General features: G+C 40.0%; 7 protein-coding genes across 8 annotated transcripts; 3 read left to right on the forward strand and 4 right to left on the reverse strand.

The window, feature by feature from the left end:
* Positions 1-8,599: 8,599 nt before the first annotated feature.
* Positions 8,600-10,899, reverse strand: trim13 (tripartite motif containing 13). Of its 2 annotated transcripts, none has more exons than XM_062431678.1 (2): positions 10,867-10,899; positions 8,600-10,187 (listed from the first exon to the last, which is right to left on the reverse strand). In XM_062431678.1, the coding sequence occupies exons 1-2, from the start codon at positions 10,897-10,899 to the stop codon at positions 8,985-8,987; spliced, it is 1,236 nt and encodes a 411-aa protein (XP_062287662.1). In that variant the 3' UTR covers positions 8,600-8,984. The 2 variants fall into 2 exon arrangements, with proteins under 2 accessions (XP_062287662.1, XP_062287663.1); XM_062431679.1 differs by lacking the exon at positions 10,867-10,899 and adding an exon at positions 10,292-10,842 and having other exon boundaries at positions 8,601-10,187.
* A 918-nt stretch (positions 10,900-11,817) lies between these two features.
* On the forward strand, positions 11,818-21,320 carry spryd7b (SPRY domain containing 7b). Its single transcript, XM_062431677.1, has 5 exons — positions 11,818-11,954; positions 13,310-13,426; positions 14,349-14,515; positions 16,105-16,207; positions 19,952-21,320. Exons 1-5 carry the CDS (start codon positions 11,849-11,851, stop codon positions 20,047-20,049), a joined length of 591 nt encoding a protein of 196 aa, XP_062287661.1. The 5' UTR covers positions 11,818-11,848; the 3' UTR covers positions 20,050-21,320.
* Positions 21,321-21,836: 516 nt separating this feature from the next.
* Positions 21,837-36,415, forward strand: kpna3 (karyopherin alpha 3 (importin alpha 4)). The gene is made up of 17 exons (XM_062432181.1): positions 21,837-21,936; positions 24,826-24,870; positions 28,059-28,148; positions 30,262-30,291; positions 30,404-30,456; positions 30,550-30,645; positions 31,879-31,964; positions 32,619-32,705; positions 32,819-32,988; positions 33,286-33,330; positions 33,440-33,571; positions 33,691-33,819; positions 33,966-34,070; positions 34,362-34,433; positions 34,725-34,887; positions 35,139-35,233; positions 35,328-36,415. The coding sequence occupies exons 1-17, from the start codon at positions 21,868-21,870 to the stop codon at positions 35,424-35,426; spliced, it is 1,566 nt and encodes a 521-aa protein (XP_062288165.1). The 5' UTR covers positions 21,837-21,867; the 3' UTR covers positions 35,427-36,415.
* A 3,632-nt stretch (positions 36,416-40,047) lies between these two features.
* Positions 40,048-49,342, forward strand: LOC133992830 (RCC1 and BTB domain-containing protein 1-like). Its single transcript, XM_062431588.1, has 12 exons — positions 40,048-40,165; positions 41,597-41,848; positions 42,611-42,761; positions 42,848-43,014; positions 43,718-43,876; positions 43,966-44,073; positions 44,860-45,002; positions 45,100-45,290; positions 46,099-46,225; positions 46,331-46,482; positions 46,572-46,702; positions 47,975-49,342. The coding sequence occupies exons 2-12, from the start codon at positions 41,723-41,725 to the stop codon at positions 48,113-48,115; spliced, it is 1,596 nt and encodes a 531-aa protein (XP_062287572.1). The 5' UTR covers positions 40,048-40,165; positions 41,597-41,722; the 3' UTR covers positions 48,116-49,342.
* Positions 49,343-53,708: 4,366 nt separating this feature from the next.
* On the reverse strand, positions 53,709-59,582 carry phf11 (PHD finger protein 11). The gene is made up of 12 exons (XM_062432276.1): positions 59,303-59,582; positions 57,256-57,360; positions 57,038-57,171; positions 56,854-56,885; positions 56,644-56,723; positions 55,953-56,023; positions 55,796-55,845; positions 55,643-55,716; positions 55,512-55,534; positions 54,883-54,956; positions 54,664-54,752; positions 53,709-53,720 (listed from the first exon to the last, which is right to left on the reverse strand). Exons 1-12 carry the CDS (start codon positions 59,420-59,422, stop codon positions 53,709-53,711), a joined length of 864 nt encoding a protein of 287 aa, XP_062288260.1. The 5' UTR covers positions 59,423-59,582.
* A 1,045-nt stretch (positions 59,583-60,627) lies between these two features.
* mcf2lb (mcf.2 cell line derived transforming sequence-like b) lies at positions 60,628-94,960 on the reverse strand. Its single transcript, XM_062432180.1, has 33 exons — positions 94,751-94,960; positions 83,666-83,749; positions 81,959-82,073; positions 77,661-77,751; positions 74,013-74,132; positions 73,699-73,815; positions 73,170-73,319; positions 72,964-73,088; positions 72,212-72,326; positions 71,986-72,105; positions 70,690-70,881; positions 70,406-70,597; positions 70,069-70,228; positions 69,825-69,883; positions 69,657-69,724; positions 69,421-69,487; positions 69,221-69,336; positions 69,045-69,114; positions 68,865-68,957; positions 68,677-68,769; positions 68,465-68,590; positions 67,237-67,458; positions 67,037-67,129; positions 66,870-66,948; positions 66,650-66,716; positions 66,228-66,331; positions 65,847-65,955; positions 64,356-64,408; positions 64,114-64,191; positions 63,587-63,696; positions 62,132-62,244; positions 61,918-62,021; positions 60,628-61,776 (listed from the first exon to the last, which is right to left on the reverse strand). The coding sequence occupies exons 1-33, from the start codon at positions 94,905-94,907 to the stop codon at positions 61,697-61,699; spliced, it is 3,642 nt and encodes a 1,213-aa protein (XP_062288164.1). The 5' UTR covers positions 94,908-94,960; the 3' UTR covers positions 60,628-61,696.
* An 11,980-nt stretch (positions 94,961-106,940) lies between these two features.
* Positions 106,941-136,962, reverse strand: LOC133992892 (phospholipid-transporting ATPase IH-like). The gene is made up of 29 exons (XM_062431673.1): positions 136,856-136,962; positions 127,303-127,425; positions 126,970-127,059; positions 125,683-125,763; positions 124,915-125,022; positions 122,305-122,433; positions 121,463-121,566; positions 121,299-121,349; positions 120,608-120,672; positions 120,423-120,504; positions 120,137-120,287; positions 119,814-120,011; positions 119,494-119,667; positions 118,491-118,657; positions 117,423-117,494; positions 116,652-116,725; positions 116,434-116,537; positions 115,636-115,817; positions 114,948-115,181; positions 114,588-114,759; positions 114,396-114,498; positions 113,828-113,973; positions 113,359-113,418; positions 110,176-110,303; positions 109,878-110,013; positions 108,340-108,405; positions 107,960-108,063; positions 107,694-107,859; positions 106,941-107,018 (listed from the first exon to the last, which is right to left on the reverse strand). Exons 1-29 carry the CDS (start codon positions 136,892-136,894, stop codon positions 106,941-106,943), a joined length of 3,387 nt encoding a protein of 1,128 aa, XP_062287657.1. The 5' UTR covers positions 136,895-136,962.
* Between the last annotated feature and the right edge of the window lie 7,217 nt (positions 136,963-144,179).

A 144,179-nucleotide genomic window follows, 5' to 3' on the forward strand; every position in this document is an offset into this window, starting at 1 on the left:
AACTATTCTTAAATTAAACCTTTGAAGACATGCACAGCCCTGTTTATAAGACTCACTGAAAAATTCAAACCAGCAGACTGACACACTTCTGACATTTCATGTTAGGTGATTATTGTGCTCTCACCAAACCAGTTTCACATGGGCCGCATTATACTTTTCCTTTTTTATTATTTATTCCAGTCAGAGGTTAATTTCCAGTACAGTTTTTCAAGGATTTTCTTGATTGGATATTGTGTACCTGTAATGTGAGGAGTCCCACACTCAGGCCTGACAGTAAAGAGAGGGGGTGGTGTATACCTGTGACTCAGAGGTCACTCAGATATCTGCCAGTGAAATGGGTTTTAGTGTGTAGTTGATCCCAGGTACGTGTTTTCACATGTTACTGGAGTTTTCTGTAATTCATTTGACATGATACGGTTTGTGGCTTCCAGGGAATCCCAGTCACACCGCCTGCGCTCTGCTGGGATGTTTTGCTGGGTGTGCAAATGTAACAGGTTTTTTCTTTTTTTTCTTTCTAGGATTAACACATACTATTACAGCACTAGTGTACGTGCATAGCAGAGTAGATCTTCTAAATAGCATCACTGATCTTTAATGAACAATAAAAATGAGTGACACCCTCTCAGATTATTTTTTTATAAATGTGATTTTTGTCATCATGCATGAATTGGTTTTGTGTTTGCTTGTGTTACAGTGGACGTGTGAGGCTGTGTCCACACTGTCCTGGAAGCTGATCAAACATTTTATTACACCTTCTAAAGTCGTGGCACAGCGAACGTAGTGTATTTGGTGTGTGTGTGTGTGTGTGTGTGTGTGTGTGTGTGTGTGTGTGTGTGTGTGTGTGTGTGGCTTTGCCAAAAGACACCAATGATTTGGCCAGCCTGAGACCTGGTGTTTATCTTGCTCAAATTTTCAGAAGTGTTGGATTTATAATTGTGAAGAGAGATAATTTGTTTGCATGCCAAAAGGAAAATCAAAAAAAGAGTGAGTGTGCTCTTACATTCATTGCAGTCTGGACTGATGGCTGAATATATTCTGTTTTCTGTAACTCATATAAGATTTTTATTGTTTGGCTCTGAAGCTAGGTGGTTATATTTGTAGATATTTAACTTGGGAGTAGTGTCCTTTTATGACCTGATGGCTGCAGATAGCTTCATAAACACAGTAAGAAACTCAAAATGTGTGTATGAATGTCACTCAGCACATGTTGTCATTGTTGATCCTCCTTTAGTTTATGTAGGCTGAAGCCAGTGTAACTCAGACCACATGATCTGTGGATGTGATGGGTTGTCATGTCCTTGTCCCCATACCGATGAAGTGTAGGAGGTTACTTGACCTTCAACCTCTGGGTCAGGTGATTCTTTTAGGCCATTGTGTGGGGAGCAAATGTCGCAGGAATGGGTTAAACAGGCTGAGCATCAAAGGTGACATGTCCGGGCATGATTCCTTAAGGGAGAGGGAGAAAAATGGGGAGAGGTTAGAGTCACTGATGTGAATACTTCACCTGGACTATAAAGTAATGATCATCTCAAAAGGAAAATACACAATTTACCCAGTTTGTTCCTTTTTTGCATTTTTGTTATATAATTTACAGAATTGGACGAAGTAGAATAGTTATTTCATGACCTCTGTTTGAGTGATATTCACCACTGTGATTCAGTACTGTCTCTGGCTCTGAGCAAATGAGCTGAAAAAAGGCACATATAAATTACACCAGATAAGGAAATGAGTGGGCAAATTTTAGTTAGTTAGTACGTTATGTGTTTCCCCTTCACGCTGTGTAGATGCACTTTATGTGCTCCCACATGTAAAGTGTGGAGGAGGGGTGTGTAAAGGCTGTTTTCAACACTAAATGTTGTGTGTAATTGTATCTTTACAATAAGGGCTGCGCCTACCAATCATTTTCGTTATTGATTTAATCAATTTATTTTTTCCTGATTTTTTTAATAAATAATTTAGTTGTTAGAATTTATGATAAATGCTTTTTCCAGAGCTCATTCATGTCTTCACATTTCTTATTTAGACTGAACTTTTAACTGGTGATTTAATTTATAAAGACAGAAAAATGTTAGAGAAGCTGAAATCAGTTAATGTTTGGCATTTTCATGTAACAACCTAATAACTGATAATTAAAATAGTTGGTTAATTTTTTGTTTCTCACATAAATTCATTACTCACCACTTTCAGTAGTTGTCATTGTGCGCTCTGTTTCTGACTGATATGTGAACCCAGATGGCTCAGCACTAATAAAAGGTGATTTTGTCATGCCCCACAGATCTGACAATTATACACACTTGATGTGAAGTTGTAAATTAACAACATCGTAAATGTGGTGGTTGATGACTCAACCATCAACCAAAATTTGTGCCAAAGATATTTCTGAAATGCTTCAAAACAATTGTCAAATTGGTGCTAGGTGTAAACTCAGTTATTTGATGAAATTATTATTTTTCATGCTGTTAGCTGAGATGACATTTAATACATGTAGGGACATTTTTTATGTTGTGTAAAAGTCATTATATGTGATTTCAAAGGTTCAGACTTCTACTCACCAATTTTAAAAAAAATAAGTGGAGCACAGCACTCATCCTACCAGCCTCCTGCCACTGTCAGGTGTGGCTGACCGTGGACGCCATTGATGCTCCGCTGATCTCTACTTCTGCTCACCTAACAACAGTCAACTGTAAACATTAATGTCCATAAATAAAAATGACACGTATAATTTTTTTAAGATAGAAATAATAGTACTCTTAAAATACACCCCCCCCCCCCCCCCCCCCCCCCCACACACACACACACACACACACACACACACACACACACACACACACACATGTTTTATTGTCACTGCTGTCCTGCTTGTACAGAGTATTAATAGATGTTAGAAAGCAAATGTTATCAATGATAGAGTCACAGTAGAGTAGATATGACGGAGGCTTTTAGAAAATAAATAGTACACAGTGATACTTGAAATATAATCATTGCAGAAGAGGTGAAGTTAATGAAGGTTCAAGGCAGCATTAAGTATAATAACTAGCATGTCACTAGTTTTTAGATTATTTACCACCTTTGGGTCAGCTGCAGTTTAAGATTAGGGACCATTTTGAAAACAATTTTGGTGTTGGCGAGACACTGACACCCAAAGTTTCAGAGTCAGATATTTCATAATTTTTGCCTGCTGGGTTTAATGTTCTGCTCGCAGCTTTATCACCATGTGACAAAAATTTCAACAGACCAAAGAATAAAAGCAACAAATTGTTAATTGTTACCTTCCTCAAACAATTTTTTTTTATTAGTCTTCCCGCTCTGAGCTGCACTGCTGTAGTTAATATATATGTGTGTGTGTGTGTGTGTGTGTGTGTGTGTGAGAGAAATGTTGTTGGTGTCTTTTTGGAAGGAAACTATGTTAGATGTTATTAGCTCAAGCTATCAGATCCATTTCAGACCAAGGTCATAGTTACAGGTCCATTGAGACCTCTAGTGGCAACATAATCGTTTGACCCAATCTCATACTGGAGTGGTATCAGGATACAGTTGTTTAAAAAAACACAACAACTGCAGGTTTAAAAGTCTAAAATGTCTCCCTACAAAAGCGGACACATTTTTGTTTTAAGTGGAAAAAACTACTTTTATGTCTCCTGGTGATTCCTAAAATGGGCCAATTCTGTTTTTCACTTGTTTTCTTCCCCCCTTTAAGTCGAAGTGCGAGGTCAGCTGTTTAACAACGCCTCTGATGCTGGTGGAGATTCGGTCATTTCAACATGTAAACAAGATTTCCGTTGTGGTAAACTGGGGATTTGTGGTCTAATAACTTTACACCCATGTGCCATTGAAAGAGGTGTAAGTGCATTTTTAAAAAACAGGTGCTTGCTTCTCCAGTGTGACATGGTTTTCCAGGAAGCCCCTCCCTCCCTTTCCTTTTTAATTTTTGCCTTTTTGGGGGGGGGGTTAAGTACAGAGGTTTATCTGGGATGCACACTAAAGGTTACAAAGATATAATCCATTGTATTCAGCTGAGAGTGCTCAAATTCTGAAGGAGAAACCATCTTTGTAGCTCAGACAAAAAAGATCTCACATCACACTTTGACATATATGGAGTACTTGTCAATAACACTGATGTACGTTATCAGACAGATCACAATATATTTAGTGGCGCATTTACTCCTTAGAAAATTACAGATTTATTCTGACTCATGCAAAGTACATGGTGAACCTTCGCTTCCTGTTTTCACAGTGCTTGTCTGACACACACCAACGTGAATTATTTTACCATATTAGTGTTGTAAAACTAACAGTGTTTCGAGCATTCGCCACGCTATTAAACCATTTCACCATGTCAAGAATGTAAAATTGTCAAATGCAGTTTTTCCTCCTAATAGTTTTAAAGTTATGCAGCTACAGTCACTGCCAACAATTCTACTATTTTTACTAAAATGCAATCACTTTATATTCAAGTTGTGAGTGGCTCCAATTCTTGGACTCAACATGCAAAATGATTTAAGCACACTGTATAACCAGTATGTGAACAAATTGTCTCTGTAGTGATCCCTCAGATAAAACATGATGGTATTTTAATTGCTCCCAATGTTGTGGCATTATTTTGGTGAAGGTCCTCTCCTATTTTTTTTTGTTTGTTTTGGTGTATAAGAAGTTGACAGGTCTGCAAAGAGACCTAACTACATCCCGTCAAATAGCTTTGGTATGAATTGGAAGCCGACAGTGAGCAAGGTCTTATCGTCCAGCATCAGTGCCTGGCCTCACATTGTGGCTTAATTGGTGCAAATCTCTGCAGTGAGCTTCCAACATCTTATGTAAAGTCTTCTCAGAAGAGAGGAGGCTGTTTCATCAGCATATTAATGCCCATCATAGTGGAATGATAAGAGTGTAATACTCTAGTCCACATACTTTTGGTCATAAAGTGTACTTTGATGCTTAACATTGCATTTTAATAAGTTGACCATCTCAGAATCACATTAAACTGTATATTTGTTGTTTGTGTGTTTCAGATGGAGCGCCTGCTTCAGAGTGGAGAGACCACCTGAATCTGCACAAGAAATTGATCATCTGGATATTTTTAGGTGGATAAATGATAAATAATAGAAGTACCCATCTGTGAACATGTGCTTTGGACTGTAAACCTGGAGGATGAAGAGGGAGCAAATCACACAGAAGATGAGGAGTTTATGCGGGGATGATGGCCGCTGTTCTGGCGATGCTGTAGCAGCACGGAATGGTTTGTGGGTTACACTGAGATGCAGGCCATACTGTGCTGCCTCAGTAAAGCCTGACTACACAACCTGGTCGCCTGGAAGTTCTCCAACCTGTTTCCCTTATTCTGTGACTAATCTGTCTCATTTGCTGGTCGCTTTACTGTAGCAGCACGTAAATATTGGAGTTAAGACTCTAGCTGAAGCCTCCAGTATTGATCGTGCTGCTGAAGCAAAGCTGACCACTCACAGCCTGTGCACCTAACCACTGAGTGGTGGTGCCCAACAGTGGAGATGCTTACAGGTACATTGTTTTTTGACTTGAACCTCAAACCCTGTTTCATGGTGAACATTTGAATACATATCACAGTTTTGTCTGCACACTTGAAGAAATAAAAATTTTAAGTGCCTTTTGTCTGTAATGTGTTTTGAACGTAATATGCCAAACCTGCTGTTGAACAATTTGCTGTTCCATTCAATATATTGCGCTTTTTAAAATTCTACTAAAATTGTAGCTTTTGCTGACACTGACAAACCTTTCCGGTTTTTAATAGAAGCGCTTTTTTAACAGAAGAGAAATGAGGCACATGCTGGCCTGCCCGGCCTCACTGTAGCCGCTCCCGGGATGTCCGGCCTGTTCAGAGACACGACGGAGACAGATTTACTGCGGATTAAAAACACTACAGCTGTTAACCTTATTGGTAAATTGCATATACCAGAATTCATGTTGAAATATTGAAAGGCATTCAGTTGATAGAAAATAAGGATTTTTTTCCTCCCCCTTTTGGAAACATTTTAAGACTGATTTATGCTTGGCTCCCGCCCTGCACCCGGACCGTCTTTATTATCGATGCTCATTTGTAACGACCCAGTCGTTTTATATTATTGTATTATATTATGACTTCCTCATGCCTACAAACCTGTGATGATAAATTTTAATATTCGGTGAAATAACCCTGCGTTGCTCTGAATAATACGGTGTCCCGTCAAATGGCTTAAGACCTGCATTTTAAGTGCTGTTCCGTGCGAGCGTCTTGAAGACATCTCCGTTATAAAACGTGATGGCGATCATCCCAAATCACACTTTCCTAATAAATAATGAAATGATGTGGCTCCGTTGGTCAATCTCTGGCTCTCTATTTTTATTTTTTATTTTTTTTAACAATACAGGCTTTATGCGAACTTATACGGTAAAATAAAACGATTCAAAATCAGGCAAATGAAGACAAGAAAGCTGGCGGAGTGCGTTTGTCTGAAAAATTAACTAGACTTTTCTACTGACAAAATTATATTGAATTAATAACACATTTATGACATGATTTATTTACTTACAGGGTTAATTGTTTTTATAGTGACCACGGATCTTTTCGGATAAGGTGTCTTTATCGTAAGGCCTCACAATATTTTGCCTTAGACTGAACAAGCGCATATTGTGGGACTCTCTTACTTGGCCTTGTGGGCCTTTTAAATGATAATTCTACCATAAATATAAATAACTAAGAATTGGGTCATTTGATGAAGGTAGAATTAATGCAAAACGATATTAAACAGAATGAGGATTTTTACGGATCTTAGATGATCCTTAAGACCAAAGGTGTTTATTTTTACAAATGGAGAAATAATTTAATATATTGCATGACTTTAAGGCTTTAGTTGTTTTTTTATTTTATTTAAAAGATCAATGGTTTGAACATTATAACGTGCGTTTTTTTCATAATGCAATGGCTGCTAGATGAACTCTGAAAAAATTATGTGTGTGTGTGTAAATATTAACAGCTTCAACATAATTCATTATCAATAATTTGGGAAATAAGTAAATACATGTAGTCTTTTTCTAAGTGAAATTAAATTTAAAGTATGTTGGACTATTTGGCTCATTTACAGAAAAAGCTGAGTCCGCACACAGTACATCAAAATGTGGAGCCAGTCTTGGTTCCGTGGCCTGAAATCTTGCCTTACACCTGTTGTTAAATTTTCACATTTCTATCGTTTTAACTTTTCATTAATATAAACCTGCTTTTATATATGTGTTGCATATTTTAATTATCTACAATTGTAGAATAATTTTGGACAGTCATCGGTAGGACTTTGCGCTCGTAGCCTACTTTATTTGTAAGCATTTTTCTTTAAGTAAAATTGAGTAACGTGTAAATGCAGTACTATAACACTGGGAAATAACGTGGAAATAGATGCATTAATAACAGGAATATTACAATTTGACTTTAATAACCGTCACACACCGTGTTCAAGTGCGGGGCCTTGATGTCATTAGACACTGGATACACTAAATAGTCTATTCACTGGATACACTAAATAATCTATTCACTGGATACACTAAATAGTCTATTCACTCATTATTGGATATGTATTAGCCTCGATTGATGCAGTAAATAATGACTTGAAGTTAATTTTGTATTAATCCTCTCGATCGGCCTATTTTTGATATAAAGTGTTTGACCGTGCGTCCTTTTACAAGTTTCTCATGATTTGGGTTGACTTCACCTTTTTCAGGATAGGCTATATTTACATTTGTGTGCCATTACAATTTAAATATTAATGTAGAGTTATACTTGTTTCATCCTGTATTTGCCTGGCAACAGTGGGCTATATTTACAGTACATACATGTAAATGCGTGCTGTGACGTACATCCTGAATTATGGTCAGTGCTGACATCACGGATTCACTTTGTGGTCTGATCTGAAGAGGGTTTTTTAATTTTTTTTATTTCTTTTTCAAAATGCATCTCATTTCAGGAGATAAAAGACATAAAGGGATAACTGATCAATGCACAACTCAGTTTGTCCGTTTGCTTTGACCTATTTTAATAAAGACCATGTTGATCATGCGCCAGGGATCTCGCTGAGCTATCCAGAATTTAAACCCATTTTAATAACTTCCATTTGCCCGCACAATTGCATTTAGATTTCAAGCTTCAAAGCCAGTTTTCTTCAAACTTGAATGCATAAAAGAAAATGGACCTGCACTGTACTTTATTTATTTTTTTAGCAGGCAGCAGATGTTTGACTTTGTAGACCGGACAAGTCACGCAATGAATGACTCACTTGAACATTCGCAAATAAATCTTGTGTAGATATGAAGTGACATCCTTGTACCTCTATTGTTTTTAATCGACGCCGTCAGATGAGACACAGCTGTCAATTTGTTAGCTTTCATGAAAACATATCACAGGAGTGTGTTTTTTCTTCTCTTGCACTGTGTCTGCAGCCTGCTGAATATTTCACACGGGCCCTGTTATGCAACGCTGGTAACCTTGAAGAGGTTGCAGCATCACTGCTGCGGACGCTCTCTGTGAGGAAGAGACCAGAGATCACACTGTATTTCTTTTATTACTCACTAGCTTGGGTCATTAGCTCGCTTGTGTCCTAAAATAATTGGTAGTGTTCTCTGGCCAAACGCACTAAATGAAAACAAACATGGAAGTGGCTTTAATCTCTTTTTTATTTAACAAGATCGCCGTGGACAAGTATAAAACTACCATAGCACATTAAAAAAAAGAATAGATAAAGTATTAGTGGAAAATAATCTAAATGTGTATTTATATGTAACGTGAATGTAGGGCTTTGATTGTATGGCTTCATGATGGATGGAGATTGTGCCCAAATAAGGCAAGAACGGAAGACGTGGTAAGCAATTAAGTTAAGTGTTTCCATATTTTCAGGTGCATCTATCCTTCAATGTTTTTGCGCACCTCGTGGGCCATTGTGAAAAAAATGTAGTGCTGAGAGTGGATGGCGGAGGTGCCACGGGCTTAGTAATTAAAATAGCTTACAACTGCCAATAAAATTGACAGTGGAGTCAATAAAGTTCACGATGCATTCCTGACCTGCACCCATTAAACTCATGTACATGTCAGTCATTTCCCGCAGGTACACACCAGTGTGGGTCAAGTGTGAGGAGACCGCAGTGAGAAATGGTTCAAGTTGCGAGGGAACGTAGGCTGCGAGGTTGTGAGGCTGCAGCAGGAGCAGTGTTGGCAGTAACAAACTCATTAATAAGGTGATCCATCTGCGAGCCGCCATCCGAGAGTCCCCCGCTCGGTACGAGCCATTCTCATGGGGGACCGAGATCTTGTCCACTTCTCTGAGCCTCAGTGAGTCCCACTTTTTCACATCGAAATTACGCACGAGAGGACCGGCGTCCATGTCTTTACGAGAGGGCAGTGGGGTGTCCTTCAGGACCCGTAGCTTCTGCCGAAACTCCTGCATCTGCTGCAGGAAGCACAGGGGGTCGGAGACGCTCCTGAATGACTCCGCGATGCTGAGCGCTCGTCTCTGCTCATCCAGCGCTGCGCTCAGCTTGGTGATCTCCGGGTCGTACGCTTGCATCACCACCAGCTTTAGTGTTTCAAAATCGCAGAGGATCTCATTCTTTTTGCATTCGAGTGCACCGATGAGTTTGTCGAAATAGTCTGTTACTTTCTCTGCGTCCGTGTTCACCGACTGAAGCGCCTTTTTCTTACTGGCTTGTAGTGTCTCCAGGCAGGACAGGATATCTGCGCTCTGCCAGCTCTCCGCCCCCTGAAGCAGCTCTTCAAATGCATCTTTTTCCCGTTCATACGCCTCCTCTAAGGAGCAAAATGTATGCCCTTTGTGGTCACCGGTTGTTGCGCAAAAACCACAAATCAGTTTTAGGTCGGTGGCGCAAAATATATTAAGAGGCTGACCGCTATGTTGTTGACAAACAGACATCTTAGGCAAAACCTTTATTTTGCTGAACTTCTCCACTATTCCGCGCAGAGAATAGTTGATCTGCAGGCTGTTTGCGCCGTTATGAGGGGTCTCCTTGCGGCATGTGGGGCATTTGAAAGGTGTTCTGTAAGCTGGACCTCGGTTCCCCTCCAAGAGTCCTTCCAAGCATTTCTTGCAGAAGCTGTGTGAGCACAGTAAGACCCGTGGATCCTCGAAGAGACAGCAGCAGACTGGGCACGTAAGTTCCTCTTCTAGCTGCTCCATGGTATCCTGTAAACACATCATCCAAGCGTCAAAACCGGAGCTTCATTTAAACAACGAAAGCCCAATAAATCAGCACTTCATAAAATAGGCATCACAATAATAATACGCACCCACACTAAGGGGGGATGCTGCCCCGTAAGGGTGCAGGCAATACATTACACACGAAAATGTGGTAGCATCGCAAAGGATACAGGTTTCATTTGCAGTCATGTTCCAACTGTGTGTGGAGTATTCCCATCCTGAAAGTGAAACTGGCTTGCATCGCTGTGCCCGCGTAAAAACATAAATGGTAAAAGGTTGGCATGAGCTGTGCCAACGGCTCCGTTTGCCCATCTAACGTAAAATATCATCCTGCTTTTATAATGTCTTTAACCACCCAGCTGCAGGCGTTGTAAGAAACTTGCAAACACGTCGCAAAACCAGACTCAAGTAAAAAAACACTAATCACTATGAACGCGGACTACAGCAAACGATTTTGTCCCAGATGTATTGCAAAATTAGCAGGAAGTTGGTTAGCTGGGTTGAACCCTACATTACAGCCGCCTAACCAATCCAGTGCGACAAATTATCGACAGACGGAGTTCGCGGTGGCGTTGCTCCTGTTGGCAAGGTACTGAAGGATGGCTGTGACAGATTTTGCAAGCGCATAGTAACATGCAACTACTGGACCAAAAGAATCACTCACCAGCTGCTGAGACGCACAGTGCAACGCAATCATGGCGCTTGTTGCTGTGCAGACTTCGCCCTTTCCGGGTGTAGAGTTAACTGTTTCAGTGGCGGACCGAAAAAGAAAAAAAGGAGTGATTTGTCTCCATTCACACACAGGTGCACCGTAGTGTTTAATAACATGCCGCTGACATGAAAGTGACCGGTGTTTGGATTATTTTTTGGACAGTTTAGATTTGAGCATTGGGGTGTTTACGTTTTTGTCCCCGCTGAGTAATTTGCAGAGGATCCCTGCCAGCGGGATGGGGGAGGGGCTGTTGCTATGCAAAACATTACAGCGTGAAAAACTGTCAACTAGGTTTTAGTCCCAGCTTGGCATTAAAGGTTTTTATACTGCCCCACTTCAGTTGCCTGTTTGGCTATTTGTCAATACTCATATGTAAACTGTTAACATTATTAAAATGTGCAAGTGAAGGCGCCCAGCTGCATTATAACTGATATGAATGTAAACTATTTAGCACTGAACAGATAAATGCCAGCGTATGGGCACCATGAGCAATTAGAAACCGCGAAACTATATCATACACCAGCAACTCTGTATGTATATAAATTGTATTGACAACCACAGGGTGCTATTCAATTATTAATGGAAAATTCAGCATGCGTCCACTACTTAACATTTGATATATTTTTCCAAAAGTCACTTTCTATTCACTTGTGGTTATGTAACATCGATATCCAATAGTTACTTAGTCACGTGTAGAAATTTTGACCTTGATTTTCTTCCCTTGTTTCCATGCCATCAGGAGCAACTGCCTATCTTAGCCACTGTGATTGGATACAGTGGGGGTAGCAGGGGCTTATGTAGCTCCGCGCTCCGCCGCAGGGTGTCGCTGTTGCGTGTGTGAGGAGGGTGGGGGGCGGCTGCCGTTTTGACGCTTGGCACTCTTTGGTTTAATGGTATGAGTGTATTTCCGGATGTTTAGTGTTGAGTGGCAAGAATGGCTGCGATGTTTACGTGGTGTTTAAGCTGCTGCGGAGATGGCGGACCCGGGCATATCCCCCTTAAAGAAATGCCCACCGTTCAGTTAGATACGCACCATATGGGTAAATAACTCTGTCTTTGATTCTCACATCTGATGTGTTGGCAATTAATGTCTGTGACACGGTTTACTACTTCCGCCGTTACCATTAGCTAACTATTGGCTAGCAGCTCGTAGTGTTGTTGTAGCCTCTAATATTTCATGTATTTGTGGTGTCATGGAGAAGTATCGATTTACATGTTGTAGAATTTCACTTTAGCATACTTCCTACATGAATATCGCGTTGTCAAACAGAGTGAACAACAACAAACCGGACACGTCGTGAAATCTGAGCACTGCCCAGGGCATGGGTAATAAATTATTAAGAAGTGTGGTAGATGCCCACATCGATTGAACTTCAAACAGGTGCTGGACCAATAAAACAACGTCACAAAGAAAAATTAAGGTCCACGCACTATAAGCTCCCTTCGGTGCAGTTTACTGAGACATCCAGCAGTGATGTTTCGAGTTACATGCTCTTCGGACAGTCTAATTGTCCTACGTGCTAACACGTAAATCTCCCCTCTAGACCTGCTGAAGAAATATTCTGCTATGAATAATTATCTATGTCTCTGACTTGTCATTCTCACTCCTTGTTACATCTGGACTCTATGTATAGCTCTTATGTTGATATTTTCCATTTCAAAAGTTTAAATGCTGTGGAAAATATGTCTCCTACCACACTGTAAAGTCCATTCTCAGTGTATGTCCATTGGAAATTTCAAGTTTCCACATCATACTTGTATATTGGACCTGATTGGCTTACAAACTTATAAATAATCCTCCCTCAGATTCATGTGAAAACTATCTTTTAATGATAAACTATATATGCGCATCATTCTGAAACGTGAAGTCACATTAAGTATAACATTTTTCAGTGGAGGGGCCCTTTAAGGTGTGATTTACCTCAATTATATTTAATTAAGATATATTTTTCAAAACGTTTTTATCATCTAGGACAAGCCGGCATTTACTAGGGACACTTATCTGAGGTTTACACTTGTAATAACAAACTGTTTATCATAAGTATTCAAATCCATCAACTTGTATATAGACTATTGGACTTAAACTATGAATGCTCCTCTAGAAAAACTCACCTGCCTTTTTACTTTGAGCAATATCTGGACTTTCAAATGACACCACTTGAGAATTTATCATGGCCAACAACATTTGGTTTAGTGCTGAAACAATTACTAGATTACAGATGATTGATAGAATATGAATCACCAGCAATTAATAATAAATATGATCTAAAATAATTTATGTAGTTTATCAAGCAAACACACCAAATACTCTCTGGTTTCAGCTTATTAGATGTGAGCATTTGCTGCTTTTCCCTGATTTATAGACTTGCTAATTGAATATGCTTTTGTTTTGCAGGCACAGACGTTGTTATTGTGAAGAGCGGGCGGAGGATATGTGGCACCGGAGGCTGCCTGGCCACCGCTCCTCTGCACCAGAACAAAAGTTATTTTGAGTTTAAGATCCAGTCCACTGGTAAGCCCTCAGCATTCAGTTGATGACCACCCTCTATCCCTCCCCCCGTGCCTTTTTTCCATGCTAGATTGCTATTTTCTGGTGCATTCTTAGTAGAGGAGGGTACTGATTCTGACACAGTTTTTAGTAGCTTGGTAACCTGGTCTTGTGACTGCATGCTCACTGCTGTGATTCTGTTCACTCACAATTATACAATTTAACAAGCACAAGAAATGTACTTTCTTCCATAAATGTCTTTAAGCAAGGCACTTATTCTGCTACTTTCACGCAGCTCCACTCTTGCCTCAGACTGGTTTTGTCATGGCCCTGTTCACACCTGACATTACCATGTGTCTTGAGGTGGTCTATTTACCAGAGGACTGCACTAAGTACATCAGTTCACACCTGGTATTAGAATGAGTCTCCACAACGCATCTCAAATGGGCACTTGTGATCAGATCTCACTTCGCCACTCTATATGCAAATAAAAATGTACATCATTTCAATTTGCAAAGGCCTTGATGCGTGGGCAAAATCAAAACTCTTTGGCTTAACTGGAAATCTGATAGCGTGTTATGTGTGAACTCCATCCACAATAATCCATTTTGCATGTTGTTGTGGCTTCTTTTTGTTTTGCACTTTATTTTGACTCTGAGTCATAATGTAGGTGCCTGAATGAGTGCATACTTCTGCTTACACACAGACTCTCAGTTGAGTAGTCAATCCTTCAGTGTGGGCCAACATTTGCATACACACTGTTAAAACTGGCCGTATGCAGCTGTGCATTTGTGATCGGATCACCCAGGACACATGTTAATGCCAGTTGTGAAAAAATGTTTCTATTGCAGCTGCTGGTATTTGTCAGAAATAAGAATATATTTTAGTCCTTGTGCTTCAAAGTGTTTTAAAACAGCATATACTCATTGGTGGCCTTTTTTTTAAGGTGTGTGGGGAATTGGTGTGGCCACGCAGAAAGTGAATCTTAATCAAGTGCCTATGGGCAGAGACACAAACAGCCTGGTCCTCAGGCATGATGGGTCTGTGTACCACAATAATGAAGAGAAGAATCGCCTACCTGCAAACAACCTGCCTCAGGAGGGCGACGTTGTGGTAAGTGCATTATATGTTTTACTTGATTTTGAATTTGAATTTGATGACAGAATCTTTGAATAATCAGAGCGCTGCTAGTTGTTTGTAAAGTAAATAACTCTTTTTCTCTCAATCGACATCTTGTCAAACTGAGCGTAATGAGATTAAGGCACTACAGCTGGGTGATATCACCTAAAATCAGGGTCATGAATAAATGTCACTGTTATTGCTGTAACAAATAATGAAACATTATCTTATTATCTGTACACACGTTTCTCAGTTCTTGTTTTTCCATAAGCAGGATTTGTTCTTTGTTTTGGAGTGATGTCATAGGCTGCTGTGTCTGACACGACCCACTTCAGCATCCAGACTGTGGTCTTGAAGCACAGGGGAAGCACTCTTACAGCTCCAGGGCTAATTTGTAGCTAACTTCATTGCAAAGCAATGCTAATGTTTCTGAGTTTAGTCTGAACACATACTGTATTGAGCTAACTCATGGTGCTATCTCATCATCTCTATCTATCGCTCAGTCTTCCAATAGGCATGTGACTGTAGACTGAGTGTATTTACATAACCTTAATAAACCCCTTCAGACTAATCATCTGCCTGCTGGAACAGACTGGCTTACAGGTCCCGTGAGACAGTAGAATTTGGTCATTGGGCCTGCTGCTTGTTCCCCACATGCACACTAAACTGCTATTTGGCATCAATTTGTAAACCATGACTGATTTATCATAAAACAGAAACTGGACTTTTTTTTTTAACAGATCTTACTGGGTGTTATTATCAGTAGTGTTTGACTCATATCTGAGAAACACATTTAAATTTTTCCTATTCCTAAACACATCAGAAAATATTTTCTCATTTTATACACAGTAATGCTAATTTCATGACACTATAAGAAGAAGACTGAAAAAAACACTGAAACATTTTGAAGCTGCGACTACTAGAATCTAAACCGTGATGATTTTAGCCACCCCCTGGTGTTATTTAGTGGCAGTGTTGCATTTATGTGAACCATACTAGAAGACTTGACCATCACCATGAACATGTAATACTGCCAACTGAGTAACTGTGGAGGAACTAAATTTGCGTACAGAGATTTATTTTTGTCATTAGAAACCAAATTCAGATCAGTAAAACAGTGTTACCACACCCTAAATAGAGTGATATTTGCTTTTGACTTTAGTCATAGTTTGCCAGGCATTAATGCACAAGGAATATGAGCACCTGTAAATTCATTTCGACTGTAAAACTTGTAGTCATGTTTTTATGTATCTTTTTGAGTAACACACAATTTCTGTTTTGGTGGAAAAGTCATTATCACTGTTACGCAGTGGTAATTAAAGCTTAAACCAGTGTAGTTTAGTAGGAGAAACTGCAATTGCAGAAAAGTTTTGTTTTATTATTTTTTTTATTTCTATATATTTTGCCTTAACCCTTTTTATTTCTATTCCTGCTCCCCTTTTCTTGGCTGAAATGGGAATCTTGAAGCTGATCCAAACAGTCACAAATTTGAATGTCCAGTCTACACATATGATGATACTTTAAACATTAAAACATTTATATGTATGATCATATTTGTCTGCAATGTCATTTGTCTTTGTCAGGGCATCACATATGACCACGTGGAGCTGAATTTATATCTGAATGGAAAGAACATGCATTGTCCTGCCTCAGGGATCCGAGGCACTGTATACCCTGTTGTATATGGTGAGTTAATTTGTTGACTTCATACACTAACTAGTTTTGTTAATCTTGGTATTATAAGGTATATTTATTTATTGTTAACATTATGGACGGCTCAACCACTTCTTTAGAGATGACATTATGGCAGTTACATTTTTATTCCACTAGAGGGCAGTATTTGTGCATTTTCACATGACTTATACACTTATATTGGGTTGCACTTGACCATAAACAGATTCCACACACTCAGTGGTGCTGGTTGATGTTAAGCTAGTCAGTGAAATCACTTGGGGATTTGTATGTTTGGAATAAATCATGAAGACAGTTTGGCATCACTTTGTGTCCCTGGCACATGGTCAAGTCATGTTAGTTTTATTAATATAGTGCCAAATCACAACAGAAGTTATTTCAGAGCACTTTTCACGTAGAGTAGGTCTAGAATGTCCTCTTTAATTTACAGAGACACAACATTTCCCCATTACCGAGCACTTAGTGACAGTGGCATGAAAAAACTCCCCTACAGCAATACAATGAACTGTAACTAGATACTAATTAGTTGGGTCTGGGCAAACACTCTATTTATTTAAAGCACTACTAATATTCCTGAGCTAGAAGATACATCTTTGTAATCAAAGAGTCACACTGGATGTTTTAATTGTCATCATATCCAAATTTCAAATTTATTGTACCATTATTCATGTTAGGGTCATTACTTCACTATTTTCTAATAAGCATTTACATTAACTGATCTCCCCTATAGAGATAGGCACCTGCTCCACTTCCACCTCCATAAGATCTATGTGTTAATCAACCAATACCAAATACCCATGATGCCATTATCCTAGGATCATAACAACATCTCAAAAGGTTTTGAATTACATTTATTTTAGATTTAAAACCATAAAATTGTATTCCTAATGGCAAATTGTTTTACATTTTTGTGAAATGTTAACATTATACATTTAAACATCAGTCGTTCTTCAGTCTCATTTTATAGCTTTCTGTATGTTTGGCCCAGTTTTCTGCAGACTTTCAATTGCTCTTGCAAGTTTCCCTGAAGGTAACAGGATTCAGGGGTCTTCGGGGAAGAAGGCAAATTTTATTAGGTGTTTGGTGGCTAGAATCTGGATGGTAGCACCTGTCCTCGTTTTTAGTGTGGCGGAGCTGCAGTGAACAATATGATACACATATCGACTGAGAGCAGGAGAGGAGCAGATGTTTTTAAACTGGTGACCGCTGCATTGGGAGTTTACTGCAAGTTTAATGAACTGTTTAAAGGAAGAAAAGATTAGTACAATTATGGCCAGAGCTACAGAGCTTAATGACACTGTTATTATAAGTGTTACTGAACAGACAAAGAAAGGGAGATGAGGAAAACTCAGAGAGAGAGAGGGAGAGCGAGCACCCGTATAGCTACATGTACAAATGAGTGTATGTTTGTCATGATGATCAGCCTAATGTTTTGCTATTATGTATTTTCTGACTTGTAGTATGAGCAACGTTATCTTTGCAGTTTAAGAGCAGATAATCTCTGTGTTTGGGACATCCAGTCAGGTTGTTGAGATGTAAATGTCAGTATTTGTGCAACTGACTACACTTTAATTTCCATAGTGTATGCTTTAGATTAGTTAAGCCGATCAGTGATTCAACAGAAGTGATGATATGATTACACAAAATACTCAAGTGTTTTAGTTTGATAGATGAATAAATATGTGGAATAAGAATTTTAAACATCCATACGCCCAGTTTAGGAAACATCCAACAAATTAAGCAAAGTGAAATAAGTAATTGATGTTGATAGCAGCATGTACAATGTGGATTTGTAGGATGATTAGTTTACAATCAGAGCTACGTTATCAAAAAAAGCTCAGAAAATACCATGTCACTGATGATTTTCTCACTGTAAATGTTTAAAACTAGTCTGTGGTCTTTTAATGGTTTTTACAGTTAGTTCATGTTTAACTCTAATGACAGCATTAAAAAGTACTGCATGCTCTACTTAGTCTTGGAATGGGACTTCTTTGTTGGCCTTGATCTATAGTCTCACTCTTGACTGAAGAAATATTCATATTCATATACTGTTAAAAATGTTTAAAACATATCGCCCAGCACTAATGTGGAAATGAAATGGTATTAAATAGTCTTTGTTGGGTTCTAAAAAAGTCTGATAGCATTAGATTGATTTCAAAAAGTGTGCAGACACCCTGATAGATTTTACAATTATTTCTATAATTTCTTGTTGAGTTAGGCCTATAATTAGACTGAATAAATGTTACAATATTTAATTAAGCTGGTAATGGAACATCCAAAAATAGTGAGCTGCCCACCCCCAAAAATAAAAAGCTTTCACCAGATTAATTCCATTAACTACAGTGGCACAGTAGCACAGTTTTGTTATTCCTCTTTTGAAACAAATGGTTGCCTTCTTATATTGTTCAGTGTTGATAAGTATAGTCTCGTGTAATTTACAGCAGTTTCAGCTTTGTCTCCAATGAATGCTCCCAAATTCCCATTGAATGAACATCACCTCTGCTGTCACCGTACCTCAGATTGATCACTGGTGATCTACTTGAGGTGCAGCAGTACTGAAAGTTGGTGTTCGAGGTGGTGCTGGGTCTCTGGCTGAGAAACCAAAGCTTTCAGTCTTGCCGAACCAAGATAAATTTAACATGAACCTTCTGTTTAAATAAAAGACATTTGACCTGACAAATTCCTGAAGAATTGACAAAATAAATATAGAAGTTTTAACATTTGCTTTTTGTCATATCACTTCTGTGTAAGACACAACTTAATGAAATCAGATTGTGCTTGAAAATTAGGGGAAGAAATTGTGAATCGTTGGATAAAGTTTAGGTTTAATTAAACCATCAGCCTGACCTGTCAATGGGTCCATCGCCATAGACATGATGTGGCCAAGCATCATCCATTTGTGATATAATGGTGCAGCCACAATAACATGTTTGAGTTTGAATGTTTGACTCAATAAATCCTTTTCACAACAAACATTTTAACTTATTGTAGTAGGAAAAACACAGGCGGTGCTAATAAACATTGAAACTGAAACAGTGAAATGCTATTCAGGCTTCAATCATTTGACTATTTTTTACCTATGTACTGTGACATGTTTTCTGTGAAAAAGACCTACAGTATGTAAATAATGTATTAACTGTAATCAAGTACTGAAACAAAGATATGCACAATACAGGCGATATTGTCACACAGAGTGACATATTTTAATTTAAAACTCTTGTAAATCTATTCTCTCATTTAGCGTCTTGGTGTGAATAAAGTAAGAAAAGTTGTGGTTATTTCAAAAGAAAGATTTCTGTTTGTTTTTCATCTGTGCTCCTCTCACTGGTTTTAAGTGGGCAGGGCTCAGTCGGGAAAAAGCTGATGTCACATACTTCTGTGCACCAATCAGGATTTAGGAATATTTGAATCAAAATATGATAACAGATGTTGGGTTGTTTGCATATTTTGGCAGGCCACTGTCAGTCAAATCTGATCAAGCGTCCCCACACCCACACAGACATGATGGAGCAAATTAGCTGACATTTTTAGACTTTATCCCCTAATAAAAAATATTTTTGTTTTTTTTCCTGAACTTGAACTTATATTATTGCTTATTTTAGATGTTGAGGAATGCCTACAGTTTGAAAACAAGTTTTAGGGGCATCTAAGGGAAATACAAGACTGTAAGGGAATCTATATATAAGAAGTTATCATGTATAATGTGCTTAATTGTGTCTGTCCTTTTTGTCATTACAGTGGATGACAGTGCCATCCTAGACTGCCAGTTTAGTGACTTCTACCACACACCTCCACAAGGATTTGAGAAGATTCTCTTTGAACAACAAATCTTCTGAAGGAGCACTTCAGCCTCAGCCCCTCTTGTTGTCGTCCTCCCCTATCTATCATAGCAACCCCTGTGACACTACAGTTTGACCTTGATGGGATAATGTCATTATGTGTGACTAGAATGCCTCTTGTTTTGTTTCCCCTGATTGCTCTGTCTCTTTACTGCTGCTCTGGATTGACGCTGGAATATCCTTGAAGGAATGGGGATTTCTAATCATTGGTCGACATTGATGGGGTGGTGGAGCTGCGGCGATAGAAAATTGTCAAATCATTATCTTGTGTCTCTGGTAATTACCTTGTATTAAAGGACCAGTTTGTAGTATTTCAGCGGCATCTAGCGTTGAGGTTGCAGATTGCAACCAACTGAATCCCGTTACGCTAGATGGCACTGAACTCTACATACTGCACCTTTAAATAAAACACTTTGAGCCACTGCTTACAGTTTCTGTGTATAGATGACAGTGGATGTAATGGTAAAATGTTCCAATTCTTCAGGATCAGAAGCCATGTTTATTAACATTTCTTCATATTTCTGTTTTTGAATATGTAAACAGCAAACTGACATTCAGCAATCGCCCCATATATTTATTTGTATTTATTTGAAAATGAAAATGTCTCTTTGACATGATACAACATGTCATTTGTTTGGCTTACAACACTCTGTGGCTCAAAGAAGGGTCAGCCGTCAACACTGAACTCCCATTCACTTTTATGCCGCCTTCTTTAAATGGCAATACAACTAAAAGTGGGGATATTGCAACACTATTCCCCCCCACTTATATTCTCATCACTGCTTATATTATGAGTTCATGCAGAACTGGTTTAAAAATGCTATCACTAGTAAACAAGTGCACATTCCAGGGGACAGCAAAGGCAGGGGTTTCACTGAGGTATGCTGAGATGACAGTGCTGAAAAATGTTTTACAGAGAGAAATATTTCTTAAATGGCTGACACTAATATGTATGAAGATCAAATTCCTTTATCACTTATATGAACTGCGCTGAAGTTTCCCAACACTTATATTGTCTTATAAACTTTTATTGTGGATTGATTCCAAATATCAGTAAATTCCCAGAAGAGCTGGTGCTGTCTGTCTCTGATTAGAGATGTCACATTGGTAATGATGTCAGTCTGTTGTGTTGTATTGGCATTGCATATCCGCTACTGAAGTGTGACAGTTAAATATTTCAAATGCTTGTCTTTGTTTGCACTAATGAGCAAATCCCAGATACTGTTGATTCATTAAAGTTACGTGTCTGGAGGCATCATTTTTCCCCTTATAGTCTTGTTTTGTTGTAAGGTTGTTTTCAAGTTCATCAGTATAATCTTTATTGACCAAGTATGTTTGCACAGAAGGGATTTGACTAGTTTAGTGTCTCTCAATGTGCCTACACAGAATAACAACATCAATCTTCATATATATACAGGGAATAACTGCAAACAGCTGAAACTATTTCGGTGAACTGTAAACAGGATACAATTAGTGCTAAAACGAGTGCTGAGACAGACACTGAATGGTTAAAAAAACGACACCATTATTAACCATCTTCACAGAAACTGCAATACTTTCACATTGGAGTATTTCATTTGTGCTCAACGCATCCTCCTTGAATTCATTATTACTGCGTCGAGGAAGCAGAGGAAAGCAGGACAGCCCATACAGGAGGCATATGCATGAACTCCTCCCCTCACTCTGCGATCGTCCTCCTCCTCCTCCCCCCTCTCTCCGGAGCCCGCAGCAGCAGCAGCACAGGAGCTGCCGTGCCTCGTCTCTCACGGAGGAGATCCCGAAAAGCCAGAGCAACAGCGAAACCCCCGTACAGCCATGGCAGAAAACGCCGGCTTGGAAAACCACCGCATCAAGAGCTTTAAAAACAAGGGACGTGATGTCGAGGTGAGCTGGCATATAAAGTCGACTTTAAACAACGTCAATTGAATTGTTGTTGTTTTTTTACGTAAAAATGACAGTCTTTGGGCCTCGTTGGGGAGCCTGGCCCCGGCTGCAGCTGCCAGCTAGTTAAGCTAACGTAAGCTATCGGTAAGAGTTCGCCATCAAAAGTGCTTATCGGCCTATCCTGTTATCGGCACATTCCCCCTGTAATAGCGCTATTGTGATACTTATTATCTAGTTAACTCCAGTGCCCTACTAATATCGTCTAGTTAATGTCTGTGAGGAGCAGCATCACTGTTGGACCGCCGGGTTTGAGAGAATTAAGGACAGGCGGTGTAGCTAGCTGTCACTGCCTGCTAACAAGCTAGTTGGATGGACACCGGTCGCTAGCGAGGCTGGGCCTGGCCGGCACCCTTTATCTTCACATTTGGTTTGTAATTTACACCCAGCAGACCGCAAGTATCACCAGTGCTAACCTGCTAGAGTTACATACGTTTGGCAGTATTTGTAAAACAGTGGTTTTGGATTGAACTACATGGTTGGTTCACATCCACCCAAACCAAACATTGCCCCTCCTTGTTAGCAAACGTTGTCAGTCGAACAGCTAGCGTGTAATGCCAGGTGAGCTGCTAAACACTTCAATGGTTATAATGTGAGGACCTTGTTTTAGTTGTAGTTTTTACCGCACACATGGATGTGGATAACGACACATGAGTTGCTGGATAAATGTAGTTAAGGTCATGAATTCACTGTTTTATCGGAATACATCAGTGAGACCTTAAACTAACACTTGGCTAGCAGTAACTATTTAATTATAACTTGGGCCAACGTTGTAATGTTATATGGCCAATTTCTTGATGGTTCTGGCTTGATATGTTCCCACATAGACCTTGCTATAATATCGTAAATGAGTCTGTGATCCTGGCAGGTCACATCTTCTAGAAAACACCACCAGCATATTAGCTGCAGCACTTGCAGATCTGCTGTCTGATATGCTGGATATTGCAGCATCCCTCAACTATCAATTTTAATATTAAAAAAATAAATCCCTATTATTTGTCTGTAGTGGTGACCGGACAGTTTGGCAAATGCTGTGCTCAAGCAGATGAAAGAAGCCATCAGTATTGGACCAAAGACATTTGTCAAAGTTACACATTTCTAGAGTTATTTTGGTTTTTACTTAGGTTATATAGCCTAAAAATGTATCCAATTGATCAAAATGCAGCTCCGTATGAGATTTTTCCAACAAAGACTCATGCTTGCGCTGGGTGGTTCTGATCTATTGGTAATCCTGAGATAATCCTCACTCAAAGGTATGTCTGAGAATGGCCCTTAAACATCCATCTGCATGCTGACGGGAGTTTCACCATGGACTGCCCAAAAGCACAGATCAGTGCCCCATAGGTGGTTGTTTTGAAACTTAGATTCAATGTGACAAGCACATGGCTACTATGACAGACAGACTTTGCCAAGTGCATTCTTGATGCTATTTCAGGCATCCTGGATGTCTGACCAGGGTCCTCTTAACAGCCTCTGCATGAATTTGAGTTTTCCGAAAGGGATGACTCAGACTACAGCAGGAAAAAATGCCAGTCTGGATTTTATTTATGTAGGTCATGCATAACAGATTGCTCTTCATTTCTGACATCATTAGGGACAGCTTTGTATTGCAAAGCATGGAAGTCTCACATGCTGCAGGTTGTATAGCTCCTCCTTTGTTTTCCTTGATGTCACATAAAAGCGGTTATTAAGATCGGTCAGGCATTTTCTTTACCCTGTTATTTCACATCGTTCTTACCTTGCAGAATAGCAGGTTTGGTTTTTTGACAGTGAAGCCTTGATTGGCTCCTGCAGTTTTGTCTGGGTTGTCATATATTCTTTAACTTTAGGGACAGTTTATATTATGAGGTCAGTAACCAACAGAGTTCAGCAAGTTACGTTGAGTGTACTGGGTAGCTTTCATTTATCTTCTTAAGTCAGGCTTGACTGCATTTTTGGTCTTCTGGGTCCTGTAAAGGGACATTTTAGTTTGGGTCAATGTAGTGCCATTATTGTTGTTTTGCAGTAGTTTGGAGACACCTCCAAAGCCTCCTGAGTTATGACTGCCCCAGATTACGTAAGAGGCTATTTAGGAAGGCAACATGAACCTCTTCAAACAGTCACAAGATCTTATACCATCTCAAACTCTTCACGATGAACTGGAAACCCAACAGATGCACAAATACAGCAATTAGTTGAACTCTTTCCTCACTTTTTTTGTGCTGTTTTGTAGATCTGTTTCCTTCAGAGGTGCTTGCAGTGGTCAGTCACAGATATATGCTTAACTTGAAAAAAGTAATCTACTTTCTATGTGTTGTTTAAACTTTTGTAATTTTAAATGATGTATATAGATTTATGAAATTAAACTGTTTATCAATGTGTAATGTGATGGAAAGCATACAATTTAATGTGTTTGTTCATGGATTTTTGTGATTCATATAAAAGGCTACAATATATGTTTTTCCACTGTGGTAAATGTTTGAATTTCCCAAAGAACTGGCATCTGGTTTTGTTGAAAAATATTAGTCTGTGACATAAATTCAAGATGTAAAGAATGTTTTTGCACGTTGATTTAATGATCAATGGCTGATTGGCCTATTGTCAGTCTGTGAGTTGTTGCATATTGTCTGTCTGACGTTGACACTCCAAGAGATCACCTTTTGGTGAAAAAGGGAAAAAGTAGAGTCATCACCAAGGTTTCATGCAGATTTACAAGCCAAGCACAGAATGAAAAGAAACCTTAAAAAACATGTCAAATCATGTAACTATGTTAGGCAAAGACAAACCACATGAAATGTGTATAACGGATGTTTTGTCTCATTCACTGTGTTGCTTTTGGTTTCTATGTTTCAGACTATGAGAAGACATCGAAATGAGGTGACGGTTGAGTTGAGAAAGGTAAGAAAAGATGCACAGCCTGTCTACAGGCACACATACACACACATTAGGCCTTATTTTGAGAATCGAACTTGCCCCAGGTTCCACAAGATTTTTGTTGGACACATTGAGAAAACTGAAAATGCAGTCAGAACCATTCAGAAGCAATCATACAGTCTGAGAACAAAATGGTTAGCTGAAAGCTGCAGAGTTGAGCAGTTCATTGTACCTGGCAGCACTAGCCAGGAAAACATTACATTTATTGTTAATATATAGAATATTACTTGAGTCTTGTGTGAACTGACAGTTTAGATGCACCACCAGTACACTGTCTTATGCAACTAATGCAGCATACATGAGAACTGTGGCAAGCCATGCTTTTGTGGTTTCCTTTTTTATTTCTTTGTTTGGTTGGTACACCAATAATCAACACCTCATCCGAGCAGACACCTTCTAAATGAACACAGATCTATTGAGCATTAATTTGATCGTTGTTTCATACTTTCTGGAATTTAATGGTGGAAATAAACATGTTTGGGTAGCTCTCTCAATCGGATCACAACGGGAGATTGAAATTAAAGTTCACTCTGCCAATTGTTGTAATTTACACTGGACAGCTAGTTAGCTAGCTGCAAGCCACCAGTCTATAAATGGAATAAATGGTGCTCATTGACTGTAATTCATCCTGCGGCTGTCGTCAGCAGTGACCTCATCAGTGAAAACATGTGGACTGCTTTCACATGCAGTCATGCCAAGCACAACACTGCAGCTGTATCTGAAAGATGATGCTGTACGTTTTGTCAAATACTCATGTTTAGACACCTGCAGAGTTTGAGCACTAACTTTAACTTTCTGCACCTGGTGTTTAACAGGTGTTTACATCCTGTGATAAATCCTCTGAATTTATGCTTGTATGATCTTCTCTTAAAGAAGACTCTGGCACATCTCTGTTTTACATCATGTAAAGTGTTGTTTAACTGTACCAGTGTATTCATGCTTATATATGCACCAACTAGTTCATTTTGATTTTCAGTTCTGTTTTTTCATTCTCATAATTTTCTCCAATATTGTTATTAACACTTCTTTCTTTTGGCAGACTAAATAACAGTTTAGTTTATTGGGCATCTACAAACTCCAAATTCAAATGTCATGTCCTGAATCAACCTTTTGGCATCTCTTCTTTGCATGAAGTTATCATGAAATGATAACAGATGGTGGACAATATATAAATGGCCCTATGGGTCCTGCAGTTTACACCCAATATGGATTTTAAGACTATCAAATAAAAGATAAAAAGGTATTGCTTCTACCTCACAGTGATGGTTTGATTTACAATAAAACACGCTGGAGTATTTACCCCAAAATAATCAAACTAGTTAAAACAGTGCTCTTTCCCACCAATACTAAAATATAATTAAAGCACCATGCAAATAAAATTCACTTTCGTTATTAATATACTTATAATCAGGATTTCTGTATGCAAACAAGTGGAGGTCAAAAGGAAGCGAGCCTCGACTTAAACATGTGTTATGACACTTCAGAGCTGTTATATTGACACTCACTAGGAGACTATGTCAGTGACTGTTACACAGTGTTGGGTCATACACCAATGAAATTACTTGTCCACTACCCATACTGTCATTTTGCTTTTTTCATAGAAAATAAAACCCATTCAGTTTATTTTCATGTATCAGCATCCATGTTCATCAAATAAAAAAAGTTAATTCGTAAAATACTCGGTATGTTATCAATATTTAGCTGGAGAAGGCACACTACAACTAACTGAAAGTGTCTGCTCCATCACAGCATAGAGTAGCAGAGTGAGACGTTTGTCCTCCCTACTGCTCTCTGCTATAAGCACACGTAGCTGTTAGCAAGCAGCTGCTCTCATGTCTCTCCGGATCTTAGGGGTTGTTTTCAGCTGAAACTCTCCTGCTCTCTGCCTGTTTAGCCTGCTGTCTATGTGTATCTCCCCGGATGGCAGGGGGCTGCTCTGGTTCTGGTTTGTTCCCCCATCGTCGATCATCCCTTTCAATAGCAGATATACAATCCGATAAACAATCAGACGCATCCCTACTGGGCGGGCCGCCCAAGTAAAGTCAGTGTGTGGGAAACACTGGGTTCACATGAGGTTATATCCACAATGAAGTCCAAAATGTGAAGTGCTGCCTTCCAGGAGGGATTGTCTGAAAATGTGCGTCATTATCCCCATGTTTTAAAGGATTTCGCGTCTCTCCATTCTCTCTCTATGACAGCCAACTGTTCACTTGGTCTTTGAGTGTGGTCATTTGGAAAGGCTATAAAAGCGTTTCGCTTCTGATGAGGTCTGACAACACTTCCAACGGACAAGTTCTTTCCAAGCATAACCTGGCCCTTAGTCTCCTGGAAGATGAAGGTGCCCTCTGATTCTGTGAACCGGGTGCCAGACAAAATGATTGAAATTGAGGCGGACCTTTGCCAAGTCATTGCTCTGGGAAAAAAGGTTTTTGCCAGCCCAGTATGGCACAAAATTAACACTGACAAAACACTTTGAAATTAACATTTTAGATGTTGAACTCACGCAGGACCTTCTGAACTGTCCATTCAAATAAACTAAACTCAAGGGGCACTAGCTTTCAGAGGAGGTCTGAGAATAATAGTGAGCAAGCATGTGGAACAGCAGACGTTTGGAGAGTCCAGGCACAGTCAGGGGTGTTTAAAAACGCAGAACGTCATTGCTGCAGAGTGCTGAGGTGGTCTCAAGTCTAGCACATTCCATTTTGCCAGATCAGAGCAGGAAGAAGCACTGCACTAGATGATTAGTCATCGGTGACGCATATCAGCATGATGCACAGGAATGTAGGGCAAGGGAATCTCCTCCTACCGCGCACTCTGAAAAAATGACGGGATGTGTGGGTCTCTCTGTCTGCGTACACGTCTGAATGAACGTATGCTTGCTGGAGTGTGTCGAAGGTTAAGGTACAATCCCTTTCAATGATGAGTGTGTGTTTGCTTTGTGGATTAGCCTGCAGGCAGTTCTCACTGGCTAACCCACTTAGACTGGGATTTCTAAGATGTAGCCTCTACTCCAGAAAATAAAAATTTTAGAAAGTGGTGGGAAAATGTTTTTGAGGTAGGCGTAGATTCACTGTTACTTTAAGAATTCGTGAATGCATTAATGAACACTCCTCTTCTCGTCTCATAGCGTTTCTGTCTTCTTATCCTCTCAGAACAAACGAGACGAGCATCTACTGAAGAAGAGAAACGTCCCGCAGGAGGAGAGTCTGGAGGACTCTGATGTCGACTCAGACTTCAAAGGAGTAAGTGTGGACGTGTGCTAGAGCGAGAGAGATGCAGTGAGACTGGACTGTCTGGATATCAGGTCAAAAGGGTTAAAATCAAGTGGGCAGTATACTTAATATTGTGATCTCTCTCTCTCTGTAATGTGTTATTTGAGAGCTGAGTTGAGACTGAAAGTTCTCTGTTGACCTTCAAAAGAGCAGCTGACTGAAAAATCTTACCACAAGGTTTATTTCGTGACTGTTCTGGAGCTTTTGATTGTCTCGCACCATCTTTCTCAGCAGACATGTTTTGTCCGGTTGTCATGGAATTGGAGATATTCAGATTTACACAATGGTTGTTTTTTCATTTGAATTGTGAACATCTACAGCTCCATGACAACCAGGTGAACTCCCGTCTGTTGAGAAAGGCTGTGTGATATGTTTGAAGGCTTCATAAGAAACTTCCAAATGGCCTTTATGGTGAGATAGTTGGGTTTTTTTTATTTCCTCCCTGGTTTTTATCATATATTTACTGCTGAAACTCCTGCCAGATGCCCCTCACAGTATTGGGAAAATGACATTTGAAAAACACAGCAGCAATGTGTCTTATGTGATATAATATTCTAGTTACTACAAGATAATCAGCAGATATCTCTGTCAGCAGTTTTTATTGGAACTTCTTTGTACAGGGAAAAAATCTGAAAACTGTTACATAACATCAAATCTGATAACATGTTCTGTGGATTATACTGAGAAGCAGAGACAATGTTTCTAGAAAGATCAGCTGCTGTTAATTTTTTAAATTTTCATATATAGATTTTTCCCTTTCCCTACATTGAACTGGGTCAGCCCCAGAAATCTAAGAGACAAACACTTTCAAATTTGAGCAGATGAAACCAAAATTGATGGAGGTGGGTTAGGGTTAGGGTTAGGGTTAGGGTTAGAAAAAATTTGTGTGAATTTATTATGAATTTTCCTTCCAAAATTTGAGTGTTTTAGTTTAGACTGTGCAAATAAATCCTTCCAGTTAATAAAGTCTGTGATTTATAGATCCTGAATTTTGCATTGCAGAAACATCCTGTCTCTCTGCAAAAATGTCACTTCAATTGTGCCTTCTACTTTCTCCATATAATATATGTAATATATTGTATGTGACAGATATTGTGATGAAACTCTTTCAGAAGATTTATGAAATGATGAGAGGAAGCCAATTTGCTTATTTTAATCACAAATTTTAGTCTCAGGTTGTGGCCCAGAGTAGCATTACTGAGAAAGGAAATGTAGGGGGGGAAAAGTTTGGCTGTGGGCCACCGCAGTCATTTCATCCAACGTTATTGTTACCTCTTTGCGAGTTCAATGTCTTGGACTCAGAAGTACTTTCAAAGTCTCATGGGAGCCGTAGTTAAAAGGTAATGCTGTCATTGTTTGTTAAAGTGATGAGGTGTTCACATTTTCCAGTCAGTACAATAGTAGATAGACCTTAAAATAAAATACAGACAGAAAACCAAAGAGTCACTAATGATGAAAGATGATCCTGAAATGAGCTATTCTGGAAGTGAGCCGGGACTTCTGTGCTATATTTCTCCTTTTTGTCCCATTTAGTGCAGTGAGTGTTCAGGAAAATAACTAATGAACATGAAGTCCATAATACAGTACAGAACACAAAAATCAGAAGTGCAGACTGCAGTCTTTACACTATTGAAATAACATTCGTTATGCTCAGAGCCATATAAAGTTATTATCATGTGTGTCAAATATGTAAGAACACGATCTCCTTGATCAGTTTAACTGAAAAGACACCAAACATTTTGCATATTCATTTCTAATTTTCATGTCAGACACCAAGTAGCAGTAGGCGAGATGTATCCTTGTAAACAGTTTCAACACATTTACATATATTAAACATGTTATGTAAAATTGGGTTGGATCAAGGGTCAGTTAAGCTTGGTGTTTGTTCACATCTGCTAACCTGTGTCAAATTTTAAATGTATCCCAAGCTACATCCTGAAAATGATCTCTGAGCACTGAGCTGTGTAAAATACAAAATGTTGTTGTTAACACAGAGAATAGCATCTACTACAGGTTTGCAGTTGTGTTGAGCCTCATTAAATTATGACAGTGCTAATGTTATTCTACATTTTTCTTTGTGCAGCAAAATGTTACGCTTGATGCCATCTTACAGGTAAGAGTTTATACCATTCAGCCCTTTCTTTATACTTTTGTCTTATGTACCAGCAAGAACTCCTAATATTCTGTGTTAACATGTATTATGGTCATCTCTCTTGTCACTGAAGAACGCTACCAGTGATAATGCAGTTATCCAGCTCAGTGCTGTACAGGCAGCCAGGTAAGTGACTCACACTTGCATAAACACATATACGGACACCAGCTGGTTTTCATATAAAGTTTCTGAAGTGCTTTCTTTTCCACTGTTTGTCAGAAAACTGCTCTCCAGTGACAGAAACCCTCCCATCGATGACTTGATAAAGTCTGGGATCCTGCCCATTTTAGTCAAATGCCTGGAAAGGGACGACAAGTAAGTCTGCTTCCAAAACAGTTTGTTTGCCTCCGGTTATTTGTCTGTCAAATGTGATGAATTGAGTCTTCTAGTTGATAAGACTGCAGACTGCTTTGCTGTACATCGAGTCTTTGCTGCAGCAGAGGCTTTGTGCGCGTGCGTGCGTGCGTGCGTGCGTGTGTGTGTGTGTGTTTCACTGTGTCCACACGTGAGAGTATGTGTGGAGGCGCAAAGGGCAGTTGGCTGGTCCTCTGTCCAGGCCAAGCCAAATATAACAGCATTCCTGTCCCTCGGAGTTCCAAAATTCCCAGGACCTTGTGGCCACCGGGGGGAGGGGGGATTGAATAGTCGGAGTGGAAGAACTTGAAGTTGTAAGGATTTTACCATGGCAACCCTCAACAGATAGTCATGTTAACATGGAGCACCAGCTTATATTAAAAAATTTCTGTTATTTTTGAGTTTGTGCAGAACGCAGTGATGCAGTATAACACATGTTCATGCATCAAGAGAGCACAATCGTCGACTATGTTGCCATAGCATTATGGCAGAAAGCCAAGCTAACTCAATCTAATGACATAATGAGGTACAGAATCAGAATGAAATGTACCGCATGAAAACAAACACAGTTTTACATGAACAAGAAGAGACTAAATGTCTTTTCTGAGGTTCTTAAATGTGATCTGTGGTTGCCAGAAAATTAAACTAGTTTGTCTACAGGCTGCTGCTGCTGCTGCTGTTGCTCCCTGTTTACTGTTTTACATCCCAGCTGTAGTGTACCAAACAAGCAGGAACTCATCATATTTTTTAGCCTGATGAAATATTCAGAGCGGTAGACAGACTTGCCACTCTTTACTTGATTAACTAGCATTCGTCTGGTGGGCGATGTGAGGATCACTTGTGACTCTGATTTCTAATATTTTTTGTTGCATCGTTTTTCTTTTTAAATCTTGTAATGAAACTTTTCCCCTCAAGCACGTCCCAGTCAACATGATATCCAGACCACCAATCTCTTAAACAGGATGGTCAAAAGCAAGAATATTAGATGCTTGGCGGGAATATTTGAAACCGATTTGAATAACGTGAAATTGTAGCTTGGAATACAGGAAAGGATTATGTCAAAATGTATTTTAATTATTATTTATTCCCCCATTTTTGCCCCGCTTTTACTTTAGAAACTAAAGGAGATTTCTTTTTGCCTTTTTAAAACTAGTCTTTTCTTCTTGTAACTACTTTGTTTTCTTTGTCCCACAGCCCCTCTCTTCAGTTTGAGGCAGCTTGGGCTCTGACCAACATCGCCTCTGGGACATCGGCACAGACTCAGGCTGTGGTTAAATCTAGTAAGTTGTCACATTGTTGTCCCCAGTGTTACCCCTTGTTATTCATGGGAGGAGATGTTGTCGTGTTTTTGTTTTTTGGATGATGTTTTTATTAGATAACAGTGCAGTGTTATTTTGAAACAAAGCCAACATAACTGGAGAGTGGAAACCATGATCACTTATCTAAAACATAACCTCGAATGAAATCTTGCCAAAGCCTCTGATAAAGCAACATGAAAACACACAAAGAGTTCCAGATACATTTTCTAAAACAGCGTCAAACAACAAAAAATTCAGATTCACCTGACAATAGTTTATTTTAAACACCCACACTGGCTTTTTCAGTTTCTTCTACTAGATCAGATCTCTTCTGTTGATGTTGGGTGGAGTTTTCTACGAATTGCATGAGGTTACCAAACTCGATTTACCAAAAACTAAGACAAAGGTAAAAGAAAAGTCAACCTACTCAAAGAGTTGTTACAAAAATATCTGTGGAGTCGTGTCAATCAAGCACTGTCTGTACATGCCCCACTCTCCTGAGAGGAGGAGTCAGGCAGTATAGGAGAAAACAGTCTGAGTGGGTGAACTTTTGGTGCTGTGGTTTTAAAGGGAAATCTACAGTTTATCAATGTGTCATCTTGAGCATGTAATTGATATGTTGATGTTTGCGTTCAGATGCAGTGCCCCTGTTCCTGCGACTGCTACACTCTCCCCATCAGAACGTTTGTGAACAGGCTGTATGGGCTTTAGGAAACATTATAGGTCAGTATCCTCCTCTGATATATATATATATATATATATATGTGTGTGTGTAAATGCTAGTTGTAAGCAATGACTATTCAATGATATTGACTTTTGACCCTATGCCCGTCCAGGTGATGGTCCACAGTGCAGGGATTATGTCATCTCCCTTGGCGTGGTCAAGCCTCTGCTTTCTTTCATCAACCCATCAATCCCCATCACCTTCCTGCGCAATGTTACCTGGGTCATTGTTAACCTCTGCCGCAACAAGGACCCACCACCACCCATGGAGACTGTACAAGAGGTGGGACAGTAGTGTGTTTGTGTGTGTGTGTTTCTTTGCAGTTAACTCTGTTGAGTCCCTCTGGCTGAGTCACACAGAGATTCTGCAGTGTCTTCTCAGAAGCCAGATCACCCCTATCACCCGGGGGAATTTCTAACTTGTAAAGCTCTGTTTTTGCGACACTTGAAGTCTGGTTTTGACAGCTATTCCTCTTCTTTTTTTGTCTTTTTACTCTGCCCCGTTTTTACCTTCATCTATTTCATCTAATTCCTCTGCCTACATCCAACCCACTCACAACCTACTTTTCTTTCCCCACAGATTTTGCCCGCCCTCTGTGTGCTAATATATCACACCGATATAAATGTGAGTATCAGAGCAAAGGGTGTAATAATAATTTGCTTTGTCTGGTTGCCGTATTTGGACCCTGTCAGTTGGACGTGGTCTTACAGGAATTTCGTGTCCGTGTGTTTAGATCCTAGTCGACACAGTGTGGGCTCTGTCCTATCTGACGGACGGTGGCAACGAGCAGATCCAGATGGTTATAGATTCTGGTGTTGTTCCATTTCTTGTGCCTCTCCTCAGCCATCAGGAGGTGAAAGTTCAGGTGAGACTTTAACTAATTGTTTTTTTTCTTAACTTTTTCTCTAATTTGTATCCACCATGAATTAATTAGCATTATGATTTCAAGTTTTGTAATTTGTCTTTTGTGTTAACACCCCACAGACGGCAGCTTTGAGGGCAGTGGGAAACATTGTGACAGGGACAGACGAGCAGACACAGGTTGTGCTCAACTGTGACGTCCTCTCACATTTCCCCAACTTGCTCACGCACCCTAAAGAAAAGATCAACAAGGTATCACAACCACAGCCTCAAATTTCATGTTGTGTGTATTAAGTATTATTTTTCTTATTATTAGCTAGTGGGGGGGATAAAGAGATAAACTGTGTTTGGAAACTATAGAGCTGGTCTTGACCATTTGTGATTGGTCTGCTTTGTAGGAAGCAGTCTGGTTCCTGTCCAACATTACAGCTGGGAACCAGCAGCAGGTCCAAGCTGTGATCGACGCTGGGCTGATTCCGATGATCATTCACCAACTTGCTAAGGTTTGTGCATGGTGCAAGAGCAGGAAAGAAACTTGTTAAGGTGCACAATCTCTTTTCTTTTTATTCAGTTTTTTCAACGGATGATACCAGAATAAATTTGGAAAATCACAGTGTTGGTTTTATTTGTGGTATTCTGTTGCATCAGCACTTTTTTGTAACCAGAGAGGCAACACAACTCTTGATACAGGAAATGGACACTGAATGCAAAAAATGTCAGTATGCCTTGGCGTTATGCTGTTGTAGAGATGACCTGCTATGTGCACATCGTAGTGACAGCCTGTTTCTCTACAGGGTGACTTTGGCACTCAGAAGGAGGCAGCCTGGGCCATCAGCAACCTCACCATCAGTGGGAGGAAAGACCAGGTGAGATGGGCGTTGGGACCAATGTCAAGGAAATGTGGTGCATGTATTTCACTGCTTTTATTCAGTCTGTTTTATATTGAACATATGAAGTCAGTAGATATGGGTTTATTAAAACTGTAGCAAAAAACACAACTGTACCCCATTTGACAGGATGAAGCTAGGTCATGTTGAATTGTTTAGCTATAAACGTCATTTGTGAGTGAATGTCAAGGACGCTGTTTCCACACTTGTAACCATGTACCTATGTTGTAATCAAGTATGGATGTGGTGTGTATGTGTGGGTTTGTGTAGGTGGAGTTCCTGGTAGAGCAGAATGTCATCCCTCCGTTCTGTAACCTGCTGTCAGTGAAGGACTCTCAGGTGGTGCAGGTTGTACTTGACGGACTGAAGAACATCCTCATCATGGCAGGAGATGAAGCCAGTACTATCGCCGAGATCATAGAAGAGTGTGGAGGTCTGTATTCTGTAACACCTGCTCTCTTCATTTATCTTAAACCTCTTACAAATTTAATGTTTTCATTTTCATTGGGATAATTGGTGCACCATAATGACTAAAGATGTAGACATTTTTGCATATTATTTCCCATCTTTTTTTTTTCTATTGGTCACACAACTGTGGAGGATACTGCAGTAGTCAATTTGCAGCATTATTATATTTGTTAATGACAGAATACATGTTATATTGTCATTGCTTTAATTTTACAGGTTTGGAAAAGATAGAAAATTTGCAGCAGCATGAGAATGAGGATATCTACAAACTAGCCTATGAGATTATCGATCAGTACTTTTCAGCAGATGATGTAAGTATGCCAAAAGTAATCAACACTTAAAATGGTGACATTAAAACGGTGGGGTTATCATACCTTGATCTCATCTTGTGTGTCCTTTTTTCAGATTGAAGAAGATACCAACTTGATCCCTGAAACCACCCAAGGAGGAACCTACAACTTTGATCCAGCTTCCAACATGCAAACAAAGGAGTTCAATTTCTAAAAGCCAGGGTGTTTGGTTCAACCAGCTGCACGGGTACTCTGTAATCACCCCAGACATTCATCCATCTCTCCTCCAACCTGGCAACCTGGTACCGCAGGATTTACTCAGCATCACTTCAACATGGAAACTCACCACTGAAGGATTTACCCCACCCCCCCACCCCCCACACTGTGGGGTGTTTTTTTTTTTTTTTTTTTTTGGGGGGGGGGGTTTTCTTTTCTTTCTAATGTTCATCCTTCACAGAACACAGCAACCCTTCAAAGGAGTCGGGGTTATTCAATAAGGCACCATCACCATCTGGCAACCTGCATCAGGAGGATTGTCGCTATTTTGATGCCAGTGCTTCTAAATATCACACAGAAATAAAACCAGAAGGAAGAAACAGCCTTCGTGGCAAGATTTAATTGCCAAATGTCAAATCTTCACAAGGACAAAAACACAAGCACATACGCAGACACAAAACACACACACACACACACACACACACACACACACACACACACACACACACACACACACTTTTTGACACTTAAGATTTGTGTGCATACTTCTGTTAGAAGCCATCATATCACTCACGGGGAAGAAATACTGCTGTTTGTTTGTGGTTTATTTTTGTGCTTTCCCCCCCTGGATTGTCCTCTGGTGTTCACCCATATGCACGCACACTGACATACAAATGTACACACACACACACACTTTAGTCACTCAGATTCCTGATGGCCGTGCACCCCAAAAACCCTCTCTCACCCAGTTTAAAGAGTTAATCCCAGAGCTAAGCCATGATTAACCACGGACCCCCCCCCCCCCCTCCACTGCCCTCCCAGGAGAGTTCTGGGACAGGTGGAGGGGTGAAAGGGCTCTAAGGCAAAAAGAGGACTCCGTGGCAAACTGACTGACAGGACTTTTGACTCAATAATGTCACTTTTTTTAATGTGACCTCTGTTGAATTATCAAACTTAATGTTTGTTTAAAAAAACAAAATCAACAAAAATGTGAAGAAACCGCTATAATTCTTTATTTTTTCTCAATACATACAACTATAAGACCTGCTAATTGCCTGCTTCTGATTCAGCAGAGCGAAAAAAAACAGTTTTGTGTTGTTTTTTTTCTTTCCTTTTTTTTTTTTTTACGGATGTGAATACCTGTCACGGGAGAAAGCACCTATTGGTGAAGACACAGAGACTTAAAGAGATGACAAACACGTCAGCTGTAGCTTTTATCCCCCTACAGGACATCCATTTCTGCATCACGAACCTGGTCACTTCCTGTGATCTGGTGAACTGTTTGCTTGGGGACTCCCCTGTAATGTGAAACTTTAAAAGAGAGAGGGGGTGGGGGTGGGGCGGGGCGGGGCTGGAGTTTAACAAAAAAAGAAACAACAAGCTAAAACTGACCCCGAATCACTTATCTGACCTTTTTAAGCCTATTTTAGATTCTCTCTTCAACAAAACACATTTTTACCTTTTCAGTTTTCAGCTTCTCCTGGTTGAGTCTGTGGAGCTTCCATATGTTTTTACTTTTTTTTCTTCCTTTCTTCAGTCTTATGCACATGTCTGAGGGGCATATTGATGTCTGCCTGCAGAAAGGGACCTATACTCATGGAAGACTAGACTTATTAAAGGAGTACAGGTCCTAACCTTTACAGTACTTAACTACTTTTGATGAAGAGGTCACATGTCATCACTCAATTTGAATAATTGTACAAAAATGTGATGTGTATCTCTCCTTGCCGTCTAATGAATATATGAATATATTTACATAAAGCCTGTACAAAGCTGCTGCAGCTGACAGTCATTGGATGGACGATAACCTTACTGTCAAAGATGGCTGGGGAGGGGTTTTTTTTTTCTTTTGGTTGAAGCAATATTTCTTTGTTTCATTATTTTTATTTTTGACTTGCATATGTATTGTGATGACACGCTGATAAAATTGGAAAAGGCTGGGGGTTTTTTTTCTCTCTCTTTGTAGTGGTGACGGGCTGTAATACCGTCCCATGTCCCAGTAGGTGTGTGGGTTTGGGGTTTGAGGTGTCAAAACTGCAAGCCCAACCCTAATCCCTGGTCTTGAAGACTTTATGATCCTCTGGTTGGCTGCTAACTACTGAGAGGGGGTCAGAGCAGGGGTTCATGCTGGGGTTTTAAATATTGGGTGGGGTTGTTTTGAGCAGCCCAGGCTTGTTTTTGGGACTAGCTGTTTATTACTGAACAAAAACTATAGAGAGGGTGTACAGTCATGAACTAGCAGACTAGACCGAGCCACTTTAAAGATTTACAATTTTGTTGCCTTGTATCCGAATTGGATACAAGCTTATGTTTGTTGCAAGATTTTTACTTGCTAATGAAAAGTTGTTTTAAATAAAATAATAGGAGAAAAGCAACAGACAGCGTTTTGGCCTCTGATTGTTTATATCTTTTTATAAATTTTAGATTGAATTCTTCTCTTTAAGGTGGCTCATTGATGCTTTCAACTCTTGTGCATATTAAAGACAAATATGAGTTGAAAATCATTGTGCCTTTTGTTTTTTCATTTCAACTAAAACTAGGTTTTATTGAATAGAAAAAGATTCTTTGAGCAACTGGAGAGTATTGAAATGGGAGATGTGGGCAGTAATATGTAGTCTCCCTGTTGTTGGAGTTTGCCATGGTGGACGGTCAATGCAACACCCTGCTGCTCCGATCTTATTCACTGAACATTGTAACACCATTTCTCTCACTCATTACCCCTCGAACATCACCAAACCATCCTTGCCATATTTCAGTCAGGGGATTTTTGAAATCATTTCCTCTCATCTCGCCCTCAGGACATTATCTGTGTTTCTGATCCTAACCAAAATAAACTTGCTGTTTAGCCGTTGGATCCTCTGTGCTTGCAAGTGTTGTGATTCACACAGACAGTAGATGTTTAAGTTAATTTAAGTTGCATGAGTGCGAATGTGAATGTGGCTTATTGGGGTGTGGAAGTGTTGGTGTGTGAGTTTTCCTTGGGCTCATGAATTTTGAGATCTCCTGGATTTAAGATCTGCATCACTTCCTCTCCATGACTACCAGAGCAAACTGACCATGTCTTGTCAAGCTGTAATTTCAGCTACTCTGACTTGTACCAGGTTTTTATCCTGTGGCACATCCTTAACAATTATCAGCAACAAATAACAGGGTGAGGGAGGTTATCTGCTCGTAGACCTCGATTCATCTCCTCTTTTAGGGGATGATGTTTGAGAATTCCCCCGTTCGCCCAGGAATATCAAGCTGTCAGTGCAGAGGTGAGTCCAGGCCAGAGAATGTGGTTGTTTGACTATTTCCAGTCCTGAAATTAGGTTACAGCACATGCTTTTGTAATGGACACATTTGTTTTGTAAGTGGCATAGTTTCTGTGTTTAATCCATGCATGTGTGTTGGTGAAAAAACACACTGACTGGAGGGCAATTATTAACTCAGCCTGCAGCAGTGAATTTGGGTTTGGCCAATAACAAACCTCATGCAAAATAAGATAACAGGCCTGAAAGTGGAACATTAATGCTGCTTGACCCAGATCCAGATTCCCCAGGACTCTGTGTTTTGCGTAGTGCTTATTCCAAAATAAATGTGTGGATAATCAAATTACCACAAAGGGACACTCCACAAACCTTAGTCAGTGTTATTTCATCAGAGGAGTTCTGAGTTAAGCTTGGATGTTCATTCTTGACCTTGGAAACAGCCGTTGCATCACGTGATCTTCCCCAGCAGATGGACTTGCCCAGTTGTCAGCATGGATGACAGGTCCTTGAGGACAGGTTCACAATTCATCAAGTCTGTTTTAAAATAAGTCAGGTGCCCATATGAACACTGCAAGTACTGCTGTAATCATTCCTCCTGTTCACATTGGCTATTTAAAGATCCCCTTCAAAATGTGCTTTCAATGTAAGTGAAATGTGCTAAAATCCACATTGTGTCCCCACAGTCATTTTGTGTAAAAATGCATTTAAGCTTATATGAGGCTTCAGGAGTCTGAGTTAGTCATATCAGGTAGCCATCTGCAACATTTAGTCTTTTTTAGTATCAAATTCCCTCTTTGTGTCTCCTTGGACATCTGCTGAGGAAGATTATGTCATACAATAGAAAGTTCCAAAACAGTTACTTGATGAGATCGAGACAATAAAATCACTCCCTCATTCACTCATGCACTACGGTCTGTACAAAGATACTCAGCGGTTCATAGTGAGCAGTAAAGTTAGATTTTGGACACATCAATTTAAGTCATTACTGGCAGCTTTAATGTTGCACAGTGCTCATTTGTGCATCTGTAAAACACAAAGCATTGCAATTTGGGATTGGATCCTGATGGATACTTAAAGGCAACACGATACAAAGAGCATGAAGGGTTTGTATGGGGCCCACAGCTCAAATTTGCCCCTGGGGTTCCACTAACAGGTTAATCCGGCTCTGGTGAAGAGAAAATAGGGTGAAATTGGTGAATAACTGTGCTCCCATATTTTGCAAAGAACAAGTGAACTATAAATGAAATGCTTCGTGGACTGGATTCAGTGCATTTGTATCACACAGTAAAAACAATGTAAAGATCTGAACTCTGCAATCCATTGCTTTGGCCTCTTAATCACGTGACATTATTTTTTCTCTCCTCACTTCCGCAAACAAGCGTCGGAGCAGGTCAGCGCTTCATCAGTCCGCCACCGACCCGTGTGCCCCGGTGTGAAAGCGACAGACAGACCCGTTACCTACAGCAGACACATACCTATTTAACAGGTGGGTTTAATGGAAACACTGACAGTAATCTTATGTAGTTTTGGAAACTGTTTGAAAGCTGTTTTTTTCTCCTGGGCTAAGTTGCTAACGTTAATTAAATAAAGGTAGCTCAGATTAGTGCCACTTTCCACGGATCAGTCTAGTTGCAGATCCGCTCACTTTGCTGTGTTGTGTCAGCTGGACTGTTTGCTGAATAATGCGTTTATAACAATAGGCAACTTTATCCAGCCAGTTTAAGGGGTTCACATCTGCTGGCTGTTATGTTGGTTATTACACAGGTGGTATCATATGTTGTTGTTGGTTTAGCAACCTAGTTACAACACATTAAACCCATAAAGACCAATTCCTTCAAAGATCTTTAAGCCTTCTGGGTTTATAAGCTGTTTTCGTCTGCTGCAACAGTTTCAGTGAGACACAAGTAATGGAAGTAACTGGTTTGAGGTACTTTACATGACTATTTCCATTTGATGATAATAAAAGAAGCTTTTAAAATACAACATTGTTAAAGGTGAAACCAGTGGTTTCCAATCTTTTTGGCTTTTGACATCTTGAAAAAGCAGTGTGTAGTCGCCCTCACATTTCAGTTTCATTTCAATAAAGGTTCAAATGATCCAATGTTTCACCATAAATCAAAGATAAGAGAAAAAAAGTCCAAAAACTGAAAACAGATTTGTAACAGATTGTTAAACAAATACAAAATCCCTCCAAAACCAGTTTTTACCTTGCTTACATTTCACAGTAAAGATTAATACACATTAAGTAAGTCAATACTCTTCTAGTTCCACTACAGCTGTGCAACTTCTGGTATTCATGACACAGCACACTTCACTTGTACTGCTATGATAAACAAGTGTTCTGGACAAAGTATAAAAATTAGATCTTAATTCTTTAATATCACAGAAATAACATCCACATCTATTGCAGGGTAGATGTTCCCTTAAAAAGCGAGTGTCCTACCTGTCTGACCACAAGGACATAATCTTAAACTTTGTCTTTTAATGTTAAAAAAAAATATCAATTTCCTGGTGACTTCTAATGAGGTAAGGAAATGTCTTGAACACTGTTTAAGTCATAACACTTTATGGGACTTACTCTAACCCCCAAAAAAACACGCCCTTTTGAATTTTGACACACTTGGGACCAGAAGTTTACTCTGAGCAGGCTTATACATACCGGCCCTGATCCTTTGGCTCTAATGTTGCACCACATGACCCAACCTCTCTTTAATCTCTTTAGCAAGGGCAAGCATGGGTTTAACATTTTTCTTCCTATACTGTAAATCATTGTATAGTTGTCAAGCCTGTTTATACCAACATATTTAAACATTTAACAGCTTTATATAGTCAGAATGCTTTGACTTTGCTATAAAATGTTTCTTCCCAAGTTTAATATCTCCATGTCTCTTGTCTCCATGTGTGTATATTTTCTCAGCTTTTGCAGCACTGGCAACCTTGCCCACCCAGGCCCTCTCCCTGCCCCTGTCCCCTGGCCTGCCTTCCGTTTGAGGGTCACCCCCTCTCACCCTACCACATTCACTTCACTCACAGCCAGCGCATCATGGTGGATGTAACCAAATGGCCCCTCTTCAGCCTGATGGAGCCGCAGGAGCTCTCCACGATCCGGAGAGCATGCGTGTTTGGAACGTCCGCTAATGAGGCTATCTACATCACCAGTGATGATGAGGTGAGAGGTCAGAGGGGAAAATGGAGTGGTGATTCACGGGAAGTCGTGTTGACCTTTCAGCACCAAACAGCAGACAGACAAAGTTAGCATCAATCACGTGAACATAGTTGAGCATTTAGCAGCTAAAGAGCAAGATTACTCCCTCAAAACTGACTAAAAGGAGAGGAGACACTGGATATCCATTTGTCGCATACCCAGAAACACAACTTTATAAAGATATTACAAGGTGAAAATATATCAACATTGTGTTCATAGCTTGTTCTGCTGCCCCCAAGTGGCCAAAAACCAATTAGTACAGCTATAAGGAAGCTTCAACAAAACAGATTTAAATGTTGAGTGCCAGAAATGATTTATTTCAGATGCTTTGTTTTGCTGAAAAGATCTTGGATATTAGACTTCCTTGAATAATGAAGATTTAAATCAATCTTAAAAAGATTTATTTGGAACATGGTCAGCAGCTGTGTGGGCTGAAACATCCATCCACATTTGAGTAAGTAGAAAATAAACTCTCGGCCCGGCCTGTGTCTGTATCTCCTCCTCCTCTGTATCAGTGCTGTTTTTTGGACTGAGTTGTATGTGGGTGAAGGGGAGGGAGGGTTTATGGCACTAGAGCTTCACCTGCAGCTCTTATCAGCGATGCCCGCTGGTGTTGATGTTTGTTTGTCTGGAATGTGACCGGTCACCTACTCAGCAGTCTTTGAGCCGTCTGTACTTAACCCTGCTTATCACTGATCCACATGTCCCTCATCTCTCCACACTCAGGTGTATGTGTTTGGGTTAAACTGCAGCAACTGCCTGGGAACCGGCGACAGCCAGAGCACCATTGTACCCAAGAAGCTAGACTTCCTCAGTGGGAGGAAGGTGGTCAGCCTGAGCTATGGCAGCGGACCCCACATCCTGCTGGCCACTGAGGGTAGCTGCACAAAAACGTGTGATCTTCCACTTAGTGGTCGGATTAAAAAAAGTGCCGCAGGGTGACTCATCTTTTTCTCTTTTCAGACGGAGAGCTTTTTGCCTGGGGACATAACGGTTACAGCCAACTGGGAAATGGAACAACCAACCAAGGAGTGGCTCCGGTGCTCGTGTCTGCCAACCTGCTCAATAAGAAGGTCACAGAGGTGGCCTGCGGCTCTCACCACTCAATAGCTCTGACTGACACAGGAGAAGTGAGTGTCTGGGGGGAGGGGGGGACTAATTGTTACTTTGAGAACAGTGTTATAAGATGCAGCAGTATGGAAGTCTGCATAAAACCTCTCTAATCGAACAGGTGACTCAGCTTTGGTCAAAGGCAGTGCTTAGTCATACGGACCATTACAGGGCATTAAATCCAATCACAGCAGGAGTTTATCCCCCTGAGCTCAAAACTGGAAAAACTGAGCTCAACAATAAGGAATCTGTTGTGCTTCAAACTTTTTCAACCACACTCTGCTCCTAGTGCACTGCACAATGAGCTTACTTGTGGTACTCACTGGTTCCCAGACAGCAACATTTAGTTTTCAGTGCGTTTTCAAATGCACAAAAAGTGAATCTTGAATAATATAATTGAGATGTGTTCATTGTTAAGATGCAGTATATTATAATATGACAGTATATTAGTAGCAGTGGATGCATTGCACTTGCTTATTATCATTAAGCACACAAAGGAACCCGTATAGCAGTGGAGCTTTTTTACGTCAGGGCCTTATTTTTGGTTTATTTTACTAGAAGGTATCAGCTGGAATTTGGAGCCATCTGCCCTTAAATTAAGAGTTTGTTACCTTTTTCATGTTTAGAAAAATCTGAGAATCATAAAATTCCCTACTATTTAGGAACTGATGTATCGTTTGAATGTTTCGGCTCACTTCTTACCTTTAACTTCCTGTCTAACAGGTATACGCCTGGGGCTACAACAACTGTGGTCAGGTGGGCTCCGGCTCCACGGCGAACCAGCCCACACCCCGCAGAGTGTCCAGCTGCCTGCAGAACAAGGTGGCTGTCAGCATCGTCTGTGGTCAGACCTCGTCTCTGGCAGTGGTGGACAACGGAGAGGTGATTGCCTTATTTTTACCGGAGCTGCAAACACAGTGTTATCCAGCTCCGACCGCCACGACAGTCATATTCTCTTCATGTGTCGGCAGGTGTATGGATGGGGCTATAACGGGAATGGACAACTTGGACTTGGGAATAACGGGAACCAGCTCACTCCTTGTCGACTCGTGGCTCTGCAGGGTTTATGTGTACAACAGGTAAGTCGTTCTAAAACTAAACTCCTGGCATGCATACAGCAACTCTCAAATCACATCTTATTCAGAATAATATTTTATTTGTGAATCTGCTATGAAGGCTGAAGATGTAATTTAATTGGTCTAGTTCTTGCAAGTATAACACATTTCTCAGATTTAAAATTGATACATATATGTGGATAATCTGTAAAAACTCCATCATGCATGTGCTCTAATGTGTTGCTGCAAAAATGACTTGATAGAAAGAGAAACAGAAACATGAAATAATTCATTTTTCAAAACTCTGGCAAATTTCAAATTAAACTACTCAAATAAGCAATAAATAAACTGTTAAAAAAGTAACCAAAGCCAAAAGTGATGTTCTTAACCCAGATGGTGTTAACCCAGTATTCAAATACAGAGAAGCTGTATCCACATAGTTAAGCCTTGATAAATTGTATATGATAATCAAAACTGTCATCATTCATTTTCTGTGCTAAAGTTAGAAGAGTCGTGGAAACTAAAAGGAAGCAAAGTTGTTTTTGTTTTTTTAATGATTTTTTGCCTTTATTTTTGATAGTATGTGGCAGAGAAGCATAACATGAAACAGGGACAGAGAGGGGAAAGACCTGCAGCATAAGTCCCTTGAAAGCAAGCAAAGTTAATATTTCTTAATGTAAAAGTGAGCATGCAGGTTTGTAAGGTGAACTAAATATACTGTGTAACTTTTATTCAGAGTCAAGTGAACATTTGAAAACACTTTGTTTAAAAGGTAGGTTTTACTCATGTCTAATGTTTTTTACACTCCAGATTGTCTCTGGTTATGCCCACGCTCTGGCACTAACAGACGAGGGGTTGCTCTACGCTTGGGGTGCCAACACGTATGGACAACTGGGCACCGGCACCAAGAGCAACCAACTGAGCCCAGTTCAGATCATGACTGAGAAAGAGAGGTAAGAGAGAGAGCGTCAGCGCACGTGCAGCAAATCCTCACTGTATCTCACACTGTACGCTGAGTGATTGACACCTCCTCTCCTGCTTCTTTGACAGGATTGTAGAGATCGCTGCCTGTCACTCCACACATACATCTGCCGCTAAAACTCAGAGTGGTCAGGTGTACATGTGGGGCCAGTGCAGGGGCCAGTCTATCGTGCTGCCTCACCTTACGCACTTCACCTGCACTGACGATGTCTTTGCATGCTTCGCCACCCCCTCAGTGATGTGGAGGCTTCTTTCTATGGGTAAGACGAGGGGCTCCTCTACGTAATGATGATGTCATATTGAAATGACTGCACCAGTGGTTTCAGCATGTTTAATCTCTTAACTAAAAATCATGTTCATGTTAACTGATGACCACTTTTCAACACATTTGGATCACAGTAAGTTGTTAACTGCCTTATGCAGTTTATGCAGATATGCTATGAAGGCCAAAATGCAGGAACTTCCTTTATGCAGTTGTAAACTTTCATTATTTTGATTAAGTCTGTGTGTCAGTTTTTCCTTGAATGCACCGCCAAAAACAATTATTCTGTGTAATACCTGCAGTACTAGTAGAGATAATGTGTGTTTAATGTGATGGAAGTTTCTGCAAGCTGTTTTTAATACTCTTGTCTAAAGAAATTAATTCAAAATCAAGAAAAGACCAGTTAATACCAAGAGGGCATGAAATCAGTCTATAATGTTTATGGGTCCGTCATTTCCTCATCATTTCCTAATACATTTCCTTAAAAGAAGTATATAATTTTGTACTATTTATAGGAGAAGAGCAACAAAGTTCTGAGCTTTTTATTTTTGTTAGCTTTATTTAGTTTAAAAGCAGTTGTTGATTTTAAGAGGAATGTCCCTAAAAATGACTCCCATTTAAAACATTTCCACTCAAGTTCTCTTTAATGGAACTTATGAATTGGTGGTGTACCATTCAAGCTTATGTTCTTTACTTCTAATTAGAGCCACATTTCACAAGAAATGATTCAGAATTTACAGAGTACTAAAATAAAGCGAGAAAAGGCTTTGACGTGTGGTGTACATGGGTGTGTTTTGTCTCTGTAGACCATGATGACTTCTTGACAGTGGCTCAGTCTCTGAAGAAAGAGTTCGACAACCCGGAGACAGCTGACCTCAAGTTCTGTGTTGATGGCAAATATATCTACGTCCACAAAGCAGTTCTCAAAATCAGGTCAGTGGTTTCATCTCAGCAGCAGTTTAATTTATGACACCATGAAACAGAAATGATTCCGTTTTTCTAACAGCTGTATCTATTCTGAAACAAACTGTTGTGCAGGTGTGAACACTTCAGATCCATGTTCCAGTCCCATTGGAACGAAGATATGAAGGAGGTGATCGAAATAGATCAGTTCTCCTACTCAGTGTACCGTTCCTTCCTAGAGTTCCTCTACACAGACAACGTGGAGTTGCCTCCTGAGGATGCTATTGGTCAGACCCACACACGTGTCATAGCCTGATCTATTGTCTGTGTGTCGCTCCTACTTACAGTGTTTCTGTGTGTGCCTCTGTTCTCTCAGGTCTGCTGGATCTGGCCACATCATACTGTGAGAACCGCCTGAAACGTCTGTGTCAGCACATTATAAAGAGGGGAATCACCGTTGAAAATGCCTTCACTCTGCTGTCTGCAGCTGTGCGCTATGACGCAGAGGTCAGTCATCACCACCAGTCTACCAAATATCGTCTTGTTTGTATGTGTGTAATGTTGAATGCTGTATTTACTTTTGAAATATTGAAATGTGTAGCTCAAACAGCCAATTCAGGGTCAAATTAGGACAGAAGATTACACATATTTGTTTTGTCGTTTACTATAAAGCAGGTACACAAACAACACAGCAGAAGAAGCCTGTAGCTGTTCATTCAAACATGGCAATGAGGACGTGTTAAGTCTTAGAGAGTGACACATGAAATACTGAGAGAAGGTGCATGCTATCAGCCACAGCAGTGTTACTCCCATTCAAATCAACACAGTCTTTTTTTTAGACTGAATATTTTCGTTTCCAGTTGAAAAGAAAAGGATCTCATATTTTATATTGCTGAAATGCCTTATCCTCAACAAAAATACTTCAAGTCCAACTGAAATTAAGTAAATCCTGTCCTATGTTATTCTTTGAGAAAAAAATCTGATATTGAATCTTTTTTTATTTAACCAGGGAGTCACATTGAGATTGAGTAACAAGACAACAACAACAACAACAACAGAAAATAATCAGTTTCGTTAATTTCATGATGTTGTTCCCCAGTCTTGCATTACTTAAAGGGATTACCATTCCATTGTTCACTTACATAGCTGGAATACATTAAATCAAATGTTGAGTAAAGCAGTAATGGGGTGTTATATCATAGGCAGAGCAGATGGTCACATTGAGTCTGATTGCATCTTGCTACACAACACAGGAGCCACAGACTCTGAACAACAACCCACTGAAGTCAGTTAGCAAGCTAGATTGCTAATTAACTCCTCAGCTGCAGCACATTAAACAGGATGTAAACGCACCTGAAAATGTCACTTTGTTAGACATTGATTTGGGCATTGTTGCTCAAAATCAAGCAACTGTCTGCCCATGACTTTTAACCAAATCAGTTTTTTTTACTTTGTCTTCCTTCTGCACAGTGTAGCACTGACAAGTGAATGACTTTGTCTTTTTTTCATAATAGAAAACAATTAATAATACATTTAAAAGCATGTGGACATTATTTTGCATAGAGGGATTATTAAATGTGATTAAAGTTGGACTTTAAGGCCTCCATGAGGATGAATTTGAGAGTAGTTTGATCCATTGTGTTATAACAGGAACTGACATCCACTGTAAACTGAACCTTGGAAGAATTTAAAGGATTTGGATACAGTCAGGAGTTATTACTTTGTCGTATTTCCTTCCTAAAAGAAGTGTTCGTGCTCTCTCCTCTCTTTACCATTCAGGACCTAGAAGAGTTCTGCTTCAAGTTCTGCGTGAATCACCTCACTGAGGTGACCCAGACCGCTGCTTTCTGGCAGATCGACGGCAACCTGCTCAAAGATTTCATATGTCGAGCCAGCCGCTGGGGAGCCTTCAAGAACTGACTTCAACCTCAAGGGGATTATGGGAACAGATGCATAGGGTGCTGTGGGACTCTGGGGGTGACTTCTCTTCTCCATCGCCCTCGCTCAGCTCCTCGCAGCTTCGTTGACGGGTGGTTACACAGGTGGTTACACAAATTTAGATAATCACCATCACATGTCAGATCCTTCGTTCACCTCATTCCAGACTAGGAACAGTGTGTTCATTACGTGAGCTGTACAAACTGAAATGACAAAGATCAGGTGATGGGTAAGAGCATCATTCAACTATCCAGTTACAGTTGTTGTTCACCACAGTGCCTGACTGCCTGTTAAGTTACATACATCGTTTAAAGCGAGAGCAGGAATAAGTTGTTATTTTTTAATTTGAAAGATTCATGCCAGTCACCTGATATATTACTTTACTTTTTCTATTATTCTCTTTTATTGACCAAGTTTCTTAAGTGTTGCACTTATTTTGAACTTCATTAGAAGACTGACTCTTAGTCTGGATGTACCATCTGGATTCATTGTATTCAGGTTTGAGGGATGAGGCTCTTTGCACTTGTAGACGTCAGGACAGAATGAGTCATTTGAAGACGGGACGCTGTCCGGAGTTCTGATTTTTGGCTTGATTAAGTCTATATAGGTTAAACGCCACTCAATGATTGATTATTGGTCCCAGTGGCTTCCACACCTGCAATCATGGTGACATCTTCAGTCTAGGTTGTAAGATGTGCTGAAGATGGGAGCTCAGGTTACAATTGAAATTCAGTCTTAAACTGTGACAGGTGTGAAAATGATCATTTGTGGGGTACACGTTTGGAGTCTGTAGGTTGGATAGTGTTACTTTGTGCAGCTATAGCTCCATAACATTAAGATAAGCTTATTTAGTATTTATATTTTCTACCGCACAAACAATTCAGTCGGTGTGAACTGACTGCTAAACTTGCCTAAATGCCGTTTATGGAGCCAGTACAGATCACTTTAAGGCATATACCTTGAGATTTTTTACAGACACTTTTATTCTGTTAAAAAGAATATTTTACAGTATTAACATTTGTGGAGTTGGTTGGTGATATTCTGCACTACTGCTGTGATGATTTTCAAGAACATGTTTGCTCTATGCAAGACATTTCTTATAAGAACTCATTCAAAATCATTTATCATGTGTATTGATTGGTACCGAGTATTATCAAGTGCCATTTTCTGACCTCTGCAAGCAAACGAATAAAATTACTCTGATCTGCTTGTTTTCTTTACACAAGTGTTTTTTTTCTGTAACGACGAAAATATTGCAGGTAGCTGTGCAGGTATTTGCGCATCATGGTAATATGAATAAAAAAGTAGTTTGAAAGATTGAACAGATCACATAACATAATAACAAAATGCAGTCTTCATATGTATATTTCAATATATAGAATCACCAATTTGATAAATAAATCCCCTTACCACTTTTAGTCAGGAGGTTAAGTCCTGCTTCTCTTTTGTGTAAGTGTAGTGGAGTGTGTCCAAATCACAAACATCTCATACATGAATATTTCCACCACCACGTTTCACTGTTCAATTAATGTGTTCAAATACAGTAGACACTTTCACCAGTGGACATGTTGGTCCCTGATAAACAGACCTGTTGTGTTTGACAGTGATTTGCATGAGCAGTTTAAATCATTTGACTGAACTATTAACTGGAGAAATGTTTTGCTTAGATGGCTTTTGTATCTTTGATAACACAGATGTTATTCTGTATTAATTATGACATTTCTTAAACTCTTTGCAGTTTGCTCTGTTCTGCACTAATAATGCATAATCGGACACATTTAGTCAATAACTAGTATTAGTAGTTCAAACTCAGTCATTGTATATTAGGAACATATTAAACTAAAGAAATAACAAGAAACATACACCAGCATATTTTAATTGCATATGGACATTTATCAGTTTTCATCTATAACAGTTAAATGTATTGAAAAAGAAGAAAATAACATAAAACAAAACAGACTTTTGGACACCGCTGTGCCTTTAGGACGTAAACTTCATCTTAACCTTATCTTATTATTATTGCAAATATTCACATGTAAAGTGCAGCCTTACTTGATCTCTTCTGTCCTTTGTTCACTTGAATTTAAGACTATCCAACGAGGACACTGTAAACAAGAAGTCCAGAAATGGTACAGTGTACCCATCTGGCCAAACATTAAACTATTAAAGTGGCAAAAGGCTGCAGAGTTACTGTGAATAGTAGCATGTTTGGGAACAAGGACCTTATGAGACATTCATAAATACACAGATTTATATAAAAACATTTTTGAAACACATGGACAAAATTGTTTTCTACTGTAGGGTTACGATAATCGATCTTCAATTTTAAGCGCCTGTGCTAATGGTGCATAACATGTTACCTCAACATGGTGAAGAGGAAAAACTTTTATACAAAAATATATATATATATATGTGTGTGTAAAAAAAAAAACCAATTCAATACTTCAGATTCTGGCAAACTTGGTTCAGCTCGTATCGTTGGATATCAAACATTTTCATGACTGATATTACCCTCCTATTCTTTACATTAATTACATGTTTAAACTTGAAATGAAAACTAAACTTTCATTTTTTTTAAAATGAGAACATATTTCACATTTCTAACATTTCTAAGGTACAATTGGGAAAAACAATCATAAACGCATAAATATGTATTAAATGTTTTTAAAAAGTCACTGTGAGACATTTGGAATACCAAACATCAAGAGAAAGTGAACTCCTGCAGCTGCTGATGGACTCATCTCCTCACTGCTGAGACGACCTTCTCCATAGCTGCAGCTGCCTTCTGCAGCTCCATTTGTTTCTTTTGTAACCCTGCAAAAACAACAAGTTATTATTTAGAAATGTTTTTTTGATAATACAGTGCTCATAAACCTGATATAGCAAAACTACAACACCTTAAATTAAAATAAGGTAAGTGGAGCAGTTATTTTTCTAACAACAGTTTCACTGCTGAAATCTTTTGCTGCTTGACACTTCCCAAAAAGCACAACACTCAAGCACACAAAGTATTGAAGAGAAATGCACTTTTAATCAAGAATTTTATGAAGCACAAGTATGGAAATAAAGAATAAAGTGTCCTCTGCTGTTGGAGGGAAAACAGTGTTGGAACTGCATTGTTTACTGCAAAAAGGGAACTACAAGTGAGGAAATATTAGTTAAATAGCCAAATACTGTCAGCCCAACAAAACCCAGCGATTAGACTGAAATGGTCTTCAATGTGTGAGATGTTTGGTGAAAAATATCTTTGACCAGATTAGATTTAAGATTCTGTCATTTATTGTATTTCAATGTAATTAATAGGAGTTTGCTTTGCACGAACACACATCACATATAAAACCAGCAATAACATAAAGTAACCAAAGTCAATGAATCAATTTTTTATGCATAAAAAGGGTACATTATTGTACCATTAACAGACCTACTTGATAAGTATTTCAACTTATATACTGTATGATACATAATTATTAAGTGTTTAATTAGAGTATTTAATTGGCTGCTGCAATCACAGCACAAAAAACTGAACCTGAAGTTAACCATTAAATGTCTGAAACAATACAGAGCATCTTTAGCTTTTTTCACTGTCTGAACTCTTGATGAAGATGTTCTCTCACTGTTTCAACATGGCTCTCTTCCTGTGTGTTTCTCAGATACATCAGGGCTCTTTTCCCATTATATGTGTTGCATCACCTAAAACACCCATTTTCCTCCATTTTAGCTGCACTTATTGTCCTTTGAACGTAATTAAGCGTTGACTTCACCTTTTTGCTGTTTAGCCACAAGCTTTTCCAGTTTCCCAGAAGCTGCCATCACGTTTAGGGCGAGATCATACTCTGTGGAGAGAAGATTATTTAGGACATAAAGTTGAGACAAAGAGGCTGTCACTTTAATTTGTGAGTTATATGTATCCTCCCTCACCCTCCTGACTGGCCCGGCCTGACTGAATCCTGCTGGAGATGTCCTTCATCCCATCAATAAAATCAGTAAAGATGGCCTCAGTACAACCTGCTGTGTTGCAGCTTCTCCAGAAGCTGATGGAGTCCATGCTGGGCTCTGGGTCTGAGGGAGCAGCTGTAGGAAGACAGAAGGGTCACACGGGTGGTTTCAGGAGGAGCTCGAGAAACGGCCGAGTTGGTGCATAGAGAGTTGCAGGCTATAATGCAGGGTTTAGAGCAGTTAGGAGGGAGATGGGGGGCAGGTAAGCTTTGCAGTGGAACAGAGGGCACAGGACATATTCAGGACTGTTTCCAGGATTCTGCACAGGACCAGACCCTGAGAACACATCACACATGATACACTGAGTTTCAGTAACATCATTCCTGTTTGATTATTCCTGCTACAATAGGACCTTCCTCAGCTGACTAGACCCATATATGATTGATTTCAGAAGCTCACCCAAATAGACTGGTGGAGAAACAAGCAGCTTCTTTTATTAGCATAAACAACAACAACAACAAAAAGTCTGCGACCAAGAGGAAAAAAGCCCTCCGACACAACCAGTTGTTGAAGTCGAGCACTGTGTGTCTGAGTGGGTAATAAACACCAGCCACCAGCCAAATGCTGGTAAAATATGAAATTGGCTGGTAGATATCAGACACAAAATAATGATTCACTATTGAGTGTCTAGTGAATGTGAACATTTATTTGTCAGCAGATGGAGATGTTCACATTTTAAAAAGGTAATTTCCCACCCTGCACAGTATGATTCATTTTCTTCACCCATCTTTTCTTGGTTTAGCAGCACTCACATGTTTTTGCTAGTTGACAGCAAAATATAAATGATCAATGCTATTACTATTATGTTTTTTCTAGCTTACACAGCAGAGAACTACCCTTTGATCATTCCTGCCCCTTGATGATTTTAATTTTTGCTACAGTACCGCCTCCTGTTTTGGCCCTTCTCATTTAACACTGACATCTGACTGTCTAAGAACCATTTCCCCCCCTTACCAAGATGACCCTGGTTCCTATCTGAATGCAAATGCACTCCCTTCCTGCCCTTTAGTTTCTTTTCACTTGCCGATTACTGCATTGACCCCACTCTATAAAATGCTTCCATTTCATTTCCTCGGGGATGGTCTACTGTTGCTAGTCTGTGTCGGTGTCAGTTCACTCACCTAAACACCACCATCACAGCAAACTTTGAACAAGGACTTGAGTGATTTTTCTTCAACACACAGCAAACTGACAAATGACACGGGACACTTTACCTTCATCTGTTCTCTTTATCGCCTCTCCCACGTTGACCGGAGTCACACTGGGATGTGCAGGTGATGCTGTTGAGAGTGGGGTACTTGTTGTTGAATGCAACTTTACACCGTTTTCAACAGGAGGCAGCAGACTCTCTGACTCAGTATCCTGAGAGGAAGTGAAGACATTTCATATCAGTTCTGCTAGTGGTGACGATAATGTGAAATAATTATGACCACATGTGAAATCAAATAATAAAAGTTAATAGATTTTAGGGTTAAATATCCTAGGACATGTTTGACAAAAAAATCTAGAAAAACATTATAACTCACTGAATGTATGAATGTTTCATCTTCATCTTTATGTCCATTTCTGCTCTCATCCATCAGCTGATTTCCTGAAAGAGGCAGCAAGAGTTTGCAGACCATTCATAAAGCATGTAATTGCTATATAAAGTATGTGTAGTGGATCTGCTGTGACACCTACCTGAGCCGGACGCAGTGGGATTCTCACTCTCAGCAACTTTTCTGTGAGTGAACATCAATAAAAAAAGTATCCTCAACTATAATTTTGAAACTATTTCAAATGTCATTAAGATCAACAGTCTTGTAATGAAGACAATCTTTATTACATGTTTTACTTGTTTTTTAACGTGTGTCAGAGAGGTGATGATTAAACTATGTGGCCCTTTTTGAAGCTGTAATTTATGTTGTAGTTGTACTGGAATTCATTTTACTGTACAGTGTGGTGCTGCACAGTCCTTATGCATGATCCCTGTCTGGTTTTTAATTAGTTTTGCTAGTCTTCATCACAAGTTGAGAGCCTAAAATTACATCTTTAAAAACAGCTTGATTTGTCCAACCAACTATCCAAATCCAAAAGATATTCAATTTTCCATGAAAAAAACTAAGAAAAACAGCCAATCCTCACATTTAAAAAGCAGTAAAAAAAACTTGATAAAATTAGTATTTTTTTTAAAAAATGTTCTTAAATGACAGATTGATTGGACCAATCAATTAATTCCACAAACAGTTTCAGCTCTTGGAGGATGTTTCTCATAATTTTGTCCCTTTAACTATGTAACTGAGTTGAATACTGGTGCATACTGAAATAATTATTACACACGTTATTACAGAAAAGTAACTTAAAAAAAATATTGCACACTTATTTTTTAGTTAATCACAAATGATTGATCATACCTGATTGACTGGGGCACAGTTCACAGACAAGTGGTGAAGAGTGAAGGAAACAGAGGGGAACAAATGAGATTAATGTACATCATCTTCTTTATGACTCAAAGAAAGAAATGAAATAAATAATGAAACAAAGATTTGACTTACTTGGTTCTCTGGAACAGAGTTGGCATTTTCGTCTAAATCTGACTCTAAAGGCGCGAACATTGCCATATCGGTATTTGGTTCATTCTCAACTGTAGAAGAAGAGCCGTCACATAAATCAGTGTTTCATCTCATCCTGACTTCAACTAATATGTTAACAGATTCACACAACAGTGCTAAATCCACACGTTACATTCTTTAATGTACTGCAAGTAGGCTAACCTGAATCTGAAGAATTGTCTGACAATCTCCTCTTCCAGCCTTCAGGTTTTCGTTTAGAAGGTCTCTCTTCCTCTCTGCGGCGGAGAACAGAGGTCATTAACCTTTTTACTTTCCATTTAAAGAAACAGAAAAGAAAAAGAAAAACATCTGTACACTAAACATGAAGCTGCTGCCAGTTAGCTGAGCTTAGCAAGGAGATTAGAAACAGGGGAACAGCTAGCCAGGCTCCGTCCAAAGCTAACAAAATTCAACTCCCTGCACCTTTAAAGCTAACTAGTTAACAAGTTATATCTCATAAAATAATCATAATACATTTAGCAAATATACCCCCATAAAACCATAACCTTTAAATAAATAAATGAGGTATAAGGTGTTAATTAGTGAGATCTGGAGGTAGACTTTCATATTTAGTGTACAGATGAGCTCAAACTATTCCTTTAAAGATGCAAATATGTTGAAAACAGTCAAGGTAAAAGGTGCAAATGGTGCACTATATTAAATTCAGTTCTATGAATAACTAATGCAAATAATCATTTAAGCTGTAATGATGCCTATAAGCAGAAGATGCAACCCATTTTACACAAAAATTTAAAAAAAAACCCCAAAAACTCACAAATGATCACACTTACTTGTCATTGATATTCAGCTTTCTCTGTTTTAAAAGCAATAGCAGACCAATTAAAATGACTTAGTGTACAAAGATAGAATTAGATAGATATAAAAACGCTTGATTTAAAGTGAAAATGTGTTATAAGTGTACCTTTGAAGATACAGGGCTGCTGGCTGAGCTTGAGTCACTGCTGCAAGCAGACGGTCCGGCCGCCACAGAATCATCTGTCAATAAGAAACATTTAGAATCTGTGATACTGAAACAACTTTACAGATGAGACATGTGCAATGCCAGCGAACTCACCATAGCCGTTCTTCTTATGTGATGGAGGAGCATGTTTGTTACAATTTAACCTAAAAGACACACAGGAAGCCTGGTGGTTACGTGATCAGATAGTGATGTAAAGAGAGGATTATATTACAGATACAGACTACTAACTTCAAAATGTGAACATACTCACATAATAATTCTGTTAGACAAGCTGTCCAAGCTGATATTTCCTTCAGTTTTTTCACAGGAAAGGCAAAATACCTCATGAGAATAAAACATGGATATCATTACTTTTTCAATTGGGTTTGGTTCCAGAGTAAAACGTATCTGTGTTTTAGGGGTTATTAAGTTATTTTAACATTTGGTGTTATGTTTCTCACTGGGCTACAGAATCAAGTTCAATTTATTTTCCATATACAGTATTATGCAAAAGTTTGAGGCACTAAAGTCAGAATTCTTGCATTAATTGTTTGTATTTATCAACTTTCAATAGTTTTTCTGTGGATTTCAGGGGTCTAGCTGCTTCTGTCTTTCTTTATGTAATTCCAGACTGGCTCCATGATGCTGAGATCAGGGCTCTGTGTGGGCTGAACCATCTGTTGCAGGACTCCTTGTCCTTCTCGTGGCTGAAGATAGTTCTTTCTGTCTCTGGTTGTATGTTTGGTGTCACTGTCATGCTGCATTAATTTGGGATATGGGATAATTAATCTGGGAGCGACCAGAAGCTTCCTTGATGATGTTGCATTATGGATCAAACATTTAAAGTGCCTAAAACGTATGTACAGTACTGTAGCTCCAGAAATAAATGTAGATTTTAAAAAAACTAAACATCTGTATTGTAAGACATGCCGTTATCAGTAGATAGTTCCCATCAATCAAACCTTAGATGATGCAGTTTTGCTGGATTTTTTGGATGTTTGGAGCTTTGTAAAGTCATGTTCATCTGTGGAACTCTTGTTTCCTGGTCATTAAAAAGTGAAATATTTCAACAACTAAAATGTTATACGAAGAATAAAAAAATGTGAATCAGGGTATATAGGAGAAAATATGAATACTGGAGAAGGGGTAAGTTTTTAGAGGTGCCCACTTACTTTGTTTTTGGTAGTGTGAGAAGCAGAACAGCCTGAAGCACAAAAACATAAGAAGGTTCAAACCAAAAACATGTGAATTAACATGAATTTTCTTCCAATAGATAAGCATACTTCAGTACAGGATGTTTGGAATACACAACACCATCATTACTATAGAGACAGGCAAAAGAGATGTTGGACTAACCCATATTTCCCCTCATTTGCATCTTCAATAATGTGAGCTCCCTCTTGAACAGCACATGGGTAGTGGAAGGACTTCTTGCAACGTTTGACTTCACATCCAGCAGTGGCACCCTTTTTCTTACATTGGTAACAAACCTGGTACAAATAAATGAGAAGAAATTAAAAATAGTTTCTAGCACACAACTGATGGGTGTGGGATATCCAAATCGTGATCTTTACCAGTTTGCTTCCACGTTTCACCTCGTCCATCACATCGTCCACGGAAAAACCAAACAGATCGTCAAACTGTGGTGAATTCTGGCAATAAATACCAGAAGAAAATAACTGTAAAACAGAAACAACAGAAGTGAGACAAGACAGGTCAATATTACAGCTGCTGATATTACAGACATATCAGTATCAGTGCACATGTTGGCTAATAACTAACAAGAAACTGCAGTACAGACACACCCGATAACATTAGGGCAGCATCTAATGATTATTTTCATAGTAGTTCTAAATTGGGTCGAGAGTTACCTATCTAACAGGCAACCGTTTGTGAAGCTGGGTGACAGTTGCCCCACATGTCTGGACATTTCTTGTGTTAGGCCCCAAATGTTTCATTATGTATATCAATTATATATGCAACATATATAAAGTATTGAAGCTTATTTTGTTTGCAGATGACACAAATATCTTCTGTACCGGTGATGACTTACAGCTGTTATTAGACGAGATTTCTTCAGAATTTTGCAAATTAAAAATATGGTTTGACATAAACAAATGATCATTGAACTTGAACAAAACTAAAATAATGCTATTTGGTAACTACAGAATGAATTCACAAGTTAAGATACAGATTGTTGGAGTTATAATTGAAAAGTGTTGTTGTAAATACATTTCTTGGGGTTATAATTGATGAAACCACATATAAAACATATACATTCTAAAGTATCAAGAAGCGTCGCAATATTTAACAAAGCAAAGCAGTTCGTAGATAATAAATCACTCCGCATTCTTTACTGTTCATTCTCCAGAAAGAAGCAATTTGAATCATTCACAAGGCTGGTTTTCAGGATCACACAAACACACTATTCTTACAGTCAGAAATACTAAAACTTGCAGACCTGGTAGAATTACAAACATCACAAATTATGTTTCCTGCAAAAAATAATCAACTACGAATGTGTATGTGTGCAGGATATACATGTGTATATGTATATAGTTATTTTTGATAGACAAATGTAGCAATGATTTATTTATTGATTACAGTAAATAAAGATGTATAGCCTATTGACATTAAATATAATATATATCAGTAAAAAATTGTATGATGGTATGAACTAGTATTACATTATGTGCATTAGTATAGGAAATAATCATTATATAGATTATATATTCATATATATGAGGAAGTTATTATTCTAGCAATCATTGATTTATGGAGTAGGGGTGGGATTTAGTGTTCACTTCTTCCCGCTCCCTTTCGGATGTGGTTGACAACTTGCATTGCATCATGCTTACTGTGTAAGTTCACTGTTTTCAGGATGACCATTGTGCTTTCTTTTTTCATATTTGTTTTTCTCTTTCACACATTCAAAATACAATTTTCAAAATCAAAAATCAAAATCATACTTCAGATAACTACACCTGAGTCTCTTGTGGACAGGAGCTGACTAATCAAAGCCTGGCTGCCTCATTTAGAAACTGGCTCATAAAACTGACAAATATTCTACTTTTTGAGGAGTAATCTGCTGAGGGCTTTGGGTACATTTCCAGTCCCCCTCCCCCCAGATTGTCCGACCCATATTTCAAAGGCTTCCTGTGCTCATGCTATACATAGTCATATTTCTTTACTTAAAGTACAAATTGGATAAAATGTCTTTGACTGATGGTGGCAACCATGACAAGGACAAAAAAAGATTGGGGGCCTGCGAAACTTCCCTAAAATCTCACTCCAAGGTTTTCTGAAAAGTTGACAGGTCTTTAAATGTCCCTAATCACTTTTATCACAAAATGGTTTGTTTTTTGTAGTTTTTGTCTTTTTTTTTAATGAAAATGTGCCGATATATCGTTGTTTAACAGTTAAATGTCTGTATCGGCTTCAAACATTTATCGGTCGGCTCTGTGCACTAAATGTTATTAATGATGAAAGTTATACCTCAGTACCCTGTGTGTGGAGGAAAACACACTTTAAAGTTTCTATCAGACTCCATTGTATGAAAACAAGATGTCTAAACGTTATATTAAAATAATAATAATGAAAGGATATCATCAAAATATTTACCAAACAGTTCTGATGAGCGGTGATATAATCTTTAGTGGATAAGGCTCCGCTTATCTTCGTCTCCTCGGACCTCTCACAAAGTATGCAGATCACTTTGCGATCGTTGCCCATTTCTACCATCTTACCATCTACCGACGGCTCATCAACAACCTGAACCGATCCTCTGCTGTTACTGTTGTTAATGTTTCAGCAGGGCTGCAGTCACTTTGAAAGCGTCCAGGTTAAATCGGGGTGGTTGTACTTTAATGCCAGTAACCTCTTCCTCATGCACCCATGCACCCCTGCAGCCGCTCCCTCCTCCCTCTGCTTGGGGGTTGCCAGTTTCTGGCGTCCGATGAGTCTCGCGAGATTTTGTAAGATCGAGAATAGTTTTCTAAGAACAAGGACTTAATACTTCTACTGCTATCTTATATTATATTCTTCATATTATTATTCAAATCTTATATTTGCCAGTGATTTTATTTCTAATTATTCCAAATATGAAAAGAAAATCTAACCATTTTTTAATTTCTGCCCATTCTCTTTTGACCTCAAACAAGATAAACATATTTCAATTTCATCTTTTTTATTTTAAAACAAAAATCAAATAACCACTCGTTTTTTGTTTTTAAATACTTGGTCCTGAAAGAATAATTGCAGGACCAAAAGATACATGGACCATTTTTGCTGCCAGTGTGTCTGTTCTGTCAGGGTTTACTGTATCAAAAGGCCTCATGTGGAGAGCTGTATTCTCTGCTGTAGTCCACATCAATTTGGTCATTTGCTTTTAAAATAAATGTCCAAAATTAACATTTTAATTTGATCAGCAGTGGATAATGACAGTATTTTTCACTTCAAACTGCCAGTGGGATATTAGGCTAAATTTTTCAAGCCGATGTATTCGGTGTACACATTTTGTATAAAAGTGAAATGGTGGATTGTTTACACGACTGGCAACCCAGTTGTACAGTTTCACTTTCATTTCTTCTTCTAAAGCCCTTTGCCAATAAGATTATGCTAGGCTTTGTCTGTATAGGTGTGTCTGCCCACACAAACCACTTGAAATGTTTCAGAAATGTATTATTTACCTCAGCCAAATAAATATGATCAGTCTACAGCTACAAAAAGACTTACATCATGCAATCAGGCAGTATCAAGCCTACATCTTCTCACACACACACACACACACACACACACACACACACACACACACACACACACACACACACACACACACACACACACACACACACACACACACACACACACACACACACACACACACACACACACACACACACACACACACACACACACACACAGAACAGAAGAGACGTAGATTGAATTATCACAACTCTTTTATGTAAAAAAAAAAGAAAAAAGAAAAATAGACAAGTCACAAAGTAGTGACGTCACCATACTTAATGTACAATATAGCATCTCAAATAACAAACATTTCATGACGGATATTAATGAACAATATCTACATTCAGAGCATGATCCCTCAACAGGGAATAAGTTAGCGCTATACAGTGATCTCTGATTATTATTCACATTGAGAAACATTTTTAAATTGTAGTGTACATGAAAGCCCACAAAGAGCAGACCGCGAGGCTCTCAGAGACCCCAAAAGACAACAGCTCATACATTAAGCCAGAACAGCAGGTGGAAGGACAGGGTTTCTAATGACAGGCTGACAACAGCGAAACAAGAAGACAGACAACAAAAAGAGGGATGAGAAATGTAATAAAAAGACAGTAAGAAAAGGGAAAAATTGAGAAAAATTAAGAAGTGACGAAAAGGAACATGATATTTTTTTATTTCATACAAATAAATAGACATGTAAAAGGAAAAAGCAAAGAACAAAGATGTGACAAACTGAGAAAAAACATTCATGACAGCTACCAAGCCGTACATTTTTATTTATCTCTATCTTTCTTATTTACAGTAACAATGGGATATCCTGGGTGAACTAGTGCAGATGAAGCTGGCAGGAGACAGTCATCCACATACTTCCCCACTTTTAATGTGAACAGATAGATGCATTAACTTAGATCAGTCCGGCTGGCCCATTCATACATCTATTACATTACTATCGCCTGGATCCTCTGTTCTTCATAAAAATAAACAGACGAGTGTATGACTAGAGGATCACTTTACTGTCCTGTGAAATGACTGTGTGTGATGTGTTGATCTTTTTAGTATCTTCACCGCACCATGGCACTGCAGTCAAATTTATAACATTTGTCATTATCTCAATATTTGGTGCATATTTGTGAGTTTAAAAAAAAGAAAAAGTACCGATTTTTGTGGACAAAATTCTAATATGTACTGATGTTGGCAATACAGCACAGATAGCCACATGATGCTAGCGTTCAGGGGGGCAGTTTGGTGATGGAGGAAGTGAAGAGGAGTTCATGTTTTGATGTCAGAGAAGCTTGTGTAGGTCTCACTGCAACTGGATGATGTGCTGAGGTTTCCAGAGCCACTGCCCTCTGTTACACATACACACACACACACACACACACACACAAACCCACATATATATATTGAAGGTTAATGTCAGATAAAGTACTCTAGCTTAACAACTGTGTTAATGTCACACACTCTTTCTTTGGGATTGTTTGTTTGCACACCTGAGCTGGAGAGAGACTGGCAAGACTTGGACTTTTCAATCAGGGTGATAAGATTGGGAGCAGCGATCCAGCCTTCCTTAGAGGTGCTCAGGTTACGCACAAACCTGCATGACACATGAACACACACCTGTCATTGCTGCTATAATGGGGTTTTTGTTGTTGTTGTTTTTTAAATTTCTCATTTCATAGCCAACAATAAGGTTGTTTTTCTCACCACTGTCCATCATCCCCTTCCTTGACAAGCTGCACCATGTCTCCGCTCTTCACTGAGAGCTCTTGATCACCACTCTTCTCATAGTCGGCCATTACTGTATATTTGCCAGCACACTGTTCATAATCAAAATAGGAAAACAAACAAAGCACAAAAATTACAAACTGATATTAGAAAAATCTATAAATCAAGAGTTAAATGAGCACATTGATATTTTTCTGTTATGAGAACACCAGTCAATGTGTGTCAACTTTAAAGCTGCACTAATTTAAAAAAACATTTTTTTAAACAATGGATCACATGACTACCTGCTGTGTTAAAGGAGTCATTTATAGTATGGACCAAGAGAATTATCACCTAAATCTGCTGTTTATTCAGTTTAATGGAGCTTAATTAAGCTCATTATTTAGGTTGCACAGGCTGCAACTTTACTGTTTTGGTTCAGTGTCACTGATGTCATTAACTTTACTCCAATTGCCGCAGGCTGCTGCTTTCGGCCAAAAAGCTCTAATAAACTCACTGTATGCTACTTACCCTGCACTAAATGGCAGAAAGGTTGAATTAGCAACTGGCTAGTGATCATAGTGGATCATTTAGAAGCTAAAGAGGCATATATTTCCCTCAGGAGTGCAAAACAGAGCTATAAGGAAAATAAATATTGGAATTATGTTTTATTAGTTTGCCAGAAACAGAACAAATTAATGTTAATGTTAATCCGTGTCTGGTAGATGTGTAAATAAGCAATTGTTTGCTAACATGATTGCCATAAAAGGTGATATATGTCAATGTTGTGTTTACACCTTATTTGGTTTTTGGTTTGCCAATAAAAATCAATGATTGCTGCTTTATGAACATCTGAATTTAAATCAAGCTTTAATTAAATCAATTAAAAATGTACAATGTCATGTGTGGTAAATTACATGTGGTGCATTCAGAAACACAATATTTTAAAGGAAGTCAGTTAACATGATTCATGTCTCATCTGGACATAATTATATCAAATTACATGTTTTAAAAGCCACATAAATACATAGACACTACACAGTAGTTTCAAAATAACATGTTGCATGTTGACCATAGTGCAGCTACAGGACACAGCTACTAATAATGTCATATGTACTGACTTCAGTACACTTTCAGCTTCACAGTGTCAGTTTCATGGCTTGTTAAGAACTTTTAAGGAAAAGTTTTTGTTGGTTCAGAGGGCATTACATTGACTTATATTAATCTCCTGGAGTCTCACACTATCGTAAACATAACTGCTACACCCTTAACCTAGCCCTGACAAAAAAAGAGATCCTCACCTGAACATGTAATTGTTTCCTTGTGAGGGACAAGCTTTTTGTCCATAAATGGGATCCTTGCTATGTTTCTGATTGAACACATTTCTGTCCCCACAATGTAACTTGTACTAGTATAAATAGGCCTAACACATGTTTTTCACACACAGTGACTCACCAGCTTCTTCCCATTGTCCTCCTCTGGGTCAGAGTTAAGAGGATCCTCAGCACTGGAATAGCCATCATTTTCCTCTGAGGCATCCAGTGACAGGGAGGGCTTGTTCCAGCCTGAGGGGAAGAGGGAGACAAAGGTACTTAGTTTATCAACATTTAGCTTCAGCTGCTGCCCGACATGTGCGTGACCTGCTAGTGAGAAATCTACAAGTGTGAAAAAGTGAGAGGAAGCACCACAAAAAGGCTAATCCCATGATTCCCAGCATGACACAATCTGTCCCACAACTATTACCAAAAATCTAATATTGGGTTGATGAGCATGCAACTCCATATTTTAAACTCTCTGACGCAAACAAAAGAATAAGTAAAGTGGCAGGCATCCATTCCTCCATACCAGTGTGCATTTCTAGGATTTTGACCAAGCCTGAAAGTGGGACGGACAAATTGAGAGAGATGCTCTAGGACGGGTTTATAGTAGTGAAACAGTGGGCCAAACGCACAGCCAGCGTGAGCCGGCTGGTGCCAGTATACCTCTCCACTTTGTCTGAAAGACACTAGAGGTGCTGAACCACCTGGCCCTGCTCAGGTGGAGGGGAGGAGGGCCTGCATCTGAGGGACAGGAGGCAATGGAAACACAGCGAGTCATTCACCCTGAAGTCGCTACAGCCAATGAAGCTCATCAGCGTTCGAGAGCTTGGCTGTGCTCAGGCATCATGGACGAACAACTACTGAGACAGGGAGAGTATGCAGTAATTGCTAAAGAAACTAGCTACCTTTGAACCCAAATGGCGTAGGATCACTCTGGCGTTTCGTCTTGTGATCGGGGCTTGTCGGAGATCCTACCACCAAGAAAGAAAAAGGATGAACAAGGACAGATGTTGAGGCAAATACTGACTTTGAAATATTAAATTCTGAGTACTAAAAGTCTAATGGGAAACAGCAACTTCCAGCCCTGACGCACAATAAACTAACAGCTGGGTGACAGAAGCTGAGGAAAGACAACTAAAACAGAAATAGCAAACTTAATCTACTGAGGAGAGAATCTGCTGATGCTTATTCAAAATGCAGCACAATGTTGTGATGCTTTTTGAAAAGAAGATCTGCATTTTTGTAAATAGCTTGACTACTTTAAAAGAATGCATCAGCAATGCAGGCTTTGTTTCAGAGCGACATTAGGTGAAGCACAGGTGTTACTAATGCAATTATAGACAGTTCAATCCATTTAGCTGCTTCAGTTTCAGGGTCCTGTGCATGCTGGTTCACTTAAATAGAACTGAGCCATTTGTTAATGTTATTCTTAACACCTGTGTTTTTCCTTCTATGATAAGTCAACATGTCTGCTGTGAAAAAGGCACTGTGCTGCATGGAATGAAACTGGGGTCTGGAGCTCTGTGATACCTGGTAAGAGGAGGATCGTCATGGGTAATGTAAAACTTTTATCGTCTGTAGTTGAGGGCTCTGTGGAGGGAAGCATGTAGTATTTGACCTCATCTTTAAAAATGTATTGCTTCGTTACTCATTTTTTCCTTAAGTCACTTTTAAGAAATACACTTATTTGCTTACTTGCAGAGAGTTAGATGAGAAGATCAGTACTGCTATTTCATTTGTACAATCAATTTTACATTTAAAATGAAGCTACCGTCAGCAGCTGGTTATCACAGAATAAAGAATGGAAACAGCTGGCTTGGCACTGTCCAAAGGTAATAAAAGCTGCCATCCAGGCACATCATTTGTATGTGCCAAATTATGCATATACAAATCTAATTAATTATGTTATATCGCATTTGTTAAATATGTATACAAACCGAATGAGGTTTTTATGGGGGTTATGGGCTGCACAATATTTTTGGTGGGAGCAGCTGCAACTTTCTTGTGTCTTTTCGTCATTATACAGACATGTAAGGCTGCAACTAAAATCATTTTTATTATTGGTTAATCGGTTCTTTTCTCGATGGTTTATTTGTTGTTTTTTGTCGATAAAATGTCAGAAAATGGTAATAGAGGACAATTGCTGTTTCCTATAGTCCAAGATGCAACCTAAAGTGATGTGTTTTTTCCAGACTGACAGAAACCATAAAGTAAATTTTAGAAAGTTAAAGTAAAAGTTAATTTTCCGTCACTTGCAGATCTATAGACATGAGGGTTGTATCTACCTCTCAGCAAGCAATAAGAAATATTTAACTTAACAACTCAACCAAATTCTTTGACGCACCTTCATTTTACAAATGCAGATGATGATGTGATATTTTGGATATGAAATTGACAGTGGTCTGCAGTTACCTTTCTGAACTTTGAGGTTACTGAAGCCCTGTAAAGTAAAGCGCTTTTTAGCCACAGCAGCTCTGTCTGAGGTAGGGCTTGTCACAGCCTCATCTGACCAAGAAAGCAAGCAAGAGAAAGAGGGACAAGACGACAAAAAAAGGTAAGGAAGAAGGTGAATCAAGCAAGTTCAAAGGATGGAAAGCAACAGAAAGAAAATGTTAAATGATCCAGTGGAAGAGAAAGAAGTTAAGACATGGATCAGTCATTAAAGGGAAGGAATAAAGTAATTGTACTGTCATATGTACAGTGCATGCACTACAAATGTTAAACATATATTTGTTTAAATAAAGAAGGGTTGCATCTTTCTGGGTCTCTCCGCTCACCTTTTGTTATGGGCTTTGGTGAAGAAGAAGAATTGGCATCAGGGCTGCAGGGCTCAGCTTTCTTCTCCTCTCCCTTTTTAAAGCTCTTCTGACTCTTGAATGGACTGTGGGTGAACAAAAGAGGGCCGTAAAGAGTTTTGGGTTAAGAACTTCAACAGAATCTGAAAGAATTGTGAGAGAGAATGAACAAAGTGTAGGATACAGGCTTGGGAGAGACTAAATGCCCATTTCAGACCTGCATACTGTACCTAGTATGCCTATCATGGAGACCCGTCTCTTCTCTGCCTCTGATTGGCTCTGACCATCTCACTTCCCAAAGTATAAACCTAACCAATTGGGCCCTCGGGTATCTTTGATGGACTGCAAGGCAAATGGGTATGCATGTCTGGCAGTGGCAATTGGTCTCTGCCATACAGGCTTACCTTAGATTCACTCCACTTGACACAGGGGGAAACTGGAAAACCTGATCTGGGGCCCTCTGCTGGCTGGCTACTGAACGACAGAGAGGGTTCACATCCAAACAGACAAACATCTACAGACATTTTACTTTCATAATTATCACTACTATAATCATTATCATTAATGGTTCAGTTTATTAGTGTAACGTTGAACTGGAATCAGACACAGAAGACAAAACTGTACCTCTGCATGCCTCCAGCTGAGTTGTCAAAACCTTCCTAATCTCATTTACCCAGGTGGTTTTAACATCAGTTGTCGGTGCCTGAAATGCAACAAATAACATATAATGTGTAAACTGTATATTGCTTACCACTATTATCAGTAATCCGTTTTTGAATGTGTTTACATACCTGAACAATGTAGACCTCTTCTCTGGAGTTGCACCAGATTTCAAACTTCTTGTTATCTCCTTTTGCATTCTCTGTAATGCCCACAGCACTCATCTGTTAAAATAGACAATGGGGGGAAACATTTTTTAACAATACACAAACCCAGCAGTAATAGAGACAAATGCAATGAAACACAAAATTGCAGAAGTAGAGGTGCTCACATTGAGAGACTGTTTGAAGCTATAGGAGGGAGCTTTCTCGTAGCCTTCCCCATTTTCCTCCCTCCTCTTGCAGAAGAGCAGCGCCTTCTCGTGGAGGAAGAGGTGTCTCTGCATTGGCTTGAAACGGGCGAGATCCTTAACCTTGGCATGCCCTTTCTTGTGTTCTGTCCACATGCTGAACGAGCCCTGCATCAGCAGCTTGCCCAGCTCACTCATGTTACCCTGAGAAAGAAGAGAGTTCATGGGAAGGTGCTATGAAATAGAGCTGATCAACCACATATACTGTACATATACTGATCTGCAAACATCTATTTGTTTCTGTCAGCTTTGTGTCTATATTCTGAGAAGAGCTACCTCAAGTTCCTCTTATTTAAATATTATGACTGCCTCCTCCCATCACTTCCTGCCTTACTCTTAATCTACATCACCCTCCTTGTATCATGAATACTTTACACAGTGAACATACACATAGAACATACATAGAACTTCACTTGTGATAATGTAGTTTCACACTAGAAAGTTACATTCATGGAGGAGGACAGAAAGCAGATGTAATTGTGTAGATGCTATGCAAAGAAGAGTATTTCTACATGTCTTCAGAAATGTATGGAACTCAATACGTGACAAATCAAAAATTTCAATCAAAATACAAATTGCTGCCTTTGGTAGTATTGAAAGATGCATGAAAGATTATTGTGAGACAGGCTACTCTTTTGTACCTTGTTTGTCATCATGGTCACAGAGTGGATGGGGCTGTGTGTAGTTATTACATCATTCAAGAGTGTTGAAAAGAAGATTTTTAAATATTTGCCTCAAGCTGCAAATTGAAGCCAGATGAAGCCATGGTACGGCTGCTTTGTTTATTCAATCATTCATTGTTTTTAATAGCTTATTATGTAATAACACTATCATATGTACATATCCTCAGGAATAGACACTTGTGGGACAGTTGATAAACAGTAAACTGTGCAATAGACCTACTGGTGAAATGTGTACATTTGCTCTCGTAAGTGCCAAATAAAGTAATTTAAACTAATTTCCATTTTGAGGGCTGCTGGAAACTTTCCCAGGACATTACAGTACATCACAGATCCACTTGGTTTTTAAACAATATCATATTCAACACCATATCCATATCCAAGTCTCTGTCTTCTATTTAATGCCAACAACCCATCTCAACAGTCTGTTCTGTGACTGATGAGCCTGTGTCCTGTTTAATAGATCTCACCTCGTATCCTGTAATGGCGATGAGGTGCATGGAGTCATTGACAGCCTTGAGGATTCCCAAAATGGAGGTCAGCGCCTCCTGCAGGTCATCAGCCCCTTCACAGGTCTTACTGTACTTAAGCATCTCCTACAGTCAGCAACACATAAACATTTAGCTCACAGCCATGACTGCCGAGGGTCGAGGAAGCTAAAAAAAGACAGACAGCATGGTACCTTCAGTAGCAGCTGATATTTGGTGATTCTCTGAACAGGCTTCAGCAGATAAGAATCTAATCCCAGTTTATGCTCCAGCTTTTTCTGACACTCCTGATGAAAACAAGACAGATTACCATTGTTTAAAAATAGAACACACAAATGTATTTATTTAATTAAAAAGCAGGATGTGCTGGCATTTTGTTCACCTGGAAGAAGGCGCAGTCTGAGCACTGCCTCCACAGGCTTTCAGAGCGAGGCTTGTTGTGACAGTACTTCTCGTAGATCTCCAGGTCGGTCATCTGAGAAAGGAAAACGTTTTCTATGTAAGAAACCTTCTCATCAGAAGATGTTGAAAATCGTCCCTGAAAATCTCATAATTTACTCACCCTCTCTATAAAACACCTTCCAACCAGCTCAGGGCAGTCGGTGTACTGCTCCAGCTCCCTCAGGAATGTCCTGGAAATTACAACAAAAAAAAGTGAAGATTTTTGATAAAAATGCTGACTAACTCTCAAGTCACAATGCAGATATCATCACTGACAGCTAGAGGACGCTCATTCACCTCTTGTGGAAGTGGTAGATTTCTGGCATGTTACCAAACAGAACCTCCTTTTTGTTCTGCAAAGGAGCAGGGATGAGGTGGGCCATTGCTTGATTATCCATCTCAGAGGCATATCCCTGCAACACACGAGAACACATGACATTCGAGGCACAAGTAAAAGACAGAGACTAGTAAACCTTTTGTGGAGTGGATTTAAACACCTGTAATACACAGAGCAGCTCCTCCACGTAGGCCCTCTCAGTTTCCAGCAGCTCGTTCATAACATGTCTGGGAAAGAGAAAGAAAGGCAGAAAGACAGCTCAAACAAAGGATACGCTGCAGGCACACTCAGGAATGACTGATGCAAAATGCTACTTATAATGAGAGAACTGTTTTCACACAGTCCATCTGCTGTGTAATTTGATCACAGATGAAAGAGTTATGGACGATCCCTCACCTCCTGAGCACTGCCAGGTTCTCCTCCTCCTCTGACAGAGAGGCCTGTCTGCTGTCACTGTCTCCATCCTGCAAAAAACAACATTGGATCAAAACGAGAAGCGATAGATAACACAAACTTTAGAGAACAACTGGAAGATGACATGTGCTGTAACAACAGTCCACTCACTTTCTCACAGTTTCCAGAGTTTCCCTCAGAGCAATTTTTCTCTTGCTGTGCTCTGTGTGCTGCAGCAGGGGAAGAGGAGGGTGTAGGTAAGAGAGATTCAAAGTTATTCTTAATCAGTTGTTAAAGGATACCCGGCCCTAATGGCATTGGGGTCAGGCAAAGAATGAAGAGGATAAAAAAGTCAGTAAAGAGGTTGCCTTGTGTGAAATAAATATAGTCCATGTATGGATTTATGGAAACTGACCAGGTGAGCTGAGAGGAGATTTGATAAAGGCCTCGGGTCTGGGGGCCACCGGCTGCACCGGCCTGGTCTGTTTCGCTGCTAGCTTCTTCAGGCTGACCCTCCTCTTATCAAACATCTCCTGCATGGACGCCTGCTTCTGGAAAACCTTCTCCACTTGGTCCTGCTCAACACAGGAAGTCATCAGGGAGAGCGCCAGTACCCAACATGCAATAACTGTCATACTTGATGCTTGTTTATGCAATTTGTCTGTATGTAGATAATTGCTTACTATTTCAGCACTGATAAAGTATTATAACACAATTTGATGATGAACACATTAACTCTTGGGTTCTTTTACCCTGAGCTGCTGGTTGAGCACTGCCTCGTAATCTGTCCAGATGGTGCTGAGGTCTGTCAGTCGGTTCTGGCCTGCATTATCCAGGTAACGCTCCAGCTCCTGCAGTGCTATCTCTGCCCCCTCGTGTGATTGACACTTGTCTACTGGTTGAGAAGCCAGCAGGTATATACCATCATCACACCACTTAGAAGCCTGTAGAGGACATGAAGGGAGGAAGAACTGGTGAGAAACAACAAACGAGACAAGAAAACTACATTTCAAGTGTCTCTGTCTTGTCTTCTCACCCTGTCCAAACAGTGATGCAGCTCCATGGCTTTGAGGAGGTGGTCCTTCTTGGCCTTCAAATTGCTCCTTACATCCTCACTGACTGCTCTGAGCTCGCTGCATTTGGGCTGAATGGAGTCCTCAGCGTAGTGGGAGTTCTGGATCAGTTCATCACCCTCACAGGCCAACGACAAAGCTCTGTCCAGCACCTCCTGTGGACCAGTATGGAACAATTAGGTTTACCTTCATCAAGGAAGTTAATTTTGCAAAACAGTAAATTAATCCAGTTTTTTTTTTTTGTGCAATATATTTTTTATTAAGCATCAATGATACAAGGTATGTACATACGCATAAAACATAGGAAAAATCCTTGGAACAATGCTCACAAATTATTATCATTATTATTTTCTTCCCTTGTTTGCTTTGTTGTATATACACAAGTACTAACTCAACCACCCACCGGTCCCACCCATCTGAAACATGTAGGGTACCCATCCAGATGAGAAGAGAAAACATATACGTACATAGGTTTATCATTATTGAAGCTGTACACTGTATACTATGGTTTACATGGACACATATCATAAATGGAAAAGGGCTGCTATGTGGTACTAAGTGGGCACAGTGTTAAGTCCACTTAAGTTTGTCAACACAGGATCCCAGATAGAGAAGAATTTGTCCCTGGACCCCCTGAGTGTGTATTTTACCTTCTCTAACTGTATGAACTGCATCAAGTCTCTCAGACACAAAGAAACATTAGGTGGATTTTAAGATTCCCAATGTAATTAATCCAGTTTTAACCAAATGTGGTACACATGTAGATGATCCATGAACATACACGTTTTCTATATGGCTTGTAAATTTATGTAACCATTACCTACCAACTTTTCTTTTTAGGAAACGTACTACTACTACTCACTTATTAACTCAATCCTGAAAATTTGAAGGCAGTTTTTTTGCTTTCTAACTGTAAATGAACCCGTGTTTCATCAGGCCTTATTCATGAAGGTAGATTGTATTGTAAATGTCAAAAGGATTATGAATTTGATGATCTATATTCAGTTTTTTGAAATGGTGGCTGGTTCACTATGGTCTATTTTATCCCACCCACATCCCTTTTTATCACAGTCTCTATTTAAAGACATTCATTTGGAACAAAATGACAAGTGATGTTTTCACAAGCTAAATTTAAATGAGACATTCTTAGAGAGATATGATTAGATGTGAAACAGCTCTAGTATCATATATAACAGTGATGTGCTCTTCATGCCTAGGTTAGACAAAGCTTTCACTGTGGCAGGGTGGGTATAACTTACACTGACTTTCTCCTCATAGGTGGTGAGCTCACTGAAGATATGGTCAGCGTGGGCTGGGCTGATCCCCACCTCAGAGAAGGTTGCGAGTTTCTCAGACACCTGATCCAGCAGAGCCCTCACCTACAGCAGAAACACCACAGACATGTTTCAAGTTTAAAAAGGAACAATGTGGACTCCGCATGACGTCTACAGATGATTTCACCAGAGCTTGAAGGTTCTAGCTCACCTCTCTGTAGTTGTGCTCAAAGTGGCGCAGTTGGAGACACTGTTCCAGTTTGGTCTGGTGCCTCACCCAGAACTCATCGAAAGCCCTTTCTGTCTCGTCCAGCTGAGACAGCAGCCTGAAAGAGGAGGAAGGGATGGAGTTAGACTGTAAAAAAACAACAGGCAGTTAAGTAGAGAAAAAGCAGTGGGGAAGAAGTGAATAAGATATGAAATGCAGCGGGGATGATGACAGAGGTATTTGTATATTCCTTTTAGTTTTTTCTGTTCTTATGCGTGTGTCCCTGCTATGTAGACATAATGCCACTTGACATGAAACTCAGTGCCCTCAGTGCTGCTTAAAATACTGACTGATCTGCGAGCAGTGCCTTGTCAACTATTATTCCAATTGTACTGATAGGCAGAAACCATTCAGCTATGAACAAATCAACAGTAACAAAGAAACAAAAAGTCTGCTGGCTTTATGTTTTATTACATGCCTAAAAAAGTCATCTGTACCACTGAGAGGACATTGAGTGCAATTGTGTAACAACAGTAGCTCTTTACTGTATGTCTAGTCCAGCACTGATACCCAACATACTATCAAGTGACTGCAGCATGTTATTAAAAAAGTAGTGGACTCAGATGTGGAGCTGACAGTAATTTTGTTGATCACAAGTGGCGGCATTTCAGCTTTTTCATGTGATGATACGTCCTATAATGTTTGGACCTGATTGGTCGGTGGGAACCAGCAATATCGGCTCTAGTGGTTCTAACCTCTGTACTGTAGCCATGTTCTCCATTTCATCCTGGTTCATGTTGTGGTCTGGGTTTCGCACCACAGGCTCATTAATGCTCTCCAGCAGCCTGCTGCCCTGTCCCAAAGCCACCTGCAGATCCTCCTGCAAACACACACAGACAGAGTAAACTGCAGTCCAAATGCATGACCGTAAATGTGTTTGTGTGTGTGTTAAAGGCGTTACCTTCATTTTGTCTTTCTTGTCAGTGTGTATGCTCAGCAGGTTGGTTGTTGCCTGGGTTTCATTGGGGAGTTCAGTTTCTGCCAGCTCAGTCCCAAAAGACTGCAGGGTCTGTGCTGTTTTCTTTACCATCAGCGCAAAGCCTTCAATAGCCTGATGCATGAAATACATGAGAGGCAATTAAGAAAATATCTAATTTGCAAATTCCTTGACTCAGGTGATGCTCATATAATAGTTTTTACACTTTTATGGGCTGTATGTTTCATTGCTGTTGTTGCTTGTTATGGCTTTAATGAAGTGAACATTTTATGAGGGTTTGATCCTGAAGTAGCAATAGATAGTACATGTTTTGATGATGTCATTACTATGTATTAATTTTAATCTGTTTTACCTCATTTTCTAGTGTTTCACTGGTACTAATTTCATTGCATTCGTTCATGTATTGTAATTATGAAGTTCCTTGTAATAGCTGTGTGGATAAGTGTCCGTGCTGACAGCTCAGTGTAAAGTGGAGTGTACAGTATGTACATACGGTGCGATGAGAGATCCACTTCTCGTGACAGTACTCCTGCGTCCCGCCAAGTTCTTGAGTCAGCTGGGTTCGGTCGATGTAGGAGTGCAGCTCAGTTATTGAGCTCAGCATAATCACCTGAAACAGAAACACCCATTACCCACATGACATTTGATTATAAATATATTCAGTCATTTTATGGACTGTGAACATTGTTCCGAAATCTTCTGACATTTTCAGTAGATTGAACTCAAGTCATGAATCCCAGAGGGGAGGACACACGTCACTGATGGATTATGAATATTGCTTTCAGAAGTAAGAGTGACTGCACGCACCGGCACCTTCATCTTGAACTCATCCTTGTTGAACTTGAAGAGGATGTCGGAGAGTGTGCGCTGAAGGAGGGTGGTGGGCCTCAGAACCAGAACCAGCTGGAGGTTCCCAGGGAAGGAGCCCTGAAAAGAAAAAGAGAGAGAGGATGATGGAGACTGTCACTTATGTAACAGAGCAGACTGGATCCTCCTCCACACCGAGTAGAAAATATGTGCATCTCATTTAAGCAGAACATCATCTGTTCTTTCAGCAGCCAGCCTGCACTTATATCATTCCCTCCCTTTGTCTCTCCCTCTGTCTCCCATGTGAAAACGCTCACTTAAAACACATTCAAGCATGTGCAGAAGCGTGTAGAGTGCAAGGAATGGGCAAGATGTAGGATGCTGGACATTAATCTTCACCTCCCTGAGATGTTTCTGCATGAATAATGAGGCAAAGAGAATTGAGACCAGCTAACACCTGTACATGTGTGCAGGCACATGTGCTCTGATTTTCGTTACCCAGCCAGCATTATTAGCACTTAAAATAACAGAATTTTGTAACACTTGTGAATATGAAATGAGGCACGAACTAATCTTTTGACAAATAATCTCCTCTTACAAGCACGTCATCCTAACTAAGCAAAAACTTAACTCATAAGCTCATATTTATCATACCATGCAGTTACCACACACTCAGCTCAGCCAACAGAACCAATAAAATGCCAATTAAAATGTCACAATTGACACCCACTGACAGACTAAAAACTGCTGTGAGAGCAGTTGGATGATGGTTGAGGGAGGACGCTACTCTCCCCTCCTGAGGCAATCCGATTGTTAATGCTACTTTAATTAGCTAATGACCTAAACGGCTGGTTCGCCTGACTGGGTGTCCTCCCCGAGCGAGTTGGGGAATGCTGCTCTAAGCAGAAATGACAATGAATACATTGTCAATAAAAACCACTTGGGATAGGTACTGTTAATGGAATTAATAAATCAGTTCAAGTGTTTGTCCTCGCTGACCTGCCAGCACAAGCAGAAGCACTGTGTTAAAAATGGTCACTCGCTGTATGGAGATACGAAATTACTGTGGGACATACTGCTGTTTCTATATCATGACAGTCGTAGGTACTACCATACAACAATAATCTATTCAGTGTAGTTATGGGTAGGGTTTTTACATTTTGCAGCACACTCAGAAATGGCTTCTTAAAGGAGAAGTCTGGTGATATTCTATGTTTTTCTTATTGTCAACAGATCCCATAAAAAACAAAACCAACAAAGATCCCTACTAACATCTGTATTTGTGTAGCCAAAGCCTGATATACATTATTCCTCTGTGCCATAGAGCTCCATTATTACTCAAAAACCATTAAAACACATAAAAAACTTGGTGACTCGTTCCTTCATTATGATGGACATGGGCACTGTAAGCCCATGTACACCATCCTGCTGCTGTGAAATCTCACTGGTGCACAAAATCTGTTGAAAATAGCCCCCAAAATAATGCACCATTTACTCCTGTTTGAGTTATATGCCTTTTTTAACATGAAAGTATACAGTCATGACCCATTTTTCAAGTATTTAGTATGAATGAATGAGCTTGGGGCTGGGCCAGATTAGAGAAGTCAAAAAGTAATGAGAGACAGACTAATGGGTATGGGATTTGTTGACAACAACAATATAGAATATCACAAGCCTTATCCTTTAAATGTGTATTGTAGCTCCTAACCATTCAAGCGTGCTGCTTGGATCTGAGGTTGCTGGCAGTCATGGTCATGGGCTGCTTGTTCTTTGTTCTTTGTCAAATACACACACACACACACACACACACACGCACACACACACACACACACACACACACACACACACACACACACACACACACACACACACACACACACACACACACACACACACACACACACACACACACACACACACACACACACACACACACACACACACACACACACAAAGAGACAAGAGAAGAGGGTATATTTTAAGGACTGAGACAGTAACACCACAGTCTATAAACACACTTCTTGTCTGTCATCAGCTCAAACTCAGCCATGCAAGGAACTGGGTAGGTTTCATTGAAACACACTGACCCACTTTTACATAATTATGCGTAGTGTGTACTTGTAGAAATAGACACGGAAAAAGAAAAAAAAGACAAAGAGAATCATTCGACTGCATCCTCACAAATTCAGTCTCTTCTCTCTCTCTCTCTCTCTCTCTCTCTCTCTCTCTCTCTCTCTCTCTCTCTCTCTCTCTCTCTCTCTCTCTCTCTCGCTCTCTCGCTCTCTCTCTCTCACTCACACACACACACGTACTTGTAAACACTGACTCCACAACAAATAGATACTAGCAGCTCGAGAAGAGTCAGCTTTCATCATCATCTATTTAGCAGCCTACAGCTGAATTGGCCCAAACAGGACATTATTGCGGGGATGACTGAATGCCCCCTATTACCAGCCTGTCAAGCCTGTAAAGTCCCCCTTGTGGGATTAATAAAGCTTGATTTAATTTGAAATGAGTGACTGGGTCTCCCAAGTCTCTGGAGACGATGGGTAATGATATTCATCTCTCATTCTCTCTCTCAGACGTTTCTTTTCGTATATATTCCCCCTCATCAGTATATTTTGATTTATGACGTCTCTGCCATCAGTATCAATAACAGACCTGTGAGGATCTGTCCAACCCGAAACAGCACTGAAAAATACTATAACTACTTAAATGCCTGAAAAATGCCCCCCCCCACACAAACACACACACACACACACACACACACACACACACACACAGCTTATGGAGAGCCGCCAGTGCTCTGTCACCTCCCGACAGAGAGAATGGAACACAGATGAACAGATAGATGCTGCTGCTCATCACCCACAGGACAACATAGCTGAGTGAGGGTGAGCAGAAGTTGGAAGCGCACTGATTACTTCTGATTCTCTAACACTGCGTTCTCCTTATTCAGCAACATAAACAACGTGACTGATATCAACTCACAAAAGGTGAAATTAACCATTAAGTATTAATAGAAATGGGTGATAGGAGGAGGAATTATGTGCTAAAAGGGACGGAAACATTGTCACTTGATAGGCTGCACCTCCTTAAACAGCATGGTAGTCCTTCAACCAGACTGACTATTAGTTTTTATTATTATTTAGCTAACTCAGTATCCTCACTTTGTTTTGCTCTCTTGTAACACATATGTTGTTTTTTCATAATAATAAAGAAATACGATAAGTGAGACAATTAAATGAATGAGCAGACAAAAGGAACCTAATCTCCTTCTGCCTTTTTTGGCATGTGACTGCTTATTTTTCCCTCTAGCTATGGACACACATGGCAAGCTCTGATGCTGATGGGAGAGGGATCAAGGATGGGGTTGGCTCATATCAGCCCCACAGGGTAGTCGAGATATTAGTCTATTATCTACACCCTGACACGCATGTGAAGCTCTGAAAAAGAGACAAGCACGCTTCAACACCTCTTCGTAGCCTGACAAACTTCTTGTACTGAGCACCTCTTAGATCTTTTCATCTCAGCAGTTGATTAGAGGTACATTTATCTCCCACAAACACAGACCTTTACAAAATCAGACAAAGAAGACAGAAAGTAAGTGCACTGACACACCACATCTGCACACAAAGACAGACTTACTGCGATACGAAGCAGGGTCCCTTTGACGGCTGCCCATCGGTCTTGCCGGCGATCGATGACCAGGATGAAACCCACGCCAGTTGATGACAAACTGGAACACACAAAGAGGCATTTGGTCATAACAATTTAAAAACTGGTCCACTAAACCCTGGATAGTTCAGGGGTGAGTACATTACAGTGAATTATCACACACTGCTGAATAGTATGGAGGGCCACAGAGAAAGCAATCTATTGTATGATGTATAGTAGTAACAGACTTAATGGGAAAAAATAAAATAAAAACAAAGTGTAGTTTTCCAGCATGAGACAGTGAAGAAGCCAAGTGCTTGTTCTCAGTTCATTTTGTTCTGCTGCTCTTTATCCTTTTAGACAGCTGGTGCAGTTCATAAAAAGAGATGCTGTGAAGCACCTCCAGATTTCTTGACCATCAGCCTCCAGCCCCCTGTTCTCTCCCTGAGCCCCCTTCTCCCCTGCTGTCCTCTCTGGTCCCAGGAGAGAAGAAGGCTACATGGTTTACACACCACTGACAATCAATGACAACTGCATCACGTGCAGCTCATCAGCGGTATCCTCTCTGCATACCTGAAGACATGCACCTGAGCATCTGATCACTGTCAGTACCTTTGACACAGATATATCCTAGTAATCCTCAAGTGTTTGCTTTCATGTCCGCCATTCTGCAGCTACTAACTGCACAAACATGGAGTGAGCAGATGTAAAGAACGGTCCTGCATGCAAAATAAAAAGACACGAGAAAGGGATGCGTCTCAGAGGTGGAACCCAGCGTGCTGTGTTGTTTGAAGGGGAGGGAGCCAAATGCTTCAGACCATCACAGCATTCAGCCTCCACTCCCCCTCTGCATCTAACAGCCATCCAATGAGGCACTGGCAGCTGCTGGGACACAAGCCTATCACAGGACGGCTGCAAAATGATGGGCAGCTCTAGCAGCCAGCCAGCAGGTCTTTACAGATGTTTGGGATGGGACAGACTGTAAGAGGATGCCACTGTAAGCATGACAGCTTCAGTTATTAGTAAAATACATGTCTGCCCCGATGCTACCACCACTCTCACTGTAACATTTACTTTTTACGGTAGCACTTCTTTTTTGTCTCCTGCACTATACCCTCCACTTTTATCATTTCCTTTTCTCTTCTCACATCATCTCTACTTCTCGGTGCTTGATCTATACAGACTCTCACAGCCACTCAGGCTTTCAAAGTGCAAACTCTTTTACATCTCAGCGGAGGAGGAGGAGGAGGAGGAGGGGGAGGGGGAGGGGGAAGAGGAGGAGGAGAGTGGGACAAGAGCCTCTCTGCCTTTACACATTTACAGCTGCTAGGATGAGTGGTTGGTTTATAGTGAACATACAGCACCTGAGGTTGCAAAAAGAAGAGGAAGAGTGATGAAGTGGCCTCCTGCTGCTGCTTAACCACAATGGCCCACACTGTGTGTCACAGCTGCTATTGCTGGTGTCCCATAAAACAAGTCATGATACAATAATACATTATGTTTTTATCTGTTCCATCTGTTTTTACCTAGCTGCGTTAGGACCAGGATGTAAATTAGCTAATCCCAGCACATTTATACTGATGTTGTAGCTCTTGGTCCAATTCTGTATTTATATAAAAATACAAGATAAACAACAATTTACAATTCTGGTAATTTTTAATAAAAGTCTAAATGGACAATATAAATTGTTTTGTGTTGTAAGCACATATCATAAAAAGCCTTAAATTTAAATATTCATAGAAATCACCTGGTGAAGTTGTGGCTACACATGCATGGGCATCCTAATAATAATTGGAATTCTCAGGTCAAAGTGTGTAGAAGCACTGCAAACTGTGTGTTGAGCTGTGAAAAAGCTCTGCCTAATGGCTATGTAGTGATGAAGGAGATTTAATGCATGAATGCATATGCAGACATAGCAACACACACACACACACACACACACACACACACACACACACACACACACACACACACACACACACACACACACACACACACACACACACACACACACACACACACACACACACACACACACACACACACACACACACACACACACACACACACACACAGCTACACCCTCCTCTTCTTCTGTGAACAGAACAGAGAAAATGACTGAATCTGAGAGCACTGGTATATTAAATTAAACAGATTAAACATCCATGAGAGCAGAATGCATTTAAATTCTGGGATAATATCTTAGTGTTGACTGTATCTCTTTAACATAAACCAATCACCAACACCAGCATGCACGCATATGTAAAGCCAATGAGAGCTAGATGGAGGAGGGAGAGAGTTTGGAACATGGCCTCTCAAGGACACAGCCATTCATTGAGTTACTGAGTGTGTCTTTGGTTGCAGAGCCTAAAGTAAATGAATTAAGATCCAGAAAATCATATGACAAGAATGAAATTAGATTAATACCCAGCAAGTCCTCAATGGAACTGCTGTCAGAGGAGATGACTTTGACAGTTTGCCTCTGCCTTAATTGAAACTATATTTTACAATTTATATTTACAACAAGCACCCACATGGATGATATAAGAGAATTAACATTAGAAACGATGTCTGCAATCAATATTGACCCAACAGTATTCCGTTCAAATAGCAGCAGCTGTTGAAGGTTGTGATACACAGATGTATGACGTCCGTCGCAGGCTGTGGAATAAGTTGGTCCCTCAGGTAGCTGCAGCCATCTGTCTCTGTATTCTCAACAGCTTGAGGCTCAACGCTATCTCGACCCTGCGGCTGACCCTCCTTCAGTTGAATAGTAACCTTTACAGTCTGACCATGAAGGAGGGGAAATTAAACGCTCAGAATGGATGCAAATTGTTAGCTTGTGACCGGCAGTTTTCTGCTAGGAAAATCTCATTATTCTGAACTTCATTAGTAATACAGTGTACATAAGACATTTTTTAACAGTTAAATCTTAATTGAAATAAATATGTCTTGGTCATGCTGGAACTGAACATTTGATTATTCAGTTTGGACTGATTAAAGCTCGAATATATTGGTTCAAGAGCATGTAAGGGGCTTGTTAAGGAGACTTGCTTTTTGTCCCAATAAGAGAAGCGAGTCCCCCCAACGTGACTTAGTAAACAGATTTACCTCCACACAACACAAGGATTACCTGGTCTAGTCTACACAGTGACCTATTTTTACATATGCATACATGAGTGTGTGTAGAAATAAACATACATAAATACAAAATGAAAAAAGACAAAGAGAATCATTTGACAGGATCCTCAAATAACCTATTCTCTCTCTCACACACACACACACACACACACACACACACACACACACACACACACACACACACACACACACACACACACACACACACACACACACACACACACACACACACACACACACACACACACACACACACACACACACACACACACACACACTCTTCAGACCACAGCTCTGCTCATCTGTCTAAATGCATTATTCAGATTCAAACAGCCAGAATGGCTGCAGTTTCTATTTTTATGCACTTTGTCGTTGCAGGCAGGATGAAGGTAGTGCAGGCCAGACGGGTGGAATGCAAAATCAAGTAATTGCAAGACTGAAGAGTGAGGAAAACATCAAAGAAAAATAAGAAAGAAAGAAAATGAACAGAAAAAAACAGTCTGGAGATTCATTTCTGGGGGGGGGGGGGATTGGAATAATGGATGGTCTAACACCCTCCCCTCCCCCTTGCTTCATCTAGTGTATCCATGCATTTGTACAAGGACAATCTGCAGAAGACTGATAAAGATAATTAATTGTTCATGTTATTAATACAAGAACCACAACCCTATTCTCTGTTTACAGATATCAATGCTATGAAAAAATCCTGTGCAGTTTACATCTCAATGAAGCTGTGAGTACCCACTGCCACCTACTGGCGGACTTCATACATAAAGAAATTACACATTGCAAACTCAGTTTTCATCTCTATTGCCTCTTTATACTGCCTTACATACAATCCTCCATCCACCTATATTCCTGACCAGCCTGTTTTTGAACTATTAGAGGAAACTAAAGAACATGCGAGCAGCACACAGAAAATCCTCAGTTGTCCGGTCGTAATTCATCCAGAATCTGAGCTACTGTGCTCCCACTTTATTACTCAAAGTTCATCCATAAACCAACAAAAGTTGATCTGCAGTATTGTGCTGCATTGTCACCTTAAATAGGTCAATAAGAGAGGATTTCAAACAAAAGCAGAGTAAAAAAAAAACAGTCTCACATTTTTATATGTTTATACGTGTGACAAAGCTGGTGAGAGACTTTACCTTGGCACACTCGTCAGGTAGGTGAGCACGTTGTGAAACTCCCTGTCTGTGATCTCTCCAAATGCAGGGAATTCTGGGAACACGATGATGGGGCTGCCATTATCTCCTCGACCCCCTGAAAAATCACAAAAAGAAGAACACTGACATTTAACATTTAGGAGCACTTGGAGTGTATCTATATTTAGGATGTTACATATCTGTAAAGCACTCAATAATACATAATACATAAAACCACTGACTCTTTCAAAGTACATTCAAACTTATCATGGCGTTCATGTTTTCGGTCCATGTGTTGAGGGCTCTGTCAGTCAAAAAATCTATTTTGATAAATATATAAATAATAAATAAAGGAAGAGGGCACTGAGTTTAAATAAACTGTGACCACATGGTGGCGCTGACGTTAAAGCTGTCTGATGAGTGGAGGCTGGAAAGAAAACTGCAATATTCATCATAACAAACTATTTAGCCTCACCCCTCTGGCCCCCATCCAAAAACAAGAAAACCTGTGCCATTTGTTTTTCATAAATGTATTTTCTCCAGTACACAGGTGAACTGCATATGTCAGAATAACATGCGTTTTGAAATAATGTATTGTAATGTGTGTAATGTGTCAATATGAGAAAGAATAAGGCAGATCAGCCCATAAGTACTAAGACAGCTGATTCAAAAATAAGCCTAGAAACCAAATAATTGACCTGTAACTGTAACTCATGTAATTGTCATCGTCTTACGCTTATGCCTCTATCTTACAAAATATTTTTTTATTATAAAAAAAACAAAAAATTCAATAAGGATTACACTAATATTCAAGATGGACATTTTTAAAGTATAATAAAAATGAGGTGAGGCAGAGAGATGAAAAACATCTCTGCTGCTGTTTGTACACAAAGATTGACAGTCTCACTACTTTCACACACAAACATTCCCGCTCACTCTCTGTGTTTTGTGGCAGGCTCTGTCAGCGCATGTGACTGGAATATCAATCTGTCTGCCTTTTCTCCTCTTATTGCTATAGCAACAGCAAGTGCATGGTCATGGTTTCAACGTCTGCTTAGATCTTTCTCTGCAAAATGGTTTCCGACTCTGCTGCAGCCACAAGGTCACCTCTGCCACGCACTGAGAGGGGCAGCTTTTACAGTACTGAAGGAAAATATGTAGAATGATCCAGTACTTTATCCTAAAGGGAAACTGGAGTATTACAGAAGCTATTTCACATAAATCATAAAAATATAATAGGTGTTCATATTTCCTCACAGATATCTGGCAATCTCTACGACTGAAGAATCAAATACTGTGAAAAGACACAAAGTAAAGATGCAAATGTAGGATTTTGGACTTTGCACTTAGACATTCAGAGCTGTGACTGCAAAACACATTAGGTGACATAATCAACATTCTGGGAGGATCCTCGTGTATCAGGACCAAAACCTGACAGACAGTGAAGAGGAAAAGGAAGGAGGTGACATTTGAATAGTAAATCATACTTGCAAAGACAAAACTGTTCACATGAACTATGCAAAGAGTAACAGTTAAGCTGTAAATGATTAACAAAGATGGTGGAAGCACATGTTTATTTTGGGCTACTGAAGGAATAAAAAAGAAGGGCAGCCGATGGATTGAGGTTAAAATGACAATTCACTAAAAGAGAAAACAAACACACACGTCCTCATGCACCCAAACAGAGGAAGAGAAAGGACAAAGTGTTACCTGAAAGAAAGGCAAACTGCCTCTTGAGGTCAGGCGTGATGTCAGCAGCGTGGAGGGGACTGCTGTCCAGCTGCATGATGTCATCTGGAGAACAGAGAGAGAAATGCAAACGTCAGTGAAACAGTGTACAAAATAGCATTAAGTCTGATGTCAGCGTCTCATCCATAATCATCATGTTGGTTTAATTGCTATGATTATTACATTTATTTTACCTGGTATTTCAACAAATAACCTATTCATTTGTATAGACGGTATTAAGTGCTACATCACCATTCATATGGTAAAGAGAGAATTAAAAAGTAAACACACAAAGACACATTTCCAGTAAACTAAGGCTAAGTGTGAACGCTGGACCCTATAATGTAATGGTAACAGTCTTCTCTTTGCTTGTCTTTGTCAAAAATGTGCTTTGGTGTAGATAACACATGAATCAATTAGTCAAATCAAGTCAAGTCAAATGTATTTATATAACACGTTTAAAAAAACAGGTGTTGACCAGAGCTTTGAAGTGAAACTTAAAATACCATGATAATATCATGATATTAAAAATGAAGGTCTAGCCACTGATTATAAAAAATAGTGTGAAATAGTGTATTCAGTGTGGTCTAAGTTGTAAAACAAAGCATAGATAGAGATATTTATAAATGTGGGAAAGATGTAGGTTAGACTGGGAAACACCAGTGTCTGCCAGCATCTAGGCCTCATATAAATGCATTCAACAAAAACATTGTCTCTGTCATATACAGCACATGCACTCATTCACATCGAAAAACATCAGCGGTGCCTGATAACTGAAAACTGGCTAAAGTTCAACTTGTAACTGAGAACAAAACAGATCAATAGAGAAAAATGGCAAAGTACAGCTCTTTACTGTAAGATGATATGACTACTACGCTGCTGTGTGTCTTTCCCACAATCTGCCATCACATAGATGCAAACATCCTATTTTACAATTTATGAGGTAAGTAGTTTTATATGTAGACATCATACTGACAGGCCTTAAGGCAATAAAACCAAACACTGTGGTCAAACTGCTGTGAGAAACTACAGTTAGGTAAATTCAGTATCAATCCTTCAGGCATTTTATTTATAAGGCAATATTACATGTTAGTGACTGTTTATCAAGTTAGAAACTGAATCACAATTCCTGAGCTACTGGCCACATCAATCAGTGTTTTAAGACACTTACATATATTATATCTAATTTTAGCCAAATGGGGCTCTGCTGGCATTTATGTCATCTCAAGATAATTAAACATCATGGGAAAACTTGCAGTACATGAAAAATATGATTTCTGTTTGCTTCAAAACCTCATGTTTGCATTATGATACTGTAAATAGGTTAAAAATACAGGATGATGCTGGAAAAAATGAGGAAGAGAGGCTTCTATAGGGACCAGAGATGTTTGGACATAATGGAAAGAGAGCCACTATAATGTAAACATAGTTGCGAGCATAGACAGGTAAGTCAAACAAACTGGAAGAACAATGTTGACTTTTCATTTTAGTCTGACTTTGTTTGCTTTGTTCTCCTGAGGTTATCAACACTGAATCACCACATCCGGCCTACAACAGAAAGTTCAGCCTACAGTTCATGACGTCTTTACAGATCAAATAGTACTTTATTTTATCAATTATTATTCCAAATGACCAATATTAAATTACCAAATTTAATAATTAAGTGTAAGTTTAGATTATGCATGCACAAGTTTTCCTCTTACTTTTTTCTTCCATTAGCGACAGTTCAATTTCATACAAGTGGAAAGCAAAGCCAGAAAAATGGAAGCAGAAAAGCTGTTTGTGTGCACATTATACTTTTATGGAATTTAAGTTGAGCAGAGAGGCAACAAATAAAGTCTTAAAGAACTCAGTGAACTTTTATACAAAGAAAAAAACACAAATAGCCTCAAAGAAATATAAGAACTGTGCTGGCAAGACATAAACACATACACAACATGTCCAAACAGTATTAACTGTATGACACTGCACCTGTCCTGTGACACACGTCCGCCTAGTCTGGCTTCATACTTTATCAAAACTGATAAAACCTTAAGGTTAAGTCAACATACCATCAGTCCTTTCAGGAGTATCATAAAATATCCCCTATCGTTATATACTGTACGTCCTTCCCTTGTCCTCCCGTATGTTATACCAACTGTCTCTTTACAGGCACAACCCTGTTCCTGATAAGTCCTCCTCTCACTCCAGTTTAAACAAACCAAAAAGTCTGCTTTGACTGTTTGGTTGAGACCTATCAGGTGACAAGGCCTCAGGGGTTCACTACACTGAAATCACCTTATTTCTCTCTGTCTTTCTCTCTGTCTCTCTCTCTCCTTCACATACATGCAAGCTGTTTGGGGACAGGATTCATTCAAGTGTGTCTTCTTGGTCTGGCATTTTCAATCTCTTGCCTTCTTTAAACCCTTTTTCCAATGACACCAGCTGGTGCCATGACGGTTGTGTCAAAACAACATCAATCAAAGGTTTTAGCTAATCAGGGGACTTAAAAGACCTTACTGGTGATTCGGTTGACTGCACACTGTATCACATTATTATTGTCCATTTTACACAGTATACCAAATGTTTCAAATGGATTTCATACAGAAGTAATGTGATGTGATAATGCAGTTGGGGGGATTTTTCTGAAAACTACCTTGATGGTCGGTTAATCAAACAAATACAAAAGCAAATATGGACAATGTAAAAAAGCAAAAAGATTGATGTGAATTTTGTGGTTTCTTGCATTAAATGGATGTGGTTGTGTCTGTGGTTTATGTTAGACTGTGCTGTGTACACAGGTTTTTTTCTTTTAGTTGTTTAAAAAAATATATATCTTATTTTTAGATACTGCAGGGCACTTTTTCTGGCACTTTTCTGAGTATTGTGTTATTATTTATTACACATATGTTTTATAAGTACAATTTGGGGGTATTTTAGTGATTATTTTTAGTTTTTCCTGGGGATGTTATGTGTGGCTGTCTTGACTGTGGATGTAGCTGCTGTAACCAAGCAATCCATGAAGGATCAATAAAGTATCTATCTGCTGTTTTGCTGTCCTTGTGTAGCCAGATTACTGAGGTCTGACAAATCTGAGGGCATATACTGGTTACAAAGAAGATGAGACACAGGGGGCTGTTATTATACTTAATAGCAATAAAATGTCATTAGTGGTGGTCTGGCTGTGATGTGATTCAGCAGCAAACATCAAGGTCTTGGACGTATGTGACCACACCAATGCAAAGAGTTGTATATGCCTTATATGCTATTAATGCCCTATTTTATATGACTGTTCTTTTAGACATTGTCTCTACTGGTGTTCTGGCAACCTAACAGTGATGACAGACAATCACAAAAAGGCAAAGAAGACAAAGAAATGCTTTGGTACATACTGTCCTAAAACCATGATGTATGGATTAAACAGACGTGATATTATGTGTTAATCAGTGAGCTTTAAAAGTGCTGGTAGTTGGATATCACCATTGGACAGAGCTAGGCTAGCTATTTCCCTCTGTTTCCAGTGTTAATGCTAAGCTGAGCTAACCAGCTTCATATTTAGCATACAGGCATGAGAGTGGTATCAATCTTATCATTTTATTATCTGCAAGAGAGAAAATCTGCATATTTTCCATATCTTGCAAAATGTTGAACTAGTCTATGAAAAGACAAGCAGGACTGTATGTTTTACTCCAATAAACATGTATGATGTGTGAGTTATGTACAAGTATGTTTACTTTAAACTACTATTGCTAACTATTCCTTTAACTACTGAAAATGAACAAATTAACAAACTTGAGTCATTCTTGAAAATGCAAGAACTTAAGCAGAGTTAAAGTTATAAACATTCAACAACATTTTGCGAGTTTGTCTTCCATCAGCTGCTGCATTACAGACATACTTTACTACAACTTGACAACTTTGTGCAGTTAACTTCCTTCACAGAACAAGTTAATGAGGTCAGTGTGAGAAGAACAGATATCACATCACAAAATGTTACGTTTATGACATCACAACCACACCGTAACAGCCTTTATTTACTGAAGCAGGTGGTTTTAAATCTTGCATGAGAGCAGGAGACCTCTGAGGTTGAGGCATAGATTACACTAATCTACCGTGTCCAAGAATCCAAAGATATATACACACACACATGTGTATTATACATATACATATTATGCACAGGCAGATAATCAAGTTGGCAGCTTTACCTGGGATCTACACCATTGTTAACCTGTGATTGGTGCTATATAATTACACTCTTCAGTTAAGCGGTTTGTTTCCTTTTCTCATCCACTAGACATGTTTTCATTGTTGATGTAGAAAAGATCACTATAGTTCATCTGTTATACATTAAAATTCTACCTGTAGCTGGACAAACATTGTTTTGTTAAAACATGTCTTCAGGATATAGATTTGATTTTAGAGTCAAATCAGTTTTGTCTTGTACCCTCTATTCCCACCAGACCTAAAGGGAAAGGGAGTCTGCTGTATCAGTCTCTGTTTCTACTGATTGTATTCCGTTTCAAGTGACATCTGTAGTTAACAGATATTGATTAGGAACTACTGGCTGACTGATATCTACTGATGATATTTGAGACGTGGCTTCATTTTTCCTCTTTTTATTCCAGTTTAACCTGGAGCAAGGGTGTGCACACCAAAATGGCTACCTAACAAAGGCCATGGACGTAGACATAAGACTAGATAAATGGTCATATCTGTGATGTTTGTAACTCAGTAAAGTGAGGTTTCCAAGCTGATAATGGCCACCTATTGCCTGAGGTGATCAGACACAAAGCTGCAACTGTGAAGCCATCTGCAGAGTGCTCAAATGGACTCAAGTTCACACGGAAGACCTCCAGGAGTTTCCACTTTCTGACCAAGCCTCAGTCAGACAGCCACACCTTGCCCCCAGCAACTCCCACACATATCAAATCAAATCCAACCCCCCACCCAGCAATAGCTGCACTTTGTTTCCAGAAAGAGGCTATTGTTTTAGGGAAAAATCCCCTTCTTGAAAGATGTCATACTTTAGTTTCAGTCACTTTTACCTCTCGTCCTACTACTACTTTCATTACTTCCGTCCGGTGGTGAAAGAAGTATTCCTTTACTTAGGTAAAAGAACCAATACATTGATGTAGAAATACAAGTAATGACAGCAGATTTCTTAATAATGAAGCATCAGTGTGTAAGTAGCATTTTATTGTTGTGGCTACTAAAGGTGAAGCTAGTTTTAAGCACTTTATATAAAGTTAGTGCAGTGATTCTCAAGCGTTCCCCAAAGTATCAAAAGAGAAATGTGAGGGACACACAAACCTACATTAATTTTTTGGATGATATTTAAAATTAAACTATGTGAGATGTAAATTATGTAAAATCTGCAGTCACCAATAACAACACGTGTAAAATAAATGCAATGGAGTAAAAAGTACAATATTTCCCTCTAAAATGCAGCAGAGTAGAGGTATGAAGTAGCATAAAATGGAAATGTTCAAGTAAAAAACATGTATGTCCAAATAGTACTCAAGAAATTATACTTATCACCACTGTTCACACAGTATTATATAATCGTTAAAAGCCCCTCTGGCTATTACAAAAGGAGAGGATGAGCTAGTATCAGATACTACTGTACGTCAAACAAAAGGACAGAGGGTGAAACTTTTTTTTGTATCTTCACCTATCAGCAAGTATCAATGATGTCACAAGGATCTTATGATAAGACAGGGAAGTATATGTAAGAAACTAAGTCCATTATCAATGTGTTATTGTTTCTGAGGTGGCCAAAATTAAACTCAGTGTATATATACACACACATAGACAACATCATCCCAACAGGAAAACAATGATTACGAAGGTCACTACGAGTGAGTGAGATGGTGACTCACATTACATTTGTTGTTTGTTTTACTCATATCTGTCAGCACTGTGTTGCATGGTAGATAAGCAGATGATACCAAGAATTTATTGCTCTAACATAGTTATTATAATAACAAATAGGAATTTCCCTGCAATACAAATTCTGTAATTTCATTAAAGAACTATTTCCTGATGTTTAGTAAGTCAGTAAGTAATATGGTTATAAAAAAAGATACACACCTTAAACAAACATAATATTTTCCCAGCATTCCCCACACACAGACAAGCATACACACCAGCTGCTGGATCAGGCGTTAATGTTCTTTAAAGGGCTTAACGTTGGGGATTAGTGTCCACTCACGCTCACGTTTGTGGGTGACGAGTCAAACGTTAGTGGGTCAAAGTCACACAACTGGACCTCCTGCCACTACTCACACATATTAAACTGGACTGTGGCAGAAGCTTGGAAACCTGCTTCATAAGGCGAGAGAGAGCCAACTGAAAGATACAACTATGAATAATGAGAACAAACATGTTATTTGCTTGTTCATTAATGATTTACTTCTACTAATTTCTTTGTCCTATTTTTTTGCTTTCCTATAAGACAGACACCCACAAAAACAGAGGTGGGGGAGGGCAACAAGTGGGAATAAAGGGCTTATAGTGGTCAGAGATAAAGCAGGGTTAAGATTAGGGTTCAAAACAACAATATCCAAGTTGATGGTTAACAGTAATGCTGCTCAACTGGTCTTTAACCAAACAATAAATACATTGGGTCCAAGTAAGGCTGCAATTAATGAATATTTTCATTATCGATTTATCTGCTGATTGTTTTCTCAATTTATTGATTGGTGCCAGAAAATTCAGTTTACTATCTTAAGAAACCAGAAAACATTCACATTCAAAAACTGGAACCAGAGGATTTAAAAACTCAAAACTGTGGATTGACTGATCGATTAATCGACTAATTGTTGCAGCTCTGCTGGTGTGAGCCTATTTTGTTTGTGATTATCCAAACAATAAAACTGGAGAAAAGGAGGAAAACATGAATTATGTTGTAAAGATAGCAAAGGGAAAAAAAAACACCCCAAGAAAAAGACACATCTTCTCAAGATTCAAGAGAACTTGATTGGCATTAGCTCAATAATACCTTTACCCATGGTTCTGTCTTGAAATGCATTACTGCAGATCGTAACCAACATGAGATTTACAGACTTTAGATTCTCTTTTTTTTTTTAAAAAGCTGAAACTACACAGCCAAATGGACATCTTTACTTTTACTCTTTTTTTAAATTGAGCTCTTACTATTCCTTTATTGTTTTATTTATTATTATATTTGTGTATGATTATATTGTATTTTAATAACTGTACAGCACTTTGGTTCAACTGAGGTTGTTTTTAAATGTGCTTAATAAATAAAGCTTGACTTGACTTGACTTGACATCAAATGTCATATCAAAGAAACAATGAGCAACTGTGTTCTCCCAATCCCACAGTGGAGAGAAAAGGTACAGAGCAGGTGAACTCAAACAGAAGAGGACAGGTGGAAGATGAGGTGTTAATATAACAGAACCATTTCCTACAAATAAATACAAATAAATAAAAAAAGAGAGAGCGAAAGGAAGAATCATTTCGTGATACATAGAATAAAGGAGAGAAAATTCAATCAAACTTATGACACCTACCACACAACCAGTAGCAGCTGCGAGAAAATGTGTAGTATCTTTCCACCTCCTCCACAGAGATCCGTACATGAACCCCTCTCTCCTTTACCGGCTGCAAACACACCTTCAGTGCATCCTGTGTCTCTTCCTCCTTGCCCTCCTCATCATCCATCTCTACTCCTCTCTCAGTTTCAGTGTCTACATTCTTCATTGACGCTGAATCATCCTCAATCTCATCTTCCTCTTGAGTTCGCCTCCCTCCATCTCCTCCTGGGCTTACTCTTCCCTCTTTTTGCTCCTCAGACACAGAATCTGTAATCACAAACCAGTCCAGCTGCTCTTCCTCATCTGAACCTACACTCACCTGTCCTGTTAGACTCAGCTCTGAGCTCGCCTCCATGCAAAACCAAGAGTCTAACTCAACTTCAACATCCTCCTCCATCAAGAAGCCTGAATCTGTCGCCTCCTCTGCTCCCATCCTGTTGTCCCAGTCTGTCCCGTCTTTTTCACTCTTCTTCTCCCGCATTTGTTCCATGCAGCTTTGCAAAGGTATCATAGTAACAACTTCCCTCTCATTCTGACTCTACCTTTCCCCGGCCTCCACATTCAGACTCCTGCTCTCTGTCAGGCTGCAGGTGCTCTACAGCCTGCAGCACGTCACTCAGTAACTGTGGGGACTTCCTTTTACAACCTCAGGTTACCTTCCTCGTAGACAAAAGCAACAGTGTAGCACTCGACCCCACCCTACCTGCTTACCCTTATCCCTCCCCTAAAAAGGACAATTACCTGACCCTCCCAGTGCAGGAGCAATGCCTCCAACCTGCTGATGTATGACTGAGCCTGACCTCTACAAAGAGATTCAGTTAGGTCTCTGTAGTCAAAACCAGGAAGAAGTCATATAATCTAATACATGTTATGCTACATTATGCCACAGCGGTTACGTAAGAGCTGCAGCCGCCAGCCCTTTGCCCGGCACTCATTTACCTAGGCCAACAAAACCCGGGATCCTCGCCTGCCTTATCTCAGGAGATGTGAACCAAAAGTACAAAGCCTCCATTCTGACCAGCCCATTAAAACACTAACCAAATCCCCATTTAACCATTCACAGTCTGTATCTATTCAAAGCCCCTATTCTTGTTTACACCACTCAAAAGACCCCATTCTTACAAACTCACTGAAAGACTTAATTCTAATGAGACTCCTCAAAGAAAGACACTGTTCCTCAGAAGAATGTGGCAATTTATATGGCATTTCAATGAATGGTATACGAGATATATTTCAGCCAAAGAGCTAATAGACACCATTCTGTCTCCTAATTCAGCTGTTATTAACTAATAGAAGTTCAGCAGTGCTAAAAGGTTTGAGCCGGAGATGTTGATTGTGTTACATGTGTGCATGTATAGGTTTGAAAGCTTGCCTCTGCATATGTGTGTGTGTGTGTGTGTGTGTGTGTGTGTGTGTGTGTATGTGTGTGTGTGTGTGTGTGTGTGTGTGTGTGTGTGTGTATGTGTGTGTGTGTGTGTGTGTGTGTGTATGTGTGTGTGTGTGTGTGTGTGTGTGTGTGTGTGTGTGTGTGTGTTTCAGGGATGTTGGGTGTGGGTGGGGTTTTGTGTCTAACATGTGTGTTTGCTCTTTGACCAAGGGCACGCATGAGGTTATCAGTGTCATAAACCTTGAGAGATAACACCAGAGCCATTAAGTTAGAGAACTGCGCAGCTTGAAGTGAGTGGGTCAAACAATGGGACAGACCACCTATTAAAACGCACTATCAGTCTAATTTAGATATTGATTTGTTGTGTTTTCAAATAAAGCTGACCGGTGTGCATTGAGTCTAAAAGAAAGCAACTTACTGTATCACATAAAAACTTTCTGTGGAAGTTTGTCCATCAGAGCCTGAGTCTGAAAAAGTGTTTAACATACAAAATCCAAAGAAGGTCAATTTGATGAAATAGTTCCAAACCATAAGCGTTACAAATTGTAGAACACACTGTATGACACCCTGTGTTCTCAGGCAAAACTCCACAAAAACACTTTAACTAAATGTGCCAATATGATGAGATAATCACGCGTTTCTGATTCAGTTTTACTTGATTTTGAAGAACAGCACCATCATTAAACATGTTAAAAATCAGCAACATGGTGAAACTACTACTACGATACACTTAAAAAATGTGCTCAAAGATGACTTTGTATGGAAACATTTGTACTTCTTTCATCACTTTATCTGGAGAAAACATTTTGTTAAGAATCAGAAGAAGGTGGAAAAAGTTACAGATTCATATTTTTTTTGCAGAGTGAGTACAAACACAAGTGGACAAAAACAATCTTGACACCTTTAAACATATTTAACAAGATCTGTAATTGTTGTTACAGATGCCAGGCAGCTTCAGTCTGGAAAACCAAACATCTGTAAGATCAACAACAGGATTCTCCTCTTGTATGAATTGACATCATGGCTAATGATTGTAACAGAGCTGGGGGTGGGTTTGGGGGGGTGGGACTTTCCCCTGAAACCACACAATGTCCGTGCATGCAGACATAAAAGCAATCCATGACTGCCAGGCATTTATCCTTGTATAGAACAACCATAAATATCTGAGGATGACCTTGCTGAGAGACAAGACTGCCTCAAAAAAACTAGAGCCACATCATAAACGCGGCTATTAATATTTGAAGGGTACGTAGGGTTATCTTGTACATTCTGTCGACCAGCCATAGGAAAATAGCTTACACATTCACAAAAGCACATAGACAGAAAGTCAGTGGGTCCAAGACAAATAAAAATACACAAGACCCACACAGAATAAACACAAAAAACACCATCTATACATCCAGAGTAACCCCTGACTCACGTGGTTTTAGCGGGACCATCGGCATCCCACTATCCCATTGAGAAGCTCTCCTCCTGGATTTCCTCACCATGCTTTTCTAGTGTTAGTAGGACCACCCAAAGCCCTTTCCTATGTGGTAGCAAAAATACCAAGGTCTCAAAGTGGCAGCAATGCAGCTGACAGGACACCAACTTGAAAACTCAGCAGCTGTTGGTAAGGTGCTGTGTGCTGCAATTTCTGCAATTCCTGAAGAATCTGTCACTGCTACGGAAAAGTATCCGTGCAGCTGCCCAGATCTAGCTGTATGTTGGAAAGTGAAGCGACTGTTTAAGCAGCACAGGCACGCACTTACACACACACAAAAGACACAGACACAGTCTAGTGGGGAGCAAGGGAAGCCCACAGGAAACACAGTGTGTGTATCTGGGCGTGATGCCCCACAGAACTCTGGCCAAAGCTTCTATCAGGACTATATTACACACACGTACACTCACATGCTCAGACACATACACACACACACACACACACACACACACACACACACACACACACACACACACACACACACACACACACACACACACACACACACACACACACACACACACACACACACACGTATGTACACATAAGTGGCGTCATGGACACTGGAAAGTTGCACATAAACATGATGACGTACATTCACATTAACATACATCTGCACAGACATGCATACACTGTCTCTCTTCCTCTGTCACTCTTACCATCCCAGCTTCTCCAGGAGCTCTTGCGGCTGGCAGGGTTGAATGGGAAAGGAGAGCCCAGTCCAGAGATGTCCAAGTTCTGAATCAGATGACTGAGCCGGTTCATGATCCGGTGCGACGCCTCACCGCCGTCCCGCAGAAACTCATGCAGAGACATGAGAGCCGGCTGCTGGTCTCACACACTCAAACAAACTCTGTCATCTAGAGAGACCCCTCACAGGACCAGCAAAGCACTGCTGCACACTCTAATAGACTCCAAAGCGCAGCCCCCAAATGCAGGCATAGGAAGGATCCTTCTTTGTCGTAATGTGCCAGGTCACTCGGTCCAACATGCTCTCACACACATCCCGCAAGGAGATGACTGCATTGGCAACACCCGACACAAGCCCAGTGTCCTCTGCAGAGCCACATAGGGGGACTCGGGGAAATAGCACAATGCAAAGCCGGCAGGACTAAAAAAGAGCTGAGTCACTGTCTGCTCAACCTCTGAAACAAATACTGTTCACACTGCAGGTGAGAATGGACCCAGCTCTGCTCTGCACACACACACTCACACTCTGATGCACACTCTGATACACTGGAGCATAGGTTTCCATGTGAGAAAGAGACAGGAGGAGGGTGTAGGGGGGCAGGAGCAGAGGGCAGCCGGTGAAGCACAAATCCCCTTCTGCTACTCAGGCTAATTATATTCCTCCACTCCTTAACTAATCTGCCTTTTCTTTCCCTCTTTCCATCTCCCCAGAGCCTTTTCGTGCATTCATTTCTAGTGAGCCAGGAAACAATACAAAAAGCAGAAGCAAACATAAAAACACTAAACTAAAACACTAAAACTCTGTGATGTACGTATATAAAGCTCAGAATGTGTGGCGGCTCAATATGAGGCCTGTAACTAAGAAGTGGAGGAGCAAAAATAAAAGAGTCCTCATTGATAGGAGAGAAGAGGAGGCTACTTTCTGGCAGGCTGTGTGCGTATGTGTGTGCGTGGTTAAAGCTGGCGAGCAAAAGAAAGTTTATCGGCTTAGAATGGCGATGATAGAGGAGCTGCACTCTCGCACATACTGATGAGATGACTGCAGTGGAGGAGAAACACAACATCAGCCTCATTTTCAGTGACATCTACTGTTAACCTTGCATCTTTCTGTCTGCCCCCCCTCTCTTCTTCAGTTCCCCTGATAATCAGGTCTGATCCCTCTTTTATGGCATCACCCACCCCCCTCTGTGCTTCATCATCATCTATAGCCCTTCATCACTGTTTGCTCCCACACTGACCTCACATACAGACATAAAAACACATGCCTGCTCCTCCCCAAATGAGTGATCATTATTCATTTATTAAAAATCACAAAGAGATGAAACATTTTGACCAAATGATGAAAAGTCAGCCAAAGTTAATACAATTCATCCTGCGGGGAACATGAATGTCTGTCACTAATTTGAAGGGAATCCATCTTTAAGTGAGACATTACACTCAAAACCAGATATGAGCCTCATGGTGGCACTTAAGAGGAAAAGTCAGGGGACCATTAAAGTCATTAGCATACAGTATATCTGGAAACTGTGAATGTCTGTATAAAATTTCATGTCAATCTATCCAAAGCTGCTGAGATATTTTAGTCCAACAGATTGAAACTACCACCATTAACTGCTAGAGAAGCATGGTTAAAAACATAACTCAACACAAATGTACAAAGAAATGAATGCAAAAGAAAAATATTATTATCAATTTACTAATATTGTCACTACTGAGCAATATGATGAGTAAAGTTGATTCAATTAAAAGTGCCTGTAATATCAGTAAAATACAGTGAAATAAATTACCCATGCTACATTATACGAGCTCTCTCTCTTTGACTCTTGTTATATGCACCTTTCTGACCACAGCTGACTAGGCGGAGACTAATATTGACTTTCTGGATCCATCTGGTAATACACCTGCTCTGCCTTTAGGGATGAACAGCACAGCTCACTTATTCAGGTTGAATGAACCTCTGACCTCAAGCTAAAAAAAAACCTAAGACTCAGTACATTCACAAATAAAGTATAAGATCTATCTGACACTGTGCCTTCCATCCTAGCAATACAACTAAGGAGTTTTATTATTACTTTATTAATCTCAAACTGATCGAAAAGCAGCCTTGAACTTCTGAGACAGCTGGGCTACCTGACGTTAAGCTCAGACATTTCCATAAACCTCAGTTACTCCCTGGCTGGCTCAGCAGCAGCTACAGGTGTTAACTACATCTTGAAGACGCTAACCACACTGATCTCAAAAAAGCTCCGGCCACAGCATGTCACACGTATTATCATACGCTGAATAAAACAATCCCCTGAGCATCACCGGCTACAGATGCACACATCCCTGCTGGTTATGCTGAGAGCTGTGCCTCAATGATCTGAACATGTCCCTTTAAATTAACTGGAAGTAGGTCAAATGCCCAGTTAAAGTCAAGGAGAGGCTGCCAGTGGTAAGTGCTCCAAGTCATAACTGTTTGTTGCCATTTGTTATTTTAATCAATTGGATTCATTAATTCATTTAGTTTATAAAATATATTTTGACAAACTCCCATTTTAGGTTACTATAGCCAGCAGTTATTTATCTAAAAGCATATGAAAATGGAGAAATGGAAACATCTCTGCATGTCATTGGTTATTTTTGTGTCCACTGAGCAAAGCTCTCTATAATAAAGCCAACTCCCACTCACTTCTGGCTGAGTGACTACACTGATGGATGGATGGATCACTGACTGTAATCCACCATATAAAAAGACATTTCAGTCAACCACAGTGTGGGATGCAAATAGATCTTACTGGTTCTTATCAGTCTATGGAAATTGCATGTGCAGTCATTTTTATAGCACAGACAATCAAATAAGGTGTGTTTGTAACATATTTCTTTTGGAAAGAGGGAGGGGGGGGGGCAACGGGGGGTTCTCAGTTTTCTGCATTTTACAACACAAAACCTCCTTTTCAGCTTTAACAATGCTAAATCATCGTCATCCTCGAATCTCTCATTTCCTCACTCTCCCATCCTCAATCTTGTCTTCTTTGATCAGCGTTACCGACTCTCTTCTGAGCCGATTACTGCTCTCATCCTCTGTGCCACAGCACACCCCTGACACTTTTCCTTAAATAAAGCCACCAGTGACTGTATGGCTGCAAATGTTTAGTATATTGACACACGTAATATCTGTGCACTTAAAATAAAAAAATAACCATCATTTAAATTTGTTGGTATGTTTGTAGTGGAGTGATTCAATTCACTTTCAGAGCTGCTTGGCCATAGCCATATTATCCCTCCTTGCTCAAATCCACCCACTCACTGCTGCCAGGCTTTTGCCATCTCTGTGGCTGAGATGGAAAAGATGCAACTAACTAGAGCCAACTGTGCTATATTAATAGTTGCAGCAGCACCCTTATCACCATAGAAGACTCAAAAAGGTGAAATGGCTAGTGTAGTGTACTGTACACACTACTTTCTCTTTGCTCTTCATACACTCTGGAGCTCTACATACACTGATCTTATAAATACAGCAAACAATAATGATATTCTGAAAAATATAACACAACATGCTTCACTATATGAAAAGCAGCAGCTTGTATTAATAAGGCCAACATCACTGACCTCAGATGAGACACTATCAACACAACATAAAATTAAATGTGCTGTGTCCAAGTGTGTGTGTGTGTGTGTGTGTGTGTGTGTGTGTGTGTGTGTGTGTGTGTGTGTGTGTGTGTGTGTGCGTGCGTGTGTGTGTGTGTGTGTGTGTGTGCATTCATGTTTGTGAGTTTGGCTATGTGCCAGCACTTAGTGGATTAAGAGAGATCTCTATAAATGGATCAAAAGAGAAGGGAAGCAAACATCAGAAAACATATAAGTGGTATTAGTCTAAGGCGAAAAAACATTCAGTCAGTGGCAATAAGTTGTGAGATAGGCTATCTGGTGAAGGGTTTACACAGCAACTAAAATAGGCTTTGATGTTGCTTTTCTGTGACTATGTGATGAATTTGCAGTGCAACAATGAAGGGAGAGCCTAAAATGTTTTCCCTGCAGCAGCTCAGGTTGTTCATAGGCCATGAGGACACACAGATCTGCACAAAACATAGTGGTATATGCCTGACAGCACAGTCAAAGAAGTGATGTGACTACGTGAAGTGGCAAGTCATGGAAGTGCGTGGATCAATATACAGGTCACTGTGTCTCACATTTCTGCCTTCAACACATTTTCTGAACATATAACAAATAAATGTCAACAAATAGGGTGGGGTCCTTGTTAAAATAGGCCAGTTAGGTACTGTATCTGAACACAAATCAACCTGCATGAATCTGAAACCTGCTTGTTCGCATTATGCATACCAGTTTTATGCCATTCAATATGTACGTTTGGTAAAATTATAATGGAAAAGACTCAACTCTTGTTTCACTACAGCATGCACTACTGTTTCTACTAAAGGATCAAATAATATGGGTCAATATCACATTTCCATATACAAGCATGATAAGCTGTATGAGCTGAACTCGTAACAAAAACACAGCTTACTGGCCAAACAGCTGCATAGCTCAAGGCAGAGACAACATGAACAGTGCTACCATTAAAGCTGCTGTGCTTTCCTGCAGAAACTATGCTTTATAACATGTTCCCATTATGATGTAATTTTGTATTTGTCTTCATAAACAATTTTGTTTCACCTCTCTTAACCAATTAATTCGTTTTTTCAACTATATACACTACCAGAGTAGTTTGACTCGTATTGTACATATTTCAGATAAACATGCATATGCTGTGTTGTAGTGTGTTGTCGTCACCTACCTATGCTCTGGGTGACTGTCCTTAGTCTTTCCAGCAGCTCCCCCAGGGCCATCTCCTCTGTCTTCATCCACAAGATCATCCTCCACAGGGACAGCGGAAGACCAGCTGCCCAGCCAAAATACACTTTTGCAGGAAGAAGAGACAGCTTGCCTGCTTTTTCTTGAACAGTGCCTCGGAGAGTGGATTATATGGTGAAGGGGGCGGAAGAGGGGGACTGTGGCAGTGGCAAGCCCAGCAGAGCAGAAGGGAAGAGGAGGATGCAGCAGCGTAAACCAGCTCAGGATGTGACTGCCTGGATGCTGTCTTGTGCAACACACGGAGGCTGAGGGAAACAGAAAAATGAGAGAAGTGGGGGTGTGAGTCTCGGCAGCGCTGGAATGCTTGTGAGAAATGGATGCTTTCGAGGATGGAGAGGATGCTGCTCTGGAGACGGATGAGGGGATGATGCTGAAGCTGCTGCGACTCTGCCAGCCCCAGCCGCAGTGACAAGACCTCCGCAGAGGGATGCAGAGCAAAAGACGCCGGCGGTGGAGATGGGGAGGAGGTGGAGCAGGAGGCAGCCTCATTCACACATGCAAGCGTCAGCCTCAGCACACATGATGGTGCAAACCTGTGCAGACCTGGCAGACAGAGAGGGGGAGGGGAACTGAAGGTCAGCGTTGCAGTTTCACGCAGACAGCTGATCCAATAGTGACATCCAGTGTGCATAAAAGGCATAACAGCGGTGTCATGAGACATTCCCAGTTGCAGGGATATCCACATTATATATAGAGCAATAGCACTATATGGCAACACTTGGTTATGACAAAAAATGTTTGAGTGCTTTACAAACGGATCAATTCTTGTGGCATGTCTACTAAATTGCAATAATTGGGTCATTTTAGGGAGGATGGTAGAAGACAGACTTGAAGGAGACTTAAGCAACTGAAAACAAGGTGATTTATAAAAAATCATGTGTAACTCCAAAACAAATGAAGGATAAATGGAGGCAAACCCATTTTAAATGTTCCTCACCATATCTCAAGAAACAGTCATTACAAATCAACTGAATACTAATTGACATAAAACTTAACCATTGCAATCTCCCAAATCTCAGTTTACAGTGTTTTGTTGCCTGTGTCTTTGAACTTTTTACTATTGTTTGACACCATGTGCCTTTCCTACTTTGTCTTTTTAAATATAATTCATGCCTCATTTCATAGCTAAATTAAATTAAGGGAGAAAATTCCAGTTTTGCATTTATTGTCACAAACCTGTTAGGTATTTTGTAGACTCACAAAATGAAAACGAAGGCAGAACAAAGATGAAAGTGAGGTTTTACTTGGTTTAATTTCCAATTTCCATGGGTGAATGAAGGACTGATGGAGATTGATTGAGGACTAGATACTGATGACCAGGCGAGGATTGACAGGGTCTGAAATGACAGCATAGGTTAGAACCGGCAGGCACGGATAATGGTAAAAAAAAAACCCAAAAACAACAAACAAACAAAAACAGAAATAATATTGTGACGTTCTAGCTGTGACATTCATGATAAATTATTTAAAAAAAGAAAACAAATGTTTTCACTCTTTCTTTATTACAAGCAGAATGACATTACAGTGCTTTGCCCTCATTTTGCTACAGACAGGCTGGCAAAAAAGTCAACAAGTGAACTTTTAAAATCTTTATCCAAATAAATTTCTCAAAACCTTCTAAGTAATACAAACAGTGCTGTACTGAAGGTATGATATGAAGCGTGCTGCTCAGAGCACACAAGTCGACATTTCAGACCTTTGCCAAGCTCAGGAGTGACAGGATGAGCCCCTGTTGTGCTGATGGACTTAGAAAAGCAGTTTGACATTCTGATCAGCAGTAGAAGGCTGGTGCGATAAACCCATTTGAGACAGAGGCTGACACCTACCAACAGTTCATTCCTAGTCAAGTTATTTGGTCACTTTTTTTTTTTTGTCACCCACTACAATCTTCGTAGAAAAATAACTTGTGTGGAAGAGTGAACACTTATAAACCCCAGTTGACAGACAATAGACCTTGTTTTAGGGGAAAACGTATCTGTTGTAGAACAAAGTGCAGTGTGTAGACCTATTGGTACATCTCTAATGACCTCATATAATGTATATGCTGCTCTCATTTTGGTTACAAACTTGAACACACATTCTAACAGAGTTAAAATATAGTCTTCTCTCTGTGATACAAAAGTAGCAAAAGAAATATTCACAAAATATACCAATGGACAACACAAAAATGACAAGTAGTGAAAAATTGAGCTGTGGAGGACTCAAATTGTGTTTGAAAAATGACAGTCTTTAAATAAAAAAAATACCCATCACATCATGAAAGTATAAATACAGTATTATTGTGGTAGGATTGGTATGTGACACTTAGAATATGTCTGAATACAGTATGGCAACAGCAGATTGGGGTGGGAAACTGCACAACAAGCACCAAAGTCCTTTCTTTAGAATCACTGAGGACAGGAGGTTGAGCCCCCAAGTCAAAACACTGACACAGAGGCTTGTGGAGTGAAAACTGAATGAAACAAATCCCGAACTTCACACAAACTGATACATCATCTGTGCCCCAGGAAAGAAAAAAGTACGCCTGTTATTAAATCTATACCTGTTGGCCGATGGTGATGTGTATGAAAATAAACTGTAGAAACATACAAAAATGGTTCAATCTGACATTCAAGTCTTCCCAAGTCACTCACTGTGTAACGCAATGGATATGCTTTGGACACAGAGGACTTCAGATGTTAGAAATGCAGAAAAGAGATTCATCCATAATGAGCTACAATCGTCAGCTGGAGGACATGATGGACAAATCAGTTCAACATTCTATTGGTTTGATTGTGACATCGCCGATTCAAGTCTCCCTCCTACTTATAACAGACTACGACGCCCCGTCTCACTACAATATATACCAAAAATTTAAATTACATCCATACATCAACAGTGACTGCCATCAATCATTTTGTAATAATACAGGAAAAACTCATGAAATAATGCAACACAGAGAAAACCCCCTTATAATTTTGACAACATGACATTAGCATTCTTACATTAACTTTTGCATAACACAGTGCATGGCAGAAAACACACAAGCACAATGCAACGGTGAGGAATAGCAAGTCATTTAGGACATCCATAAATAAAGACCCCATCAGTCCCGGGCTGCGGGGCACTGTACTCCCATGAGCCACCTCCAGTGCCTGCAACTTCACAATGCTGTTGTTACCCTACATGACCACATGGAGGCAGGAGTGGGTACAGTATGCTCATTGTTAGGAGAAAGAAAAGGTGTCATGATATGGTTTGTGATGAATGATGTCTGGGACGAAGGAGGATAAGGAACAACCGACAGAACAGATCAGCATGCAGCAGAGAGATTCAACATGCTACACTGGAAGATAAGAAGGAAAACAAAGATCGACACGATCCAGGTGGAGAAAGAGGAGTAATAGACACACTGTAACAGACACAAATGCCCTCCGAACCCCCCAAACACGTTTACACTGACCTACAAATATAATCCACTGAAAATGGGTATCTATGAATTAAGGCAGGGTGGCTAGAATACTGCACATCCCTCTTCAGATTTTCCCCAGTTTCACTCCTTCCGCTGATGGGTGTGGGTGTGTGTGTAAGGCTTCGTAATACACCACTTCTGCTTTTACACTTTTACACTTTGGCTCCTAGCCTGCTGCTGTGTGGTTACCTGTAAGGCAAAGGTGTGTCACATACAAACATACAGTACAGGCATATTCATGCATGCAAGCACCCATACACACATGCACACGCACGCACACCTAAAGGGCTAAGCTTGACGGCTGCCCTTACTTGGCCAGACCACATACTGTACATAAATGTTTTTTAACAAACATTTACAAAGAAGCAAAAAGGACACGAAAGTGGAGAAACAGGCAAGAATGTGACTGAAAATGACAACATGGACTACAAAAAGTCCAGACTGTTGAATGAAACAGTTCCACAGTACATTAAACAATGCACCTTTGCACATGGTTCCCCTTTTGTTCTTAGACTTTTTCAAGTAATCTTACAAAGAGCTTGGGTAAGAACTTTGATGAAACTAAGACAAGGACTGGGTCAGAACAAAAGAATGTTCCTAAAATATGAAAATGAGGAGTCAGGGCAATAATATCTAAAGGGTTTTCCACTCAGGAGTAGCCCAGAAAATGCACATGGTGAACTTGATGTGTATGAACATGTTGGTTTGTATTTTGCTGTATCCTAAATCCTTGATCCTTAAAATGCAGATCTTGGTTGCACATCTTGGGATCCACTGTGCGCATTAGCCCAGAAGCTTCACATAACAATTTCAGAGTCTTTGTTTGTGTTCACACGGAGGTCTCTGGCCCTGGAGCGTAGCAGGCAAATCCTGCCCCTGAAAGACGGAGCACGTAGGGGCTGAGAGAGCACAAGTCTGCCCCTCCCCCTTCGGCCAATTGGGCCAGGAGTTTTTGGGGAAGAGGTTCAGACCTGCGGAGCGACAGTGTCTCCACAGCGCCAAGGTGGAGGTGAGAGGATTCTGTACTCGTGCCTTTGATGGATCGACGAGAGGACAATGGAGTCAACTCAGTTACAACACCCCGCGCCAGCTTCTCACGATCCTACAGAAAGACAGAAGACACACCCATCATGAGACAATCCACAACAAAGCGGAAGATGATATAAAAAGAACAGCACCATGCAGATCAAATAACAGAACTTGTGAATTAGAATAGACGTGAGGAGGTTTGATGCATAAGTCAAACAGCAGGGCTATGTTCAGAAGGTTTAATACATTTGTTTTAGAAACCCAGATGTAAAGTTTTTATGATTATGTCATCATGGACCTTTGGATCAAATTACTGAAAAACTCCATTAAGCGTGGATACTAGACAAAATGTATCAATAATCATAAAATAAGAAGAAACCTTCTGAATATGACCTTTACAATGATAGTCATTTTAGATCAGGCACGCTCATGAAATGAAAACAAATAGCACACTTGCAATTCCATTTTCCAACACAGGACAGCAGCTCACTGTTCCTAGTACAAAATTACACTCTTCAAGCACACAGTTCATCATTTTGCTAATGCACCTGGGAAACCTGGATCAGTGTTGGACTAAGAATCCAGTGCGTGACTGTACCTAATAAATAATAACTTTGAAACTGAATGATAAATCTTTTTGAACTTCTAATGACCTGACAGTCATTTCTTGTTACACAACTAAACCTCTTTTCATCCTTTAGCGTCGGCCCTGTCATATCTATCTTACCGGACCAAAAAGGAGTCATGAACCTACTACTTGTTGGAGCCCACATGCGAGGGATTTTAAGTAGCCTGGGTCTAATAATGAGAGGATAAAAATTTCCCATTTGGCTGCTACCCAGATCAAGTTAATTCCCATCGCACATGCGGTGAGAAGCACAGTCCGCTTTGAAACCAGCACAGCAGAATTAATTGGAGATTGTGATTACTGAATGTAGGTTGGACAGAGGAAAATGTATCGTGCTTATGTCGGGCCAGTCCCCTCAAGCCTGAGCCATAGCCTGACAGCATGCCCCATGCAGTGCACAGCAGCAGGAAGCGTCATGGCAGCAGCATTAAGAACCCTATTCCCCACCGACGTCGTCCTCTGTGCCCTGTTACCATGGTGACCCTAGCCCACCTAGCGGGGTGTACTCTAGGGTTTGCTGAGCGGGGTGCTGTGGCTGTGTGACATCATGGAGTCATAGGTCCTAGCAGCTTTTTCTCCATTGTCTCCCTCACAGGTCCTATCAGGGTGGAGTGGGTCCCTCTCACTGCCTCCCCCTCCACCAGGAGGGCCAGGAGCCACACAGCCCTCCAGGGCCCCCGCTGTCCTTACCTTCTGTGGATGACGTTAAAGGAAAGGAGGTGATAATTGAATCTGTTCGGACCTTGTGTCTTGTAACCTGACATATCCAGCTTGCTTCCAGTTGAAACTGACTGCAGTTCATTACCCCATTTACACCTGGGATTAAAATAAGATCTGTATCTGGATAGGTTATCTGGACGAGGAAAAACACATTAATGCTGAGTGTAAATGCACTGTGGTCGGTGATCAGACTCGCATTGTGATTGGACCTAAGCAAGTGCAAATGCAATCTGCACAGCTTTCCTTCACACATTCATAGGAAATAAAAATAGGTCCAGTGGGTTGAAAGGACACCAAATTCTGCCTCTTCCTGCCAGTTAAAGCAAACCCAGTAAAATCAACAAGCAACAGCAGTAGGTTTGTGGCAGCAGTTTCCTTGGCCTGGGATGCAGCATGTTTGTTGACAAGTCTGTTAGCTCCACATAGTTTTGCATATCGAGATCCGATTATATTGCAGGCACAACTGACAAAAGAAGAACACCCTTTATTAGCAAGTGTAAATGCAAAGACACATAGGTCAGATGTTATTATCCAGGTAACGTATCCAGATACAGATCATATGTATCCAGGTGTAATGCATTTCAAAATGTGTTTCATGTGACCACTTTATATCAGATTTCGCTTGACAGCTCACATTTGATTTTGTGTATGAAAAACTGTGACCACTGCTCAACTGAAAAATTACAGAGAGGGCTGAGGTTTCTATTTGGTATCTTACTTAAATTTTGGAAAACATTGTCTGGGTTGTTTAGTTTAAAACCAGTTAACTGTAGTATATTGTGCTCTTCACACAACAAATTTCACAAGGCAGGCTTCCAGTGCAGTTAGGGACACATTTACATTCACATATGTCCTTGATCACCTCTGAATGCGACTTCAGTAGTCATATTCAGCTGTATTTATAATGGGGCACATTTCATTGCTATCTGGGTTAATAGAGCCATGGACCTTTGGTAACATTAAACTAAGATTGCAAATGTTTTCTGTAAGTCAGATGCAGGTAATCTGATAGGCTAAAACCTAGTCTGGAATGGTTTAGTGATGACAATAAATATGAGACATTTGACTGGTGTTTCAGATGGAAGAACATATACAAATCCAATAGTTGTACTAACTCGTCCATCCACATACATACACATACAGTACCAAATAATCTTAAAATACATGACACGGTTGAAACACAAAAGACATGACACATGCAGATTATACATTGTATAAATGGTAAATTAAAAAGGGACACCAAACACATACAATGTACACTGTAAAGGGCAGGAAATAGGTTTTGGAAGAGGACAGTTTAACTTGGCTTGCAAATCGGACACTGAGGCTTCAGTAGCACCCTAGTAGTTAGTTTAACATTGAGGTGTGGGGACAGTGATTACGTGGTTTAGACTGGGACATGCCATCATGCATACAGAGATGAGGGCTTAAAAGAGTCACCTCCTCTTCCTGCTCCTTTCTCGTCTGTTTGGACCAATCAGAAACTCATTCTGCTGGAGGACTGAGATAGCATGAAGATGGTGGACGGCTCCACAGTAAGGCACGGGCGAGTGGACTGCAGTTACCATGAAAGAGTGAGCGAGCGCAGAGGGCAGAGTCACAGGCACACAGGATCGGTGAGGTGAAGAGATGAGAGGAGTGTGTGGACAGTAATCAAGTGGTAGAGTGAAAGAAGTAGAAGAAGGAGGTTGGATGTAGTTAGAATAGGCATTAGGGTGAATGAAAGGAGAAGGGAGAACGGAACGATGGTGGATGGTGTGAATTTTAAATGTGGTGGTCCATTAAGGTGCAGTGAGAGGGGAGAAAAGAGAAGAAAAAAGCACAGCAGGAAGAAATCTGTCAGACCTTTCATTCATTTTTCCATTCATGGTGCAGCTTGTTTCACAGGAAAGTGAGGATAAGCCACAGGGAACAGGAAGTAATTCTAAATCATGCTGTTGCTCAAAGCTATTAAGGACCCTAATGGTCTTTCTGGATGATTAATAGAGTGAAATACATTTACTGCTTCCTTTCTCAGGTTATTTCAGTTGTGATCTGAAATGTACTGCTAAAGGGGTAATATAATATTTTTTAAAATGGGAAAGCATTAGTGATTGGTTAATTGCTATAGCAAAGTATATAGTGAACACCATCAGAAGTCATTACAGGAATATAATCTAAAGCCTCACTTGGGAACAAGACAAACTTGTAAAGCTTTAGTTTCACTGTAGAGATGGTGATGAGATCCTACCTGTGCACGTTCGGTAGCTGTCGGACACATGGTCCTGCAGAGGACCTTCTTTATGACATCTGGAAGCAAGCTGACTGTAATAAGCAGGATGATGCTGAGCCAGGCCGGACCACTGGACAGCATCTGCATGAACACGTAGTACATCCTCTGGTAGTTGAGGAAGGGCCTATGCAAAAGGAAAGACAAAGGAGTCAGTTTTCCAGAAATGTATAAATCTAAAATGATATAAGGTTAAAGGTGCTAGAAAAAAACAAATCATATTATACCAAATGATGCCTCCCCAGAGAAGAGAGAAAATAACATAGAAAAGTAGAGATCCCCAGATGACAAAGTGATTGATCCAGGTCCAGTGGTGTGTGTCCAAGGCAAGCTGAAACAGAATACATACATAGTAAACACTCGACCAGTCAATGAAGTCAATAACTTGCCTTTAGGCTTTACTGTTGTGCAAACAGAGCAGTCGATCATTTATGTAACATGCTAGTTGACATGTGCTTGTCCACACATACCATCAGGCACATGTGCAATGGTAATAAACTTACTCTAATTGGAAGGATTATGTAATACAGTAGTCATGGATGTTTTATTTTTGCCTACTACATTTCAGCACGCTCACACAGATATTTGCGCACACATGCTCACAAACCTTGAGTGTAACGGTGAACACCAGGACAGTGAAGACCAGAGTCCCGAAGGTCCAGTTCCCAAACATCTGCAGGGGAAAAGAGGAAAAGGTTAGCAGCCACATCAGTCACATAGCCTTATCACCTGAACCCAGGGGTTAGTGAACATCCTACGATGAGCACAGAGGACTGGATAGAGGGGGAGACAGACACCTTCACATCTGACTGGAAAATAGATTTCTTTGCAACTTTCTTTTAAGGTTTGGTGGCAGCAACTGGGAATATTTTCACTTCAATTCTTAGCATCCACATCTTTCTACCCTCTGAAATCCTAGAAAGGTTTAAGCAGACATCAGGAGTGAACAGATGGAATGAGAGTCAGGCGGAGGGTGGAGGCAGAGAAATATCAAGACAAAGAAACTGGGGAATTTATGTAATAACTGCAGCTGGTTGTTGGTACCAGTGCTTTTATCTTTCCTTCCCATCCATTCATTAATCCTTTCCTTTTTGAATGGGGAAAATTTCCTTTTCTTTCTTTTTTTTTTTTTTAAACAGTACAAAAAGTTTACAGGACAAAAACAATCCAGCCACCTTCTGAATACTGGAGCAGTGAAATTAAAAACCAACCCACCCCAAGTATTACTACCACAAACACATGGACAAACAAATGCACACACACACAAATGCAAAAAACACATTAGACAGAAAAACAGACAGATGTTGGATCATTATCTATACTAGTATTACTCTAATTACTACTACAACAAAAACACAGGGATAATGTGAGGGAGCTTTTAAGGTTTCTACTATGTCAGTGGAATTATTAAGATCAGGTACTGTGCAGGATTCAGGGCTTTACAGAGATTAGGGGCTATAATGGAGCACTAGAAAACTACACATTCAAATGAAAATGCATGGATGATGTAAAGTAAGAAAGGATGGAACCGGATGAAACGGTCAAACTGAAAGCTTAAACGGTACGACAGGAACTAAAAGAGCGTGAAAGACAGAGAGAGCTGACAGGGAGGGAGACAGGCTTACCATCTGTGTGTTGGTGGTCATAAGCTGAGGAGGAAGAAGAAGAAAAAGAAGAAGAAGAGGAGCAAAATAAAGAGAGAGGAAGCAGAGAGAAGGAGGGGGAAGAAAAGAGAAAAGAATCAGGACAAAGGGAAAAATGAATATCAGGATGTTTCAACTTAAAAAACAGGACCAAAGGCAATCAAAAACAGTTGACATGATACAAATTAACAATACAGAGAAAGATGCTATTGCGTTGTCGATATGAATGGAAATCTAATGTTGCTGACCTATAGGGGGCCTGAGGAAGAAACCTTACTTTTACAGATTTATTTATATAACAAAACATGAACACAAACTTATTGTCTACTTTCTCATGAGAATCCAATGGAGATGAATGAGTGTTCATAAAGGCAGGACTTCATAATCCTCTTCTAATTTCCCTAAAGGACACTGAACACCTCACAAAGTGGCCAAACTGTCCTATTCCCACTCCATTTACAAAATTAAAGAACTCTGTTATCGCACACACACACAGGCTTACCTGGCCATTGCTGGTGAAGGTGGTGTTGTCAAACAGGAAGTAGGCACCAAAGAAGAAGATAACAGCGTCAAACACACCCAGGCATGTCCAGTAGAGGAAGACAGGCCATCGGAGGAGGGAGTTCTTTGCGATGTCCCTGAGAGAGACAAGCAAGAGGAAAAAACCAAAGCACATTGTATCAAAACAGTCAAAAACAATACACAAATAAGAATATTTCAATCAATAAAAATGGTTTTGTTACTAAATCTCTGCTATAGATCAGCACTTTCTGGTGATCAGACATTTTCTCTAACCTCACCTGTACAAGGTGGGATCCCTCTTGAGTGTCTCCATGGTGACGTGCTGTTCAACCAGGCTGTAGAGGAGTATGGGGAGTGAGGTGAAGCTGATGTTGTACAATGTCAAATAGGCTGTGTCGTACAGAGGCTACAGAGGGAAAAAACAAAAAAGACATCTTTCAGGAAATCTCAATATTCAAAGCAACATTAACTGATTTTGTTAGGCACGATGGAAAGGGCGGAAAACATCTGCCAATATACAATTGCCATGGCAAACATGTTCGTAACTTTGCACTATCCCAACTCCCACTACTAAATTACTACCTAATATTTTTTGCACTATAACTTGCATATGACATTTCTTTTTGCCCTAACCCTCATGGTAAATGGACTGTACTTACATATAGCGCTTTTCTAGATGTATGACCACTCAAAGCGCCTTTACACTACGACAGGGGCTACCACGCAGGGTGCCAACCTGCTCATCAGATGGAAGCTAACCATTTACACACTCATACACCGTTGGCGCAGCCACGGGAGCAATCTGGGGTTATGTATCTTGCCCAAGGACACATCGACATGTGGACTGGAGGAGCCAGGAATCGAACTGCCAATCTTCCAATTGGTGGACGACTGCTCTACCTCCTGAGCCACAGCCCTTGTGCATTTACAAAAAAACCATAAGTACAGCTGCAGTGGTCAAACATTTCATTTAATTACAAAATTATTTTACAGCTTGGTCTTAAGCTTAATATTCTGTCTTCTGGTGCAAACTTGGAAAATAAAGTGTGCTACATAAAATGCTCTTTTCCTGAAGCACAATTCAAGATTTTCATTAAAAAAAACTTGAATTGTTGCAATTGTTTGTAATACATCACCTGAACAGAGCTTCATTCACCATTCTCTTGTTTTACTTCCATGGGTATTTGGTCCTTATCTATTAATTCAATTCCTGGACTGTTGGGAATTATGAGTTTGTAAGTAATCCATATGCAATGAAATACCTCCATTAAAACTGTATTTCACAGTCCATAACCTCTTGTTAAATTTAGTTAGCCTTTTCCTAAATTCTATCTTCAGCCCTTCCCTCAGGTTTTTGTTTTTAGGTCTTAGAATTTTTTCCTCTGCTGTTCTTAAATTGTCCCAAAAAATCTGCTTATCTCAATTCTAGTTGGGTTTGTAAACAAAATATCGTCTTACTTGAACCTTTAACATCAGTTAGGAGTGGTCAGGTAATTTACATCTATCTCTCAGTAAAGAGAGGCCCTCTGCCCCTCATCTCTCAATTAACTCATTTAGGGTGAAAACATAGAACCTAACACAATTATGTGAGCCTTCAATTGGAACACTAATATTGTGTACTACCGCTTTTGTTTCAACTAAAACTGAAGTGAAATTCTTCTTGCCCAAAGGTATTCTACCATTGAGCGCACAACATTTTACATCTCTCGAAAACTCAATGAATATTTCCTTATAGTTATTAACAGTGCTGTCTAAATTTAATCCACATCACTTATGAAATCGTCATGACTACTAATTTGACTATTGAGATCCCCACACACATAAACAGCATCCACACCAGACAGTCGTCAAAAACAAAACTTTTTGTGGATCCCCCTGGAGATAAATAGCAGAAAATAACAAAAAAAGTAAGCAGAAGTTCCAGACAGTCCAACCGTTTCTGTTTCAACACACTAATGTGAGATTGTCAGTATTGAACACAGTAAGACTGTCAAAATTTGTGGGTTAAGCAGTAAATCAGTTCTCCAGATTCTCTCTCTCCTCGACCCACGGCTCCTTGTTCAACAGCTGCCTCCGTTCACTGGTTCCAGCTGATCACACCTCAACAGCACATATTTTCCAAACGAGGGCTCACTGCGAAGAGCTCTAAAGTTCAAGTTGATCAGCTGCTTCACGTGTGACTTTGCAAACTGGATGAAATTGTGATCAGATCTTTTATTATCCCTCAAACTCGTGCTTACGACGAAGCACAGCCACTTTATCTCGAAGGGTAAAGAGCTCCACCTTGATTATACCTGGCCCACTTCCTCTTAGCCTCATCTGCTCCACATTAACAATCTCTGACAAAGGATCACAATGTAACCCCTCAGATAGATTTTTCCAAGGGATTTTCCCTTCAACAAATTAAAGGCCCACAATATTGGCCCATGAGATTGGAATTTGAAAGCTGGGCACTTTGCTTCATTCAGTTTCACCTCCATCATATCCTTTATAGTAGAAACCTGTCCAATATCCAAATCAAGGTTATCTTGAATTTGCCTTACTTTATTATCCATCTCAGCTTTCAGCTACTCTTGGCTTTCAGCAATAAGTTGTTCAGGATGTTCCACTTTACAGTCCAAAAGTTTTTCGGGGGAGGTATGCACCTCAATCTGTAATTTGAGTGAGGCACCGCAGTGATTTGACCTGAGCTCCACCAAGATAGTGTTCATGTCACTGTTTTCAGCTTCTTTCTTCTCCTTTTGCTGCATGGAGTGGTCACCTTTATCAGCCATATTGTATACAAATTTTAGTGCTGATTTTAGTACAGAATTATATGGTATTGTATTGATTGATTTACTTTTTTCTCTGAGCTTACAAACAACTTTTTTTCAAACACTTTCTTTCACACAGTTATCCTTGAATATATCATTTATTTAAAAAAATGTCTACTGCTACTTTTATATACTTTGTTCTATTCATTGTCATACTAATTGTTCTGTTCTTTTCCAATTAAAAATATTTGTAAATGCATTGTCTAAGGTTAGCTCTTAGCATAGAGGAAACTACAACTAAATTTCATTGTGCAAACCTGCATTGTATAATGACAATTAAAATTAACCTTGAAACAACATGGAGCAACATTAGCATTCATTGTATTGAGTTGTATTTGTGGCCACCTAACAAAGTCAAGTGTAATAATCACTCTCCTTTTTGCCCTGCTTGCTTCTGTTTGAATCTGTTTTTTCAGCTCATTGATGTTCATCTGTGTTCACCAGCTATTGCTGCTACTTGAAAGCTCGAAAAAAAACACCTAAAAGGCTGTTTCAAAAGTTAAAAATACTTTCACATTAATTTCAATATAAAGCTAGTTTAATGCATAACACTGAGTACAGTAAGTAAGTAATCACAATATACAGTACCAGGTAAAAGTATGGACACACTTTCCCATTGAAGTTAATGTTATAGTATTAGATATTTACCTGCTGGGAGAACCCACAGAAGAACTGATACAGGAATTGAGGAAAGATGAAGCATACATTCTGGAAAGATTTAAAAAGGAGAAAAAAAACAACAAATGCAAAAAGTGTTAAGCTTATGACAAGTACACTTGAAGAGATTTGAAGAATCTAAAAATGCTACTACGTACACATTTCTGTTTATGCAGAGATTGTGAGCTATAAGCTTACTGAGTGGGCCGTAAAAATCTAGCCTGCCAAAACGAAAAAAAAAAATCAGTTGGCAGGGCACCGCTTGCTGTGAAAGCCGCCCACATTGATCATCGTATCCATGAATCCAGGAGAGAATGTTGCACAAGGGATTCATGAATCCGGTAATCTGTCAGAGTAGCTCTACAATCTGCTTCTTTGTAACTCAGTGTTTCACTGGGAATGACGATAAAGTGATTAAAACAAGCGAGCCAGTGGAGTACACAAGGCATTAGTCAAGTACCTTGTAGAAGAAGTACTGTACGAGTTCAGCAATTCGGATGTAGTAGTAATGGCCATGAACAAGTAGCATCTTCTTAAGGTGTTTGAACTTCGGGATGGCATAGTCACTGTTCCTTGCTGCCTGACGGCCCTCTTTACCCATTATTCCTGACGGGACAAAAAAAGGTCAGTTACATAAAATGTGATGCGGAGAAAAAGCTAAGTGTAACATGAGTAAGTGGACTTCACCAATCCAAAAATAGAGACGACATCACAGCTGAACAATACATTTTTGTTTTCATAATTTCAAGGGAGGTTTGCTGTTCAAAATGTACAATCAAATTTACTGTTGCTTTCATTTTTGATAATAAACACTCAACTAATTTCAAATATCCTGTCTAGGCTCTCTAATGTTACGTGTTTGTGTAAAAAAACAAAATAACATATTGGTTCAGATGTTCATCAGATTTGATTGACTTTCAAATAGAAAAATAAAAAGGCTTAAAAAATCCACTCAAAACGGTATATTTCACATCTTCATTTATCATTTAGAAAAACAGCCACTAATTACAGTAGTGAAATGAGCTCACCAATGCCCACATGTGCTTCTAAGATCATGCTGACATCATTGGCTCCATCACCGATAGCGAGGGTTATAGGGTGCTCCTTAGAAGCTTTGATTAGCTTCACAATCTGTGGAAACAGAAGATAATCCCCCTTCAGTCAGTATCACTGGGCCTGCTATATACATTTATTTGCTTAAGTATTTGCAGGAATCTCACCTGTGCTTTCTGCAGCGGTGCCATGCGACAGCAAAGCACAGCACTACAGTTGCGACAGATATCTAAGAAGATCTCTCGGTAGTTGCCGACACCCTCCTGGTTGGCCTTTAGTACTGCAGATAAAGTGGCCCCGTCGATGATCAGACCAAAGTCAAGACAGTCCACTGACAAACTGGAACAAAATATCACAGAACAATCAACAGAGAACTTTTCACTCAAACAAACATAGACCAGCATGCAGCCTTGAAATTATACTAATTTCATTAGAGACATGCACAGATAAAATGTGAATACAGAGCATTTCCCATGCAGATAGTGTAGGTGTGCAGTACATAATGTAGATGAAGCACTATGTCATACCCAGAAATAGAGCGTTGTCTGAGAACAGTTCTGTTTAGTTCAAACAGAACGTCGTGTAGACTCTGCTCTTCTGTGCGTTTCTTGGTCAGCTCCAGAATCTGGGTGCTACGACGGAACAGCTTGCTGGCGTAGCAGGTAGCTGCTGCCGTCTCCATCTTGTCGCCCGTCAGCACCCAAACTTTCATCCCGGCCTTGTGCAGTGACTCAATGGTGTCTGCAGCTTTGTCCTGGAGCCTGCGCATCAATAAGTCAATACCTGTTTCAGCCTCCAGTGGGGTAGGTTAAAGCATCCATCAAAACTTCAATCAATCAATTACCAACTGGAGATAACTTATCAATGCATGACCACCCACTGTCCCACACCATCACCAGTTCATCTATTAGGAAGTCAAACTGTCAGGGAGCTGATCGATCAGATAGAAAAAACTGCCTCTGCAGGTCAATACTGAAGTCTGGTACATCTTAAATTATAAAAGAACAGAAAATAAAACGGGCACAAGTAGCACGGTACATTAGTAGTAAGTCACCTATCAGGGCTCGAAGTGAATCTTTTTTTGCCCTCATGAGTCGTGATAATACTTTGAAACCAGCTTCATGACTCATTAATCTTCCCTTCTGTCCCACTGCTGCAGCACTGTTTTTAAATCTTCCCCTTCCTCTCTCTCTCTCTCCTTTCATGGCGACCAACCTGTCCTCCACTGCCGTAGCACCCAAGAGCACAAAGTCCCTTTCGATGATGTCATAGGCCTGAGCCAGCCTCTGCTCCCTGTCCTGCAGGGCCAGTTTGGCGTTGTTTAGGTGATGACACGCCTCCGCGTATTCAGAGTCCGACAGTCTTTTATAGGCGACGCAGAGAGTCCGCAGCCCCTCCTGGTGTCACAGTGAAGAAAGAGTGATGGAGGGGATACATTAGCTGTGAATTTATTATGAAGCCATGTTTCACATAATGTGAGTTACTTAAAAACTGAATCACAAGGGCATTGGAAGAATAATATCCCAATGATGACATTTTGTGTTATAAAAATTCTGTGACTTTTTTGTATTCTGTTGAATTTTACTGTTGACAGACTGGAGCAGCCACTTAAAAGAATAGTTTGACATTTTAGGAAATACAGATCGTGTTGTAAGTGTTGTCTTTTCTTGGTTCTAAATTACAGTAAAATGATATCATTTTCTGAACTTGTCAGACTCTTCTTCTATTACTTGCCTTTACACACTTACTCATTATATCCACATTACTGATGATTATTTATCAAAAATCTCATTGTGTACATATTATGTGAAAGCACCAATGGTATTTGGTCAATATTATCATGATATTTGATTTTCACCATATCATCCAGCCCAATCTGAAGGATACATAAATACTTTAATTTAGGAAAAACATCACTGAATAATATTCATGCAGATCCTGGCCCTGTGTATTTGCAAACCTATCATAAAATAGTGGTTTAAATCCGGTTTATGTTATGTTTATGTTACTTACCACAGCATTCTGCTCCACTCGTGCTCTCACCTGCTCCACCTTCCCAGACACCACTCGAGGAAAAATGGATGAGTCTGCCCCCTTACAGAAGAGTAGGTATTCTCCTGAGACACACACATACACAAAAAAACATTTTAAACAAACAGCAGGTCAGGTGCTGCTATACAGATAAGAGCACTGATACACACATGGACTTCTGCATGTGAGTTTTTTCTTACCTGAGCTCGACTTGACAATGACGCTCATTCTCCTCCTTACAGAGTCAAAGTTCAGTACATGTAGCAGCTCAAACCTGAAGGAGAGACAGTGTTGGTGTAAAAACAGTTATTTTTCTTAGTTTTCTGATTGCTGTTGAGATTTTCATTCTCATTTCTTTGGTGGGTTTTTCCAACACAACATTAGTCCACTTCAGACCAACTCAATTATTGTCTTTTTTCAGTGAACGAAGGTCCTTTTCCTAGTTCATTGTTTTTTGGGAAGTACCCTCTCTACTTTCTGAGAAAAGTCTTAAAAGAGGGTATATCAAAAACAAGTATACCAGGGTGTGGGTGCACTTTTCATGGGTGCCTGTTTTTTCAAATGATGACTTCAAAAGAAGCTTTTAGAAATGTTTCACTGTAATGTCAACCGCCTCATGTTGTGTCATCAAATGCACTTCTACCTAAAAAGGACCCCAAGCTCTGTTTTCAGTTGCTGAAAATTGCAGATGAACTTTAACTTACTAGTAAGCAAACTGTAATTCATACAACACAAACTGAACATCTCAGATGGAGATTTTGACTTATGTAAGTTTAGATTGGTCTGGTGGTTTGTGTGGAGGTTGACAGCAATAAGAAATCACAGCTTTTGGTAACTTCTGTGGAGCATGAAACACAATCCGAGAGCGGTTTCCCTCCAGGCAGCTGATGTATGGTCTCGACTCCATTAGCTAAATTACTCCTATTCTATCTCCTGTGGTGTAACCACAAACACACAGTTAGCAGACCAACCTTTCAATCTCATCATCTTTGTTGAGGATCTCCATGTAGTTGTCTCTCAGTCTCAGATAGGTGTAACCCAACCTAGCACCAAAAAGGGGGAGAAAGGATTCATTAAAGTCTGACAGAAAGTATTCATATATATGTTACTGGAAAAACTACAGGTGTTCTGACACTTTTAAGGTAACATGACCACAGCTCACATGCTGCAGTATGTCACATCTGTGAAAGCAATACGTGAGAGCAACAGCCTGAGATGTGGCATATTGGACTGTGTGTGTTACGTGTCTAAGATCACGTTTAGACTGAAAATAGAACTGCGTTAAAAAAAAGAGGCAAAGGGCTCTGCATATATGTGAGCATGTTGTCTCAGATACTGGTGGGAAAACAAAATACAATCATGGGTATCTAGTTTCAGCACCACATTCCATCCATGAGATTATGTGACGGCAAAACACTGCACAGTGGTTCTTACAATTCTGGAAAGTTATCACCAGAGCCAGGCTGATATATGGCCAGTATTAGCTCATTGCATATATATCGGCATCAGTGTACATGTCAACAAAAACATATATTGGTGCCGGGTTCCCAGCTGTGCCAACGTAATGGCCTCATTTAAATCAATGAGGCTAAATTTTTCCCACAGTGATGTACAGAATCAGTTTCACTGCTGACTGCTATAACATGTTTTTCCCTCTGTTGGCTCTTTACTCTATGGCACCAGAAATGATCACGTGTTTCACTTGCTGAAGACTAAACTGAGGGCAAAAAGTCCCAGAAGTAAGTGAAGAGGGTTGCAAAACAAGCCTAACCGAGCATCACCGAGGAAAAAAAACAAATATCTTCTGGTGTGTGTGTGAATAAGAGATGTTGTGGGAGTCTGAGTATAAAAAAGGCTGCTACTCCTACGACATTCATCTGATGTGAATGTGAACACCCTCAAAATAAAGCTGAAAGTCTGCAGTGTCTGGGTTCAAAGCCAACATGCTGCAGTGCTGGAGTACAGAACCAATAAACAAATATATAGGTCATTGCCCACCTACAGAATTTTACTAATATAGTGTGTTTCGCTGCTTTTACCTTTTCATTCCTTCCACCAAAGCCACCTCATCTGGTGAGGAGGAGATGTAAAAGGAGGTGGGCTTGCCCTGGTGGATGCCCCTCTTAATGCCATCCACTGTCTCCTCCTCCTTCACCTGCACCGTGTGACACAGACACAGCGCCCGAAAAAACAGGTCCTCGTGTTCCTGCAGCCACAAAACCATGCATTATAATCCTATTTTACCAAAGCAACTGTCAAATCCATTTTAATAGCATTATAGAAATTAAATACAAAATTAAAATAACTTCTTTGGGGGATGGAATCCAGCTTTCCCATTTACATGCAGTAATCCTTAAGTTCCTTTAAACTTTTTGGATGACACTTTTGTAGTTCTTTACTACCGTATTTTTTATGTATTTACCTCTCTCTCTCTCTCTCTCTCTCTCTCTCTCTCTCTCTCTCTCTCTCTCTCTCTCTCTCTCTCTCTCTCTCTCTCTCTCTCTCTCTCTCTCTCTCTCTCTCTCTCTCTCTCTCTCTCTCTCTCTCTCTCTCTCTCTCTCTCTCTCTCTCTCTCTCTCTCTCTCTCTCTCTCTCTCTCTCTCTCTCTCTCTCTCTCTCTCTCTCTCTCTCTCTCTCTCTCTCTCATCATCATCATCATCATCATCTGTGGTGCTATTGCTGACTTGCCAATTTTTCTTCTATTAAATCTAAACATTGTTGGCAGAAATGAAAAGCTCATCACTTTTCTGTGGACCAGAGGACTTCTGGTTCCATGTAAGACAAAGCTAACACCAAGGGGTTTGAAAGAAATTGTCACAGTTTTCATGAACTGGATATAGGTTGTATCACTTTTGTGTAATATTTTCTGCTGTCTGAGAGAGTGGCAAGTTAATCTGTAAGTGTCGCTCACCCACACGTTTATCTCTTTATTAAAGAGTTTTCTTTCCTTTTGTCTCCACAATTAAACCAAAGCAGAGTAAGCACAGTCAAAAATCTTCAGGCGTGTCAAACACAAACACACAAACATACACACAGACTTACTCTTCTATATCCCCCAGGTGAGGAATCAATCATGTCTATACTGGAGGCAGCGCTGAGGATTTGGCCGTTGCAGATGGCATGCGGAATGTAGACGTTCCCATCGACACAACATTCAATAAACTCCATGTTATTCTCAGTCAGAGTGCCGGTCTTATCAGTGAACACATATTCCACCTGGGAGGAAGGGAAGAGGATGGGTAGGGTAAGGGCATGTTTATGAAGTTTAAATCCAGATACTGTATGCAAATATGCGTACGTGTGTGTGTGTGTGTACGTGTGTGTGTTTGTTTGTTTGTTTGTGTGTGTGTGTGTTCATGTACTTGTCCCAGTTCTTCATTCAGGTCGGAGGTGTTGACCTGTGCTCCCTCTCCCAACTCTTCATCAAACATCTCCTCATCCCAGGTGATGAAATAGGAGCCTAGAAATTTCTGCATCTCCACTGTCACGTACATAGACACTGGGATGATGTAATTGAACAAGACCATGAAGGCCAAGAAGTCTGTGAAAGCTCGGATCACCTGAAGGGAGAGTTAAGAGAGGCAACTGCTTTGATTACCAGCACCAGCAAAAAGTGAAGTTTTAGGAAATTGAGTTTATGACTTTGGGTAAAGAATCATTAGGTTAAGATTTGTTTTAAACGGACCACATGGCGCTGACGCTCAATCTCAGTCCTGTGGTTGTACCAGGGCTCGTCTCGGTCAGGAGACCACTGCCAAGCGTATTTCAGAACAGTGTTGATCACTGCTTTACTGATCAAGATGCACAGGTACACGATCAGAAAGGCATTCATAGACCTGCAGAGAGACAAAGAATTGGAGTAAAGGTCAGTACCAGTGAACACAAAGCACACCAATTCTCACAGAACAATTCTTGACAGACTGCAAATCTAAATGGAAGTCAGTCAAGAGGAGAGGGGGCATTAATCATACTTTTCTACAGCGGAGCGCTTCTGAGATTTAGACTGGTAATTAAGTGCCATCTTGGTCTCCATGCCAGTGTAGACTGCAACAGCTGAGGGAAGAGAAAACCCTGTGTTACTATAACAAAAAAATAAATCAGCCTTTACTCTTAACATTTAACAGACATTAAGCAGAGTGAGTACACATGATAATACCATAAATATGTTGTGTGTTCTTCAGTGTTGCTCCTCTGAGGAGCAAGTTCTCCGCCCCAAGTGGTCTGCAAGAATAAAAGAGAATCTTTTACTATGTTTATTTCATGGAATAGTTTGACATAATATAATAAAATAAGCTTTTCTGCAAGCGATATCATTCACTGTCAAGCTAGCCAACTTTTGAAGCTGGGATATGATTTGCTTAGCTTAGCATTAAGACTGGAAACAGGGGGAAACAACCAGACTGGCTCAGTCCAAAGGTAATAAAACCTGCCCGCCAGCCCTTCTGAATCTCTAAAGCTAAAACAACATTATATCTTGTTTGCTTCAGCTGTACAAAATTTGAAGTGTAAATATAAGCTTTAGAGGTGCTGTTGGCTAGTTGTTGTTTTTTTTATAACGTTGGAACGCAGCAGGCTAGCTGCTTCCAGTTTTGGTGCTAAGTTAACTAACTGGTTGTAGTGTCATATTTATCATAGATATAAGAGTGGTATCAATCTTGTCATTCAATTGTTGGCAAAAAAAACAAATATAACCATATTTCCCAAAATACCAAACTATTTCATAAAAAAACACATTTGAGACATCTGAATAACCCTAACCCTATAATCTGCCATTGTCCATTACAAATATACCTACATTATAAGAAAAGTATACATTATGCAAAAAACTGCACAAAAAGTATACCCACCTAGCCACAGGCTCTTCTTTGTCCTTGTAAATATTGATGCGTCCCACAAATCTGAGAAAACATCATAGCAAAGTCAAATCCAGACATAAAAATGAAGGAAGATAGAGAGAGATAGTAGCACATCTGTGTACAAACATGCATCAATGAGCGTATGTCACACTCACTTGTAGAGGTCAGGCTGCGGTTGTTCACATTCAATAGTGGCATGCAGAGAATCCACCTCCTGCTCTGTTCTAAAGGCCATGGTATCTGGTATAGCATAATAGGTCTGAGGCAGAGAGGTGGAGGAAGAGGGAAGAAAAAGACAACATAGGAAAATGTCACCCACAGCCACTAACGAGAGAGGAGTTCCATTTGACTCCTCAGTCTGGCTTCCAGCAGGTTTTCTATATGACCGAGAATCGGGAGCCAGGGAGGTGAGCAGTTACAGAGTGCTCCCTGGGTCAGCAGAGGACAGCATGCTGGGATGGTGAGCACATCGGGGGGTCGCCCCCGGGGCGTGTATGAAGAAAGTGGGCGGAGTACTCTTAGGTACGCTGTGGGATATGTGTGTGAGTGTGTATGCTCAGCCATGCGTGTGATTGTGTGAGTGACATCAATGAATATCAGTGGAGAAGTGAGAATGTGAATGAGTGTCATCTGCATCTTTATGTATTTGCGTGTTTGTGTGCATCCATATGGCCAAATCTAAGACTCTTAGCATTTTAATTACTGGGTGGAACATTTAGTTTACTTAAAACCAATTTTAAAAGTGAGAATAAGAAAAGAAAGACGAGAAAAATGAATTGTCATACTGTAAAATGCAGTTGTGTTTAGTAAAACTGATGCTAGCATTGTTCTGTATTAATCCAAGAATGGAAATTAAATGCAAAAAATATTTTTATTTACATTTTAACACTTTAAAAGGGCGCAAATTCAGGTTTAGTCTTTTTATGGACTCATGGAAACCTAGAATGTCCTTTTTTTGGGATAAAAAATAGTAAATTTAAAGAACTAGTCTTGGCACCTTGTGACTAGACTCCCCATCCAGGCTGGTGGTGGTGACGTAGCAGGTCCCATCATGGCGGCTGGATGAAAGCAGGATGAGGTCACAGGGGAAAGTCTCATCCTCCCTCACCACGACGATGTCCCCCACCTGACAGAGGGACAGCCACATCACACACCCTTTAATGGCTTTTGCATCAATAATAAATGGAAGTCTTTTGACCAGTTGTTCGCATAAACACAGAACGTAAAAAACACACAGCCAGACCTACGGATAATCGTCTACTCATCCTTTACCATTCCTTTTTTTTTTTTTTTCTTTTCCAAAGGATTGAGAAGTTGCATAACGGATTATGCGAGTGGAGCAGCTTAAGCTCTGATAAATCCCATCTCCACGGTGACCATACACATGACACGCGCTCTCTGATTTTGCATGATTAATATATTCATCATTATTCCTGCTCCCAATTCACACTTTAATCCTCTCTGTTTGATCTACGGTTGTGAGAAACCTTGGTACAGAAACTGCCGTAAGATGGAGAGACAGAGACGCAAAGATAAAGAGGGGAGCAGAAAGAAAGGAGAGAGAGGGGGACAGATTAAAGAAAACAGAGAAACATTTCCGTGTATGTGGATGTAGAATTTGCTCCACAGGACACATTTCTTAACCAATCAAATTCAGTCACAACTACTATGGTAACACAAACTATAATACTCTGTAACCTTTAAGCCTGAACAGCTGTACTGAAGCCTTCAAGCCTCTGCTCACTCAATGGGAGCAGCAGACGAAGAAATTACACGAACCTGAAGCATACTACATAGGAGGTGCTTACAGTAGCTAGATACTCATATGCAGTCTGGCTACCCTGTTCTCATTCATCCTGGGATGAAATGGAAGAGATTTTTGTAATAAAAAAAGAAAAGAAAAGAAGAAAAAAAGGCACGCCCATTAGTGAAGCTCATTCATGCATTTCCACTGACTCTTGACATCCACCCCTGCATCTGCCACCAAAACCAGGACTGTTAATGTAATGTAATGTAATGTAAATAAAACAAAGCAATATTGCTGCCTGCAATCTCTCTTGAAAATGAACACCGTAGGAGTCTTTCATTTCCATTGTAGAATATTTTAACAGCTCCCACTTCTAAATAAAACGAGAAAGTTACGTCTTTGATTATTAGTTCATTTAGCTAGAGAGTACAACAGTCTTTAATAGGTGTTTACCCTGCCGCCATGTTTCAGTTAACGGTTAAAACAAAGAGCATGAATGATAGAGTATCATTGCATCAAAATTATAATCCTTAAGATTTCAATCCTGGTTGATTTTGCATTATCTGTGGTCACCGTCTGTAATGGAAAATGTTTGAGAGTTTCCTTGAGTGTAATGCACCAGTCAAATTCACCACATGTATAAACCTATTTGGCAATAAACCCATTTCTGATTTTGATTCTAATAAAATGAGACACATGTGGGTATCGCTCAATCAGAGCAGCACTGTCGTCTGACACTGCAACATTGAACTCCTGATAAATGCTGTCTTCTGCATGACATAAAATGTGCACATGCACTTTCATTTACAAAACACTTTAAGTTCAAGATTCAATTTTAGAATTGAAGATGGAGCTTTTTTGACATTTTTGGAAGCAATTTCTGAATATACTTCTAAAGCTTGGAATAGAAAGAGAAAGATAACTTACTGTAGATAAACACTGTATGAGTCCTGGAGACTATACATTATATGTTAGTATATACTGAATCAGGCTTAAAGGAAATGAATTATTTGAACTTTGCACATGAAAGATGAATAATTCCATCTTATGTCACTTTTTCTCTATAGCAGTACATTTCACAGAAGAATATTGTACTTTTTACTGCATTTATCTGATAACGATATTATTATTACTATATGAGTTACTTTGCAGATATAGATTTGACACACAAGGCACATATACAGTACATCATTTTATAAAATATGATGCATTGTTACAAATATAACTTCCTAACGGTATAAAAAGCAACATTAAAATGGTGTTTACGTGTAATACATCAGTAATTAAAATCCAAAAATATAGACGACAATATAACACTCATAAAGAACAATGAGTAATTTTGCTGACAGTTTTTACACATAACTAAATATTTACATAATGCTTATGCATGGACAGATAAAGAGAGCCAGTAAATTGAATGGCTAATGTAAAAATAAGAGGACTGATGCAAATGCAAATCTTCAGAGTGACTGTATACCTAGGCATTTTCAAGAATTAGACTGAGCCATACACCAAACACTGATCTGCTGTTGCATCAGAGTGACGCAAGAGAACATTAGGGGATGATGACAGGAATATCTTGATTTACGTAATATATCAGTCCTATTCCTTCTCCAAGGGACTCTAGCATGGTGCACGAGGGGACACTATGTTTGTTGCTCTACTACAGTTTCAGTGGAATTAATTGGTGGGAAAGGAAAGGGAGAGCAGGAAATGAGAGAACAAAGTTAGTGAAGACTGTAGAGAGGAAAAGAAGGGGTGTGAGAGAGACGGTTAAATAGCAAAGTGAGCTATGCAGCAGTACGGTAGCGTTGCTTTGTGGCCTCAGGTGCTGTACTGCTCTAATGAGGCCATTCTTACCCGTAGCTTGTGACTCTGCGTCCTCACCACTTTCTCTTGCTGCACAACGTCCACCGGACACTCGTTTATAGAGCAGTCAGCCTTGTGTCTGAGCCAGTCCTCATAGCCCTGAGAGAGATGCAGTAAGAGAGAAAAAGGCTGTAAGAGAAGGCAAGAGAAAGCCAATGCGTTTGCTGGTGTAGAATGGGGAGGTAGAAGATATAGATTATTGTGCAGAGAGAAATGGGGCAAGAGCATAGCATGAGATCAACAGAGAGTGGGGGAGAGAGGAAGAGAGGTGAAAGTCATATTCTGTAATTAATTAGCATTGTGCTCTTTGAGTTTAGTGACCTGTTTCCTGCATTTCTAGCCAACATGTCATATTTTAGATTTATGTCCCAGTAAAGCTCAGGCTTCAGAAGCCAGAACAGCTCCATCTATCACTGATAGTACCCCATCTCTCAGCACCGGGATGCGGTAGAGAGGATGCATCTCCCAGGGGCACTGGTTCCTCAGCTAGAGTGATTAACAGAGGAGACCATTCATTATCATATTTCTCACATCACCAGACATATTCAATGGCATGTCCTTTCACTGAGAGAGGAATGTGTATATACAGATAATAGAGCAGCCGATTGGTAGAGAGTTTTTGTATGTGTGTGTGTGTGTGTGTGTGTGTGTGTGTGTGTGTGTGTGTGTGTGCGTAATTGAGGCTGCAAGTTTGTGTATGAAGGGGAACGTTGTGGGCTATATTTCCCGGAAATGTGAGCATGTTTGTGTGTGTCCTACCTGTTTTATGGCGGTGACAGTGATAACAAAGAAGAGGGGCAGGCCGCTGGTGACTGGGCTGGTGGGGGTGTCGATGATAAGCTGCAAGGGAGAGGAACAGTGGGAGGGAGATGCGGGGGGGGAGGGGGGAACCGAGGGGGGTGGGGGAACAGAGAGGAGAGGGAGAGGATGCCAAGTAATGTAATGCTGAGTAAGGAAGTGCACCAGGGTAAAGCTTCTGTAATACGAAATCAAGCTCCAATCTAGCAAACAGAGTATGCGTGATTTCCTCAATCTACACTTGGAAGAAAAATCCATTTGGGAATAAAATTATTTTTAGGTTTTCAATGTATTCATTCTTACACTCTTTCGGCGACACCCTCTGTGGTGAAGATGTGTAGATTTAGAGAGCAATAGTAGCAAAGTAGAACCTTCACACTCATCAAAAAGAAAAAGGAGAAGCAACACTGCTACTATGTGCCATTTTCAGTAGATTCTGTTAAGAGGGCGTTGTATTTCACATGCTACTGTTAAAAAAAACACAAAGATGCTAGCTGTGGCTACATTGCATTCTGGTCTACTTAAAGCAACTGCTGGCAAAGAAACTGATCAATGATGAGTTTGTCCTTGCATAATTATTCAACATTTGATGCAATATATGACAGCTGAAGAAAAAGAGCTGTTTCACCTCTGATTCTGATTTAGACAGACAGAATGAGCAGGATTCCTTCTTGCTTGCCATTTGCTTATTTCAGGCTAACATGATTTTAGTCAATTCTAATTATGTTGTTAATCCTCATCCAGGTAACCTCAAACACATTTGGAGGATGTATTTGTTAATCTTGGATAATTGCTTCTATATTGAAAACTGAGAACAATGCGTGCAGAATCAAAATCGTGAGATCAGCACTCGTATGTTTGGCTGGTGCGCACCATCGCTTAAAGTGGCAGCCACTTAAATATGTGTTCATTTAAAAAAGTAAAACTGTCTAACAATCTTAAGTACAACAAATTGTGTGCATAAATAAGGTTAATTGTGGTTGCTTGTACAGCCCATATGGAATTACTGTTAGTACCAAACATTTTTCAGGGCCAGTTTCTAGTAGGAATTAACAAACATCACAAAATGAGAAAAGCAATGTTTGTAGTTGCAAATTATATTTAGACTGTTCTTTTTCTGTTTTAAAAAGAACATATGGGGAGCTGGCAAAGTATTGTCTGAGAGCTTCTGTGTTGTAATTTCAGATCAAATGAGGTAAGGTGGAAGGACTATAATTGCATATACTGTAGTTTTCTTGGAAATCTTACCTGGACCAGAAATATGACCAAGAAGTAGAAGTTAGCGATTCTTCTGAACTGCTCAAACAGGTTCTTGGGAATGAAGTTCCAGAAGGTATACTGTTGGACAGAGGAACAGCAAAACTGTTATTAACAAGACTCTTAACAACAAGATGGAGGACAATGGGCAAAGCATGACAATCCTTCTGTCAGGAGAAACAGTGATGCACAACGGACACACGTGTGATTAAAAATATGGACCCCGAAAGAGATTACATGGTTGTCTGAATATCAAACAAAGTAATAGTGATGAGAATAAACAACATCATGGCGTTGGTTGACTCATGGACTGTGGCTCCCTACCTTGGAGGAGACGATGCGGTTGTCGGGGTAACGCTGAGGGATGTAGGCCTCAGCTCCTGGAGGGGGTTCTTTATGCCCGATGTACACTGTCCGACTGTCCGTCCAGTTCTCCTCTCCCACACACTAACAGAGAGAGAGATATAAATAGCAATACAGGTAGAGAGAAAAAAAGGGGTTAAACTACACTGTTCAACTGCGTTTGATTACAACTCATAACCTACTTACTATTATTAGTCTTTGAAATCATGCTTTTACAAAATGCAATCTGACACAATATGGGCTATACATGGTCCACTGTATTAGCACACACACTTGTTTTGCACCATTAACCTAGTATGCCAAATTTTACTGGTTGTAATATTTTGTTGTCAGCACAGACAATAGTAAGGCTGAAATGACTGGTTGATTAATCGATTATTTAGCAGAGAATTCATCTCCAGTTAATACTTTGATAATTGTTTAGACATTAAGTGATTGTCAAGTTTCAGCTTCTTAAATTTGAGGATTTGCTGATTTTCTCTGTTTTATATCATGGTAAATTGGAAATCTTCTGGAGCAATTTGAAAATGTGGCATGGATACAACGTAAAGACTGAACGAATGTCTGAAACAAATATTTGACAGATTAATCAATACTGAAAGTAATTGTTAGCTGCGTCCCTAAACAACATCAAATCATATTCCTCATAAATGCAATAATTAACCTCAAATAAATTGTGAATGAAGGGTTGTTGCATAACACATCTTCAGTCACTACTTTTAAACAACCATGCAGATGAGATGGGGCTGATTGAAGGATGAGTGTATGTTTGTTGACGTGTGTAGGTGGGATCAACTCAGAGCCAAACAAGTGTAGATTTTTCAATTATCTTTTCACTCCTTCCTGCAGGACTTCTCCGGTGTCTACACTACTCCGTCCCTCAATTTCTCTTTTTCTTTTGCACAAATCAACAACACTTATTCTCTCAGTTCAATGTCTTGATTCAAAATAATGAATACACATTGCATAGTGTCTATGAAAACCTACATCTCCATTCATCTCTCATCTATATTACATCAAAGTAGCTCCCCAGTGACTAGCAGAATGCATTCTGGGAGTTTAACGCAGCACATATTTTTCCAAGGTGTCCTTTATTAAAACACTTTTGTGAGAGGAGCGCTCTCCAAGAAAAAACAAGAGCCAAGAGACCCCAGCATTTAGCCGTTTGATTCCCTCTGGCCTCCTACATGGCTCCTACTGCTTTGGCCTAAGTGGGCAGTGTGAGTGTTGCCTTTGGCAAAGCAGCCTGCCTGACACAGCTCAAAGAAATGTTGACATTTAGCAGAAAAGTTCTGGGACAAGCACTTCAGTGGACCAGCACTTAACTGCTAATGTCCTCAACATTTTGGCAGAGATGTAGCTCACCATTGCCAATGACCAAAACTTTGAATGTGTTTGTGTTGTGTGTCCACATGATTTCAATTTCGCACTGAAAAAAGTGTTTTCAGTAACCTTGTAGATTCAAATCCATGAGCATCTAAAGCTTAGATTTGAACACTACTCTTGAACTAAGTTTAGACACAAGATCAAATGAAGGTTAATGTAACTTTTGCAAATAAAATCTGCACGAAAAAACTGTCAAAATTCATGAATAGCACAGGCTTAAAAAAGTCAAAGCAATAGTAAAGAGTCACAGATCTAAACTTATCCTCAGTGATCAACAGGCACTTAGCAGGGGGATAAAAATAGAAACGAAGCCAACAGTGTCAGCCGACTTGAGACCCCTCCAAAACATTAAGGGGGGCAACATGACCCAGAGAGATACAGTGAAATGGAGAGAGACAGAGATGGAACGTGAGGCAGACAAAGCAAGCGAGCAGCAGGAGTTTGTGGGGGGAACAAAATAATGAAATTAAGACATAATGAAAAAATGAAACCGTGAAGAAGGGCAACAAAGAGAAAGGCAAATGTGTTCAGAAAAAAGAAAAACAGACAAACAGTGTAGCTGGGTTGCTGGATCTGTTTTGTTTGCTGGACTCAAATCTACTGTATGTGTTAGAAAGTCCAAAACAATCCTATTATTAAAATATGGCTTAAATAATCCTGGCTAACAGGATGTTACCCAGCTACAATAATCCTTTTCATTCTCAACTAACCCAACCAATCTCCATGATCTGTTGGTGCATCTTATACAAAGGAGTCATTTTTATCTGACTTTATTTATAGAGGTATCCTTGAAAAGTCTTGCTCGTGGCCCAATTAACTGCGAATAAACTTTTGCAGTTTGGCGCTTAAGGACTTTTTACTCTAAAAGCCTCCTGATACATTTTACAGTGGCTTTGAAGAAGTGAAAAATCAATTGTATCAAATAATCAATAATCACATCAAACTATCTCAGTTACATATTGCAATGTTCTGCTGGACAATAAATGTATTAAAATTGTGAACTTAATCAATCTCTTGCTATGACACATTGTCTTCTCATGAAAGATTGATCAACTGTCTCCCATGTAAACAGAGAATAGCTAAACAACTAATGACATCTGACAGCTGATGGACTGGTTGAATTTAAACTAGTCAATCAGGCCATAAATATTAACTGGTCATAATGTAATCAAGAGACGAGTCAACTAAAATATTAACAAAGAGGAGATCAAATTCAGAATAGTGATGTTTTTATTTTGCACAAGCAAGTAGTTTGATCTCATTTAACACATACATTAACAGTGGAACACAGTTCAATGCTTTGAGCATGATTTTGATTATTTTACACATGATTTTAGCTGTGTTCGCCTTATTTTGATTTGCATCAATATCAGAATATGTCCCTAATACTGATATAATGATTTCAACCATATTGCCACTTTCAACTTGGCTCAAACATTTTCTTCTAAAATCTACATTTCCATGATTTCATCACTTGTCCCCAAGATTTCTGTATATGCTGCTTCCTCCCTTTGTTCCCTCCATCTGCTGGCAGTGTGTGTCACACTCCAACGGTATAACTGTGGGAGAGGGATGAAGAAAGACACGGAAAGATTGCACTGTAGTTTGTAGTTATCTGATCATTAATCCGCACTGATCCGTATCAATCCCTGGTCCACTGTTCCCTTTTCACTCTACTGCTCCATCAGACAAAGTGGCTGGCTGGTTGGTTGCAGGACATGGAGGCTTTGTCTTTATTAACACTGAAACTGCCTCTCAGCATGTTGGTCTTACATCACTATCAATCAACAACAATGACAGAACGGATTTGATAACAGCAAACATGCCACCGCTGCAACTATTCCTTTTATGTTTGTTACTGTAGCCGTGCGCTCTCTTTAGTAGATGGTTTTTACTTTTTAATCTCTGGATTCACAATTAGAGAACAGAAGCTGCTATTTTTGAGGTTCAAAATGCTGCTTTAAAAAGCCCAGACAGTATTTCTGGTTCTGGTCTTGTCTATTGGTGTGCCTATGCTTCTTTCCATACTACTTCACAAGATGAGCTACATATTTCCATTGTGGAAAAGTGACCCGTAACCCCAAGTGGTGCCATGATCTATCGATGCCATCCCCATGATGTAGCTCCTTTCTACCACAGTGGTGTAATAAAAAGGTACACACCATTAACTGGCCTGATTAAATGGTTGTGTCTCAACCCTCCTCCACTGTCCAGGCATGCTGCACTGCTGAGGCACAGAGCATGTTGAGCAGGTATCCCTCATTAACCCACAGATCAAATTCTTCTGACTGAGCTCTTCCTTAATGAACTACTCATGTTAATAGACAAACGCATGAATCATATAAACATGGTAACACAATACCCATGTGCAGGATCAATTTTACAGGCCATGTTGTTGGATCTTTCTTTTCCTGAGAGCATTTGAAAAAATAACCCATTTAATTTTTGTAATAGACAGTTGTGAGTACAAACTAATCATAGATATAAACAGTTTACTAAATCTAAATAGGTTGCACCACACAAACTATGGTTGACATATCTGATCTTGTGCTTAATAAAATGCTCTTTAACAATGGAGGAAGGATTATATTTCAAATAACAATTCACAAAAATAACACAATATATTTCAAATTACAAAACACTAAGTTAATAGTGTAACACTAGCTAGTGTTAAATGACTAATTGGTTGGCATTGGTTTAAACATTTTTTCCTAGCAACTGATTTACATTTCTTTACTAGCTATAACATTTAAGTTGTATTGGTCCAATCCAATTCAATAAATCTCTTTTGAAACTAGCAAAAAGTTTATAAGAATTTAATGAGCGCCTATGAACCTATGAAACCTGTGAATATAAGAATAGCTGGTACAACCCAGTGGTGTTAGATATACTAGCCAAGTATTACTTCAAATGAGAGAAAGGAGCACAACTGTCAAGTTTATTTAGTAAATGTTGGGGTAAGAAACTTATAGGAAATGCAGTAACTAATTTATAGAATCTCTGAAGTGTCTTGTAGCATTGAGCAGAGATAAAAGGAGCCTCTAGACCTTGATCATCTAAAAATGAAGGTGCCTACCTGTTCAGCATGCACTCCATTGCTGCTTGCTTGTCATTAATCACCATAGCAACACAGTGTGCAGCAACAGGCAACTACGCTGTGTCTACAAGTTCATAATGCAAAGAACAAACTACACAGGGGCTTCATTAAATATAGACAGAAGATCAAATGGGAAGGGGTTTCTCATTAATTTAATGCTGTATAAGTGGATTTGACAAGAGATTACAACAAAACGTTTAAGCTTTAAAGAAAATGTGAAGTTTTACTGTTCCAGACAATGTCTTCAAGACCTTCTTGGTGCTTTTATTGGGTTCAAGTGGGACCTCTTATACTCTTATTATATATTATACTCTATTATGTGTACAATTGTTTTTTGGAACAAAGTAAAATGAAAGAGCAAACATCAAAAGTAACTTTAATAAAGAGTAATTAAATAAAGAGAGGGAACATTGCTCGCAGCGAATGAGATGCAATTAACCATTATTATATTTAATTAGGGGGGGAAATCAGTTGCAGACAGAAAACACAGATATAACACTGTTGTTTGGAAAATAGGAAAAAGTCAAGATCTTCAGTCTGTACATACTGTCAACAACACTAATGACAAAAGTCACTAAATGACGCAGGGATCTGCATACCTGCTATACAATCAAATGATAAATATGAGAAAATTACTTTAAAATTGACAAAAACACAATTTGTTATTGCATGTGCTTCCTTTCCCACTTGACTTGCTGTGATCCAACTGTTACATAAGTCTTTAATCCAGCTGTGCTACTTCTCTTCTCCCCTCCCTCTCTTCTCTCCTTTTTCTACCGCCACCGTAATCTGCATCCTAAAAAAAAAAAAAAAAATCCTCTTTCTCATTTTGTCTGCATTTAACACTGACAACATCCTATACAGGTTTGAAATGGTGTCTCAAAACGAAACCTGTCTCAATGCAGTGGCACGGTTTGAGAAACCAAATCATTCTCCTGTGCCAGGACGTCAACGCATGGCTGTTTTCTCTGATATAAACACAGACTGGCGGGCAAAGCGTGCCCCAAACACAAATCCTGTGTGTTTTTGTCACCTACAGCCTCTGTCTCTCCGCTGGGGCCCATCTCCGAGGGGGGCAGCGGACAGGAATAGACTGCCCTTAACCATTTCTAGCTGTGAGAGCTAATGTGGCAAACAGTAATCTAGCAGGCTGTGTTCTGCCTTTCAACACCAGCCAAGGGACTCGAAGAGCAGTAAAGTTGCGAGAAACCTTTGTAAAGCTCTTCAGCACTTCCGGTCCCTTTTGATCAAATGGAGACATTGCTGGCCTTTCTCTTTTATCTGCTGAGGTTGTAAGGAGTCCACAAAGGAATAACAGCAATACATTCATAGATAAGGTGTAAAGATGGTGAGGTGAGGACAAAGGGAGATAGGGGTAAATCAAGATGAGGGCAGGAGAAAGCGATGACCACAACGCTGATGTAAATCAACATGTTATCACAAGAGCCTGCTTTGTGAAGGTGAAAAGGTAAGCTGTACAAGTTAGAGAGCATATTTAAGCCCCTATATAGTATCAGGTATTTTTAATATGACACCACTCACACACACAGGCATCTCTCTTATCCAGATCATGACCTCATGTGGTTCTCACGCTTTGCGCCAGTCTGAGGCATCACGCCATCGCTATTATTACCAGACGACAAAAGGGCGCCCAAGAGAAGAGAGTGGAGACAGTGGGCACACATATACAGAATCTGATCAAACCACAGGACGACATTTAACAGATAAATCTTATTATAGATTAAATCTCTTCCTGTCATGTCCTGGACCCTGGCCTGTTGAGATACCAGAGCAAAAGTGCATGCACACAAACATACACTCCTACTGTACACTGTATCTTATAATACGAAGGCTTAGTCATTCTTTTACACCAGCAGAGTAAAAAGATAGTTGAACAAATTTATGTTATTGCGCAACAAAATGTCCCATTTAAACTTCACGCACTGAAAAACACCATGACACCACATTTTTCTTTAGAAAAACGATTAACTGTATCGTACAGGTTCAGTTCAGCAGCAATTTTTCTGAAGTCAGAAAACAGGCTTATAAGCAGGACAGAATGCGCTGCCTTCAGAAACTTTAGTTTCCTTCTCGTTATAAAGTGCTGTACTGGACACATCTGAATAACTGTCTAGTGTTACTGATAAAGTGTATCAGGCATCTCTGTCACAGTGACAACTGCTACACCCAGGGTAAAGATGAGGGTTTACTATAATTTAAATAGAGCTGCCCCCGACCAAAGATTTTCCTAGTGGGCTTGTCGTGGCACATTTATGATATTAATTTAATTATTTAAATACATATTTTTGGGGGGCATCAGAAAATGGATTGAGTTTCAGGGCTGAGAAAGATCATTCTTAAAGAACATTATTAACACTGTGCTACATTACAGAGAAACATAAAACCAGTGAAGTTATGCAATACCAGACAATTGGAGAACTCTGCCTACTGAAAGTCTGGGGATTTAAATTTAAATACATGGTAGTTGCTTGAATGTCTGCAACAACAGCTGCTATCAAACCTACGCCCCTTACATCTTGTCCAAGACACGCCTTACCGGGAATGATGCCCCACTGCCATTCTCCTCCATAATGAACTGCATGTCAAAGCCCCCAAAGACTTTGGATTGGATCTACAATGCAGGTTGTTTTTTCCCCCGATTGTTAACACCCAGTTTTAACAATGAAACCTAGTAGATTGTCCTCAGTCTGTTTAAGTGAAGCTTTTACAAAGGCACCAACAATGCCGTTACTTGATTGGTCACCTCGGCCTGGTGTTACATGTGTTGCCACTTTGTGTTTAATACACGGTCCAGCTACATACCAGGTTTTGACCTATTTTGACAAGGTACAGCTGCCGGACGGAGATTGAGGGGTTATTTTTCCTGAGATTAACCGACCAACGAAAACTTGGTCGACTAAGACTCTTCTAATCAACAGTTTCCTGGTATTAGGAAGCAGCCCTAAATTAAACCATCCAATTATTTGTAATAAAGAAAAACCTTGCTTGAGGTTCTACTCGAGCCCTTGAACTATGTTATACAACTGTTATCTACTTTTTTTTTCTTTTGATGTTGTCTGATTCCTGAAAAACAACCTGATGTTCAAATGATCATATTTTGTAGTTATTCATTCCTATTTTTTAATGTCAAATATTGAATGCCTGTTTCTGTCTTGATACAGCTTGTTGGACTAAAGCCAGGGACAATAGAAATGCATCCAGGACTTAATTGTTTTATCCCTAATAAAGTCTGATATGTTTATTTTATCAATATATTACAATGTTTTCAATACACCAAACCAAAAGTGAGAGCTGGCAGAACTGAAAAACACTAATTTCCCCTCACACAAAAATACATCAAGGGCAAGTCACAAGTCAATGACAGGGTGATAATACAGGAACAAGATATGAAGTAAAAGGCTCATAAACTGGCCGAGCTGAGTTAAGTGGACTAAATCAGAAGCACATCCTTTCACGGCTGAAGAAGATTTACTAATTCAGCATTTCTACTTTGAATAGCAACATTTTGAAAGTAGAGGAGCCTTGTCACATTTGGTAATGACCTTGTTGGATGTTTACTGCTCTCTCCATCCAGAGAACAGGCTTGGACGCCCTGCTTATAGCACGTTAATCAATTTGCACGATGCAATGTTTGTTCTCCTATGTAGTGTGATTAAAGGAGCAGCTGTTGAAAATATGGCAGGGTTAACAGAAGGTGATGTAATGAAAAGCTAAATATACATCTACCATCCCGTCAATTCTAAATCAATATCCAGATAATTGAATTGATGATTAATTCCTTGTCTGCTTCATAATGTCACGCAGTGGGGATGCAAAGGAAAAAAGGCTGGACAGGAGGGTGACTGATGAGTGGTGAGTTCAATAGCCCCGTCTTTCCCTCCTCCTACTCCTCCTCTCTTCCTCACCCGGGGTTCTGACTTCCGCTGATATTAGCTCTGCTGGAGCATCCGTCAAGCTCTCCACACTGCTACACACGCAAATACACACACACACACACTCTCTCACACTCATTTGTACACGCCTGGCAAACAAGAAGCACGCAGAAATAAGCACACAAAAGCACAAACACAGATAGTTATCTTCAATGCACCTGAGCCAGTTTTAAGGTCAGCTGAAAGGGTCACAGACTGTATATAGCTGTTGTGTTGATACTCCAGAGATGCCCAGTGTGATGAATGTCACCAGGCCTGTCAAGTGTCAGCCCTGGTTCCTACTAGACACTTTTTCCCTCTAATTCAGACGCCCACTGACCAGCTGCTATCTGTCCTGGCAGATAGTGAAAAGGGCTCCTGATGGCACCAGCTCATTCAGATGAGACCAGCCAGTAATATGGTTACATCTACAGTATGTAGACATTTCCCGCTCACAGACACACTTCTACATCATTGATTAGGGATAATGATGAGGCCTTGCTGGACTCTGAAGAGCGACACCATGTCCTTTCTGTAAACACCCACTAGTGTAACGAGCACAGCTGATTGCTCCATCAAGCTGGAAGTGAACACAACTGGGCATGTTTGGTGAAAAATCGGACTGCTGCTGCAAAAGTGTGAGTGCCTACAAGGCCTCTAAAGTCAATGAGTGCTGATGGGGATTTATGTTCTTCTGCAAACCAACTGGAAGCCATGAGACAGTTAAGTATGCACGCATGTTGTGGCACACCAAAGCAACTTAACTGGGCCAGCCAAGTTCATTTCTATTCTACACATTCACCAAGCCATCACTGCATCTGTAGCCACTGGCACATTCCCCATTCAGCTCCACAAAAACATTGTAAAGCCCCCAAAGTCAATGGCCTGCCAAAACAGCTCGATGTGAAATGTTTATCATTGCATAAGTGTTTATCACCCAGCGTGTCAACACCACCTAAGCAGGGCATGCAATTGAATCAGCAGCGCGTGACGTGTATTAGATGCACTAACTGACAGATGGAACATGCATATTATATATTGTTACACTTGCAGACACGGAGCCACAGTTGTGACAGCGTTGACAGACGGGGGCCCTTACGTATCTGCGGATGATATTCCGGAGCAGGCTGAAATCCATCCTTTAAACAGCTCCGGCGGCGACTAGACGAGACAGAGACGGGTCAGCTCTCCTTGGATCTTCGTAAACGCTACCTAATGTGGATCTTTTCACCAGTATCCATTGCTCACCACCGCCGCCGCCGTCGCCGTGTCTGTAATAGCGAGGAGCAGCGGGTCTCTCAGTCGGCTGTTGTGATTTTCATGGCATCCCTGTGAAGAGCCATGCAACGACCGAGCGATTACAACGACCCACACTCACGCTGCTGGCTACATCTCAGGAGGGTTTTCACCGCATGCAAAGCACCAAACCTCCGATAGTGTTTTCTTGGTCACTCTTCGTTTGTTTTGACAGTTTTCCTCTTGCAGGAGACGGTCCCTCATGGAGGCTGTGTGTCCCGCTCTGTGTTGCAGCGGTGGCCCTCGGTGTGGCCACAGCGCTCATCCGTCAGATGACTACGATGCGCATGCGCAGTGATACTTTCTCTCCTCCTGGAGCACATCTGAATACTATAAAAATAATTTCCACATGCAGAGGTCCCTGAGTAAATAAAACTGACACCAATACAAATGTATAATCAGGTCCAAAAACGTTACAAAACTCTCATATAGAGGATGTCATTGTGATTTGACAATGTTCGAAGGAATCTAGGCAACTATGAGTCATGTAAATTGTATTGCAGTACAATGTATTGCCAAAACGTGTTGCAGATCTCTTTGGCGCCTAATTATTTACCAACAGTATAGTTGACCTCTGAGTATATTTAGTTACAGACATTTCACGTTTTAAATGGCAGCTGCCTGTATCCACAACATACTTTGGCTACATAAGCGCGCACACACACGAAAATCCACTGCAATATTTAAATAATGATGTAATAATCCTACAGGGCTCAGCAGTGATTTTTTTAGCAACCTCATTGTGTTGTATTGTTCTTTTGCTACACTTTCCCACATATGCTTTTTTAGCCGTCCAGTTTAGTGTCTTTGACATTGTGAGAAGGAGGATGCTAAATCACTCACTACTACAAAGTGTCAACACATACTTCCTTTGCCTTGAGGTAGAGAGAAAGGATGCAAGGTGACTTCGGTGAACACACCAAATAAATAAGTACACAGCAATAACACAAACAATACGTTTATAATAAATAAGACAGTGAACATTTAAGACAAACTTGACTGTCTGTTATGTAAGGTTCATTTTACTGCAGCAATACAACACAAGTCCAGAATTGTGTGCCATTGTTGGGTCTGTTGTCACGCAATGCAACAATACCTTACAAAACATGACTATATTTGTGAGTAAGAGAAAATAAAAAATTAGCTGTGTCTCCATCTAAGGGGATCCTCTGGCAGCAGGATGGTTGGGCGTGATGTCTGCCCCAGACGTTTCATTTGCGGAGTTATGACTTTCAATTAGCGCAGACCCTATTAATAATGCATAGGGATCCAGCATCCAGCTCCGACCTACTAATGCTTGATGCTGCTGTTTACCTCCCTCAAGACCCCAGGGCACTTTATGGTGTCTAATGATGAGTCTGCCTCAATGGACCGATTACAACATGCGCTTTGTTTATAGGCGGTGAGAATTATATGTTGCATGCTGTAACTGCCCTGTTGTGTCATGATAAGAGTTCCTCATATTCCCTTTTTACTTATATGTCCAAACCACAACAGTAAAAACAGATTTCAAAAAAAGGATGCCACAGAAACAATTAAAAATACCACAATGTACACCTGTAAAGCTGAATTATGGGGGAGTGAAATCTGTGACTGATAAAACAACTTTTTGACTTTCATTTCTTGCATGCTGAAAAGACTGGCTGACCTTTCCATTTGTAAAATAAACACCTGTAGGTCTATACCTATTACTCAGTTTAATACAATTTTTTTTAAAAACTAAAAAAAAAAAGTCTAATCATGTCAGCAAAAATTGTCTTATTTTCTTTCCTCCAACAGCACCTGGTTTTAATTTCCAAATGAACTGAACCTCTATGCAATGGTGCAATGGTTGATGCTTCCACTGCAGATGTTGTGATTATCACATAGTTGACTGACTGCTCCATCTGAGTGGAGGAACTGGGTCAGTGTTTGCTCCTTCCTTCTGTCTTGGTGTGGACGAGGGACAGCTACATATGGGGCACTGGGTTACTTTCCTCATGTTGCCACAAGTCCTATATGTGGACAGAATATGCAGTCACAGATAGCTAAGTTAGCAATCAAGCAGTGTCACATTTCTTTACAAATCCATTACAGGCTCGAACCCACTCCATTCACCCATTCGTTATCAATACCCACTTGTCCTTTGCAGGGCTGTAGTGGGCTTGAACTGAATCCAGCTGAGTACACCTTAGAAAGGTCCCCTGTCAATCACAGTGTTTATCCGTATCATCTTTCAATGTTTTTAGTAAACATTATTAGTCCAACCATTTTTTTCAGTAGTTTTTTGTTATTTGATTAATTGCACATTTGATAGTGAATTTGCACCACTAAAGTACAATATCAATATACATCTTTAATCCCTGTCATGCAGAGGGGCCCTCTTTAGGAGAGTTGTCTTATGACCTTGTGTTTAATCAAATGAATGGAAAAGAAAAGATGAGGCCAGTCAGTATTAATCCAGGACCACTAGTTGGATTCTTGGAGTATGAGGAAGCTGCCATGTGTAGTCTGTCATGAGCAATGGACTTTCAGTTTTATGAAAACATATCTGTGCTGCCTTAAGATTGCTCGTTGACTGAAATGTACTGAATACTTTGTTCAAGAATCAGCAGTTAAGTTAGGCCAATAGATATACACCATGCTGACACGTTATGTTTTTTTCAGTGGTGAAGAAGGTTTTTTGGTATCACTTTCCTTATATAGTGTGAGCAGCTGACTCTGTACTATTGTCAGCACAAACAATGGATCCTATTTTGCTATAGTTGTGAATTATCTCTGTTTCAACTGGCTTTGCAAAACAGAGGATATGGGGCATGGACGTTTGAAAGAAACCAACTGCACTTATTTTGAACTATCCCTGCCAAGAGGGAGATCTATAGATATTCTACAGATCCCAAAGAAGTGATACTATAATTATAAAATTATAACTCATTATGCATAAAAAACCTAACTACAAAATGTTACAGAGTTGACCATAATGCTGTAAATTTCTACAAATTTAAACATAGCTCCTTCTGTTTGTGATGTCTGAGCTCTAAATAGAATTGATTCATATCTTGGCAGTTTGTCTGCTTAATATTAGAGCTAACTGACCATACCGTTAGTAGTTTGGTACAAAATGTGGTTTCCCCAGGTTTTGAAGCAATGGCCCCATCAGAGACTAAATTATAAACTAAAATATATGAATTAATACATCCAAACAAGTGTGCTGAGAAAGAAATGGATGGATGGATGGACTGGTCCTATTGCTAGACCTGCTGAGTTTGACATATGTTGATTCCCTGATGTAAAAATTATTTTAAGGTCTGAATCCAGTTGTCATTTGAAAGCAAATTAAAAAATTAGGACTGCCTTGGTTTCTCCAATGTGCATTATGAGCTCTGACTGTGAGTTGAAAGGTTAATAACAGTCAAGGAAATTAGTACTTTTTTTTGGAAAATCAAAATCTTACTTGATGGCTGTTGAGGTGTATCAGAGAACAGATGAGTGTGTTAATGAACATACTCAAAACGGTGGTATATGGTGCCATCTAGTGGCCATTACACAAAAGCACACTACCTGCCTCATAAACACAACATGCTCACATCTACTTCATTGCTCTATTGGTGTAGAATCAGGTAATTTGGCAGCTAATCAATTGCTTTGATTAGTTTTAATTGGAGTGCCGTTAATGCGTGAGTTTAACCTGTATCATGGGAGAGTAAATTAACAGAAGGTGACAATTAGGCCCGTAGTGTTTTTGTCTGCTGATTATTAATACAAGAAGAACAGTGTCAACAGCTACATTAGGCTGATTTGCTGTTACTTAACTGAATGAGTTTCTGAGTGTGTTGGTGTGCGAGTGATTGCTTGAGTGATTAAGTTGAAGGAGTAAATGTACATTTGGTGTGAACCACCTTATGCGTGACCTCTCGACTCATGTCAAAGGTTACTAAACGTGGCTAACACAGCTTGTGAGACTAAGATTGAGTGAGTAAGCACTGTGTACACTGCAGGATGCCAGGCCCCTCTCTGAGCAAAGATAATAGGTGTGTTTGTGTCTCTGGTGATGTTCATGTGCGTCACATGCCTTCTCTCTCCATGCCCAGTCTGGGTGCCAAGAGAGGGGCTTAAACCTGCGTCTGGAGATGGGAGCTGTGGAGATCCCAGGGAGCGGATGCTTGGCACCGTGAAATAGGATTTGGGGAGGACCGAAGCAATGAAGCGAGAGGGAGAAGAGCAACTGCCAAGTCCTCTCTACGGATTTGGTGCCCCCCTCCTCACCCTTTAAACATATTCACACACACACACACACACAGTGAGGGAGAGAAAGAGATGAGGGGGGGTTGCGCATGGAAAGGGGAGAGAAAAGAAATGCAGAGAGGGGAGTATAATAAGAAGAACAGTGTTTGGAGCAATAACACAGTGCAGTCAGAGAGACAGTGACCTGAACATGTGTTCCTCACCGTAACCAACTCACACGACTCTCTAATCCTGCCAGGGCTTTACCAGGTGCTTCCCGCTTTCACATGTGTGTGTGTGTGCGTGTGTGTGTGTGTATGGCCATAAAGGCTATGATGACATGTGCGTGTTCATATCCGTGCTTATGGTTTCCTGCATGTAAATTGTCTAGATCACCTGCTAGGTGACAAGAAACAGGGAAACGGAAGGGAGTAGAGGGGAAATAAAGAGGTGGGGCCACTCACATGGCTGTCAAAGGAGGTGATTGATTTTCCGCCCCCTGTTATCGAGGCCAGCAGCCACAAGGACCCCTAATACCTCCCTGTCAGACACACACACACACTATCAGCAGTTCAAGAAAATAGGCCTATCAAGTATCATCTGTCTCTCTCTCTTTCTGGTCACAACAAATATCTAATCAGCATACTTGGCTCTGTCTGCATGGAGCAGAGAGAGGAGAAGAAAGGGAAAACATAGTTGGCTCGTTTTGCCGGTAGTCGACCGAGTACAAGAAAAGAAAAACAAATCAGTTATGAACCCGAGTACAGTTGATTGAGGTTCTGAGATGATTTAGAAAAGCAAGATGAATGCTTCCGGGCATCTCTATTTCATTCCACAGACTCCCTCAGACAAAGCATCAAACCTCAGAGTTGATATTGTTTCGTTGTAAATGTTTCTCAAAGAAGGAAAAATCAGCGTCCAGTAGAAGTGTGACAGATATTTCAGGGTAAAGTAGTGGAACCCCTGCATTGTTTTTTTTCCTTCCTCACACTTCCTCTTCCTCTCCCTACCTTCACTTCACTTCACTTTTCTTGCCTCTTGTTCCATTCCGTGCCCTCTCCAATCCCAATCCCATCTTGAATGATTTATTTTTTCTTCAATTTTCTACAAAAGACTTGTGCAAATTGCTGGTGGCTGCAAACTAAGTCTTGGCTCCATTCCTCAGGGGTAATTGGAAGCTGCAGGTGTGAGAGGGCACATTAGCATATACACAAGACTTGCACAGCATACTGCTTCAGCCCTAATGGCAGCATGAAAAATATATCTATCATGCTAATGCTGAAGAGATGGATGCGTACTGTAGTTACACCGCTGAGACGAGTCATAAAAATGTGATATCCTGCAGTGTGAACGTGTGCACCCTTTTTCCCAAAGTGACTGTGTATGTTTGCGCTGGGACATAGAAAAAGAGGGGAGTGAGACAGTGAATATCTGATACTGTGTGATCTCTCAAAACATTGAAAATATGTTCCTATTTGCAGTAACTGTGTTTGCCTAAATAAACCACAAAGTAGCAGATGACACATATGAGCATTTCTTTGTACTTTCATCTACACAGTGCTGTGTCCTTCACAGCACGTTGGGCTACTGATTTTTCTATCTGTGATCAAACAAAACCCGCTGAGTGTAGATTCAATCAGCAGCTACAGGTTTCAGAGGATTCAGATGGGAGAAGAATAAAAATCAGCCAGTGAGAAAATATCAACCATGATGTGGGTCAGATTAGACTAGTTTGAGCAAGTATAAATTGTGGTGATTTCAGCACTTCAGAGAAAATGTGATGGAAGTGTACAGTGTCAAGTCTGTTAATACCATCTGTATTGTTTGTTTTTTGTTGCATTTTTTTAAACCTTTATTCATATAAAGTAATGACTTAAGTTGCCAATATTAAAAACTTTTGTAGCCGTGAGTTTGGACCAGTTTACAAGCTGATTTGTCACAAAACTCAACAAAGCTTAATGTAAAATTGCACAAACAGTAACCGGTCCAGACATGGTTTCTTTTTGTCATGATCCTGTGTATCACTTACCTGCTGCCATGCTCTCAATAGCTCTTTCCCTCTTTCTCCCTGCGTGTGTGTGATTGTGTGAGTGGAGACAAGTGTGCTGGAGTCAGAGCAGAACCACACCAGCCGCACCTCATCTCAGTAATCAAGCCTTCTACAAATACTCAGCCCTGCCACTTCCACTCTGCCGGATCCTAGCCTCTGCACCATGTCTCCGTCTCCTTTCTCCAACCCCTCATCTTGTCTTGTCAGACCTACTGCCCTGCTCGGAACCCCGCTCTTCCCAGCTTCCAGTCCAAGCCTCAGCCCCAGGTTCCCGGTTTGTAGCCCAAGCCTCCGCTCGTAGTTCCTAGCTTCCAGCCCAAACTCTAGACCCACTTTCACTGCTATCTGTCTGAGCACCAGCCCCTTTTCCCAGCTACCATCCCTAGCTTTCGCTGGCCTGGTTTCCATTTTCCCAGCCTTCAAAATAAATACGTTATTCTGATCATGTCCATCTCCTTGCTGTTAAGTGTCTGCACTTTGGTTAACCTGCTCTGCCTCACTCAACAGCATGATCTGACCAAAGACATGAATCCATCACACCAAGTTTTCTCACTGCAGGAGGTGATTTACTGCCTGCTGCCATGAGACCTCCAGCACTGAGTGGAAGGATGCTTTATTTGGCACTTCACATGTTTCATCTAAGCTATGGCTTTTGAAACTACTGCCTAATCTGATTCTGACCACTTCAGCTGCAGATCCAGTTTCAGCTCAAGCTAGTTTCCTGTCTGCTAACTTGAAGCTAGGTCCAGTCCCCCTGACACATATCCAGCCTGCACCCCAGTCGGTTAGGCTTCACGTTTCCCTGAAGCCCAGGAGCCTAATATGGATCAGCTGAGGAGCCGTCCTGACATCCAGCGGTCACTCTTTGAGGGGA

The sequence above is a fragment of the Scomber scombrus genome, chromosome 13, assembly GCF_963691925.1.
Source record: "Scomber scombrus chromosome 13, fScoSco1.1, whole genome shotgun sequence".
Taxonomy (NCBI): Eukaryota; Metazoa; Chordata; class Actinopteri; order Scombriformes; family Scombridae; genus Scomber; species Scomber scombrus.

Coding starts and splice junctions, on each gene's coding strand:
- LOC133992892 (XM_062431673.1), bottom strand. CDS start 136,894: ATGGATTTCAGCCTGCTCCGGAATATCATCCGCAGATAC. Junction 110,014..110,175: donor AGGGATCCCACCTTGTACAG/GTGAGGTTAGAG, acceptor TGTCTCTCTCAG/GGACATCGCAAAGAACTCCC. Junction 108,406..109,877: donor CCTTCACCAGCAATGGCCAG/GTAAGCCTGTGT, acceptor TTTCCCCTGCAG/ATGTTTGGGAACTGGACCTT.
- mcf2lb (XM_062432180.1), bottom strand. CDS start 94,907: ATGTCTCTGCATGAGTTTCTGCGGGACGGCGGTGAGGCGTCGCACCGG. Junction 83,750..94,750: donor CTCCTGGAGAAGCTGGGATG/GTAAGAGTGACA, acceptor TCTGTTCTCCAG/ATGACATCATGCAGCTGGAC. Junction 70,882..71,985: donor CCTATGAGGAGAAAGTCAGT/GTAAGTTATACC, acceptor ACTGGTCCACAG/GAGGTGCTGGACAGAGCTTT.
- phf11 (XM_062432276.1), bottom strand. CDS start 59,422: ATGGTAGAAATGGGCAACGATCGCAAAGTGATCTGCATACTTTGTGAG. Junction 57,361..59,302: donor CCGCTCATCAGAACTGTTTG/GTAAATATTTTG, acceptor TCTGTTTTACAG/TTATTTTCTTCTGGTATTTA. Junction 54,753..54,882: donor AGACAATTCTTCAGATTCAG/GTTAGCCTACTT, acceptor CTTCTTCTACAG/TTGAGAATGAACCAAATACC.
- spryd7b (XM_062431677.1), top strand. CDS start 11,849: ATGGCTGCGATGTTTACGTGGTGTTTAAGCTGCTGCGGAGATGGCGGA. Junction 11,955..13,309: donor GTTAGATACGCACCATATGG/GTAAATAACTCT, acceptor TTTGTTTTGCAG/GCACAGACGTTGTTATTGTG. Junction 13,427..14,348: donor GTTTAAGATCCAGTCCACTG/GTAAGCCCTCAG, acceptor CTTTTTTTTAAG/GTGTGTGGGGAATTGGTGTG.
- kpna3 (XM_062432181.1), top strand. CDS start 21,868: ATGGCAGAAAACGCCGGCTTGGAAAACCACCGCATCAAGAGCTTTAAA. Junction 30,292..30,403: donor CGCTTGATGCCATCTTACAG/GTAAGAGTTTAT, acceptor TTGTCACTGAAG/AACGCTACCAGTGATAATGC. Junction 34,071..34,361: donor TCATTCACCAACTTGCTAAG/GTTTGTGCATGG, acceptor GTTTCTCTACAG/GGTGACTTTGGCACTCAGAA.
- LOC133992830 (XM_062431588.1), top strand. CDS start 41,723: ATGGTGGATGTAACCAAATGGCCCCTCTTCAGCCTGATGGAGCCGCAG. Junction 43,877..43,965: donor CAGTGGTGGACAACGGAGAG/GTGATTGCCTTA, acceptor ATGTGTCGGCAG/GTGTATGGATGGGGCTATAA. Junction 46,703..47,974: donor CTGTGCGCTATGACGCAGAG/GTCAGTCATCAC, acceptor TTTACCATTCAG/GACCTAGAAGAGTTCTGCTT.
- trim13 (XM_062431678.1), bottom strand. CDS start 10,899: ATGATTGCGTTGCACTGTGCGTCTCAGCAGCTG. Junction 10,188..10,866: donor ACTGTGCGTCTCAGCAGCTG/GTGAGTGATTCT, acceptor ATGTGTTTACAG/GATACCATGGAGCAGCTAGA.